A 144179-nucleotide genomic window follows, 5' to 3' on the forward strand; every position below is an offset into this window, starting at 1 on the left:
GGAGGAATCCTTCCAGTTTGCCCCACAGTGCTGTTAGGGCCTGGAGGGTGTCCTGGTTACTTAGAATGCCAGCTCCTCTGGTGGACTGTTTCTTGCCTCGTGCTCTGGTTCTAACAAAGTGTCACCCTTGCACAGCAGGGTGCCACAGTGGGGTTGCTCCTTGAGCACTTGCTCCCTGACTGGTCTGGATTAGCCCCTCCATTTGTGGGAACCCAGGCCACTCCACTGGTGTATGTTTGGCTGGCGTGCCACTTTTGAAAGAACTTCTGGCTTGTAGTGCTCCCATACCCTACCTGTGTTACCCTTTTTCGATCTGTGAACTTGTGGTCCAAAAAGGGTCCCTTGTCGGGCATGTGGATTACCGATGCCTAGGCTTCAGGCTTGAAGTCCGAGACTCTGAGCTAAGTGTATCTTAGTGTGGTGCCAGTGCACAGCTGTCTGTTGGCCATATCTGCAGCATCCAAGAAGGAATTCAGGCAAGTGTCTGGGATATTTTTGCCTTAGTTTATAACAGCGTTTTTATAAATTTTCCGGCTAATGCTGCATGACAGCTCCAATCTTGTCCCATTGCTGGAGGCCGTATCTGCTGAGCAACATAAACAAGGCAAAAAAATGGCAGTTAGGGACAAATTTAGTACTAAGTTGAAATAACAGTCCTTAATTCTGTTACTACTGGATTTATTTCTTTTTCATATTTATTTCCAAAAAGATTTTTTAATATAGCAAAAAGGATCTATGGTAATCTCATACAAAACTTAATACACATCACATAAATAAGTGTAAACCAAAAAATTTGAGACGTCTCGTAGCAACGATTCCCACACGGAAGACGCGCTTAGAATTAGACTCGCCGACTTGTCAGGAATATTCAGTACGCGCCGGACACGTTAAACGGGAGCCGACATAAACCGCATTATGGCGACTTGAAATAAACACAAGCAACTGCTTTGATTTTTTTTAAGGACGGTGTACAGGATGGGTTTCTCCATTCTCCTCCTACAATTAAGAACTATGATTGCCCTTCTCCAGTCCTGATGAGGCCATAAATCAGTAGGCCGAAACGCGTTGACTTCTTTGTATTGCAAGTAGATTGGGCTTGCTAAATAATGGACTATACTGTAAAGATTTGAGATGCACGATATCACGTTTGTGTGAAAGAAATACACAACACAGTGATAGTCGAGTGTACGAAAAGCCCAGTTTCTTAGCAAATAACAGTGGATCACATGTGGAGTTACATAATAGTGACCACTTTTCAAATGCGTAGGGCACCATTTTAGGATGGTTTCTTTTTTATATTGTTAAAATATTATATGTAATTTATCTCGTGTGTATTGTGAGTAATTTTTTGGTTTGTAAGTTTTTGGTTTACACTTATTTATGTGATGTGTATTAAGTTTTGTATGAGATTACCATAGATCCTTTTTGCTATATTAAAAAATCTTTTTGGAAATAAATGTGAAAAAGAAATAAATCCAGTAGTAACAGAATTAAGGACTGTTATTTCAACTTAGTACTAAATTTGTCCCTAACTGCCATTTTTTTGCCTTGTTTATGTTGTATTTACCCTGGGCAGGTTAGGGTTATAGGGTTTCCCCTAGTTTTGTGCAGTATCTGCTGAGCAAGGCATCGGAGCTGATAGAACGCATGCCACTGTGTGGCTGCCAACCTCTCCATCTTTCGACCCACTGCATCCAGGCTTTTGCTCTCCCTATTTGGAAGTGGCCCTGTGGATGCTGATGCATTAGCCCTCTTCCTGGTTGATTAGACGACAACCACCCCTTTTTATGCATATAGGGTCCTGACTTTAAGGCTTGTATTTCTTTCCTACCCTTATGTTGACCTGCCTTTGAAAAAATGTGTTCACTGAAAGTCTTTCCTCTGGCCCAAGATCTCAAGGAGCATGGGCAGGAAATGGTTTCTCTTATTGGATGGCAAAAGTGTCTATAGTAAGAAACTGGCATCTGCCTATTCTTCCTGGCGTTGCACCTCATAGGTGTCTGCTGACTGCTTGACCACTGTTATATAATGGGAGGTCGCCTATCGGTGAGGGTTGGGAAGGACTGGACTCCAGTTCCTCTTCAGGGGAATAAAAGACTGCATCCTGCCTTGTCTTCCTCCTGATGCAAGCTTTTCTTTATCACAGGTTAGTCATACTCTTTGTAAAACTCCCCTGTGGCTCCGGCGTTAGTGGGGTTTCTAGATATATGGAGTTTAAAGCCAAGGTCTCTTCTGCATGGATTATGAGGGGTCTCATATCAACATGGAGAGCAAAGGTTTGTCCCCATTGGTGTCTTTTGGTTTCGAAATGGTTTGTCCTGTCAACTGTTGAGTATTTTGACGTGGCTGGCAGTATCCGTCTTTCAGAATGTGAGATGTTTGGATCTGACCATGTGACTCTGTGAGAATACACTTCTGGGCCATGCTCATATGCTCTTTCTGTGCCTTTTCCAGCAAGACTCTAGCTCCAAGTCCATGGCATTGGATCCATATTCCGATTGGACCTTCTTTGCCTCTTCTACGTCATTTTTGGCACCTGACAACCCAAGGGCCTTTTGGGACACTCATACGAAATGCCGCCAATGCCTTGCACCCTTCAGACTCCATCACCCCCTCTAGTAAGAGGGGACCTAAGAAAAGCTAACAATTGTTTGAAGCCCAACAGAAACAAACCAGTCTCCTTGAATTTTCTGGCCTCATTCGCTAATGTCTCGTCTCCATCCTACATCTCAATCGCCATCTAGGGATCTCAGCATCATGTCCTTCCTCTTCCTTCATGGCCACAAACTTGTAGCCCTCCACCAAGATTCAGAATGGAAGGAAAAAAGAATCTGAAGATGGCAACTCTGTCCTGGGACACTGTGTGCTTACATTTGACATCAAAGTGGTCAACACGGGGGGGGGGGGGGGGGGAAGTAAGAACACCACAAAATCTAAATTCTGAACCCAACTACTAGATAGAGGAGGAAAATGTTACTTACCCAGTAAGCATCTGTTTGTGGCATATAGTGCTGTAGATTCACATGCTCTGCATACTTCCACCATCTAGTGTTGGGTCTGGAAGGTTGCAAGTTGTTTTTATTCAAAAAGTCTATCGAGTGACTACTCGTCTTGTTGGCAACGTGCATGATCCAGGACTCCATCTTCAGATCGTTTTCCTGCACGTAGTTTTGGATGAAGTGCAGTGTAAATGTATAGTAAAGAAGTTGGCCATGCATGTAAATGCATATTAAAAAACTGAAACGGCCACAGGTATTAGGGGAGGCGGGTGGGCGCAAGTGAATCTACAGCACTACATGCCCTCAAGCAGATGCTTGCTGGGTAATTAACATTTTCTGTTTGATGGCATACGTGGCTCTACATACACATGCTCTGCATAGACTGTAAAGCAGTTATTCCCAAGAAGTGGTTGCTAATCCGTGGGCATTACAGTAGTTTGAAAAAGAGCATGTAAAACTGCCTCACCTACATTGGCTTGCTGGCATGCTAGAACATCCATGCAATAAGGTTTAGTGAATGTGTAAAATGCTGACCATGTAACTGCTTTACACATGTCAGCTATGGATATGTTACATATAAATGACATAGACGCACCTTTTGTACGTGTTAGGTGTGCACTAGGGGTAACAGGTAGTATTTTTGGCCTTTGCATAACAAGGTTGGATACATTTAACAATCCATTTTGCTATACTGGATTTAGTAATAGGGTTACTTTTCTGAGGTGATGAGAAGGCAACAAAGTTGTTTCATCTTCCTAAATGTTTTAGTTCTATCAATGTAGCACATAAGTACTCTTTTCACATCTAATGTGTGTAGGGCTCTTTCAGCAACAGAATTATGTTTTGAGAAGAAAACCAACAATTCAATAGTCTGGTTCAGATGAAACAGAGATACTACTTTTGGTAGAAATTTTGGGTTGGTACAAAGAAGCACTTTGTTTTTATGTATTTGGAAAAAGAGTTCTTGCAAGGAACTCTTAGGGAAGTGATTGTAACTAAAAAGGCAAAATTTCATGAAAAAAACTGCAAAGTCATGAATATAGTGGTTTAAATGGTGGGCCAATAAGTCTTGTGAGTACTACATTAAGGTTCCAAGAAGATACTGGAGGCAATCTTGGTGGTATCACCCTGCTTAAGCCCTTCCATAACAGCCTTTTATAACCTTATGGAAGTATATACCAAGTTTGCCCTATGGAAATGTAAGACATACAAAATAGTATTTTGTACCAACACTTGTAAAGGGTCCCAATTTTTAGAAATGCAGTAGCAGAAAAATAGTTTGCACTTTGCTACTTAACATGCTGTTGTGGTTGGTCTACGTGCTTCTTTGAGAATGTCCATCCATTCTTGTGCTAGATTTAACTATCTGAATTTTAAGTCTTCAGGAGCCGAATTGCAAGATTCAACTTCTTGGGATTTTGGTGACTGATTTGCTGGTTCTGAGTGATAAGGTTCAGGTTGAGGGGAAGCTTCTCGTGAGGCGCCACTGATCAGTCCATTAAAGTGGTGAACCATGGTTGTCTTGCCCATGTGGGTGCCACTAGTATTAGTGTGAGAGAAGTTTGCCTGAGTTTCCAAACCACATACAGGAGTGGGAGAGGTGGAAAAGCGTAGGCAAATATTCCAGACCAGTTCATCCATAGAGCACTGCCCTGTGTTTAAGGGTGTGGGAACCTGGATGCAAAGTTTGGGCATTTTGCGTTTTTCCTTTGTTGCAAATAGATCTTTGTCTGGGAATTCCCACTTTTAGAATTAGGGTTTCAAGACTCTGGGGTGGAGTTCCCACTTGTGGACTTGTAGCTGCATCCTGCTGAGGTCCGCAAAACTGTTGTGTGATGCTGGAAGGTGCTCTGTTAATAGGTAAATGTGTTAAATCACCCAACACTAAGTGGTCTGGGGAAGGCCAGAAAACAGTAACGAGTGCCCCCCCCAATGCCTGTTTTTGCAGGCAGAACATGGTTGCCATGTCCTCCGTGCAAATTAGGACTACTTTGTTGATACAATGCATCACAAAAGCTTTGAGTGTTAGATGAACAGCTAGCAGCTCCAGATAGTTGATGTGCTGAAGGCTTGGTGTGTGTGATCCCAAAGACCCTGTATGGTGAATTGCTGGAGATGAGCACCCCATCGAGTTTGGGAAACATGCGTTGTCAGAATGACTTGTGGAACAGGGTCCAGAAATGGCTGACCTTTCGAAAGGTTGGTTTTGCGTCACCATTGTAGAGAGCTAAAGGTGCGGTTGGCTACCATCACTAGATCCTGTAAGTGACCCTGTGCCTGAGACCATTGGCGTGATAGACATTCCTGCAGTGGGCACATGTGAAGAGATGAATGTGGCACTATTGCAATGCAAAAGGCCATCATTCCTAGGAGTTTCATAATTAATTGACTGTGACCCGTATTTTGGGACGAAAGTGAAGAAGTTGTGCTTAAAATGTCTGTACTCTCTGCATTTGGGTAAGCTATGTGCACCGATTATGGCCCCCCAAGGCAAAGTTGTACCTGAAGTGCAGTGAGATGTGATTTCTGAAAGTTGATTGTGAACCCTAACTGGCGAAGTAAATCTTTTGTGGTCTGAATATAGGTGAGACACTGATTGCGAGAACTGCCTTTGATAAGCCAGTCATTTAGGTAAATGACCATTTGTCTGCGGACGTGAGCTGCTACCACTGCTCGGCACTTTGAACACTCATGGTGTTGTGGTGACCCTGGAGGTGAGCACTTTGAATTGATAATGCTTCCCTTGTATGACAAATCTGAGAAATTTGCGATGAGCTATGTAAATGGAAATATGCGTCTTTTAGATCTAGCGCTGATAGGAAGTCGCCCTGCTGTAGTAAGGGTGGCACATCTTGAAGTGTGACCACGTGGATATGTTCTGATACGATATAATGTTTTAGGGGTCCGAGATCCAGAATGGGTCTTAATGAGCCATCTTTCTTGAAAATGAGAAAGTAAAGGGAATACACTCCTGTTCCCCGATGTTGAACAGGTACTGGTTCTATTGCTCCCTTTGCAAGCAGAGATCGAACCTCCTGTTCAAGGACAGTGATGTGATCTTGTGAGTTTGTGGGTGTGAGGTGGTATATTTGGAGGTGTGGAACTGAGCGCCAGACAGTAACCATGTTGGATAATATCCAACACCCATTGATCTGTATGGATGGGTTTCCAGTTTTGGAAAAAGAACTGAAGGCACCCTCCTACAGGTGTCTGATGTTCGTAGGAAAGCCAGACTAAGTCACTGTTTGGTAGTTGTAGAGGTTCGAGGGGAGGTTGTTTTACCTTTACCTCTGTAATTACTTCCTCCATAGAAACCTCTGTAGAATCCTGTGTGAGGGTCTATGTTGCTAACCCTTATTATATGTGGCGGATGTTTCAGCTGAAGTAGTTTTGGAGGATGGCTTATATTGCGACCAACGAAAAGTGCGTCGAGTGCTGGGAAGCTGAAGCACAACCATGGATTTGGCCATCTCGTCTTTTTTTCATTTTCTGTAAGACCTGGTCTACTTGAGGGTCAAATAGATGTTTCTTAAGCAACCTCTTGTTTAAAGCCAGAGATGTGCAACCATACAAGTCTACGTAGGAGGACACCTGTATTGATACCTCTGCCTGCGATATCAGCTGAATCTAGGGCACATCACATAGAACTATTCGAAATCAAGTTGTCCCTCATTAACACTTTCTTGCCCCCTTTTCTTATGTTCTTCCGGGAGATATTGGAGTAACTGCTCCATTTCGTCCCAGTGTGCTCTATTGTATCTCGCTAGGAGTCTCTGCGTGTTGGCAATTCACTGCGTGAGCTGCGCCACGCTTTCCTGAAGCATCAATAAGCTTACTCTCCCTATGCACTGCTTGAGAGTTAATTATCTTCCTAGCATTAGTCACTACCAAAGATTCAGCTGGAATCGGACTCCTGATTAATATATATATATATATATATAGGGAGAGGCCTTATATTTTTTTCTCCACTCTAGGAGTAATGATCCTAGCTCTAGCCCGGTCTTGAAAAATATAATAGGCCTGCCTTAACATTCCTTTAAGCATTGGGGGTTGGAGGGGGAGGGAAGATACTGAGTGGATTTGTGTGAAGCAGTTAATGTTTCCAAGAGAACATTATCCTCAGTAGCATCATGATGAAGGGATACCCGATGGTAGGCGGCTGCCCTCCCCACTATCTATGGGAAAGCAGTAGTGTCGTCAGGTGGCGAAGGTCTCATTGGTTAAGCCTTTTTATCTGCGTCACCCTGAGAGTGTTGAGGAGACAGAATGTGCTGGTGGGGCGGTGGTTGGTGGAGGCGACGTAGGGGGAGTTGGCTGTGCCTCTATGTCTTTGTTCATTTTCCTTTGTTTGACTGGAGGCGTAGATTGTTCTAGAGCCTCCTCAAACATGAGTTGTCTCTTGGAAGGGGAAGAGATAACCGTGTGTACCAACACCTTCCCCATTTTTGGCTGGGTATGAAGCTGAGACTGCTTGCGTTAAAGCGGTTGCTTCGTTTGGTGTAGAATTGGCGCCGATAGTGATTTCGATTCAGAAAATTTTTTGGATTCTTGTTTTTCAGTGCCAAGGTGGGTTTAATTTTCGGTGTTGGAGATTTTGGAGTGAAGGTTAGCGATTTTTCCGGTGCTGAGAAAGATGGTGCCGAATTGGAAGTGGAAGCCTTCAGTGACTGAACCGAATCTGTTTGGCTTGGTGTGGAAGCAGATACTTATGGATGGGTTTCTGTGCAGAGGGTGGCGTGTCTGAAAGTATTTCAATGCCTGCCCTGCCTAGAATGCAGTGGCGGCTGGATAGCCTTCGCTTCCAAAGTGGTGGGTTTTTTGGGAAGAGCAGCGAGTGATTACTCACGATCTGTTGAGGAATGTCCTGCATTTCGAGCATCGCTTTGGCCTCAGTCTTGTATGGAGAATGCCACCTCCTCTGCAGCTGAGGCCTCCTGGCTCTCCTGCTCCTGTACTGTGCCTGACACAGTGTCCTCGATACCGAAAATGTAGGGTGTATCTTCAAACTTTTGCTTTTGCATTTCTTGTCAACAGAGCTCTTCCGTCGCGCAGTCTTCTTTGACCTGAAGGACTGGCAGACCTCACAATCTTTCTCCGTGCTCTGGAGACAAGCAGGTCACAGACCTGCTGCTGGTCGGTCCGAGGGTATATGGAATGGCACTTCGGACAGAAACGGAAAGGTGTCTGTTCCATCACTCTTTCATTCTCCGGGATGTAGAATGGAGAAAATGGCCACCATAAGGGTGCGTTCCAGAGGGCCTGTATCAAAAAGTTCGATTAAACAGATTTATTCCCTCCCATAGGGAAAAGAGACAAAGATAACACAATCGGAAACAATACCGATGGGGTTGGAGAGGGTTTCCAAAATAGAAAGACTTATAATGGTCTCAAACCAGAGCTCTGAAGTAACACGACCAGGCCCGTCAGCTGAAGAAAACAATCTGAAAATGGAGTCCAGGACCATGCGCATGGTCAGAAAGAGTGGTCGTCACTCTACCTCGTGACTCGAAAGACTTTTGGAACAAAAGCAACTTGCAAACTTCCGGACCCAACATTAGAAGGTAAAAGTATACAAAGCATGTGTATCTACAGCTACAGATGCCATAAATGTTTAGCATGTAAATCTAGAAAAGATTCACACTACATAAGTAACATTTAAAATGTGTACTTTGTATTGTTTAAAAGCCATAAGAAACTAGACCACTTCTGCCTTTCATACAATGACAGATTGCATCCCAGATGGGTGCAAAGAGTTGGCCTTTTAGAGAAGAATGCAGTCACCTCTGTACTACAGCAGCTTTGATATTTCAAACACCTACCATGCAGATGGGGAGAGCCATGTGGGAGGAGCGAGACCACGGTATCCCCAAGGACCAGTCACAGTCTGTTTCACATGAAAATCCCAATTGGGAATCTAAGCAATGGAAACCACTTCAGAAAAGCCTCAGACATTTGTCTCCAGCTGGAGGAGAAACTGTTCCCAAAAGAAGGACGGGGGTGAACTAATTTCCACTGGGGTGGGCCTGGTAGGGGGAGTCTGGCTTTGGAGTCAGGTTTGGAAAGTGCTGTCTGGCTACTGCCACCTTGGAGGAACCCTTAGAAGGTTTACAGTAAACTAAAAAATTAAGTGTGACAAAGTTGGCTTGATTTTGGTGGTAACTTTGCCAGGATTGGGTACAAGGACTTCTCCAATCAGAAGCTGGAGCACAGGATAAAAATCTGCCTCTCCTGCAACTCTTCAGATCATTACTGGACCCCCCCGAAAACAATATCAGGAGGAACCAACTTTAGCATCCCGGCTTGTCCTACTGAAGTACTTTGAGAATCAGAAAAGTAAACTTATTAGGTAAAAACGCTGATCTTGTCAGTAGCTAGGCGGAGTCAACCACTGCTCCATCAATGTCAGCTTGAAACCACACCTAGGTCCTGGTCTACAGCAAAAACTGACTTTCATTGGCGCTTCGCCGTATCGTGCTTTTTGCTTCAAAACTTCGAAGGCCATATTCTTACTCCCCCCGATCCATTTTTAAGAATTTTGTGGCATTTGTGTATTATTTTCTTCTTGCATTTTCTAAATTGGTTTGGGAAATGTAGGACATTGTATTCTTTATTTAATTGTTGGCACTGCTTTAACTTAGCCTGTATATACCTAGGGGGTTTGCTGTTGCAACTGCAGAGTTTCTCATCGAGCTGTGTAAAGATCTAGCTAGATGGTGTTTATTACTTTTGAAGAGGTATTACTCCCAAATTAATAACCCAATTTCAACTAGTTGGGAACACGATTTTATTTGCTGGTCTGGTATCTGAATGCTAAATGGCACTTTAGACACCAAACACTTCAAGAAGAAGTGTTGCTAACCTTGCCACTGAAAAATGGGAGCTGTGCATAAACCTCTGGCCAGATGCTGCAGACTCCAGGGGCTCAGAGCACACAGCTAGCGCAGCAATGACTGCCCGAGGCTTGTGTGCACTGGTGACAGTGGTGGGTCCCAACTTACAAACACCAGGCTTCTCACCAGATAGGCTGCTGGCCGGAAACAAGCCACGTTTTCCTTCAGCCTTGTACCATACAATTACATTGCTGCATTATAAATAAGGCTCCCGGTTTTCCGTTTTTACTGATATTAACAGCAAAATACACACAGAAAACCATTTATTTTCCTGTCTGTATTTATTATTAAATGTGGTAAGAACGGGAATTTGGTTGTTTTTTGAGCGTTTCTCAATGCAGCCAATCATGACTGCCAGACCAATAGCTGTGTGGATTGACAGGTAATTAAGTTAAAAAAAAAAAAAAAAAGGAATTTGAGTTAAGAGTCTACAGCAGTAGATACGCACAACCTTGATACTAAAATCTGAATGTTTTCTTATAAGTGCATATTTTATCATCCGAGTCTGTTTGTATCATTCAAACCTTCCAGACGCTCAGGCACAAGTGCACATTTTTTTGATTAAATAAATGTAGAAATATAGTCGTTCCTGCTTAATTTTTTTTCCACAAAACCCAAAATAAATATGGATTAATTCAGATAAAATTAGCAAAAAATAAATATGGATAAATACAAACTGAAATGTCAAAAAAATAAATACCATAACACCAGGAGCCTTAATTATAAAAGATTAATTTCAAGCAGATATTTTCCATGGGAGCCGTATCAGTCAGGAAAAATGAGCCAGTGATGGTTATTGTCATGTAAGTTTATTTTCAGCGATACATACATACATTGGCAGCCTACCGAAGCAGGCACCGTGACGTGACAAAACAAAAAAATGAACATCCTTAAGTTACTCAAGCGTTCCCCTGGAATCTTTGGGCTGGGAGCAGGGACAGACCCTACAAACGTTACTCAGTGCAATGCCAGACCAGGCGGGAGAGACCTGCTTGGGCGGGGTCCTGGGAATCCTTCTATCAACCCTCCTGTCCACCCATTGGAGAGACCTGTTACGGACAAGTGCCTTCACAAGGGGAGGTCCCTGCTCTGCTGATATTTACCCCCCAAACACAGAAACAATGTGGTCTTCTTCTCTAACCACATCTAGAGCCCGAGAAGCTTTGGAAGCAATGCAGACAGGAAGCCTGCTGATTTATCAGTTGATTAACAAATGACCCAGACAAAAAAAAAAAAAAAACAGCGCAGGGAGAATAGCTACTCTAACCGTAGCCACCGGGCAGAAGATCCCAATATTCAACGTAGTCAGAAAAGAGGCCGCCTCAACTCGAGGCCTACACAGAGCCTGTGTCGAGGGGGTATTTGTGAAAGGACAGGATAGAGAGGGTGATGCAGCACACACATTTCACAGTCTCAAAGAACTCTTCCTTGCTGCAGAAAGGGAAGGCTGGATCTCTTGGGAAAGAACTATGGCTCCCTCCCAGGTGCCTTGCCAGAGGCCACAAAGAGCCAAGTAAAAAAGCGGTCATATTCTGGGTTTTTGCAGCAGTGACTTTCAAGATGAAGATCACTGGACCTCTGAGTGCAAGTTCAGCAGCTTAACCTGGATGCAAACCACCACCCCCACACCATTCAAGAACAGCAACATCAGCATTTGAGAGATAGTCGCTAGAGCTACTGATGGGTCAAAGCTCACCAGAAGGAAAGACTTCCACCATGGCGGGTCACTTCCTCTCCAGCGCACTAATCCGAATTTACCCCAACTACTGAGAGGTGTCTAAATACGCTCTACATTCCTAGTGGCAATCTTAGGGGAGGGGGTTAGACACAAAAACTCTTGCTGATATTTTTTGCTTAGAGGAAGGCCAATTCTGAAAACTTCCACAAATCTGGGAGCTGCTGATGGCCTCCCATGGATGGCCTGGTCACAGCTGGGTTGAAATGACCAACCAAGTCGCCCGTAGGACGTGTCCATGCTTCAGGGGTTCAAAAGGAAAAACCACCAGCAAGTAAGAATACTTTTCAAGCAAGGCCACTTAACAGTAAAGCACTCTCCAAAATAAGCCGACGTCATGGCAATCTTATTAGAGCGGGCCTGAGGGGGGATTGATATGGAAGGAAAGCACCAGGTGCATACTGCAAATCATAGACCGGGTCTGAAAAAACACATAACAGTGTAGGCAGAAAGGCACAGGGTGTGGAGACAGGGAAGAGGAAATAAGGCAGACAAGCCAGGAAGGCACAACGCAGGTAGGTTGCAAAGGCACTGAAGAGATCTGAGAGCATGGAATGGCCTGTAGGGAACAGATGAGACATCCCAGCAGGACAGCCCTGCCACAAAGTCAGCAGAGCTGTGGAAGGCGCAACACTCAATATGCGAGCGACAAAGCCAACTGCTTGTTGGTAAATCTCACCGATTCATAACAGGCTAACAGACTCAGGAAGGCACTGGGGAAACAAACTTGCAGTCCACCACAGCCAGCTACGACCTTAATATGCATTAATCATCACTGGCGAGACAACCATTTATTTATTAGGAAACAAAGTCATAAGTTAATCAAGGTTACTTCAGACACATTTTCAGGTTTTTCAAGAGCTTCCTCCTTTTCAGCAGTCTACTCCCAGCTGGACTATGAAGTCAATGGCAGCCCCCCGCTTTCAAAAACCCTGGCCCCAACTCAACCAGTTAGTCATAGTCCTCCTTTCAGAAACAACGGGCCAATCACAGCACTTCTTTCAGAAAGCGTAGTACCCTTTTAAACCAATCATACAACAAAAAACCATACCCTCTCAACTCCACCAATGATCAACTCTCAAACCATTAACCCAACTCAACCATTTGTTGTCCTCCTAAAACAAAACAGGGCTTGAACCTACCAATCACAGCCCTATTTCCAGAGGTTTTGGTCCTGACTGATTGAATTTCTTGGACTATCCACTGCTTCACAGCACAGAGGCAGGGCGGATGTGGAGATGCTGTGGGAGGGGTGTGATTTGGAATGTTCCAATTACATAGTTCAGGGTCAATGTGACGAACATCAGAAGATGCCCCAGATCAAACATGAATTAACATGAACCACTGCTGAAACTTCAGTGGTCCGTCAAAGGTCCAAAAGGTGCTTCAGTGCACGACCCTTTTCCGCTCTCTGCCTTTATAAACAGCACATCTACAGCGCGCGAACAGGCTACACCTATATTCTAACACTCCATTCAGTGCTGCATATTACTGATCTGCAACACTGGTCTTCAACAAGTGAATCTTTCATACATTCAATCATGTGAATCTATGAAAGATCCTATGCTAGAGAAATCTTTATTGACACCAGTCAAACTCTAATTTCAAGCTCTATGCTGTACACATCGCTGTAAATGAAGATGCACTGATCAGATGGGTTACCATCCTCAGATCCATGTCTATAAAGAAAACTTAACACCAAGGCACAAAAAAACATCACGCTACCCCCAATCAGCAGTCCAGATGCATCAACAGCTGTGACAGAGGGGCTGATGTGCCGACTGGAGAGAGAATCTGAGTTTTACGGATGAGCTTAGGTGATAGAGCGGAACTGCAGCCTGCTTTTCAGAAATCGGGTTAAGAGCCGCTGATGGGCTGGGCAAGGCGAGCCTGGGCCGGGCTGCAGTGGTATTGGATCTCTAACATAAGAACCTTTGTTCGCGAACAGGAAGGATAGGCGTTGGCACTGCTGATAGTTGACACACAACAGTCTGAGGCACTTCAGTTGGCTGGTGATGGTCCCAGTAGCGGTCGGTGGCTGGTATGACAGTTTGGACCAAATGACTCACACCTGGGTTTCTGCGGTTTTAGGATTTTGGGTAAAGGCTGCATCCTTCGTCTGTTATCTGGTGGAGTAATGCCCCAGACTTCAGTTTGCTTTGACTTTTCCGTTTTGAGCCACACCATTTTCGTGCACACTGCCGTTCCTGGCTCCTTCGCCCTTCTGCCGTGGAGCTGTCAAGCTGGATGCCTGTGTCCCCTTGGGTAGCCTCTTGCCCTTGGTGTATGCCTGGTACCAGAAGTTGGAGAACAGAACGAAGAAGAAAGTGCCATAGATCCAGATGAGGTGGATGAAGATTGGGAACTGGTACCCACAGCTGTCCATGAAGTAATACTGGGTAATATGGATGGAAACCAGGACGAATTGGATCTGAAAACAAAGAAGAAACAACATTGTCACAGAGCAAAACCAGGAAACACTAATAAGGTCAGACAAGTGGCGACCACAAGTGGATGCACGAGGAAGACAGGTGAGATAGCACCTGGCATGAATGGGGCAAGGAGCGGCCGAAGGATGGGGCGAGGGACAGTCAGAGGCAGCGGTGGCAGCCAGAAGCAGGGGCAATGGGCAGCTGGTAGTAAGGGAGACGGGCAGCCAGGAGCATGTGCAAGAGGCTCTAAGAATGTTCCAAGATAATTTTTAATTTCAAATCCCTTTGACCAGGGGACCTTGGTTGGGAGCAGTTTTTCTTTTTAAACAATGTCATTTTAAATGCACGGGTTAATGTGGCTGCTCCCCCCCCATCCAACCAACCCCCTCCCTCTACCTTAGCTGTCATGTGCCTTACTTGCATGGGAGATGTTACTATACAGAACCAGTTTGCTTTCCAGAGATGTTATTTTCTTAAGGATACAAAGCCATCACATTTTGGGTGTAGGTGTTGCTATTCTTCCTGTTTGTGCAACTGGGTTATATTGATTCGAGTTTGTTGCTCCAATAAAGATTATAGAAACATAAATGCAAGCCGGGCACCGCGTAAAGGGAGGGGTACAATTCAAGCACAACCTTATCTTGTTTCGTTATAAATGGCATCCACCCTCTGGATCGCAATTTCAGCAAAGTGAATCTGAGGACATGCAATGCTGCCGCCTTCCCAAATAAATAAATAAACCTTTAAGAAGTGCTTTTAAATTGAATTTGTGCATATTTTCAATAACTGGAGTTGAACTATGGAGCACACAACCAGTGCCACAGGATGGGAAGGGTCGGACTCCCCACTGTGGTTTTAAATCAAGACATGGTACCTGAAGTCTTCTTGAACCACTGATGGTTTGGATTGGCCACGGTGTTCTAGACGAAGCAACCTCAGAGGGCTGTGCGTGAAGGACCACTGTATTTACACTGAGCTGTAAAATGTTGTGACCGACGGAGCCCTAATCTTTCAATATGCCTTTCAAGGACACCTTGAGAAATGCTGGTGCAAGGAGCCAGGTTTTCAGCTTTTTCCTGGATAGAAACTTGCAGGAGTTTTCCTCAGATATGGGAAGAGATCTCCACTGTGTGGGTGCTTTGAGCAGACAGACCGGTCTCAAATTCCTACATCTGAAGGTCTCACCAACACCATATTGTTTGTGTCCACTTGTTGCTGAGACATTCTTTCCGGTGGCAGGACATAAATTTAGGCTCACCAACAAAACACCATGTATCTGAAGGAACCCCTGTGGCCTATAAGGGCTCAGCACCCTAATGGGTAGAGGCAGCAATGCCTGGGACTGAGTTTAGGAACTCTCAGAAAGCCACAGGCTGACAATTAAACCATGTAGGGTTCTTCTGACTGTAGAGAAAATAGCATCAGTTATCGCTCAAGAGACCTCTTCAAAGCACAAACTCTTAGTAGTCCATGGTCTATGATGTGCATGGCTGGCCAACCACCAATAGAAACTTCTTGAAAGCCACTGAGTAGATTCAGATGGGAAAGGGGAGTAGTCGTGGAGTATTTCTCCACACCAATGGTTAAGTGGTGGTATTTCCTCTGCGTGGTGCTAATTTAGATATCAAAAAGCGCATGTACCAGGGTAACGTAATGCTTTTGAGTTTTTGTAATACTGCTCTGTTTGGCTAAGAAGAAAAAAGAAGTTGTACCACAGAGGTGGTGAATCATGTTTCCACCTGGGCATCTTCATGTACCCCACACCTCTACTTGGGGAGCGGGACAGGATTCTAAGAGAGGGAGTCCACATACAATCTCGCACAGCTCCGACTCACCAGCTGGATGGCGGTCATGTGCTTCTTCCACCACAAGTACTTCTGGAAGGAGGGCCCGGCTGCGGACAGACCGTAGTAGAAGTACATGATGACGTGGACCAGAGAGTTTATCATGGCGTGGAAGGAGCCCATGCCACCTACAAGAAAAATAAAAAAAATAAAATCACAGGAACTTGAATGGTATGTACAATGAAGCCTCAACCGTAGCAAAATCCCGTCAATGCCCCAACATTACTCAAGTCCTGTCAGAGGTCTCAACAGTGACCCAATCATACTGAAGACCACCAGGGTACTGTAATCATGCCAGACCAGACGGTATAAGTGTACCCCGGTCCAGTGAGGGACTACAACAGGAATACAACACAGGGAACAGGTAAACAGATACAGCAATAACACCCTGATATTTCTACAGCGGTCACACGCTGCACCCCGGTACTGCTACGATCACACCCACTCGCTGATACTTCCTCTGATACTTCCCAACAGTACCTTAAAGCCACTGCGGTCAGTTACATTTCGAGCAAAAATATAGCCAGCTACTAGAGGTTTCTGCACCTTCTACTGAACATTAAAGAGAAGGATGGCACATCACAACTGGTGCCACAGTGACAAAGACTCCTTTGGATGGCAGGAGACAATGACCACGAGGACTTCAAGATGCCTCCGACTTCAGCTCACAGGAGCAAAAGCAAACTGAGAAGTTGAACTAAGCAGGCACCAGGAGTGCAATATGAGTTCTAGTTTGATCCACAATAAATATAATAATTGATCAATTACGGTTGCCCGGTGGGCAAATAAGAAAAGTACCTTTCTGAAGGCCACGCCAACGCCGTCAGCGTTCACAATTACAGATGTGCCAATAGTTAATGTATTAGGTTTTAAAAGCTATTCAAGAAAAGCCTCAGACAACACTACTCGGGGCTTACCACACTCATTCTGCAGTGTTCTCAAACACAGTCCATATATTATATTTTTAGAACTTCATCGTCCCAGGAGTAGTCGAAATCTCAAGTGAATCTTTTCAAGGCATGCTGAGTACCAGCTGAATTAGGGTGATGCTTCCAGGCAGGTGTTGAGAAAAGCTCTGTATAACCAGCTATAGCTGTCTCAAGACCCTCGAAGAGCTACATACACAACAAGGGGAAAAAACTTTACAAACCCTCACAACAGCAGTCTGCCACAAGCTCAACGGGACTGTGCAGAAAGTGATGAGAACAGAGTGTAAGCCCTCATGAAGGGGGCACACTACTTCACAATGCAGAGCTGCCTCCGGCAGCCACAAGTCCCTCTCCGATTCCAAAGAGAAAAAAAAAAGGAGGTGAAGGGTTCTGAATATCAGACTTACTGAATGGCATCGGACCTTCTACACCACTAGGGGTCTTAAAAAAAAAAAAAAAAAAGGAAGAACCCAACGAGTACGCCTCCCACCATTCACTTACGAATCCAAGGAAAACTGGAGCCTCACAAGGCTCGTCTCTAAGCCCCACCCTCTTCGACACTTACAGGAGGCCATTGGCCAACATCATCAGAGCCCACTGACTCAACATCTCTTGCACCTCCTGTCCCTCTCAGAAGATCCCACCAACCAGCAATAACTTGAAGGAAAACTGCCTGAAGCTCAACACCAACCAGATGAAAGTGCTGATCTTCAGAAACAGGAACTCTCCGTGATGGCCTCGGAGATCGCCTCACACCAAGTCCAACTGAGCGCGCCAGAAACTTCAGAATCATCCCCGACAGCAAAGTTACCATGGCCTCACAAGTCAACGCCATCACATCCTCCTGCTTCTTCACCCTGTGCATGCTACGCACGATCTGCAAGTGGCCCCTCCAGGACTCAAGGCGCACCATCATCCAGGCCCTCGTCAGAAGCAGACTGGACAAGAGCAACGCACTCTATCCAGGAATACCAGCCCACCTCCTCCAAAGACTCCAGACCATCCACTAGTGAGTCACCCTAGACCTCCATCGACAAACCTACATCACTCCCCACCTAAGGTAGCTGCACTGGGTCTCCGTCCAGAAACCTTGCCTGCTCACGCACCCAACAAATGCATTTAAGGCTCGGCACAACACTGGAGCATCCAACCCCAAACACTGCCTCCACTTCCATCATCCAACCAGATACATTAGCTCTGCCTCCCTCTTGTCCAAGTACCCGCATATGCAGAAGCAGAGACAGAGGCCGATCCTTCTCCCACCTCATGGCAATGTCCTGGAATGACCTCCCTCTCCACATCAGGACATCATTGTCGCTGCTGGAATTCCAAAAGAAGCCGAAGTCCTGGCTCTTTGACTAGCATTCTATCCGTCCACCGACCACTGTTGGACTCCACTTTCACCTGCCTAGCGCCTGTATACCCTCACAAGTGATAAGCGGCACTCTATAAATCCACTAACATAACACAGTGGTCTGACTATAATCCCATTGTGACAGTCCATGTAAAATAACAGTCTGTTTTTATAAGGTGCTTTTTTCAGCACAGATGCTGCCTACCTGATGCTGAAATAACTGAATTTTCTTATTTACTTTAGGCTAATGAAGGGCTGAGCAGACTTGCCAGGAGTCACCCTGTGATCGTCAGGTCTCTCACACTCACACACAGCCATCAGACACCAGAAACATGCACCTTCCTGGCAACAAATGTGTTAGTTCACTAAAGTGGTCCCCCCCACCCCCACTTTTCATGTGCATTGTTCATATCACATTTGTGACCCCGGCTGCTGAATGGAGAGTCGGTCCCCACAGATGAATCACACGGCACCAAGGGCTATTGCTTTTAAGTGCTATATTGACACTCATGGTCCCAGATCACATTGTGCAGAAAGGGGGGCAAAATGCCTTGTAAACAATCTGAAAACTCTTTCCAAGCAATTTTATCTGCAAAAACATATAGGGGGTTATTACAACTTTGGAGGAGGTGTTAATCCGTCCCAAACCAGCCGTATTACGAGTTCCATAGGATATAATGGACTCGTAATACGGCTGGTGGTATATCCGTCACTTTACCGTCACTTTTGGGACGGATTAACACCTCCTCCAAAGTTGTAATAACCCCCATAATCTTTCCGAAAGAAGTAGTTTTATTGCTTGGACAATAGAGTCTGCTATGTATTCAGCAGTCAAGAAAAGCGATTCCCAATGCTTTTTGCACTTTGTGCCCTTCATCAGCGGAACATCTGTGACGTAAAAATATACACATGCTCACTAACGAAAGCCACAAAAAATATATGAATAATTCCCCCTATGTCGGCTCCTTGGGATCAGGAACTACATGGAGTCACTTTGCATATTAGCAAGCAACACTAGTGAAAAGGCAGTATTTGCAGTTGCCAGGTATCCGCGATGTGCTTGGATTGTGAGATCTAAAGAGCCCTCGCAACACGCGGATTACAGCCGCTGTCCTGTGGTTACTGGCTGAAATGCGGTTGCAACAGCGTCCAAGTTCTATCTAATTCATAAATAAGGTAGTCCTTAGATTTATAGTATGAGTATTATTACTAAGGAGGGTTCTTATTAGAAGGTTCCTGCCTGTGGTTGAATGATCATTGACGTCAATAAAAAACTAAAAAAAAAAATGAAATGATTTGTTAGTAATCATCCTTAAGGGGCATTTCTTTCTCCTTCCCTTGGTGACTTTTATGATTGTAGTTTATTAATTTACGATTTTATGTATTGTAAATATATTCTTAAACATAACTTTTTTTAGCTACTTTTGTATGAATGTTGCTTTTATGGCTTTCAGCCAAAATAAAGCGTATTATTATTATTAATTCTCACTAATGCAAGTCACAAAAGCATGCACTTCGTTATAGGTCGAGAAGAATATGTTGGAACCGAAATTCACAAAGCAAAATCAACAGGAATAATGAGGCTAAGGTAGTCTTAAAGGTTAAAAAAAAAAAAAAACAACAACAACAAAAAAGAACACCATCATCTCACTAAACCATAGTGTACTGGAACACCATGATCACCCGGAACTTTTCCTTGAAACAATTGTGTACACTGCAACAATGTTACCTCTGGAACAGCTCTTTACCATCCTCACAAAGGAACTCCAGTTCGGTTGCAACACAAAAGTGATTGCAACACTAAGAACCGTGTTTACATGTTGTGCACTAATGAACACAAAAGCAACATTGGTAATCATTTTGACAGGTCAGTAACAGCAGCACACTTCAACCATAACATTTCTCAATTGAAATGTCAAGTCATTGACCAAATGTATCATTCTGAATGTGACGTATGTAAGAAACTGTTCAATGAGAACTGGATTGGATTAAAAGGTTGAACGTTCTCCAACCCAAGGGACTCGTGTTCTGTTTCTTAGAGACGAGATAATCTTCTCATATTGATTTTATTTTGTCTTTGTTTTCAAATTATGTTTGCTCTAGAGTTTGTTAATCACTGACTGAAATATTGTTAATTTTGGTATATTTACTACAAGGACATATCGTCTGCTGATCACATTGCTTACTTCATGAGTTAAAACAGCGATTGTCATTTTAGCTTTTTGTTGAAAATGTTCTATTTTGTGACATGTTATATGTTTGGGACAATAGCTTGATTCATGTTTGAAGATGGCCGCCCCAGCTGCCTTTGTTATGTCAAGCTTTATGGCATGTATCTATTTATTTTTGGATCTCACGTTTTAATTTTACTTTTGCTCATGCATGCTTTTTGTATAAACTGCATGAAACTCAACAAGTTTGGATTGCAGATTAACTTTACTAACCACATACCACACGATCACCGTTTTAAAATATGGAAGCTGTACACGGCGTTCCTTTAGCTGCAAACATCAGCGCTTGGCATTCTGCACGACAGCCCATCTTTCCTTTTTTTAAAGATTTTTTTTTTTTTTTTTTTTTTTTTTTTTTTAAATCAGTCAGCATGGGCGTGTTATCACAGACAAATATTTTAGAAACTTCAACTTTGTTTGAACTTAGGTTGTGCATACTATGCCTGTTCGGACTTATTATGTATTCATCTAATGGTCACAAGAGTATTGGAAACTGCTATTTCGGTTGTCTAATGGCGGGGAACACATGATGGTGGTGATTTTTCCCTTACATAATGGTGTTATATTTTTACCTTTAAGACTGCAATAGTCTCACTATTCCTATACATTTCGCTCCATGAATTTTGCTTCTAACATATTCTTCTTGACCTATAACTAACTGAATGTTTTTGTGACTTGCATTAGTGAGAATAAATCATATGTTTTTGTGACTTAGTGAGCGTGCGTATATTTTTATGTCAGATTTTCCGCTGATGAAGGGCATCAAAACAGAAAAGCATTGTGAATTGCTTTGCTAATCAATCAATCAGGAGTTTGTATAGGGCGACTACTCACCTGTAAGGGTCTCAAGGCGCTAGAAGGGGAGGGGGGTGCTAAAGCACTGAAGAACATATAGCAGATGCTATCGCTTGAGGAATAAAAATTCCTAATTTGGACAGATTATAAGTATTTGAAGATAAATTACTTGGAAAGTTTTCAAATTATTTACAAGGCATTTTGGCCCCCTTTGTACACAGTGCAATCTGGGACTACAATAGGTGTCACTATAGTGCTTGTCGGTTTATCGTTGCGACCTTGGGCGGAGGTTATACCAGCTCAGCACGTCTGAATGTTGTACAACCATAACTATTGATTCAACGGGAGAGCGCCTGGGACTGCACAGTGACCAAGAGCTTCTGCCCACACAGGAGTGTAGGCATTATGAATGTCATGAGCCTCAGCTCTAAGATCACACGAGCAGCTGCCCCACTGTGGGTTGTGGGGTTATACAGCACCCATTAGATAGGCCAGAACTACCACAGTCAATAACACGAGGTTCAAAGTTACTGCTGTGTCTCAAACCCCCACCTATGCTGGGACTGGTTTTCAAGATCACATCTTCAAATACTGGAGCTCACAAGTTCTTCGGTTTTGTTGGTTATCAATGTTGCGCTTCAGCAGCAGGCCTGAGATCCTGTGGTGTGCTGTGGAGCCCAGAGGAGTGTGCTGCGGTTTGTGAGGGTGGGACAGCTCCTCCAGACCCAGGTGAAATGCTACTTCTTGGTCAACACTCCTAGCTGGGATGGTATCACCGCGTTCTTCACCAGCACTCAGAGTAGCATGGCAGCACATCACCGGACCCTCAACACTATCACCGGACCCTCAACACTATCACCGGACCCTCAACACTATCACCGGACCCTCAACACTACAGGCTCCGATGGTTTCACTGGTCTACACCAGCAGTTCCCAACCTTTTGACTTCTGTGGACCCCCACTTTATCATTACTGGAACCCAGGGACCTCCCACTAAATCATTATTGGAATACGGGGACCCCCCCCCCCCCACTGAGCCATTACTAAAAGCTGTGGACCTAATCTCTTAATATTATTTAATTTTCAATGCAGTCGGGCCCCCTGAGAAGGCTTCGCGTACCCCCAGAGGTCCCCGGACCACAGGTTGGAAACCACTGTCTACAGCAGCACTCGGAACCCAGTGATACCAGACCACCGACAGCAAGAACCCTAGCTGAGATGGTGTCCCTGCAATCCTCACAGTCGCTCAGATTAGCGCGGAGCCAGACCTCCAGAGCATCGACTGTCCCAGCAGATCCCGGTGGAACACACCACTGCATCATCTACACTCCCAGCTAAGGTGGCATCCCTGCGATAGTACTAGACCATCAATACTCCCAGCAGACCCCAATGTTACCAGACACCATGACCACAGAGGCGTTTCAAAGGTGAGGAACCTGCAGTTAGAAGCATCCTCAGAAAATCTCCATCGTAAGCTCTTCCTGCAGGAATCAAACATCACTAACAAAAGCGTACAGATGTTTAGATGGGCCAACCTTCATCCCCCAGAACTCTTACTTCAAGAGTCTATGATCACACCCAGAGTCCTGCGGACCCCTTACCTGGGCCAAACTTCACCCCCCACCACCAACTCCAGGGCAAGACCGAGTGATGGACGAGGTGAAGGAAGGTGATCTGGCTGTTCTTCTTTCGGATGACGAAGAAGACCTGGGAAGAAATTAAATCGATACAGAGAGGATCAAGATAAACATAGTGAAAGTTGATAGACTTTTCCAAATCACAAACGTTAATTAACTTTTTTCCAAGGAGGGACCATACCTAAACACCCTCTGAAACCTATACTTGTTACTATACACGTTTCCCATAACTCACAACATGAAATCGTAGGCATAAATATGAAGCCACGGGAAACGTGGTGTGATAAAAAAAAGTTTGTATTCATTGGCCGCTGTAAGTTTTTGAGTAATAAACAGCAAAGAAGGAGAACCGTAATCCAAAGCCTAATCGTCCTTAACAGAAGTGAAAACTCGACGCATTGACAAGAAAACTTTAGTCCTATGACAGACGGCCACACTACCTCTCCTCAGTCAGAAGCCCCACCCTCTCTGCACCTTTCCCCCTGTACTATGAAGGGTGGTCACTACTGCTCTCTAGGCAGAAGCTCCTCCCTCTGTGCGCCCTTCAACCCACCCTCTGAAGGATGGCCACTACCTCTCCTCAGTCGTCAGAAACTCCTCCCTCTCCACGCCCTTCCCATCGTCTTACGACAAGCTGCCACTATCTCTCCTTGGAAGGACTGCCCAGGAAGCACCGGCTGAAGGAAAGCAACACTTACCGTGTCCATGAGCTCAATAAACTTGGAGAAGAGGAAGAGCCAGGAGACTCGGACCATCTGTGGAGACACCGTGGGAAAGATACATCAGACAAGCATGCAAACAGGTTTACAACTAGAGATACAGCCAACAAAAACTGTGACGCACGGCCGCCTTCACGGGCCATCAATTCAACCTACCAGGAGAGCCTCTCGGCACCCATATACCACCTCAGGACCGCGCCCTCCAGCATCGCAGACAACCCTCCTGCACCCACTTACCAACCCAGCTGAGCAGGCAGACCCCTCCGCCACACGAGTACTAGCGGAGTAGAGGGGGTGCCCCCCACGAGTAGGTACCTATTCATGGTTTAGGCTAGCAGACATATCCCTCTGGCACCAGCCCATCTTTATAAGAACGGTCAGAGCATTGGAACCTGCCCATCCTCCCAGAGTGGAAAGAAGAGTTAAATGATGCTTTTCCATCTTAAGAAAGTGGGCAGCGCCCTCTTCTCATCTACTCATCAGCCTACATTTCAAGCAGAGTCCTACAGACACTACCCTTCTGCAAAGAGAGAAGACAGCCATCCGCTGTCCACTCAAGGTCTCAGCAGGCTCGGCAGAGCCCCGAGGTACCACACCGACTTGTCAGGAGCCAGCAGAACCCTGAGGTATCATCTGCCTCTCATGGGCGGGCAGAGCCCTGCGGTACCTTCCCACCTCTCAGAATTGGGCGGAGCCCTGAGGTATCATCCACCGCTCAGGAGTAAGCAGAGCCATGAGGTACCGCCTCAACTTCTCAGGAGCAGGCAGAGTCCCGAGGTATCCCTGTCTCAGGAGTGGGCAGAGCCCTGTGGTACCTCCTCACCCACTGAGTAGCGGGCAGAGCCCTGTGGTACCTTCCCACCATTTCAGGAACGGGCAGAGCCCAGCGGTACCCCCCACCCCACCCTCAGGAACAGGCAGAGCCTGGTGGTACCTCAGTACCCTCTCAGGAGGGTGTAGAGCCCAGTGGTACCCCTCCATCCGCTCACAAGCAGGCGGAGCCCTGTGGTACCCTCACCCTCAGGAGCAGGCGGAGCCCTGTGGTACCCTCACCCTCAGGAGCAGGCAGAGCCCTGAGGCACTCCTCCCCCGCTCCCTTCCCTCCACTGCCTCAGGAGCAGGCGGAGCCCTCTAGTATCTACCCATGTCGGAGCAAGGGAGGTGTGTGGGGCTAGCATGGAAGGAGATAAGGTGAAGAAATTTTGAGTCAGGTGAGGAACAGAAGATATCAAGAAACAAAGGCCGGGGGAGGGAGCGGGGACAGGGAATGTTTGTGAGGAACGATGACTTATCCTTCGCACTCCTCCCGCCCCCTCCGTGAGGGTCCGATCCCGCAGCCTCTCTACATGGACCCCAGCCATCGGTCGATGAGTGGTAGGTGAGAACCTGAGGCAGATGAAAGAACAGTCTGTCCGGAGCAGACCAGGGGCCTTATTATTACACATTAACCGCCCGCTACTCCCTCCTAGTGAGAAGTATTGATGGAACGGGCTGTACCATCACCAGCTCCTCTGGGCAAAGTCCAGGAGCCGTGGGGGGTTGTGAGGGGTGCACCTGCCACTGAGGGGAGGGAGTGAAGGAGCCGACGTCAGCACCCAAGCCAGCAATGTCCGCCCTTGTGATGAAAGCGCCTGATACAGAGGGAGAAATCTGCCTTTTATCTCCAGAGCTTCTGTAACAGTCACTGGCTTATCAGCAGGAAGCAGATAACGGCCTTTACCATCAGTGGGGTAGAGGCTTCGAGGCACACAGACGTGCACCAGATGCTGCTCAGGCACTACGTGCTCCCCACCACAAAATCCCTAAACCAGAGGCTTCGAAGCACACAGAAGCGGCTCAGGCACTACCCTCTCCCCACACAACACAATCTGTAAACCACAGGCTTCGAGGCACACAGAGATGGACAAACTTCAAACCCGGACCTTGCTGCAGCTTTGCCAGCTGGATATGCTATTAGTAGGTGAGACAGGGCTGGTAAACGTGGCGGGGGACTAGTGATAGTACATCGCGAGATTATATATATATATATATATATATATATATATATATATATATATATATATATATATATATATATATATATATATATATATGTATATATGTTTGGGATTTAACATGTGAACCTTCTAACTTAGCAGACAGTGAGGCTTTCTCTTTCAAACGTAAATTAACCAATAACTTTACATTTTATGGTCTTTTGATCTGTAGGCCCCGGGGTTCAAAACTACCTTTTTAGATGCTTTAAGCAATTTTCTAGAGATAAGTGTACAATACCCCAACTACACGGTACTACGCAATTTTAAATTTCACCTAGGGGACCCCAACAAAGACTCAGCACTTTTAATTGAAAATGTGAGTGGTTTTAGTTTGAATCAGTTGGTGGACACCGCTTCACGGATAGCAGGACACACTTTAAAAAAACTTTGTTTTCGAACAATTCTACTCTCAAGATGGAAGCAGTTTTAGCCATCACCTGGTGTGATCGTAGGGCGAGCTGCTTTAGCCTCGTTATCCCAGTTCCAAAACTTTCAGCGAATATAGTAGGGAAAAGCAAAGGGAGTCTGGCCTGGAATAGAAGTAAGAAGAGGGACCTGTCCGACAGTCTTGGAGCCTCACTGCCACAGCTTACTGACAAACCCACTGCAGCAAACTGCACAGAGGGGATGAATGGGGCCATTAAAAAAGTGTAAGAACTTACCGGAACAGACCATGGTTTTCACTCAAATTTAGGGCCATGAAACAAAAATGCCATAGGCAAGAAAAAGTCTGGAGATTGTGAAATGGAAAAAGGGATATATGAAGAAGTTACCCAGGAGTATAAGAAAAACTTATTATTGAGGAGAAAACTAATTACTATACTGAAAAAATCTATTTGGCTGTAAATTCTTCGAGGGAGCTATTTTGAAACTGTACAGGCACTTTCTAGCCCCAATCCTTGAAACGCTCTCCTTCCCCGTCAGACGTTTTGTGATAAGTTGGTGGACTTTTTAAAAAATAAAGTGGAGGCAGCATACGCTGAATTTGATCCTACCTGATCCTTTGCAGATTCAATCACAGAGGCTGTATTGATGAGATCTGACAGAGCTCCACAAGTTCCCCCTTTGACTACTGACCAAGTTTGACTTAGCTGGTCACAATAAATCAGGAGCTACGTCAGACCCTGTCTGCACAAAGCGCTGCATCATGCAGCTGACAAGATAGCTTCGGTTCTTACTACTTCGTAAAATACTATTATCAAGGTGGGCATGTTTTCCCACGGAATGGAAAAAAAAGACTCAATTCTTCAATGGATGAAAAAGCCTTCACTTAACCCACAGGAATAGAAAAATAATTGACCTATTTGTATTTCCAGCTAAGGTCCTTCAGAAACATCTCAACAAAACACTCTGAATACCTAGAGAAGAATGGGTTTTTGAAAGAGGCGCAGTTTGGCTTCAGGTCAAGCTACGCTACAGAGTCAGCCTTGGTCAGTTTCTGCTGAGATCAGGCATGTTATGGACAACTGAGGAAGGGCTGCGGTGGTCTTTTTGGACCTTTCCACAGCTTTTGATATCAAGAGCCATGTAGCCCTGCTTGAGCACCTAGCAGAAATCAGGATCGTCTGATGGGTCCAGGATCATCTTTCTTCATTTGTTACAAATAGAGAGTAGACGGTAGCCCATAGAGAGTTCAATTCAAAATCCCTTCCTCTGCCTTGTGGTGTCCCCCAGGGGTCATCCCTTAGCCCACGGCTGTTTAATATTTATGTGTCCCCCCCCGCACCCCCCTTAGATAAATTGATTCACTCCTTTGGTTTTGCAACAGTATCCTATCCTGACGACATCCAAACTGTTGTGTCGATCTCAAATAATGTAGAGGAGGTCGCCGAACGGTTCAACAGAGGTATGTGTGCAATCGTCGGCTGGATGAGCGGCAATTGCCAGAAGCTGAATTTGGAAAAAAACAGGTTCTTTTTTTTGGTATGGATACCTCTTTTTAGAAACAATCCTGGTGGCCTCAGTCCCTCCTCCCCCGTAACCCCCCCCCCAACCAATACCTAAAGTTAGGAATCTCGGGGTAGGTTTTGACGCTGAGCTGTCTTTCACGGGTCAGATCAATAAATTGACCTCAAATTGTTTTTTTTTTTATGTTGAGAACGTTGAGGAAGGTTCTGCTTTTTATTCCTTTCAATTTGCAAAAATCAGTGGTCATCACATTTGTATCATCCGGATTGGATTACTGTAATGCCCTTTATTTGGGCATTAAACAATGTTCATAAAATAAGCTTCAGATGCTGCAGAACGCAGGTGGTCATCTTCTTAAGAAGATACCAACGTTCAAATCTGCCTCTGGTGCCTTGTTGAAGCTTCACTGGCTTCCAGTAAAAAAAAAAAATAAGTCACCTTTAAGGCTCTCCGAATGGCACATGAAGCACTGCATGGAATTGGACCACATGTCCCTCAGTCAACCTCAGCAATGGCGCTGTCGCCTTCCCGCGTATTGCATCTTCTCTTTAGCACCACTAGGAGTATCCATTTTGTTCAGATTATTTTACAATGAATTCTAAAATAATCTCCCTCGGGAGCAAGAATATTATTAAGTGGCACCCGATCCTGAAAGGGTGCCAGAGCGGGTATAATCAACCGTCGAGGACACTAGCGCTTGAGTGATACCGCGACATTTAAAGCCTTCTCTCTAGAAGAAAGGATTTCGTAGGATTATACACACATGCAGAAGTATGAGCAAAGGAGGCATTAACAAACACACCTACGATTGTCTGCGAAGCACATGCATTAACTTGATCCACCAGCCCCCTGTCTGCATCAAAGCAGCAGAGCTTGCACAATAGCTGTGACCTGATTTCCAGGTGGCTGCTTTGTAAACGGATATCATGTGGGAGTGTCCCTGTTGAAGCATTTTAATATTATTCAAATGTATCGTTTGGTTCAGAGGCTCTGCAATCAGGGCGCCGACAGTGACCACGTGTTTAGGAGGTGGGGAGGAGAGTTCACCTAAAAGCAGTAGAGAGGGCGCAAACTCCAGTAGCGGAGGAAATCAAGACTACATCACACAACCAAACAGTCTTGTAAAGTGAGTCCTAGGTGTAACTGGAGAGATTGGCTAGAGCGTTCCCACCAGACAGGGAGGTAAAAGGCTGTCGTAGAGACCTCGGTAGGCTCGGCCAGGTCTAATTCACAACAACCTGGACCTTATTAACAGACAAATCTGTCAGCATCCGGAGTATGTTAAGAGTGAGCAGGAGCGTTGTACGACAAGGAAGAAAGACTTGGAGGGAAGGGAATGGTTGATGCGAAAATGAGAATTAGCCTCATGTCCTTAAATGGAGTCGGTCCAAGGAACAATGAAGTGTCCATGTGAAACAAATTTAAATTGCTTGTGAACCAGCTGAGCTCCCATAACAGTAACTCCGAATAATTAACCAAGCCAACGATTCTCTCTTTCCAAGACTAAGGGCTTCATTACGAGTGTGGCGGTCAGACCGCCCAATTACAACAACAACACGGTTCCCGGCAGCTCAATTCAGCACCACCTGGCTGATTACATCTACACTCACCGCCAGCCTTTCCACAGCGGTTTCACTGACCTGGAAAGTCTGGCGGTGAGGGAGTGCGCCCAGCACTATCGGAATGCACACTGTCTGCTTTGAAGACAGTGACCATTTTGAGGGTGTTGGTTGGCCCCCTCTGTGCTACGAGATAGCACTCGGCTCCTCAAAGGGAGCCGAGAGCTATCTCGTAGCGCTGTTCCTGCTGGTCAGACTGGCAGAGACATTGTAATATTGCAGGGGGACGCCATCGCGTCTGCCCCATGAGTTTGGTGGACCCGCAGTGGACCGCCAGACTCTTAATGAGGCCGTAAGATATTAAATTGAATTTGTGAAAGGCCTGAAACTCAAGTAGATCTATTGCGCTTCAACATCAGATTGCTGAACTGGGCCTCTAGATGGAACTGACTGTTCACTTTCGATCCTCGAGAAAGGCACAAGTGTCGGGTGCCGCCTTGCACGTCCTTACACTTTACTGCTTGTCTTCTTTGAATGCTTTCTGAAGAATAGGATGACTCTATCCCAAGGCCAACCCAATCTTTCACTTTTCCAAGGACGCTAAAAGGAGTTCCAGTCATTTGCATAACACCTGTTACTTGCAGCGGTTTGAAATGCCACAAACTTCGCTAGAAGGAGCTGTATTAAAAACAGGTTATGAATAGGACTGTGCCCTTACGAGCCCATCTGCCACACTGACTGACACTACAGTGAGATGCGGGACAGCTAGCCACGATAAGGATAGCTTTGTACTCTTGAAGCAATGAAGCAGCATTTGCCACTCTAAATTCCACATCCTGACTCAGTGAAGTGTAAGAACTGTATCACCTGAATCTGTGCTTACGATTGTGAAAAGCTGTTGGCACTTACCCCACTGTCAAACTGAGGATTACCAACGAGAAACGGAGTCCTGGGGCGCGACCATGCTAAATGCATTGGACGCTAAGAAAGTCTGGAACTTGTGTGCAATCACATGGGCGGCTCCACATTGGAAACACTGAAAATTAGTCAAGGGTTCGACATAACTGTTTAACGAGTGTAAAGCAGTGCTTAATTTCAGCCAGTGGTTTCCGGTGCAGCAGCACTTATGACAGCTGCCACATGGTGTCGCTGTTTGTGTAATGTATTTAAAGATAAGCAGAACAACAGTTTATTATTATTTCAATTTGCTTTTAAAACAATTATTACCAGCTGCCAAGTCATTCTTATAGCTTAGGGGGCCTGGACCTGTGACATTGTGATGGGTAGTATTGTGCTCTTACTATCACTGGCAGAGCTGGCAGGGGCAATGTGTGGCACAAACCGCAGGGGCCTCCTGATGAGGACCCTGCAACTCCCCCCCCCCCCCCCCCCCCCCCAAACACACACACAAATTAAGCACTGGTGTAAAGGAGCAGGTAACAGCACCCCTCTGCTCCCACAAGTCATGTGACATGCCGAAAGTGGCTCTGTCAAGTGGCCCAGTGTGCCCTCGCCAGCCGGTCCACAGCCGTCAGCAGGGAAAGCGCCCTGCCCTCTCCGCTCCCACCCTGGCCAGGGATACAAAGGCCTCTCTGTCCGAATAACATTTTTTTTCCTCTTAATTCTGCTGAGCACGATGTAAGAAAATCAGCTAAGAATGGACTCTGTGACCTGTGAGCTGCAGAGAGAAATTACGGAAACTCCCCGGGAAGTTGAACAGAAAGGGGCTTCGCCACTGCGAGTTATTTAATTTACAAGGGTTTGTCGGTTCCAATCTCTGGTATGAACCTACCGAGAGGATTTTTGGATTAAACTTGGCCCAGTGTGGGCTGGTATCAGGATGGCCAGTGAGAGCACAGTTACAACTCGTGGCTGGACTGTATCCTTCCGCAACACACTTCACCAAGGAGAACCTGAGGGGGACGTCTTCCATGAATGAAAAAAGTCATTTACCCGGTGAATTTGGTTGAGTCTGGGATTCTCTTTCAGCTGCTTGCTGGCTAGGTTTGTGCTATAGAAATAGCATATCAGAAACATAGAACGATCGATCTATCTATCGAGCTATATATGCTGCCTTAGGCTGTGGCTGGATGGGCAGGGTGGCAGTCTCGCATTCTTTTATGTCCGGGGATAGATATTTATATATGGATTTGGATATTTATTTATCTATCTATTCCCGCACATAAAAGAATGCGAGACTGCCCCCTGCCCATCCAGCCACAGCCTAAGGCAGCCCGACAGGACAGGGCAGCACCATTGTAAAGGGCCGTCCAACAGTGCTTAATGTCAGCCGGTGGTGGGGCACCAGCACTTATTTTGGGGGGCCGGCCCTTAGTCCTTCACATCAGACATTTCCTGATACCAACAGAGGGAAATATAAACAAAAACTAAAAACCGAGGAAGAGAAAAATGGAAAATCCGTCACCAAGGGAGAAAGCAGAAACCTGTAAGAGTGAGATGACAGGGCAGGGAGTACCTGGCAGTGAATTAAAGAGGCCCGAGGTGGACTCAGCACTACGTACCCTTCCTGTTCACACACTGACATTTTATAGCGCCAGCGTCTGAGCAGCGCTCTCGGCACCGGTACTTATTTTACAAATAAGGCACCTCCGCCCAATAAACACTCCGAAAGCCATGTGTACCCCTCGAGGCCTGGCTGCTCCGCAGAGGTGAGGAGCCCAAAAGCGGAGTTTTTCACCTTCTTAAGTCTTAGTTTTAACAGGACAATTGTCAAGCAGACCTATGGCTGACAATGAACACAGAGTGCTTTCAGTCTGCCCTTATCAGCCATTGGCTTGAGAGTTTGTCAATTAGATCGTGGCTCAGCCCAGCGGAGTATTCATCTCTCATCTAATGCCATTATCGGCTGTCTGGGTGCAACAATCCGCCTCCACCCGCGCGTTAGCAATGCCACATCAGGCCACCTCTGCAACCGCAGTCACAGATTCATCAAGCGTCACCTCAGCAGAGAGGAGGCCAGGCCTCAGAGCTCATCGTTACCCCAAAACTCTCAACTTCCAACCAGGGGTCAGCGCCAGAAATGTCAGGTGTCCGCCCCGCCTTGCTGCAGTCAGATCTCATTACTGCGGAGCAATGGGTGGAATGTCTCCCTTATGGGTAGCGCTCTTAACAAAACTTTCCGACTCCGACATGTGGGGGCACCAGAAGGAAGCTTGTTTGTTGAGACTATGTTCTTGTGAGAGGGGGCGGGAAGGGGGGGGCGCTCCTGTTCATTAATGACCTCAGGTAGATTCAGTCCAGGGCTGAGCTCTCCTGAGCAAACTTCCACTTTGTATCAAGACGTTTCGTGTGGATCGTCCCAGCATGCACCAAAGGACCACCGCCCAAAGGATGGGTCACCACACCCAATCAAACCTGTTGCGCTCTCTCCAATAAGAAAAAAAGTGATCCAGCTATGAAATCTGAACTTTAAAATCGTGGAAGGAAGCTGTGTGGCACACAGAGGCAGAAGCCCTTGGACAGACCTATGCAGACAAAACACAAGGCTGACAGCAGCAGGTGTGCTGGGGGGCAATGGGTGCTGCAGACTACAAGCGCCCTGTAGCGTAGCGCAGCATCATCCACACCACCGTGGCCGCAGCATCCTCAAGACAAGCACAGGATGCTGGGACTGTTTGTGCGACAACAAAATACTGTGGCTGGGCTCATCACGGCCCCCATAAGAGCTTGGTACTATGTTCCTATACGTGGCCCTCTGACAGTTTGTGACTTAAGACATTGTTTATACACAGACTATTCTGGAGGGCCCAGGAGCTTCCTGTGACTGTCGGGGATCCTCGCGTACGTGTGGCTCATCGTCTTAGGTCTTCCAGATGGACCATAGATAGTTCTTATGACCTACAAGTGTCATATCTATACCCTTCCACGACATCACTTACATACTCGTTTTTTGGTTGTCTCGAGTCATTCCTTGAGCAGATAGCCTTGATGATGAAACACGTGTCGGCTGCCTTTAAAGGATAAATTGTACCAATTTGTGAAGATTGAAGAAAGAATAGAGAGTCAAAAATATTCCTTGAACTGTGTTCTATTTGAACGATGACGTACATGTTTTTTGGAAAACAGTAGGACGTTTCTGAGTGCTTCTGTACCCTTTCTTCAAAGCCCAGGATGTTTCACCACCAGGGAGTTTCCTCAGACACAGACAGGATGTCCTGAACATCTACACAGGCGATGTGACCCTTTGATGTCCGAGCCAGGACACTGTTGTCTCTGTCGTCCACCAATGGAGTGGAGCGGTGGAGAGGCAAAAACAGAGCCCTTAGCATGGCGACAAGACACAGCAGTCCAGACCTACACCCCAATGCCTGTAACAGCCACCAACGCTCGGTCTGGCAGTTCCAAGCACCCAGAAACCATGTGTAGAATTAGGGGCCTAACAGCAGCTGGTCACATGATGCAATGTCTCCCTCATCAACCCCTCTCACTGAAAAAAATGAAACTATTGTCAAAATCTATGTGAGGGTCACCAGAGACCCAAGCAGTATTACTCAGAGGAAACCCAACGCCTTGCACCCTTCAACGCCCTGCAAGAGGGCGCTAACACACTAAAGCAGCTACAGCATATCTAGTGATTAAAATATTGAGAAGTGTGAAGAACTGAATGTGGACAATGTCTCAGACTGACAAAAAGATGGACTTTATTCCAGTCCCCAAGGTTGTCGGAAGAGCCTCTGGATAAGAGAGTGAGACACAGTGAACTAAGGGCTTAAGGAAGGAGAGGGTCAAAGCACTGTTGAGGTGCCTTGATAATGGAAACCCTGGGCACGAAGGCTACACCAGGAACTGACCTACTGGAGAGAAATAGTTGTAAAAACAAACCTGGTCTTCCAGCACATCTAACTAAATCACACAACTACAAACTCTACTCTGCTGCAATGGGAATGTTCCCCGTATGGTCGAGAAGGATGGAAGCAGGGCTCCCCTTTAAAGTTCAGTGAGGACCTTGTTAGCAAAGGACCGCTTAATTAGGTCTTCCTGAGCACTGCCATTTGGTAGATGGTAGACGTGAACGTTTCCAGGAAGGGCAAGCCATTCTGCCCGTCCCCGGTTACTGCTGGTACAGAGAGGTTTCATTTCATTGTGCCCTTGTTCTGGATACTCCCGCTTGGAGCCACCATCATTCCTGCTAAAGGCTATGTTTGAGGAACAGTCAGAGTAAAAAAGAAAAACGGGTTGGGGGGTCGAAACCACCCAATTCTGTTCCAGTTCCAAGTTCTTTGTGACGAAGAAATGGAGTATTCTAAGGACTGCTGCATGACCAGGGCTGATGTCTGCAGGACAGCCAGTCTCCCAGTGGTGAGTAGACATCACCTGGTGTCTTCCGTTTGTGATGGAGGAGCAGAGGGCGGGGGGGGGGGAAGAGAGAGAGAGAGAAAGAGAGAAAGAGAGAAAGAGAGAAAGAGAGAGAAAGAGAGAGAGAAAGAGAGAGAGAAAGAGAGAGAGAAAGAGAGAGAGAAAGAGAGAGAGAAAGAGAGAGAGAGAAAAAGAGAGAGAGAAAAAGAGAGAGAGAAAAAGAGAGAGAAAAAGAGAGAGAGAGAAAGAGAGAGAGAAAGAGAGAGAGAAAGAGAGAGAGAAAGAGAGAGAGAAAGAGAGAGAGAAAGAGAGAGAGAAAGAGAGAGAGAAAGAGAGAGAGAAAGAGAGAGAGAAAAAGAGAGAGAAAAAGAGAAAGGGAGAAAAAAAGAGAAAAAAAGAGAAAGAGAAAAAAAGAGAAAGAGAGAAGAGAGAGAGAAAGAGAGAGAAGAGAGAGAAAGAGAGAAAGAGAGAAAGAAAGAGAGAGAAAAAGAGAAAGAGAGAAAGAGAGAGAAAGAACTCCCCGGGCCTGCAGGACACACTGTCCAGTAGGAGAGATTGTCCACAAGGAGACTAGAGGAAACAGTCAACTGAAAGGGCGCAAATCCAAGAGCAACCGGTGTGTCCCCGGTGCCCGAAGCGTTCTTTCCTGCAACCTGGATTGTGGATTTAAGCTGTCAAGGATGCTGTGTTCTGCCATCTGCCCAAGAGAACGGTGCAGCCGATACTGAAATCGGACATTCCTTTTTGCCCCCTACGAAGAATCCTTGATCAGCTACAGGATGCAATTGCAGAAGACCCTCGCCCACTGACGACTGGCCTTGAGGCTGTACCTGCCCATCCAAGTGCCCCGTCTGCACCTAGCCTAGGAAGCCGCCGCTGCTGAAGAAGAGTGCTGACGAGTGAGCCTGCTATGCTGATCCCGCTCAGCAGCGACAGCCGTCGCCTTCGTCCCACTCTACAAGAGCCACTGCTGCAGGGCCAGGGCCTCCCACTTCCAGAACAGTGCAACTTTGAGGGGAATGAGAAATTGAGGCAGCAGAATAATTCCGCAGGACAAGCGTAAGAATCTTTAGTGGTGAACTTGAATTGGTGAAAGTGAACTGAACTGTTGTGTGCATCTCAACAATGGTGTACCTTTAAGTGACTTGCGCCCGTCCCTAATCCATGACCAGCACTTGCGGGGTAGTCCATTTTCGCCGATCGGTATTACTCCACATAAGAGCCAGTAAGGGACCTGTATAAAAATGTGAACAGGGTGGTACGGTGGCTGTTTGCGACCCACCCAATATGAGGTGAGCGGCAGAAAGAGGAAACAAATGATTACACACAAAGACAAATTTGATGAGCTCACAGGCGGCCCTTAATTTGTATACTGGAGGAAGAACTGGTCAAGGAGATTTAGAAATTAATCATACAACTATAAAGATGAGACCTTAAAAGTGCAACATCTATTGATAGTGTGCAATATTACAAATAAGTTCATTTTATGAACTATATTTATGGATCAGCTCCAGGAATTTTTGGAATAATCTCTTGGTTTTATGATCGCATGATCGAATTCTACAGCTATGGGTTGGAGGAGGTGATTCTGTGCCAGAGATCCAAGCACCCTTGACCAGGACCTACTCCTGGAATGGGTACTTGAGAAAAGATTTGGGCTCTCAAGCACAGTTACTATTCATCAAAGGATTCAGTATGCTCTCTGGTAGGGCAGTGGTGGTAAGTGTATACACGCAGTCGTGCACAATTGCATAAGTATTAATATTTTTAAATTGTTCAACTTGCCAGTTTGGCAGCAGGTGTAAGCGCTTTAAAGCTGGGTCAGCTGTCCAGTATGAGTGCACTGGGAATTGTGCAAACATAAAAAGGGAATTGTTGTTCCAAAGGCAAACTGTATGCAGCATTGAGAGGACAATGGTGAGGCCACACACAAAGTACTGGAATAACAAAGCACATGTGGTAAGGGTGCAATGTATGGGGGGGGGGGGGGGGGGGGGGGGGAGGAAGGGGTTACTTACCCCTTAATCAACAAAAAAATATTCACAACCGTAGAATTTTATCCACAACTAGTTCTTGGTAATTCATACCCATACAGAAATTGTTTGAAAAGCGAAAGAGTTTGGATTTTTTGTTGACAGGATTGACAGGTTTCGACACCGTGGAGCTCAAAATTCTCATCCGATTCCAAGCACACAACAGCGGAAGAAAGGGCAGAAGGTACTAAAGGGTCTGGCGAGTCGGACCGGTGCAGGAACCTGCCCGGCCAGTTCCACACAAAGTCTGCTTTGACGCAGGCAGCTTTATGACCGCTAAACTTCCACCCTAGCTTTGAAAATATGTCAATAAGGAGGCAAAAGCGTCTTCAGGTCTCACCTTCCAGGCAGCACAAGCTGCCTATTGGAGAAAAGACCTTTTGTCAGCCTAGAGTGGGCTTGGAGCCCGCCCACTGCTTACCATTTGTTGGCTTTATTGTCACTCATTTGCTTGCTTTGCGGATTTACTTTCTCTTCTTGTTTTTGTCCCTCCTCTGCAGCACGAAAGCATTATTATTGTTTCACTGCTCACTTTTGAATAAGTACTTTTTTCTTTTTGTTTACGCCATCCACAGGAGTGCATGCATTTTGCACCAGTTTTCCTTGTGTATTGACCTTCGCTCAGTATCGCTCTATCACACGTGTGCTTCTCCTCCATCCGCCACCATGTTGTGCTCACCCTCATGTGCTTCTCCTCCATCCTCCACCATGTTGCGCTCACCCTTGTGTGCTTCTCCTCCATCCCCCACCATGTTGCGCTCACCCTTGTGTGCTTCTCCTCCATCCCCCACCATGTTGCACTCACCCTCATGTGCTTCTCCTCCATCCCCCACCATGTTGTGCTCACCCTCATGTGCTTCTCCTCCATCCCCCATGTTGTGCTCACCTTCATGTGCTTGTCCGAACATTGCTTTCTCACCTGTGTGCTTCCCCCACAACAGCTTCACGTTCTCTCTAGCCCATGTGCTATTCTTTCCCCCGCGCTCCATGTTCCTCTCTCACTCGTGTTGCGTCCCTCTGACTTCCAAATGGCTTCCTCCACCCGCACCCTCCGTGTTGCTTCCACCTCCCAGGCCTCCATGTTATCTCTGCCACCCGTGTTGCTTTACCCGTGTCGCTTTCTTCCCCACCAGTGCTATGTGTTGCATCACCACACCTGCAGCCTCGTGTTCTTAACTCCCACTTCCAAAAACACTTTGGCACTAGTTTTTGTTTCATTTACTGACCCGACTTTGAACAGTAAACAGGAAGGAAAAAAAGCAACTGCGTCCTTTTGCATGTGTGTGCCTATAAAATGATGTGGACGGACACACAGAGCCTTTATTTGGCTTAATCTTTAACCATGCTGTGCAGCATCGCGAAAGTCGATTGGCAAAGCCAACAAGTCCCAAAGGCAAGATCTACTGGCTCGGCCAACGCTGGTTTCCTACAGAGCTCTTGTATGACAGACACTGGTGCTTTGAAAAACTAGCAAGATAAATTCCCAGAGTTGGGAATGCAACGGAAGTGCAGGACCCATCCCCATACTGGGATTAAACCTGATGGCGAGAGACACATGCAGTGCGCAGAACCACCTGAGACACATACAAGTGTTTGCATGGCACAATATGTAGACAGAGTTCTGACTGCAGGAGACACACTCCGAGCTCTGATGGAGCAAGACGAATGCAGAACTCTGATTTCACAGTACTCATGCAATGCTCTGACTGCGAGATAAACAAACAGTACCCTGACAGACGCAGCATCACTAGGATGGCACAAGACACCAGCAGGGCTCCGAGGGCAAAAAACATGCAGAGCTCTGATGGCACACGACATGCCACTGTTTGATGGAGAGACAGACACATGCGGGGCCCTGATGGAGAGAGACTAAGACAGCCTACTGACAGCGCATGACATGCAGCGCTCTAATAGAGACACTTGCAGCGCTCTGATGGCACACAACACATGCTGCGGTTTGATGGAGACACACATGCGGGGCTCCGATGCCCACAGACACATGCAGGGCTCTGACAGGGACAGACTAAAGCAGCCCTCTTCTGGTGGCACAAGACATGAAGCGCTCTGATGGTGAGACATGCAGTGCTCCGACTCTGATGACAGGCAAAAGAAAAATGTATGGTAAACATTGCAATATTGTCAAGCACAGCAAATGGACAACTTTCGATGCTTCAACATAATGAATATTTTTGAAAACATATGAGTAGTGAATTATATATGGCTATTTTCTTATACAGAGACTGATCTGTCAAAACAAAGTAGTGCTCCAAGTGTCTGCACAGTGAATAGTGAAAAACAATGTGCCCAAAACAAATTGAATGTAACAGAAGTGAGAAAACGAAAATATATACAATGTGTACAAACAGGAGGCCAAGCCCATGAATAGAACTTCATGAAAATGATCAAGGAATGTTAATGTCCAGTTTTGAAAGATCAAGGGTTGACCATATATTATTGAATGTTTCTACCCCTATTGGAATGATTTGTCTGGAGTCTTCATCAGGACAAAGAAATAACAGCAAGTCACTGAGTCAAAATGTGAACAAGAATCAACCTCAAAAAGGTCATCTAGGGCCAACTTAAGTGCAACATCACCAATGGGTCTCTTACCGGACCAGAATCAATCTGGGTCATTATAGTACACAGCCTCAAAGGTCTCAATACATGTATAGTGTGCCTATAGAAGAGGAAGTACACTGAAGCCCATACCATTAATCAACAGCGCTGACCACAAGAAAAGACTTAGAGATGGAATGATGCTGGATGCATCAGTTTAAATCGATGGGAGGATGAACTAAACAAAGACGAATGATGCCAACTTGTAACTTATGTTCACTGATTACACTACTGTATGATTGGCACCACCAACTGTACCCCTCCTGTTTCCTTTTGAGGGTACACAGTACATGTATCTGTCCTATGACATAACTGTTTTCACTTACTGTAAGTACATACCCTCTTCTGTACCCCTCTGGGTGTTTTCTCTGTTGGTATTCAGTACACGTTCCCACTGCGGGGCATTTCCCTTTTCTTCCTACGGTCCTTCTGTTTGTCTATTTCCACCCTTTCATCACCGCCTTTACCGCCACGGCGGGATGCACTGGCTTGGTACCTTAGTGCACTTGGGCTATTTTGTTTTACATACATATATGCCAGGCAATTACGATGCTAGCTTGATTAGTTATTTTTTTATGTAACCTATTTTTACCCCCCACAGTGGGGGATTGTTGCCATAGTTGTTGGGTTAGCGGGTTCCGCCTGGAAGGCGGTCATTCTTTTGTCGTTATTCTGAGTCTCCGCCCGCTTTCTGAGTCCACATAGCTCATTATGCGCAGACCTATACTTGGAGTGCTTTACGCTACCCGTCCCGACTCCATGGATCAAGGACACCTCATCTCTCTCCGTAGCCCCCTAGACTCCACTAGTCTATACCACGGCGCATCACCCTCCCCACTTCCTGAAGTTCTGGTGCCACCCACGAAGAGCTTTAGGTATGTTTACCTTTCCAGAACTTTCTCCTACACATTGTTTCCATGGATGCGCCCATTTGGTTCTCGGATGTCACTCCTCTGAGATGCGTTGAGACACAAATATATAGGTTGACATGCTGCCTTCAGTGTCGCTATTGTTTTCAATGCTGTAGAGGCAGACATAGGCTGGCCTGTTTACTCCATGCGCTTTGTTTCCTTACGCTGCTCTGCCCTTAAGCGCTGTTTTTCATACTCCGAGTGTTCCTTGCACCCTGTCGTTGCTGACTGTGTTTTATTTTGTTGAGAGCTTGTCCTCCTACCTGTGCCCCCCCCCAACGCATGGTTTTATCATAGATGCACTTCGATGCGGCATATGTCGGGGATCATGCTACTGCACCTGGCCCCCTTTTCCCACAGTGATGGTACTGATTTTAGTTGCTTTCAGGCGCACACAGTGGCTTGCTTGTTAAGTGAGTGAGTTTCATGCAGTGTGGAGCAGGCAGGTAGTGATTTTTTTTTTTTTTTTTATATTTCTTTCTGCTTTCAGTCATGATATATTCTGTGGGTTTTTTCCCTCATCGCAGCGTGGCTACCTTTCGCCTTATAATGCAGGTGGGATGTTTGATCAGATGAGTGTGGCACGTGCATAACGTGTGATGGCGTGTTTTCTTGTGGTCCACTTTTTTGTACGCACGGCCACATTTTGTGCTGTTCTTCATACCTGCGTGCTTTACACCATAAGCTCACAGGTTCTCTTTACAGGTTCGGCGTGTGCTTCTATTTACCTTTGTGATGTTTCCAGCTGCTTGTCCTACTTTCTCTGGACACTCCTCGATGCAGGAGGATGAGGGTTGTCTATCTTTACCTCCGCATGAGCTTGTCATCCATTGTCAGGTTTTCTATTAGAGAATGCTACTGAAGTTACTCGTCGCCGCCGCTTCCCCGTGCGTCTTTTGTCCTCGAAGGATATATCCCCATGCTGATCAATGGGAAGCGCTTTATAGGCACAGCATCCATGCATCAAGGCCTTTGAGGCTGTGCAGTGAGCTGACCCAGATCGATCCTGGTCCGCTAAGACACCCACTGTTGTGTTTGCACTCACTTTAGCCCTAGATCTCCTTTTGAGACTGATTCTTGTTCACATTTTCGCTCGTGGGTGCCTTCCTGTCATTTATTTCTCCCATTGAAGACCCCGGACAAGTCATTCCAATAGGGATCGAACCGTCAACTAATATATGGGTCAATCCCTGGCCATTCAAAACTGGACATTAACAGTGCATATTTGATGATTTTCATGAAGTTCTATTCGTGGGCTCGACCTCCCCTTTGTACATATTGTATATATTTTCGTTTTCTCACTTCTGTTACATACGTTCAATATGTTCTGGGCACGTTGTCTTTCACTATTCACTGAGCTGACACTTGGAGCACCGTTGTGTTTTGACAGGTCAGTCTCTGTATAAGAAAATATCCATATATAATTTACTACTCATATGTTTTCAAAAAAATATATTATGTTGAAGCATCGAAAGTTGTGTCTATTTGCTATGCTTGACAATACTGCAATGTTTACACAAAACATTTTCTTGTGAATCTCATAAACATACAATTAACATTTATTTAATTATTTTCCTGGCAGATCACTTGTTTATTTTTTGACTATATTACCCTTGCTTTCTGGATTACAGGATACCCAATTTTTTGGTTATACTGATGACACATGTAAGAGACATGCAACATTCTGGTGACACAAGACATGCTGGTTCTGATGTCACAAGACATATGCAGCACCTTGGCTGCAAAACAAACATGCAACGCCTCAATTTTGCAAGAAACAGGCAACAGTCAGATGCAGAGCTCCGACTCGGAGAGACGGAAGTAAAACAAACTTTGCAGCACTCAGGCTTGCTCCTACAGATGCACACTTACCCGGAGAGCCATGGGGGAATCGGAAGTGTCCACGGGGTCGCACTTCCAGGTGTACCCGGTAAGCCACCCTGACATCAGAAACTGGAAGGAAAAAAAAACCAGAGTGAGAGAAGGAACAAATCACGCAATGAATGACAAAAGCCCTCTGTAATCAGGCTGGGGGGCCCCGTGGATATGAGCAAGAGAGGGAGACGTTAGCTGCAGAGACCATCTAATGCACGAGCTGGGCACACTGGAGGTGGGAGACCCGGGTGGATGGGAGAAACGAGAGGCAGGGGGAGTTCTGGATTGCAAGGGGCCTGTGGGTACAGGAACCCCCTACACTTTTGGGTGGCCGAGTCCTGGGTATGAAAGATGTGAATGGTGCAGGAGACCCATCTGCCCAGGGACGGTAGAGACTCTTGAGGTATGCAGGGGGTGGGCACGCTGAACGTCAGGGGCACCCAGGTGGCACAGGAGACTCCTTTGCTCTGACGGGGTGGGCTCCCTGAATGAGAGACTGCCCTGGGACTGGGTGGGCACCTAGATAAGTGAAAACGCCGAGTCCCCCCGGTATTTCCGCGTAAGTGGTCCCTTTTAGACAACTCTGTACTGAGGCAGACAGGTCACACCCCGTTCTGCTCCAGAGCTCGCCGTAAGAACCGGTTCATCTCTCGGGTGAAAAACAGCCCCAGGGCAGAGAGTTGGGCCCATTCTCGTCATGGGGTACACACAGAAAGCCAGCCAGGGTTTTACTAAGGGGGGTTCACCAACCAGATGTTAGACCCTCCTTAGCATCCAGTCAACAGGCGAGGCGTTGGGCCGGAAGAGAAGGGAGGTCATAGGCCAAACTCATCTCTTGAGGGGCAGCGCCTTGAGGAAACATCTTACGCACTTAGGGAGAAAGCGCAGTTACACTAGATAGGGTGGGGAGGATTAACAATCGACAGTGGGCGTCTTTATGAATACATGAGATGCTCTGAATTATACCGAGAACCACATGGTTTCAAGGAAACGGTGTGGAAAGGACTGTGGTGACATCACAGCAAGGAGAGCACAGAGAGACAATCTAGCCAAGGTCCCCTCATGCACTCTTAACTCTATGGTGTGCATGCGAGGCCTTCTGTTCCAGGACCACACTCATAGTGAAGGCTAGCTCCTTTTCTCCAGGGAAGGGGGTGGGGTAGTTTACTTGGGGTGGCCCAGGTGAGCAAAAAAAACAAAGCCATAGAAATGTGGGCACCGCCTTCAGTCAATAGACCATCAACAACCTGGAGATGAGCCTCTGCATGAAAAACTACCAGCGAAATCCAACTTGACGCATACCCACCAAAGGCCCTGGCATCTCTTCCAGGGTATGACGGGGACCTCAGGATCACTGCCCCCTCAGGATCGGGCCCTTCACTTCAAAATTCGGTGGGTGGTTGATGGTTGCCCGTACTACAACAGACCACATCCCAACACGTCTCTCGCTCACCTGCACACTGGCCCGGCTTCCTCGCTTGAAGGATGGAGTTATAAACACTGAACTGAAGAGGTGTCTCCACTCAGGTCAGAAGGAGAGGTAAGGGGGTGCCCCCAGAGCCTGCCCGCCCTCATGGTCCCAGTTGCCACAACTCACCTCGTACACGATGAAAGACGATAGCGCCACGAGGCTGAAGTTGTAGATGACCAGCAGGGGTTTCAGGTCGAAGGGTTTCTTGTTGGCCATGAGGCGGGGACCCAACCACAGCACGAAGAAGGTGTACCCCAGAAGGATGCTGAGGGGCAGCATCGGGCCCTGCATGAGAGGGTAGTGGTACACGCGGGGGTCTGCGCGGAGACAAAGAACACAGTGTGAGAGAGTAGTGGTACACCCAAGGAAACTAGAGAACACAGCATGAGTGGGCAGTGGTACACCCAGGCAGAAGAGAGAACACAGTAGGATAGCGCAGTGGTCACTCAAGGAGACAGAACACAGCATGAGAGGGCGGTGGTACAACCAAGGAGACGACAGAACACAGTAGGAGACGAATGGTGGAACACCGGGGAGGTCTAGAGAGAGGCAAGAGAAAATCGCAGTATGAGAGATGGGTGGTACACCAGGGAGGAATCTATAGGGAGTCACAGTAAGAACAGTGGTACACCAAAGACAGTATACGAGAGTGGTGGCACACCCAGCAATCTGTAGGGCAGGAAGAGAATATCACAGTAAGAGGATGGTGGTACATCCCAGGGCCCACAGGGCAACAAGAAAACAGTGAGAGAACGGTGATAAACCACGGGGATCTGCAAAGGTGAGACAACATCACAATATGAGAGAGTTGTGGTACACCAGGGGTCTGCAGGAATACAAAGAACAAGGAAGTATAAATTGTGGTGGTGCATTTGGGGGTCTGCAGAGAGATCAGACAATATCACAGTAGGAGGGTGGTGATAATGCCAGGGGTCTACAGGTGGACAACAGAACACAGCATGAGACGGTGGTACACCAGTGGGTCTACAGGTGGACAAAAGAACACAACAGGAGATGGTGGTACACCCTGGGGGTCTACAGGTGGAGAAGAGAACACAGTATAAGATTGTGGTGCACCCGGGTGTCTACAGAGAGACAAGATGACCCAGTATGGGACAGTGCTGGTACACCTGGAGGGCTGCAGAGATGAGACTATCACAGCATGAGGATAGTGTCTACAGTGATGCAAGACAGAACAAGAGAGCGGTGGTACACCCTGGGGTCTACAGGGAGAGAGGGTGGTGGTACACCCTGTGGTCTGCAAGGAAGCAGCGCACAGTATCACAGAGGAACTACACCAGGCGGTCTGCAGAACACCACAGGTTGAAAGGATGGTGGTACACCCTGGGATTTCTAGAGACAAACAAGCACACATCACGGGTGGTGGGGGTGGGGGGGGGGTGGGGAGGGGGAGGAAACAGTGCACATAAGTGTCTACAGAGAGGAGGAAACAGTACCAGGGGAGGAGGGCAGGGGTAGTAGACCTAGCCACAGCACAGACAAAACATTACTATACCACGGATGGGGGCAGTAGTGTCAGAAGCCTGAAGATAGACAAGGAAGCGCTACACCATGGATGGACTGATCTGCATATGGTTTGGTCCAAACTATGGTAGCAGACTTGGCTAAAATATGACGGGTCGGTAGCACGTCAGTGGTTAGATTTATGGCAAGCATTCCTCCCATCACCTTTACGACACTTTATGCAGCGCCCTAAGTGGCACGGTGTGCCCAGACGTGAGCCCCTTGCTCACTGTGCTAATGGAGCCAAACTGCACCCGACCGATGAGCCCCGCTCAGGGACAAAGCAGTTTTGGGTTGCTTGTGTTGCGGTTCCAGAAGGACCAAGCCTGTTCCTATTGGAGCAGGGTCAAGACTGTTTTGCATGTTGTGTCTAAAGTAGACCATGGATGGGTGGTACCACGAGCGGCCTATCGGGATAAGAAAGTGCTACATCACAGAAGGGAGGCCGTGTGCGCCGGGGCCGGCAGAGACCTGGAGGCAGCATTCCATGCGGCTGCTGCTGTTAGAGCTAGGGCTGTTCCAGAGATCAGTGATTCCAGAGATAGAGCACCTGGATATTTACACTTTATCCAAATACACTGATGGCACACACAGTGTTAGATAATCTCAGGCTGAACCGGCCCTCATCCTCCTGTACATCTCCGCAGCTATTGACATCGTCTCCCATCCTATCCTCATCCAACATCTACACAGCATCCGAATCCAAGGACCCGCACTCCGCTGGATCTGCTCCTTCCTAACGAAGTGCTCAGTCAGCCTGATCCCCTACACCTGACACACGCCACCTCATCTGCAGAGTTCCACGAGGTTCCCCCCCCAAACCCCACTGAGCCGATCCTCTTAAACACTTACATAATCCCTCTAGCCAGCATCATCCACTCTCACAGCATCAACGCCCCCTCCTCCACAGACAATACACAACTCATTCTCCATCAGAGAAGTCACCTAACACCTGGAACACATTCATGGTCTGCATCCAAAATCATTGACTGGATGAAGGCCAACTGTCTGACGATAACCACAGACAAGACCGAGGCTGTGATCTTCTAGAAGAGTCCTCACTGTCGCACAGCACCTGGTGGCCCACAGAGCTAAAACCCACACTAAAAAAATGTGGGATTGTCTTTGACAGCAAATTTGACATGACCGCCCAAGTCAATGACATCACTGCCTCATGCTTCCACATTCTGAAGGTGCTGAGGGAGATTTTCAAATGACTGCCAAACAGCACCCGGAAAACCATGATGTAAACCCTGGATACTAGCACACTGGACCACAGAAACACCCTGTACACCAGGTTCAACAAACACCTCTGGAGAAGGCTGTAAACCAATCAGAACTCAGCGACCACTCACATCACACATCAAAAAGCCCTATGGTTCCCCATACAAAAACTAGCACAAGTCAATCTTGTCATCCACACTTTCAAGGCACTACATAACACTGGCCCAGGATACCTCAACACCCACCCCTGCTTCCACAAACCATCCAGACAACTCTTTTTGGCCGAACTCTTACTGGCACACATTCCACACACACGGAGAACCAGATCTGGCGGTCGATCCTTCTACGTCACCACCAAAGCATGGAACAACCTGCCGGCACACATCAGAGCCTCCTTCTCACTTCCTGAAATCCACAAGGAGCTGGAGAGCTGGCTGTTTGAGTAGTCCCACTAGGCCCCAGAAGGGGCCAGATCCTCAGCGCCGGGATACCCTCTCAAGTGATACTGCGTTTTATAAATCAACATCACAACCACCGCTCTGCCGGACATGTCTGTAGAAGGTGAGAATGGGCAGTGAAACTGGTGATCAGACACACGCGTGTACACCCGAAATTCATGTTGTCGCTGCAGTCGTTTGTGAAAATGACTAAAGTCATGTCAGTCAAGCAATAGTTGGGAGCGGCTGTAACACTTTGGGAGACCTTTACACTGATGGGCGGTTTTTCACCAGACAGGAAGACATGTGGACCTTCGCCCTGGGTGTGGGCCAATACCTTCAATATGCAAAACTTTTAGCCACGACATGCAAGCCACGGCATTGCTTCCCGAATGTTCCACTCCCGTCGCAGACATCAATAATGATGCTGGCCATGCTGGGAGGGGCGCGACCAATATCAATGCTGTACAGGGCTTTACGAAATGATCTTCCTGTGCTGATGCTAAAAATACAACAATTTAAAGGAGTGACAAAAGAACCAATTACAGCTACAGAGAGGGAGGAAGTGCATGGGTGTGTGTGTGTGTGGACGTTTTCTTCCAAAGCTCGACTTAACCTGATACAATATAATTATAACCATCAAGTGTACCTCACGCCCAAAGCCCTACACACTATATATCCCTCTTGCGCAGCAAGTTGTTCGTGCTGCGAGGATGCAGAGGCCAATTTCGTGCACATGGCTTGAACTTGTCGATCCATAGTACCTTTCGGGCCAGAGTTGGTGGAAAGGCTTAACGAGGCCACTGGACGGTGCAACTCACCATGAAGCTGGTTCTGTTGGGGTTGCTCCAGATGTCGAAGGGGAGGCATCCAAGTAGGAAACTTCTACTCCTTGGGCTGGTGCTGGCCCAACACTGCATCGCCATTAGATGGTTGGATCAGGAACCCCCAAATTACAGGGGCTGGCTCAGAGACATTTCTGATTGGTCGTTGGTGGAGGACGTAGGAAGTTGGCTCTGTATGTACTATTTCAAAGTAAGAAATAGCATGCACAGAGTCCAAGGGTTCCCCTTAGAGGTAAGATGGTGGCAAAAAGAGATAATTCTAATGCTCTATTTTGTGGTAGTGTGGTCGAGCAGTAGGCTTATCAGAGGGTAGTGTTAAGCATTTGTTGTACACACACAGGCAATAAATGAGGAACACACAGTCAAAGACAATTCCAGGCCAATAGGTTTTTATATAGAAAAATATCTTTTCTTAGTTTATTTTTAGAACCACAGGTTCAAGATTTACAAACAATACTTTAAATGAAAGGTATTTCACTTAGGAACTTTGAATTAGCAAAATAGCATATACAGTTTTCACACAAATGGCAAATAGCTATTTTAAAACTAGACAGTGCAATTTTCAACAGTTCCTGGGGGAGGTAAGTGTTTGTTAGTTTTGCAGGTAAGTAAACCACCTACAGGGTTCAAAATTGGCTCCAAGGTAGCCCACCGTTGGGGTTCAGAGCAACCCCAAAGTTACCACACCAGCAGCTCAGGGCCGGTCAGGTGCAGAGGTCAAAGTGGTGCCCAAAACGCATAGGCTTCAATGGAGAAGGGGGTGCCCCGGTTCCAGTCTGCTAGCAGGTAAGTACCAGCGTCTTCAGAGGGCAGACCAAGGGGGTTTTGTAGGGCACCGGGGGGGTGGGGGGGGGACACAAGTCAGCACAGAAAGTACACCCTCAGCATCACGGGGGCGGCCGGGTGCGGGGTGCAAACAGGCGTCGGGTTCGCAATAGGATTCAATGAGAGACCAAGGGGTCTCTTCAGCGATGCAGGTAGGCAAGGGGGGGGCTCCTCGGGGTAGCCACCACCTGGGCAAGGGAGAGGGCCACCTGGGGGTCGCTCTTGCACTGGAGGTCGGATCCTTCAGATCCTGGGGGCTGCGGGTGCAGTGTCCTTACCAGGCATCGGGTCTTTGAAGCAGGCAGTTGCGGTCAGGGGGAGCCTCGGGATTCCCTCTGCAGGCGTCGCTGTGGGGGGTCAACTCTGGCTACTCACGGGCTCGCAGTCGCCGGGGAGTCCTCCCTGTAGTGTTTGTTCTCCACAAGTCGAGCCAGGGGCGTCGGGTGCAGAGTGCAAAGTCTCACGCTTCCGGCGGGAAACATGTGTGGTTTCAAAGTTGCTTCTTTGTTGCAAAGTTGCAGTCTTTGTGGAGCAGGGCCGCTGTCCTCGGGAGATCTTGGTCCTTCTAGATGCAGGGTAGTCCTCTGAGGCTTCAGAGGTCGCTGGACCCTGTGGAACGCGTCGCTGGAGCAGTGTCTTTATAAGTGGGGAGACAGGCCGGTAGAGCTGAGGCCAAAGCAGTTGGTGTCTCAGTCTTCTCTGCAGGTTTTTCAGCTCAGCAGTCCTTCTTCGTCTTAGGTTGCAGGAATCTATCTTGCTGTGTTCTGGGAGTCCCTAAATACTCGATTTAGGGGTGTGTTTAGGTCTGGGGGGTTAGTAGCCAATGGCTACTAGCCCTGAGGGTGGCTACATCCTCTTTGTGCCTCCTCCCTGAGGGGAGGGGGGCACATCCCTATCCCTATTGGGGGAATCCTCCATCTGCAAGATGGAGGATTTCTAAAAGTCAGAGTCAGCTCAGGACACCTTAGGGGGCTGTCCTGATTGGCCAGTGACGACTCCTTGTTTTTCTCATTATCTCCTCCTGTCTTGCCGCCAAAAGTGGGGCCGTGGCCGGAGGGGGCGGGCAACTCCACTAGCTGGAGTGCCCTGGGGTGCTGTAACAAAGAGGGTGAGCCTTTAAGGCTCACCGCCAGGTGTTACAGTTCCTGCAGGGGGAGGTGAGAAGCACCTCCACCCAGTACAGGCTTTGTTACTAGCCACAGAGTGACAAAGGCACTCTCCCCATGTGGCCAGCAACATGTCTGGTGTGTGGCAGGCTGCTAAAACTAGTCAGCCTACACTGGTAGTCGGTTAAGGTTTCAGGGGGCACCTCTAAGGTGCCCTCTGGGGTGTATGTTACAATAAAATGTACACTGGCATCAGTGTGCGCTTATTGTGCTGAGAAGTTTGATACCAAACTTCACAGTTTTCAGTGTACCCATCATGGTGCTGTGGAGTTCGTGTATGACAGACTCCCAGACCATATACTCTTATGGCTACCCTGCACTTACAATGTCTAAGGTTTTGCTTAGACACTGTAGCGGCATAGTGCTCATGCACTTATGCCCTCACCTATGGTATAGTGCACCCTGCCTTAGGGCTGTAAGGCCTGCTAGAGGGGTGACTTATCTATACCTATAGGCAGTGTGAGGTTGGCATGGCACCCTGAGGGGAGTGCCATGTTGACTTAGTCGTTTTATCCCCACTAGCACACAGAAGCTGGCAAGCAGTGTGTCTGTGCTGAGTGAGGGATCCCCAGGGTGGCATAAGACATTCTGCAGCCCTTAGAGACCTTCCCTGGCATCAGGGCCCTTGGTACCAGAGGTACCAGTTACAAGGGACTTACCTGGATGCCAGGGTGTGCCAATTGTGGAAACAAAGGTACATGTTAGGGAAAGAACACTGGTGCTGGGGCCTGGTAAGCAGGCCTCAGCACACTTTCAAATCATAACTTGGCATCAGCAAAGGCAAAGTCAGGGGGTAACCATGCCAAGGAGGCATTTCCTTACAGAGAACATCCACATTAAACATACCAGGAGAGACGACAAGGTGCAGGACAACTTTTAAGCGTGGGCAGCTATATTGATAGCGTTGAGGGACAAGTCCCAAGACTCCCAAGCACCATGAGCAACTAGGAAGTGAGTGGAATGCATGAGGTGCGCAGTGGCGGATCGTGCCCTCTGCCTGGTTTGGAAGGGAAGAAAGACTATAACAGAATCCTCTGATGAACGTTAAGTCCCTACGGAATACCCCACGGGGGGTTTAAGTATTGTACTATACTGTTGTGGCTAGGATCAGATTGTGCGACGGTGGATGCCATCATTGGCCCAGTCCAGCCAAAATGTCTGAGTGTAGACAAGCAAAGAAGGGAGGCGGGCGGGAGAGTTAAGCAAACGTTTGCCGTTTTTCAAGAAGAATGAATATGGCAAAAAGACTGTGCTGAACTTGAATTGTATGCTTTGGTAAAATGTAATAAATACTATAACCAAAAAAACAAAACACAACACAACACAGGTCTGTCCCTGGCCCAGCTTTGGTTTAAATCGAGGCAAAGTCCAGCTGCCTAATACAAGCCAGAGCTTACAAGAAAGAGGGGGGGCAGGGTGGGTCCGGGGGAGGACACGAAACCCTATTATTACACCGCAAAAATGTTCCTTAGGAAAGGTTTAAAGCTGTGACGGAATAGTGAGGTCCCAGTCACCCGTTTACTGCTTCCACGATGGGTTGTCAACAGTTCTGGTGGTCTGTGGTTAAACCACAAACCACACATCAAACCACCAACTTCGCGTTCCACCCATCCCACCCTCCTTTAATAAATAGCTCAGCCCCAATGAACCAAAATATACTCAACAAGTACTGAAAACATGTTTAGGCCATCCAGCTGACTCGTGCACACAACATTACACCAAAGCCGTAGTACAGGCCAAGCCCCCCACCCCCCCCCCCCCCTCCACACCAATCCCCCCCACTCCACCGAAAGGTGGTACCTAGCAAAATCTTACAGCTTGCTCACCAAAACAAAACCCGACTATACAAGTTATAGAGCTGGTGTGGCTACTGCGACCTAGGGGTGTAGCTTGGAGGGGGGTGTTTGGGATGTTACACTCCCCTAATAAATGTATTTTCTGATGACTAGGTGGGTATGGTGAGGTGTCCCTCGGATTTGACCTGGGATTTTTCCATGCACACACTGACAAAAAAGCACACACACGCTCCTTCCTCTCTGTTTTGAAAGTCCTCAAACTGTTCTTTTCCAAAACATTGCTTTCTCGCTCAGAACATCCACATTTCTCTCTCCCCCCACTGCCTCTAAAGCCCCTCGTGCTTGATGTATAATGTATTTTAAAATGTTAAGGCAGCGTGATTGCTGGGAAATCTGAAGCCCCCCCCCAAAAAAATCTTACTAACCAAGTCACACCCCTGTGGCTACCGTTCACATCCCTAAAAACAGATCAACAGCAAAGTCATAAAGATGCAAACAAATACCTCCCCCCCCCAACCCGCCCAAAAAAAAAAAAAAAAAAAAAAAAAAAAGACTCCGAGGTGACTCTGAACCGAGAGGAATCCTCCCCGGAAAAAGAGTGAAGGGGACACCACACACCAGCCAGACCCCCCTCAATGGCAAGGAAGCCCGAGGACCCCCAGCGGTCTCCGGGGGACCCGGCCACTCCTGCAGCCACAAGAAAGGCCCAGCTGTGCTGCACGCGCGCTCCGCACTGCTCAGCCGACACCGGCTTTACCACACCACCGACCCCTGGGGGCGGGGGCACGCGTACTCCCCAACTCCAAACATTTGCGCAGGCCCTGTTTGCATAACGGCTTATGCCTGGGGGCCGGAGTCAGTGGTGACCTATGCACCGGAAGACTAACATTAATGAAACCTAATGACAACTGAACTCTGGCAACCAGTTCAACAATGCACAGAGCCGCAGTGACAGGTGCACTAGGGAGACATTGAAAATACATGCACCTTTGATTCTTCACTCATGAAGCACCCTCCACTTTTTGCTCGAGAAAGCAGTCTATAGGACCTATTGCTAACAATATATTGAGTGGGATGGGCTCCACCCTTTTCAGCCATGCCTTTCCTCTGCCAGTACTCTTTCAGCCATGCCTTTCCTCTGCCAGTACTCTTTCAGCCATGCCTTTCCTCTGCCAGTACTCTTTCAGCCAATGTCTTTCCTCTGCCAGTACTCTTTCAGCCAATGTCTTTCCTCTGCCAGTACTCTTTCAGCCAATGCCTTTCCTCTGCCAGTACTCTTTCAGCCAATGCCTTTCCTCTGCCAGTACTCTTTCAGCCAATGCCTTTCCTCTGCCAGTACTCTTTCAGCCAATGCCTTTCCTCTGCCAGTACTCTTTCAGCCATGCCTTTCCTCTGCCAGTACTCTTTCAGCCATGCCTTTCCTCTGCCAGTACTCTTTCAGCCAATGTCTTTCCTCTGCCAGTACTCTTTCAGCCAATGTCTTTCCTCTGCCAGTACTCTTTCAGCCAATGGCTTAAGCCTTTGTCAGTCACCTCTTGGCACTGCTCAGTAGAGTTCATCTGTCACCTAGTGCTATTGGCTGTTTCGAGTGCATCCTTCTGCCTCCATTCAGCCACTCGAGGGCTTGCACTGAGCTGCATGAGGAACTACTTTACAACTGTATCCCTCTCTGTCGACTCTCCTGGTTTCCTCCCAAATGTACTGCTCTAATGTGCCAATGCTGTATGTGTTCGCAAATAAATGTAGACGTACTGGCTTTACCAATGCTTGTCCTTTTGTACTGTAAGTGCCCCAACAAAAGAGCCCACTACTTGGGCACAGAGCACTCTTGCTCCAAGCCCCCTCCTCTGGCACCTCTTCCTGAATCCATCCAGACAATCAATCATTACGGACTCTGAAAGGTCGTGGGAAAAAAAAAAAAACACGTATCCCAGTCGCCAAGAGGAGAATTCATTCACCGTGCTGCGCCAGTATATATGTATGTACACACACACACATATATATATATATATATATATATATATATATATATATATATATATATATATATATATATATATATATATATATATACACACACACACACACACACACACACACACACACACACACACACACCTATATACACCCCCTCTGGGGGTGGGGGGAGGTTACAGGGACGTTATAGTTGGGAGATAAAAATAAAAAATAAAAATAGAAATTCACGTAAAAAAAAAAAAAAATAGATTACAGGGCTGGTATAGTTAAGCTCACATTTTAAACGTACAAAACCATAAAGGTTCACCTCTTAAAGAGTTATTTCAAGTAACTATAACTCAACGCCCCAGCCATACCTAGATTTTTTTATGAATAATTTTACGAATGTTACAGTGATATTATCAATGGTGTTATAAAAGATGTCATGAGGGCTGTAATGTTTGGGCTAAATAGTGCACGGCAAGGGTGCGAGTTATGGTTAACGTAAGGCAAGCGTTATAGTAACTTGAAAACTAAATGTAACAGGCGAATTTCTATGGTTTGTACGCTTAAAATGCAAGACTAACTATAACATCCCTGTAACCTGTGGTAACACCACATACACACAAGTCCCTCCTCCCACCAAATTTACAAACCATGCAAATAAATCCCAACTGCAGCCTTCAGGTCTAGTGCTGCAGGGGGCAGAGAGCGCTTGCTACAGCAATACATGACGTTTAGGCACTACGAACAGAATGGGGACTTGGGGGGAGCAAAGGGCTTGCCCGTCTCCCCCCGGGTTTATCGGGCTGTGGTGGAATGTTCCACTAGCCCGAACAGGGATTGGTTTACAGGCAGGTCAGGGCGGTGACGTGGCTGAGGGGATAAAAGGCAGGGGCTGGGTGTGGGCGGCCTCTTTGGCCGTTGTCACACCCAGTGGGCGTTTTGTCTTTGTGCCAGGAGTTTTTTCTTAGAGGTTCGTGTATTAGAGGCGGTTTATTGGTGTTTTTTGGGTGGAGTTTTGGTCTAGTGACGTACATTGGAATTTAGAATGGAGCCTAATAAAGTGGTTCAGGCACTGAAAGTTCTTCAGGATGACGGTAGAGAGGATTTGTTGAAGGAGGGTGTATTAGAGCAGGCGTGGGTGGGTTTGAGGCGTCCAAAAAGGGTTTCAGCTGAAGGTGTTTCAGCTGCAGTTGCGGCGTGTACCTCGCCTATTAAAAGGGGAAAAAAGTTTAAAGCGAAAAGTTTACATGGCAGGAAAGTTACACGCTCACCTGCTAAAGATCAGTCTTTTAGTCAGGGGGTCTCTGTCATGCAGTTAGCTGGTGCAGGAAGACGGCGTGGTGGGGGGCGTTTTTCGAGGAGGCAGGGCGCTTCGTTAGCGAGGCGCGTGGCGGCCGGGGGCAGGGATTCCTTCATACCGAGTGCGGTGAGCGTTGCTGAGAGGCAGGGGGCGCAGGCTGTGTCAGCGCATGCGCGAGTTGTTTCTGGTAGTAAGCACGCCCGATCGCCTTTAGAAACAGGCGTCGGGCGCGTAGCCGGGCATTCGAAGGAAAGAACCTTAGGAGGCTCGGTTACAATGGCCGCCTCCTCGGGTTCGGATTGGGCGATAAGAGGGGCATTAGAAGAAAGGTCCTTGGGCGTGGCAGATAAAATGGCCGCGCCCATTATTGTAGATAATACGGAGGTTGTGGTAATTTCCGATGATGAGGAGAGCGTTCAACAGGGTCATGGGACGGAGGATCAGAATTTGGTTGGTGTAGGTTTGGTGAGCAGGCGGGGAGTAGAATGGGAGGCACAGTCAGTTCATAGGTTTGTTAGCCCTATGATCAATAAGGTGCAGTCATGGCAAAAAGACAATGAGGCAGTGGTCAGGGCAGGTGAACAGGTTGATGTGGTTGCTGGCTGTGGTAGTTTGTTTAGTGGTAGGTTTGGTGATGAAGTATTAGGTGATCAGTTAGTTAGTAAGGCTTATGGTAGCATGGATTTTTTGCAGTCGGGTGCTGGTGAGGGAACCTCTGGGTGGGGCACGCCTTATGCTTTGGGCGGGCATCGGGCGAAGGCGATCTATCAGCCATCTGGGCAGATGGTTGGTGATCGGAGCGTGCTGGTGAAGGCCAGAGCGCTTTCAGAACACCAGCTTGAAGAGAGGGTGCGATCCGGAGCGGTCCGCCCGACTGCGGGGGATTCCATGCGAACTGCTGAAGTTCAGCCATCTACTAGCCAGGGCGCTGGTGTCTGAAGAAGAGTCTGGTGTGGTCCAGGGCGGCCGCGTTCCAGTGCGGGCTTCGGGCAATTTACCTAGAGGTGAGGAGAGTTTGGTTGAATTTTTGAGATTACACCGAGGGTTGGATAAGGTCAGGATGGTTCGTGGGGCACGGGTGGGGAGGGGTAGGTTGGAAGGGGGGATTGGTATGAAGGTGGATGCATCAATTCAGGTGAGTCCGGTGAAAGAGGATGGCAAGTCGCAGGTAAGTGTTGGTGACGGGGATGGGGCATCAACTAAGCTGGATGCTGGCGGCGGTGCAAATTCTGGGGCGGGCAATACTGCTGGGGGTGAGGCTTTGGGTAGTGTTAAATCAAAGAAATTGCCTTATATGGGAGTGGCGATGCCTTTGGGGGCGCATCTCACTCAGAGTTTAAAAGAGAAGATTTGGAAGGGTGAGTTTATTGATGTTTTTAAGTTGTTGCATAGAGAGGTGCAAGCCAAGGAAGGGTCAAAAGAAGAGGAGTGGGAACTTGCTAGGAGACGTAGAGTTCCGACTACGATAGAGAATTGGACGTCGGCTTTTTTGATTTATGCGAGTGTATACTGCGAAAGGCATCAGGATTCATGTGTGGCATTGTTGAAATATATGGACGTAGTGCGTAGAGCTCAAATGGATTTTGGTGGTTTTGGCTGGTTTAGATATGACGAGGAGTTTAGAGCAAGGAAGGCTGTGGATCCAGCTAAGATGTGGGGTGAAATTGATCACGAGTTATGGATGCAGTGGCTGAGGACTGCACCCACCACACATACGGCGAGCGGTTTGCCGGTTCAATATAAGCCCTTTCTGGGGCGTCCCACCCAGGTTGGGGTGGGTTTTGGACACAGAGGGCAATTTCAGGCAAATGGGGCATGCTGGTCTTACAACAGCGGATTGTGTAATAGACAGCAATGCAAATTTAGGCATGATTGCTCCAACTGTGGCGGGAAACACCCGGTGTACCAATGTTTTGGAGGTGTTCAATGGGCCTGGCATGTGCCAGGGACAAGAGGTGGTGATAGAGGTAGAGGTGTTGTACAGCAAGTTGCAGGAAAAGGGCCCTACGCCCATTAATTTGAAGGCAGTGGGTTATTGGTTACAGTTTTACGCTTTAGAGGAGGAAGCAAAGGTTTTGTTCAGTGGTTTTTCTGAGGGTTTTCGTTTGCGTTACCAAGGCACGAGAATGAGAAGATGGGCCAACAATTTGAAATCGGCAAGGGAACATCCTGAAGTGGTGAGGGCCAAGTTGAAGAAGGAAGTGGATTTGGGTAGGATTGTTGGCCCCCTTTTGGAATGGCCATTGTCGAATTTGACTATTTCCCCTTTAGGTGTGGTCCCCAAAAAACAGGTGGGTGACTTTAGATTGATTCATCACTTGTCTTGGCCAGCGGGGAGTTCGGTAAATGATTTCATTGCGGCGGAGGATTCCATGGTGCATTATGCTTCTGTAGATGTAGCCATTGGATTGGTACGGAAGTGCAGTAGAGGGGCAGAGATGGCTAAATCGAATGTGGAATCGGCTTTTAGGTTGTTGCCAGTGCACCCAGATGATTTTTCATTATTGGGTATGCAATTTGAAGGGGCCATTTATGTGGATAGGATGTTGCCCATGGGTTGCTCAGTTTCATGTTCTTTGTTTGAGACTTTTAGTTCATTTTTGGAATGGTGCTTTGTAGCACAAGGTAATTATGGTTTGGTCACTCATTATTTGGATGATTTTTTCTTTGTGGGGACTGCCGGGTCAGGCAATTGTGGCAGAGCGTTAAAGGATTTTGAGTGTTTGATGTTTCTTTTCGGAGTTCCATTAGCTGGAGACAAAACTGAATGGCCTTCTACGTGTCTTAGTTTTTTAGGAATTGAATTGGATTCGGACAAAATGGAGGTGAGGCTTCCCAGGAATAAAGTTCAGCATTTGATTTCCCTGTTGGAAGAAGCGATTCAGAAACCAAAGTTGGAGTTGCGGCAGGCACAATCGTTACTCGGTCATCTGAATTTTGCTTGTAAGGTGGTCAGGGTGGGCAGGGCATTTTGTCGCAGGCTTGGTTTTGCCATGCGGGGTGCTGTTTTGCCGCATCATCACATTCGCCTTAGGGCAGGTGTTAAAGAGGATTTGAGAATGTGGATTGATTTCCTCAAGGACTTTAATGGTGTGACTATGCTGGTTGATGATGAGGACTGGTTTTGGCAGGTTCAGGTTTTTCAGATGCGTCTGGTGCTCATGGTTTTGGTCTGTTTTGGGACGGTCATTGGGCATCAGAGGCCTGGCCTGAGCATTGTAAGCGAGCTCATTTTAGCATCGCATTTTTTGAATTTTTCCCTTTGGTGGTTGCTCTGGCCATTTGGGGTAAGTTTTTGGCTAATAGGAATGTAGTTTTTAACATGGACAATCAGACGGTTGTGCATTTGGTTAATTCTCAAAAAGCTAAAGATGTTAAAGTTCTTAAATTGTTGAGGATTTTCTTATTGCATTGTTTGAGGTTCAACATTTTGTTCAAGGCTCAGTATGTGCCTGGTGTCAATAACGATATCGCTGATGCGCGCTCTCGTTTTCAGTGGCAGAGGTTCCGTGGTCTGGCGCCGGGAGCGGATGTTCTGAAGACGGTCATTCCGGGGGAGTTATGGGCTCTAGGAGATGGAGGATGTTGGAGTTAGTTCAACAGTCTGTAGCGCCGTCGACGAGGAGAACTTATTTTCAGGCGTGGTTGGAGTTCCTGGATTCAGGTGCGGTAAGGCGATGGGGTGGGGGAGATGCAAGTTACTGGAGACAAGAGGATGCTATTCAATTTGTCATGCAGCAGATTGAGGCTGGTTTGGCAGCGGTTACCATATCCGGGAAGTTATCAGGTATTTCATTTTATGGTAAGTATTTTTGGGGATATGATCCGGTGGAGGGTGAGTTGTGTAGGAGGATTTTAGCGGGTTGGGCTAGGTCGGGCGGAGTAAGGTGAGATAGAAGGCGACCGATTACGCTTGATATTTTGCAGGCTTTATTAAGGGTTTTGAGTGAAGTGTGTTTTTCTGAGTGGGAGGTAAGTTTGATTTCTATGTGTATGTCATGGTTGTTTCATGGGGCTTTTCGGATTTCAGAGTTGTAAGGGTGTGAGAGGGAAGGATGGGCTACTTTGTGAGAATGTTCAGATGGGGAAAGGGTGTTTAATTATATGGTTGCCATTTTCAAAGGGGGATCAGTTGGGGAGGGGCCAGGAAGTTTGCTTGTCGGCAGTTCATTCTATTGATTGCCCGGTGCGTTGGTGGTTTGTGTGTTCAGCATTTCAGTCTCAAATTTCAAGATTTGTATTTGTTCATCAGGACGGGTCAAAGTTGTTGGCATCACAGTTTCTAGCGGTTTTAAGGTTGGCGATCAAGAGAGTGGGCTTAGAACCCAGTAGTTATGGTACACATTCCTTTAGGATCGGGGCTGCTACGGAGGCACGACGCCAAGGTAAATCAGATCAGTTGATTAAACATTTAGGCAGGTGGAGGTCGGGCTGTTTTAAAAAATATGTGCGTTCTTTTAAGCAGTGAGGTTTTCTTTCTTTTCTTCGCCAGAAGAATTCTTCTGTATATTCTATTTTCTGTTTTTTCTAATCCTTTGATTCCTATCTAGTTTCCTTTCCTCTTACTTCAAATTGTGGTGTTATGAACAGATGTGCTATTTAACTTATTTTCTTTTGTAGGTTGTGTTGGGGGTCCAGACAAAGTTTGCGCTGTGTGGATTGTTGGACACTCTTTTGTTCGCTGGGCGCAGAAGCAAGCAGCATTGCGTCATTTCGGGAGGCAGCTGGGGCTTGATGGTTCAAGGCCAAGAGTAAGTTGGGTAGGAAAGAGTGGGATGAGATGGGGTGAGTTACTTTATGTTCTGGCAAAAAGAATGGAACGGGGGGTCTGTCCTGACTTGTTGGTATTACATTTGGGTGAAAATGATTTGGTGGCTTTGTCGGGTATTGGGTTATTGAAGGTTATGAAAATGGATTTATGTCGGATTAAGGAAAAGTGGGCGGGTACACATATAGTTTGGACGGGTGCTAAGTCATTTAAGGGTATTGAGAAGCAAAGGCGGAAAATCAATAGGGAAATGAAGAATTTTTGTATTTCGCAGGGTTTTTCTTTTTTGTATCACGAAAATATTGGGGTGTCTGATGTTGATCTTTTTCGGCAGGATGGAGTACATCTCTCGTTTTTGGGGAATGAGCACTATTTATTGGAGCTTAGGTTGCTTATTGCAGAATTATTAGGGGAACGTTTATGGGATAAATAGACAGTTTTTTGGGGTGGGGCAGGAAAACACCTTTGGGTTTTCCTGTGTGGCCTTTCGGGGGGGGGAAGGGGTAGATCAGAAAGAGGAGGGCAGGGAATTTGTACAGAGAAGGGTAAATGGATAAGGTGATTGCAGGACAGATGGGTAAAAGGGTTAGTCGGGTCAAGGTGGGGGATGGGACAAGGGGTAGTGCGGTTGGGTCAATTTAGAGGGAGGGGGAGGGTTTAGGTGATGAATTTTGTATTAGTGAGGTCTGGGTAGTTTTGTGAGGCTATACGCCAAGGTTGTATTTTGCCAGACCTGTTCTATTAAAGCGGCCTTTTACCCCTTATTGGTGAGGTGTGTGGTCATTTCACTTTTCAGCCCGATGGGGACTTGGGGGGAGCAAAGGGCTTGCCCGTCTCCCCCCGGGTTTATCGGGCTGTGGTGGAATGTTCCACTAGCCCGAACAGGGATTGGTTTACAGGCAGGTCAGGGCGGTGACGTGGCTGAGGGGATAAAAGGCAGGGGCTGGGTGTGGGCGGCCTCTTTGGCCGTTGTCACACCCAGTGGGCGTTTTGTCTTTGTGCCCGCCCGCCCTCCCTCTTTGTGGTAGTTTTATTTCTTTTAGTTTTCTTAAGGATAATGGGGGTTTGTGGGTCGATTTTGTGCTTGAATTTCTTTATTTATCATTGGGTCAGAGTTTCTTTCAGAATTTTTTTACGGTTGCAGGTTTTTATAGGACAGGTCTAGTTACTATGTGTTGGTATTGTGTTTTTAGGGTGGGGTTTTTTTTGTTCTTGTCATTGCCGCTGATAGTCGGGTCTGGTGGGAAGGGTGTGCCTGGTATTTTTGTATATTGGCCTTTCGGGGGGGAAGGGGTAGATCAGAAAGAGGAGAGGGCAGGGAATTTGCACAGAGAAGGGTAAATGGATAAGGTGATTGCAGGACAGATGGGTAAAAGGGTTAGTCGGGTCAAGGTGGGGGATGGGACAAGGGGTAGTGCGGTTGGGTCAATTTAGAGGTAGGGGGAGGGTTTAGGTGATGAATTTTGTATTAGTGAGGTCTGGGTAGTTTTGTGAGGCTATACGCCAAGGTTGTATTTTGCCAGACCTGTTCTATTAAAGCGGCCTTTTACCCCTTATTGGTGAGGTGTGTGGTCATTTCACTTTTCAGCCCGATTGGTAAGGAAGATTCCACTGTAATTAAATATGCCTTGAGTATGTAAAATGGAAGTCTTCTTTGGCATTCTGTATTCCTTCAAATGTCTGCCCTCCAGAGGCCAAACCAAGAGGAAAGATGCGCACGAGGCACAAGCGCGCAGACCGGTAACAGCTGTGTGCTCCGTCTTACGTCATCCCAGGAGGCCAATCAGAGAGAAGGGCGCGAGCCTGGGCTCCCCAGGGGACCCGCCAGCAAGCAGGCAGCGGGAAGAGCAGCAAAGCGCACAAAAGGACAAGAGGTCCCTGTGCACCGGAGGCACCAAGTATCACTGCACTCCGCAGGTGACGTGTGCAGGGGTGCACGGAGGCACAGGACAACACACCAGGGCCTGAGGGGGTACAGTGTGCATAGTCAACTGGTTCCTGTGCACCGGAGGCACCAAGTATTACTGCACTCCACAGATGACGTGTGCATAGAACTACACACTGGGGGCCCGGGAACGGGGGCTACAGTGTGCACTGAACTGGTTCCTGTGCACCGGAAACACCAAGTATCACTGCACTCCGCAGGTGACGTGTGCAGGGGTGCACGGAGGCACAGGACAACACACCAGGGCCTGAGGGGGTACAGTGTGCATAGTCAACTGGTTCCTGTGCACCGGAGGCCCAAGTATTACTGCACTGCACAGGTGACGTGTGCAGGGGTGCACGGAGGCACACAACACCACACTGGGGGGGGGGGGGGAGGGGCTACAGTGTGCACTGAACTGGTTCCTGTGCACCGGAGGCCCAAGTATTACTGCACAGGTGACGTGTGCAGGGGTGCATAGAACAACACACGGGGCCGGGGGGGGGGGGGGGGGGGTACAGTGTGCACTGAACTGGTTCCTGTGCACCGGAGGCGCAAGTATTACTGCACAGGTGACGTGTGCAGGGGTGCACAGCGGCACAATAGAAGACACCGTCTTTCTCGTCCTTACAATCCTTGAGACCCGCACGGGTGAGTAGCGCGCTTTATAAATGTTTATGATTTGATTTAGCACATGTCGTCGGGGTACAGTGTGCAAAGTCAACTGGTACCAATGCACCAGGGGGAACCAGAGCTTTGCAGATATTTCACTGGTGACATGTGGTGCGAGGGAAGACACCAAAGCCACAGTGCGCAAAGTTAACCGCTTCCTGTGCACCAGAGGCACTAAATATTATTGCGTGCACTAGGCTCAGACACCTCGCAAGTGACGTGTGCTGAAGCACAGCACAAGACACTGGGGGCTGCAGGTACACTGTGCAAAGTCACCGGGCACCAGTGCACCAAGGAGGCACAGAGCTTTGTATACATTCTGCAGGTGACGTGGAGGTGTGAGCACGTGACACTGAAGGCACAACATGGGTCACCATAGCCACAGTGCACACAGTTAACCGGCTTCTGTGCACCAGAGGCACCGCCGGAGAGCTCTGCACAAAATGCACTTGTTGTGTGGGCACAGCGCGAGCCAGACACGACACCACGAGCACAGCGTGGAAAGCAGGCAGGTCCAGGGGCTCTAAACATAGCACGGTGCTCTGCGGGCATCCACAGGTGACATTTAGTACCTCGTGGGTAGTTAAAACTGGCCTGACCTTGGCGGGGCAACATAAAACAAATAATCCCCTTTCCTCTTCCGGGTCTAAACCGGATTGTAAGGACGAGAAAGACGCGGATTGGCCCGACTGCAAGCCCCCCAGAGTGAAGCCACCCCGGACACCTATAGGAGGCCACGCCAAGCCTGGTCACTTTAAGTGCATGCTTTACTCCCCTTAAAATGTATCAACTAAAGCTTTCCGGCCTTTTGCTGCAAAATGCCGCCACTTATAACGTCAAAGCTCAGAAAATATATGGTGGGGCGGGGGAGGAGGGGGTTACAAGTAGAACCTACCTTTTCAAGTCCTCTTTGCAGTTTTAATGTGATAATATCTAGTTTGTTATGTTTGTTTACCACTCCCACAATAAAAGCGTGGCTTCAGGGCGCTACAAAACAGCACAAGATCCTGGTTGGAATGTTCGCTTGCCTCCCTGGCAGGTTGCATGTTCCTTAATGTATCAGAGGGGCGTGTATTTCAAGTTTTATCACCACAGATATCAACGGGACGCGGTCATCAGATGACAGGGGTGCACAGGTCGATAATGCAATCTTTAGATAACTTACGGCCTGTTTTATCACATGGACGGTGTGATTAAATAGGTTTAAATGTATGCCGTGCATGCAGGATTACTAGGGTACACACTATCAATCTAATATGTGCAGGAACCAATATTCTTTTTTTTTTTTTTACCGTTGCTGAGTGTGAGTAGGGGCCGTGACTCACAAGGGAGGCCCCTCCCTCAGTAATGCTAATAAATTGCATATTACACCCTGCGTTTATACTATCGCCTTTTTCGTGTAAAGATATGTAAACAAAGGCAGAGTGTAAAGGGTTAAACTTGTGCCGCAGGGGGTAGAACCACGTGTAGAGGCCTCGTGACTACAGAGTCGCTTCATGCAATCTCTGAAGCAGGAAACAGTCCCGGTCATTTTATCTCAATTATTCATTACATTTTCGAAAGAAGAAAACGACAAACAACGAACTGTGCATGGATACCATCACAGATACCCGAAGTAAACATATTATGCAGAGAAAGAAAAAAAATACTAACCAATGATCAGAGAGAAGTATAATTGAAGACAAGAATAAAAGGAAACAAGCATTGGCAAAGACAATAGGATTCGGCTTGGTTTCTTCTTTTGCATTCTATCTTATTATGTAACTGGATTTTAAATATTATAAAAAGGTTATAATAATGATTGTTATCACCGTTCACGAGCAGTGTGCACTGCGTGCCCGCTGCACAAGTCACCTGCAGTAAACCGTGCATGGGAGGGCTCTGCCACCCACTGTGGCGCACCATCACTGCTGTGCGTTTGCTTGCGCCCCCACCCCGAAGGGAACTGTACCCCTCCAGCCACCACCGGGTCACCAGCTCTCAAGTCCTTCCATCCCCACCGCACATGAGGACACCAGCCCCGCCCCCCACATGCGCCCATAACCCCCCCAACCCTCCGAGGTCCCCACTCACCTGCTCCCTTCATGAACTCCTCATACCAGCGCACCGTCCGTTCCACAAGCGCCTCCATTGTGTCTTCCTGCAAGAGAGAGGGAAGGGATAAACACGAGGCAGATAAAGCAACGGAGTCCGTCAGTGAGCACAGACGACCCTTACAGCACCCCCTCCCCCACGGGGACCCCAGCAGACACCGAAGTCCAGCAAGTCTGCCAGGCTCCCTCATTCATTCAAAACAACATACGCGCCCCCCACGAGCCCAGCGCGTCAGCTTCACACCTTGTGACCTCAATAGCGCCTAGCAGCCTCCTTCAGTGAGCTCAGCGTCACACGGCATCGCTCAGCAACCACCCACAGCACTGCTCAGTGACCCCAGGATTGCCACATGACACCATGAGCCCAGCACAGCATTAGAACACCCTCAGGGAGCACAGAGCAGCTTCACGCTTGTGACCTCGACAGCGCCTAGAAGCCTCCTTCAGTGAGCTTAGCAATCCACGGCATCTCACAGTAACCACCCAGAGCACTGCCCAGTGAGCCCAGCACCGTCAAGTGACCTCACGACGTCAGCATTGCATGGGAAAAACCTCAGAGAGCCCGGAGCAGCTTCACGCTTGTGACCTCGACAGCGCCTAGAAGCCTCCTTCAGTGAGCTTAGCAATCCACGGCATCTCACAGTAACCACCCAGAGCACTGCCCAGTGAGCCCAGCACCGTCAAGTGACCTCACGACGTCAGCATTGCATGGGAAAAACCTCAGAGAGCCCGGAGCAGCTTCACGCTTGTGACCTCGACAGCGCCTAGAAGCCTCCTTCAGTGAGCTTAGCAATCCACGGCATCTCACAGTAACCACCCAGAGCACTGCCCAGTGAGCCCAGCACCGTCAAGTGACCTCACGACGTCAGCATTGCATGGGAAAAACCTCAGAGAGCCCGGAGCAGCTTCACGCTTGTGACCTCGACAGCGCCTAGCAGCCGCCTTCGGTGAGCTCAGCAGCCACACAGCATCTATCAGGAACCGCCCACAGCATCTCAGTGGGCCAAGAACCGCCAAATTCCCCTCTCGCACCCCCCTCACAGGCCAGAACACCCTCAGTCAGCCCATAACAACGTCACACCTTTAAATGTACAATATTTTATTGAAACATTTGTGTAGTGCTTACTGCCCCCATGTGAGGCACGGGGGCAACACGCTGCGCCATGAAGGGCGGTGTCTTGGTTAATTCGAGGAGCTATGTCTTGAGCTTCTTCCTGAATTCAGTGAGGGTGGGTGTGGTTCGAGTGAGGGTGGCTAGATCGTTCCAGTTTTTGACTACAAGGTAGGAGAGGGCGCCATCTCCAGTTCTGGAACCAGATTCTCGTGATTCGGGCAAGAGCGAGGTGGGTTGAGCAGAGCTCTTTGCGGGGCTCTTTGCGGGGCTAAGCAGATCTCCTTGGTGGGCTCTTTGCGGGGCTAAGCAGAGCTCCTTGGTGGGCTCTTTGCGGGGCTAAGCAGAGCTCCTTGGTGGGCTCTTTGCGGGGCTAAGCAGAGCTCCTTGGTGGGCTCTTTGCGGGGCTAAGCAGAGCTCCTTGGTGGGCTCTTTGCGGGGCTAAGCAGAGCTCCTTGGTGGGCTGGTGGAAGGAAAGTCTGTGGTTGATGAGGTTGGTCCAATGGGGAGGGCCCCCAACTTGCATCTCCTGTGAACGGGTAGCCAGTGCAGTTCCCTGGGGGGGGGGGGGGGGGGGGGGGGGGGGGGTTGTTCTCCTGGGTAAGTCTAGGACGAGTCTAGCGGCTGAGTCCTGCATAGTCTAGAGTCTGCGGAGGAGTAGAGTGGGGAGTCCTATGTATAGGGCATTTTCCGGAGGCCAGTGTGCTGGTGACCAAGGCTTGGGTTACTGCCTTTCTGTATTGGGCAGGGATACATTTGAAAATCTTGCAGGGCATGTGCGGTTGGTGGATGTAGGATGATGCAACAGAGTTACTTGTTTTCTGAAGGTGAGCTTGCGGTCTATGACGAAGCCAAAGTTTTACGCATGTTTTGACAGGGTGGGGGGAGATTGTCCGAGATCGGTGGGCCACCTGAGCTGTCCAAGGGGGAGTGGTTGTTCCCAAAGCTGATCACCTGTTTTTTCTGTGTTCAGCGTGAAGCAGTGGTCTTGCAACCATGTTGTGAAGAATGCCCACAAGGTGCAGTTATCATGTTATGGGATACAGCGCCTAGAAGTGTGTCGGATGTGTGAGAACAGGAACACAGTTTATGGTTTTCAGTAAGCTGACAGCTTTGAACAGCTTTGCTATTCCCTTTGAGGAATTTCTTATCAAGGACTCCCCCCAGTGAGGCCAACACAGCTTCCTTTCATGAATCCAACCTCCCCACGTGAGCTCACCACAGCGTCCGTCAGTGAGCTCAGTGCAGCGTCCACTAGTGAGGTCACCAGGGTATCCACTAGTGAACTCACAACAGCGTCCACTACTGAGCTCACCACAGCATCCGCTACTGGAGTCACCAGGGCATCCACTAATGAGCTTGCCACAGCGTGCACTAGCAAGCTCACCACAGTGTCCACTAGTGAGCTCACTACCTCGTGCCCCATTATATCACAGTAAACCTACCGAGCCCAGTGTCAGTCTAAGAGAGCCCAGTCGGAGAGATGGAGATCCTCACTGTGCCACCTCTACTCTACTCGCTGTGCTCAGTACAGCTCACATGGTGGACCCACTGCCCCCCCTCAGTGCGGAGAGCACAGACCCTCAGTGATTAGCGCTCCCCTGCATGTAGTATGCACAGCCCCACAGCTCTCCTCAGTGACAACACAGCAGTTGGTGCACGGAATGCCCCCTCCCCACGCTCGGCATCACAGCCCCCCGTGGTGAGCACCTGTGTCATCTTATTGGGGGCACCAGGCAAAACATACCTCGGGACCCCTGTCCATAACAGCTTGCATGTTGTGCCGATTTTCTGCTAATTCAAGCCCCGTGATGCCAAACAATATTGAATAATACCTCACAGGCCGAGAGGGAGAATAAAGGCATGGGAGACGGAGAACGCTCAATTTTTTTAGGGGCCCTTTGGAAGGCTGGGGCCCCTGCCCATGCCCTAAAACGTCTCTGGTGAGCACAGCTCAAGGAGATCACAGTGCGCCCGCTCACCACAGCTCCCCCCTCAGTGAGATCACAAGGCCCCGCCCACCCCGCCTGGAGAGAGGGCAGCTCCACGCCCGCCCTTCACCTCTCACCTACTTGGCAGAGCTCCCGTCACACCGCAGGCCTCGGGAGCGGAGGGTGGGGCCCGGAGACGGAAACCGGGGCAGAAGCAAACGAGACGGGGGGGGGGGGGGGGGGGAAGAGATATCCTACCGGGGGGACTCTGCGTGACCCCCCCGCACCGGGCACGCAGCTCCCGACAACAGTGCACCGATCCCAACTTGGTATTTGTTGCTGCTCCGCCTGGTCATTGCAAAGCGAAGCCCAGGGCTGGAAACTGCACCGCCCCGGAGCGAGTACTCACCACCCCCTGCACTCTGGAGCCCACCTCCCTGGGGCTCGTGCGCACCGCTCCCAGGTTACTCTTAATGTGGTGAGAATGCTGTGCGCCCCCCCCTTCCCAAGCCGGCCTTTGCTGGAATAGCGCCCTGGGCGGCAGGAAATGTTGCCCCTCCCTGGTAAATAAAATGAGACGTGGAGAGCCCGTGTGCGTTCACAGGCGGCTCCTGGCCGCTGAGCACTGATATCCACCCCTCCCCCAGAATTGGTGAGGTAGAGGGGGCTGTTGGCGCGTGCGACAGAAGGCGGGAAGGAAGGGGGCTGACGGGGTGTTCAAAAATCTAAACAAAAGCAGCAACCCAGCATGTAAAAAATAATTTTAAAAAATGAAAGCAGCTAAAATCTAACCACGGGGGTATCTGATTGCCTCTAATGCTGACAGCTGTGTGCGCCCCACGCGAAGGCCCAGCTCGCTTATTCCAGAGGCGGTGTTAACCCTCACCCCATCCAAAACCTCGGCTCCGTTCAGTTAACGTTATTAGCGCGTATTAAAATATACCACAAAAGTACCGTACAATAACATACAACAGGACATCAAAAACCCCTAAATGAAAAAACACTCGGCACTTATAAAATGCTGTCACCAAACACAGTACTTAAAATAGCATCAGTTGGAAGGCCTAGCAGCGACTTCCTAAAACTAAGGACGACTCAGAAAAAAGTATCAAAGCTATTTTTGCTTCATGCAATAGAAGTGTGATCTTGGCCGGTTGCATACTCCGCCTTAGTAATTGATTCGCTCTTAACTCGGATGTCCGGTTTTCACACATAACATGTTACATACGGAGGGCCACCACTATATTATTAAACTGCCCTTAACCCCAACTTACAACGTGCATTTGCAATGCAACGGGTCTCGCGCTTTTCTTGCTACACAAATTGAAAGAAAAAAAAAAAAAAAAAAAAAAAAAAAGCGTGATTGCACTATGTAAAACGCAAAGAGATCGCGCAGAAATTGAAAAACAAAAAAACGAGCACAGATCACTGTGTGGAAAATAAAAAGATAAAGTAGTCTGCAAAACATGGAGCCTCGTATGTTTTCAGTAGTTGGTCGGTGCGCTCAAGGCAGGAAGGACGTATGCATGCCTTTGACTAATGAAACCAGGTGGATTTTAAAAAGCAAGCCCACAAACCAATGAAAGTGTCAGACGTGACATGGGCGTGGTTAAAAGTCCAAAGAGAGATTACAAAGGAGCACTCTGCACTAGACCCTAAAAAGTGTATACCACAAAACTAATCTCCTCTGAATTAACTGATTGAAGAAAGCACAGTGCAAAGAGTACTTAACCAATAGTGGCTTTAAAACAGAAGACCTATATTGGGAATATAAAGTGCAGAAAAACATGACATGTAAAGTGCTCTGTGCAGATTGCTGATGGCATGCGCAAGGTGGCAAGTCACATGACCAATCAGTGCATTGAGGAAAGGTGACTAATCTATAGAAAAAAACATAACCGGAAGCCACCAGTGATAAAATGCTGATAGTGTGATGTGTCATACAGCACAAATGACTGGATGTCCCTGGATGGGCGCTATGGCGAGACATTTGATCAGGTGGAGCTTCCCCTTCCGGCAGTTGACAAAGAACAGGTGTTCTGTCCAATCAGAAACTGGAAGAGCAATACAAAATGCTTTTAAATTTTGTTCTTGTGTGTCTTGGAGTGTGAAACAAAAGGCTATAGGCTGTCAGGTTTTTCCTAACACATAACATTTAAATAACTAAGTCAACAGTACAAACATTTCAAAATATATTTCAGTAGCTGTGAAAGACCATTTCTTTGTATTTGTGTGATAAAAAAAAAAACATTTTAATAGTATTTTAATATGATGAAAACAGATCAGATGTTGATGTGCAAAGGATATGTTTTCTGAAACCCAGTTTTCAGATTGTTAATACGCTGTATAGTTTTATCAGTAAAGCTGCAAGGTAGTGGAAAGGTTTTTGGACATTCCCTATGTGTAGGTGACAGTATGCTACCATGTCATGGCTCAGTGATATATTTATTAAAAGAGTGTTTAAACAAACTGAGAAACACTCCTGCCCTGATGGCAATGCTATCAGTACACTGAAAGCAAGTCATGGGTCACGTGTCCCCTATATGTGGGCTAGATTCCTGTGATACATGCAGCAGGCTTTAGTCCCCTTAAACAAAAGAGGTTTTTTGTGCTGCAGAAATGCTGAGCTCACATATTTGAAGGTGCAATCGTGAGAATGAAGAAAAAGAAGACTGTAAACTATTCGCCTAGGATCACACAATTTGAGACCTATTTATGGATCAAGTGCATTACAGGTAGGTCAAGTAGATTATTCATGTTACTCAACCTGCAGGTCTAGTAACATTTTTAGGATTTTTCGAGGTCTGTAATATATGAAGCCACAGTAGAGAGTGCAGATACCCTCGCCCACCTTTTGCCCTCCTGATGGGCATAATACGTGGCTCTAAGTGGCTTTTTTTATCCAGCATAGGCGAGGATCGTTGAGCCTATGATCAAAACCTGCAATGTACCCAAAAAGGAGGCGGAGGCAAGGGAGTACCGCACTTCGACACACTAGTGGGTAAATTACTACTCAAACCTTTGTGGTGTTCGAGTCTTGAGGACCAGCCAACGTAGTTTTCAAAACCAGGAGATAAACTCCATAAACTAGAGGAAATGTCACTCAGCACCAGACAGCATTGATGTCTTTAGTAGTATAGACAATATGCATTCAGTTTAAGCTATACGTTTCAGACTCCCAGAACATCTTTGACAAAACATTCTTTATTCATGATTTATCCATTAAAATGTTTTTTTTTTTTCTTTGATCTCACTGTAGCCAACAGGTTTCGTCCGATAGGACTTCTTCAGGGCTACAAAACACACAATAGATACAATTACATATTTTTAAAACATGGACCTACAATACACATGAAGACATCACAAACTATACACAGTACTACATGCATGCACCAAATCATATTTATATGCATAGGGCAAGTATCTCATTTCCTTTTCAGTAGCTTAAACTGGAATGTATGTTATCTATACTACTAAAGAACGCAATTCTATGTGGGTGCTGTGTCACATTTCCTCTATGAGCAAAACCTGCCTACCAAGACCATAGCCAAGACACTGATTTCCACCAACCACTGACTCTCTAATCCTTGGGGCAGGGTCAAACAATACTCAAATAACATTCTATTAATGAAGAGATTCTCGTTAGTCCAGTCCCTATGCCATAACATCATCAGCTCGGCTCAATATGTAAAAGTTTGCTTAGTTACGTATACATCAATCTTCTAGAGCTACACGTGTCGCACCAACACTGTGCCTCGGGGAAGAGGTGACCTGCTAGGTGGAGACAAGAAGGGAACAATGCCTAGCCACCTGACAACAGAGTTACCGAACACAGACATGCTCACAAAGCCCATGGTGCCTGTTGTCTCGTGTAACAAACCTTCACAACGCATGTAGGTCACACAATGAGATCAAATCATGTGCACACTCGTGCAGCGGCGAGCCAAAGTCTGATCTCCCTTCTGCCTCTAGACTCATGACGTAGAGAGAGAGGGTCACACAATGTACTACTTACCACATCTCCTGGTTTTACAAGATCTCATGTAACAACCCTTCACAATGCATGCAGGCCAACACAATCTTAATCTTCAGTGGAGACCCAAGATCTGATTTACCTTCTGGCTATAGGCTTTTTGTGACAGAAAGAGGATCTACTGACCTCATCCTCTTGCATCACATGACATACATCATGGCCGGTCATGTTACTAGGCCACTCCAGTTAACAACACAGAAAACATGAAAAAATATCCCAGATCTTCACTGGCCCCACAGCCACTTTTCCTAATATGGGACTTCCATTGAGGCACTGGCATGGGTTGGCATCATGTAACATCAAACCAAGATCCGCATGTCAACAGCGGGCAAGGGCTTAAAGGTAGCATCAAACACCCACAATGCAGGGCATCTCTCGGGATCCCTCTTTCCAAAACTGAATAGATTCTTTAGATGTCCTGGCCAGAGTACAACCTTGTGGTCATCTCATGGGTCTCTGCGCAGAACACTCCAACTTGTCCAGTATCCTAGAAGCCACTCACCAGATCACTACTTCTGGATGCTTCTCAATAGAGACCACTTCTTTGTCCCTCCTCTAAACAACCAGGAGCTGCTTCAAACATTGTCACAAAGACACACACAGCACTACACAACTGTCTAGTAAACCTGGCTGGGTTGCGACACCCCAGTCTCATACAGGACTGAACCCACAGAAAAGAAGCACGTGGGCGAGAAACACCTCTGAGATCTTCAGAGCAACTGGCCCCTTCCCCATCACCTGTCCAGCACCTGCAAGCCCAGATCTCAAACCTGCAAGCCAAGAGCCCGCACCTGCAAGCCAAGAGCCCAAGCCCGCACCTGCGACCCCAGATCCCAAGCCCGCACCTGCGACCCCAGATCCCAAGCCCACACCTGCGACCCCAGATCCCAAGCCCACACCTGCGACCCCAGATCCCAAGCCCACACCTGCGACCCCAGATCCCATGCCCACACCTGCGACCCCAGATCCCATGCCCACACCTGCGACCCCAGATCCCATGCCCACACCTGCGACCCCAGATCCCATGCCCACACCTGCGACCCCAGATCCCATGCCCACACCTGCGACCCCAGATCCCATGCCCACACCTGCGACCCCAGATCCCATGCCCACACCTGCGACCCCAGATCCCATGCCCACACCTGCGACCCCAGATCCCAAGCCCACACCTGCGACCCCAGATCCCAAGCCCACACCTGCGACCCCAGATCCCAAGCCCACACCTGCGACCCCAGATCCCAAGCCCACACCTCCGACCCCAGATCCCAAGCCCACACCTCCGACCCCAGATCCCAAGCCCACACCTCCGACCCCAGATCCCAAACCCACACCTCCGACCCCAGATCCCAAACCCACACCTCCAACCACAGATCCCAAACCCACACCTCCAACCACAGATCCCAAACCCACACCTCCAACCACAGATCCCAAACCCACACCTCCAACCACAGATCCCAAACCCACACCTCCAACCACAGATCCCAAACCCACACCTCCAACCACAGATCCCAAACCCACACCTCCAACCACAGATCCCAAACCTACACCTCCAACCACAGATCCCAAACCTACACCTCCAACCACAGATCCCAAACTTGCAGGTCCAGATCCCAAACCTGCTGCCGAACCCCCAGTCCATGAATAGAACAAAACCTCCAGGTCGAAACACCCAATCGGTGCCAAGTGCAGACCAGTGGCCCCACACATGCCAACCCTCGAACGGGAGTACACCCAGGTTACTTTATACTTCTTTAAACCCTTGAGGTGCGCCCATGAGGCAGATCACAAACTCAAAATACGTTGCAGAGCAACTTGCCCCAACTAGATGTAGCAGCAGAATGGTGATATTTGGCAGACGGTGTTGCATCAACCGCAAGGCAGGTCACGGCCTGCGTAAGTTTTGTAAGACAACAGCCATTATCACAAATGCCAAGAGAACCGAGATACTGGGAGGAAAGTCGTGCCCAGAAGAAAAATCACTGGCTCATCCCAGGTCCCACTGCATGCGAGGTGCGCTAGCTGGGTTCCCTAATCACGGGCAGTTAGGGCCAACCCATGCCCCTCTAGCCCCCCAGATAATACCTCAGTTCTAGGTGCTGGGGAGTTCTGGGGTTAAGGGGCTGAAAAAGCGACCGCAGCAATCTCTGGTGACAAAATTAAGGGCAAATCCCACCTCGAGCAGCGAACAATCAGGACAGGTTTCCTGCTGGCAGCAGCACCCAACGAAGCACTGAACAGCTCTGAGCACATTCAAAGAAAAAAAGTATAAACTGAACTCCTGTACCCGGGATCAACACGAAGCATCGAGGGAATTAAACACCGTTCAAAGTACAACACACACGAGGGCCACACGAAGCAACAGAAACACGACACCGCCCCCACACCGTCACCAGGTACAGTTTGAATTTAGGATGGTCCAGAAAAAGAGGGCACGATTTCCCCTCGACCCCCGCACAGCACACCTACCCCCCCCCCCCCCCCCCCCCCCCCCCCCCCCCATATCTACCCCTCTGTAAGAGGGGGCGCTCCAGCTGCTACCTTCGGACCTGCTGAAAGCTGCCTCTTCAAGCATTGGTTGATCCCTCCAGCCCTGGGTGGATGGGGACTACTGACGTCAGAGGGAGGGCTGCACGGCAACCCGCCCCCACATTCAGTATCAGAGGCCGGCAATCATCCTGTCACCCGCAGAAGCCAATTCGTCCCGCTCCCTGGCAATTAAGAGGCTGTGTGAATGCATCAGCCATGTGTGGGCCGAAGGGCCAGGCCTCGTCCTCCTGAACCTACTGTGCTCCTCTAAAACAGTCGGAGATACCCCCTACACCCAGAGAAGCCCCCGCCCTCTGCAAAGAGTGTGGAAAAGGTACCACGTCAGCACACAGAGCCCCCACATATGAAAACCAAGAAATGGCCTTCGACTGCTCTGCATTTACAAGGGGCACTGTCCCCTGCCCTCGTGCAACCCTACCCACACCCATCAACTCTATCTACACCCGACATGTATACCCTACCCACACCCGACATCAACCCTATCTACACCCGACATGTATACCCTACCCAGACCCATCAACTCTATCTACACCCGACATATATACCCTACCCACAATCAACCCTATCTACACCCGACATATACCCTACCCACACCCGATATATCCCACCCACACCCAACATCAACCCTATCTACACCCGCCATATATACCCTACCCACAATCAACCCTATCTACACCCGACATATACCCTACCCACACCCGATATATCCCACCCACACCCAACATCAACCCTATCTACACCCGCCATATATACCCTACCCACAATCAACCCTATCTACACCCGACATATACCCTACCCACACCCATCAACCCTATCTACACCGACATATATACCCTACCCACACCCGATATACCCCACCCAACATCAACCCTATCTACACCCGCCATATATACCCTACCCACAATCAACCCTATCTACACCCGACATATACCCTACCCACACCCGACATCAACCCTATCTACACCTGACATATATACCCTACCCACACCCCATATATACCCCACCCAACATCAACCCTATCTACACCCGACACATACCCTATCGTATACCCTACCAACACCCGATATACCCCACCCACACCCAACATCGACCCTATCTACACCCGAAATATATAACCTACTCACACCCGATATACCCCACCCAACACCAACCCTATCTACCCTACCCACACCCAACATCAACCCTATCTACACCGACATCTATACCCTACCCACACCAGATATACCCCACCCAACATCAACCCTATCTACACCTGACATATATACCCTACCCACACCCGGTATACCCCACCCACACAACCAACATCAAACCTATCTACACCTGATATATATACCCTACCCACACCCGATATACCCCACCCATCATCAACCCTATCTACACCTGACATATACCCTATTGTATACCCAACCCACACCCGGTATACCCCACCCACACCCAACATCAACCCTATCTACACCCGACATATATACCCTACCCACACCCGCCCAACATCAACCCTATCTACACCCAACATATATACCCTACCCACACCCGCCATCAACCCTATCTACACCCAACATATATACCCTACCCACACACGATATACCCCACCCAACATCAACCTTATCTACACTCGACATATATCCTACCGTATACCCTACCCACACCCTATATACCCCACCCACCATAAACCCTATCTACACCCGACATACACCCTACCCCCACCCACAGTATAATGTAACCCCAACCAACACATAGCGTACTTTCAACCAACAAAAACCCAAACCCAAACTATACCCTACCCACATCCAAACTATACCCTACCCACATCCAAACTATACCCTACCCACATCCAAACTATACCCTACCCACATCCAAACTATACCCTACCCACATCCAAACTATACCCTACCCACATCCAAACTATACCCTACCCACACCCAAGATACCCTACGCCTTCTCCCCTACTCTCGGTCAACTCTTGCAACGAGAACGGTAAATTCCTGCACCCCTCTCTCAACGCCCACCCTGTCCCCCAAGCAGGTACTATGGTACACGCCCCGGAGAACCGGAAAGAGAAGAGGGACTGCTGAGGGGAGGCACCCCTCGGCTCCTGGGGTGTTGTTCACCTGTTAGAAGTAATGCATTCGGACAGATGCCCGTTTGTTATTAATGTTTAAAGCAACTCTGTAAAGTCAGCAATGACGTGACTGCACTTTTGAAAACCTTAAAAAATTATTAAAATAGTTTTCCGCTCTTCCGAAGCCCCCACGACCCTGTCTAAATGGGGGCCACTTGAGGGCAAGTGCAGGAAGTTGGGTCCTTTCGGGGTGCCTGGAAGGTTCCAGGCCCTAGTCCGGCCTGACTGTACCCATACTTGTGTCTGCCCTGACGAGGGGTCGAGAATGAACTGCAGAGTATGCGGGATATCATTTACTGGTGTGTTAATGAATGAATGAATGTGTGCGCAGTGGGGCGTATCGCAGGGAGAGGATAACTGGACATGGGTGTCTGCAAGGTGCACTTCGAAAACATGCCCCAGGCGCTGACCGACGGTGATGTAATCACCCAGCAACTGACCTGTGAACACGAAACATCTCATGTTCTTCAGAAGCAGCAACGAGGGCGCTATCCCAGCAAGGGCCGGCTCTCAGGGCACAGACTGCGGGGTTAACATGGTGGTGTAGGGGCCCCGATGTCGGGGTGCACAGGGAGAGGGACCGGAGGAAGCCTGTCACCAACTGATGCATCTTGTCCACTTCCCGGAGGGTTCACCAGCGGTCTTTTGTCCTCTTCTGGGGGCTACGAATGAAAGAGTGCCCCATCTCGGGGTGGGGGCACACCTCAGTTTTGTCCAATTCGGGGGAAAGGGGACATCTGGAATAATCTCTTCAACCTTGGAGCCCACGCGTGGAACATTCTCTGCAGCTCCAGAAGCCACGGCTGGAGTACAGATGCATCCACGGGGCGTGCAGACCACCCGCCCTACCCTAGAGGCTCCAGCCACCTGCACACGCAGGGTAAACACGTGTGAGTAAAGTGTGGATCTCGGAATCCCCGGGCAGGAGGAGGTAGAAAGACGCAAGGGGCAGGAGTTTACATTTCTGAATAGAATAAAAAAAAGCGCCAAATGCGCCATCTTTAAATGCAATATCCAGACATAATGTTGTTTGCAGTTTTATAAAATGGGAACTTGGCCCGGAGGGGGTAGCCCTGGGTGTTAGGGTACACCTCCCCCACTAGAGGCCAAGGCGCGAAATTGCAAGGAATGGGCAGTGTCCACGGGACAACCTCCGACGAGGGTATCCGCAGCAGAACATGAGTAGCAGAATGTCGACAGGTGCAAGGGCAGAAACGAGGACAGGTGGAGACGCATCTAGTCTCATGTCCGCCATAGAAGGAGGGGGGCAGACTGGGTGGGCCTGCCCCCCCTGCATTCCTTCCAGGACCAACACTCCCTCTGAAGAGCTAGCGTGGGCGAAACGCGGACCTAAAACCCTCAGCACGCATCTCCGTGAAGTACTCGCTTTGTGGTGAAACAAGCCTTGGCAAGGACAGGAGTCTGGTTTCCACCGTAGCAGTGCCAGCCATGGAAGTACGCCACTAGGCCCACTGACTGCCCAAAGAGGGGCCGCGCCGCCCCGCTACCTTGGTATACTAAAAAACGCAGGTAAAACGAATCCCAGAAGCCTCATCCAACCTTTCAGTCCTATGCTGGCGACACTCAGACACTCGTGTCCAACCCAAGGGATCCTACATGGGCAACACCCCCGTGCCGTCTCACATGCCCCAAGAAATGGAGGGGGAAGGATAGCAGAGCTACAACTGATGGGTTCCAGGGACAGGGTGAAGGAACTGCACCGACTGAACCCCCTAGCGGCAGTGCTGGGCACTCACCCAAAACCTCCGGCTGCCAACTTGAGCCATCACTCACTACAGTGGGAATAAAATGAAGAAAGTGGTGGGAACCAGCCGCTGCTACCTGAAACCAACAGGGGGCCCAGCCCTCAATGTAGCAACCCAACCACCCAGACCTGGCATCTATGGCGCCAGGCTCCCACAAGGTGCTAAAGTCAGACATCCTCAAAAGACCGCGCCAGACCACTAGCTGGTGATCAATGGTGCCAAGATGGCCAAGACTGACCAAGTAACCCATGGCAACGCAGACTCCTGGCTTCAACTGCTAGTTGGCATCAATTGCAGACTCGTGTGATCTTTGATGCCCAGAGTGTGGTCCATGAACACTAGATGGTACTCATCACCTACGCCAGGGATCTTACCAGAGTAAACTCAACAGAAGCATTCTAAACAAATGTGCCAAGACAAGTGACCAGCCCAGCTCTACCAGGTGGGCAGGGTCTACGATCACGGTCTTGTGTTTCCTATAATACTTCTAAGCGCTTCCTTCTAAAACCAGTTTGCATTTCAATGCATGACCCCGTCTTCTATTCAGGCAAGGAGCTGTCAGATGCCTTGGACGCGGCAGACTTCTCTTCTCAGCACACACCTGGGTAAGTGAAGTCATCCACTGGTACCACACTCGGATCTCCCCTCGTTGTTGGTACTTCGTGTGCCAACCACTCACTGCTCATCTGATCCACCCAAGAAGACCCCGAGCGGCCTGAAGCCATCAAGGAGGTCTGCGTTACTCGGAGTCTTGATGGTCCAAAGATGCAGCTCGAATGTTTTCTGGGTGATAATTTGCTCCACAATCAGCACCCGGAGAACTGACCGCGGGATGCTCCTGAATCATGCAATCAAGCACTTGGAAACGCCCCTTTCCCCCACTCCCCCAAATACCAGCCCATCCAGGGGCTACTCGAGCAAAATTAAGTCCCCTGACAACTTTGGGGGCTGTCCCCGAGCCCCCTGAGGAACACCGTGCGCGCTTTGACGCACAGCGAAGACCGCCCTTCCCACAGCAGAGACCCGTGCGCAAGCTGGCACCGACGGGGACGCTGGCAAAGGCCGTGGGAGGCATCAGCAGTGGATGGCCTGGTGGGGGAGGAATCTATCTACATGTAAACCCTCTTGTCCATCCCCGGACTCGGAAGACCAAGCCTTCAGGCAGCGAGTGATAAGTGCCATTAAATGCTGAGACCTCCAGGGGCGCCGCGTGACGCCGCCCTATAAATATTTAATGGGTGACATATAATACAACTGCAAACATCTGCCCAGAGAGGGTAATGACAAGTGGTACCGTTACCCCAGGGCACTCGTTTTACCAATCTCGGGAAAATGAAAAGCTGAGTCAGCCCTGCTGGGATTTCAACCCAACACGACCAGGGGGCAAAGGTAGATGTCTGCAGCTAACAGTGACAGCGTCAACCTATCCGTGAGTAATCAACAAACAAGCATTGGAAAATACAATAGGTCTCCAATGCGCAAGCGCTTATTAGCCTTGTCAATGTCTTTTGTGCATTTATTACAGCAGCATGGATGCTCTGCACCATGGCTAAAAGTTTGAAAAAACAACCCTGGCTACTGTATGAACATTTCACCCTGAACTAACCCCCAAGTAGGCCAAAACGCTTCTTCGAACGAAGAGCCCCCGAGGAGAGTGAGGGACCAGAAGAATTTGAGGGGACCTAGAAACTGTGGATGGAGCACGAGGTGTCCCACAATTGCGGCTCTGAAACTCTCCGGTCCAGGCGGCCTCCACCTCGCGAGGCTGACGTCTCAGAGTTTACCAAGCACCAGTGGTCGGACTTGGAGGCCACGGATATGCACTTTATCCACGGGACATCCTAAGGGCATTGTTAGCGGAAGGTCTGAGGGAGATCGCTGCTCTAGGGTCTCACCAGTTACACTGTATCCCACCCTAGATCCCCCCAGAAGGTCTTCTGGGATCAACTGGGTATACATACAAGTACCTCATAGTAAAGCACCGACTTCCATAACCTAGTCCACAATATGAAATAAAGCCTTTTTTGGCAGAAATACACTATTCAACAAATACTTGGAACTGGAAGGTATTGGTAGCTTGTCCTAGTTTGAACTTCCTAGTGTGACCAATGGATGCGGAAGCCCCTTTCCCCTCAGAAGTCTGACGACCTTACTTTAGTAAAACCAACATGGTAGGAGCCAGCCAATGGGAACAGAATCGCTCAGGTCGGGTAATTTTGCGTCCAGCATCAAATTAGTCGTTAAAGAACGGGAAAGCACCTGGACCAGACCTTGTTAGAGGCATCCTCTGAGGCCAAACAAGTCCTATGGATACCCTGAATATCGGTTTAGAGGTTGTTTCTTTGAGGCCCTCTTAGAGGTCTGACAGCCCAGAGAGTTAAAAAAGACGCATGGAAGCCAGGCACATCTTTTAGAAGGAGACCTAAGTTAACCCAGCTCTCTGATCGACGGAACCACAAAGTTTTGGACAGTTATCATTCGAAGTAATGTGACGTTTCAGTGGAAGAACAGAACATGGTAGGTGGAACAGAATCCAGAGTCTGTCACAAAGTGAGTGCACCAGATCAATGCCCTGGCACTTGGTTGGGTCAATAATGCATCACAAACTAAAGGTCACTACACACTGACATGTTTGTATCTTGAAATGGCATTTGAGGTCATCCTTTCATCCTTATCTAATATTAGCATTTTCCATACTTAGGACATAAGAGATCAATGTACATTAGATGTCTTGCGAAGCCCCTCCCAAGAAGGGGGTGGGGGGATCCCCCACATCAACACTTAGCAAAGTAGCACAAATCCTGAAGGGCCCAGCACAGGCACTCCACTGAACTCTGGCACAATTCCCACAATCCACATGCACTCATTCATGCATTAAGACGAAGCCGGGGATACCACATGGGAAGGGTCCAGAGGAATCATTGAGCGCTTTCCTCGCCGCACCCAACGGTCTACCATCGCTTCCTAGAGCTCCAGATCCCGCCCGCATTCTCATCCGTACACACTCACCGCATCCGACCTTCCTCTGCTACCACTCACTCAGACCCAACAACCATCAGTGCCACGGCAGTGGGGCTACAGCTTTCCAATATATCGTTACGCGCCTCTGGGCCAACGCTAGCCCCAGTAACGCAATCCCATAACCCTTTTTTTCCCCCTCCCCGGGAAGCGGCAAAAGTCTGAGCAGGCAATGGTGCACCGTTCTGTCCAGCTTGACCCCTGCGCTTGGTAGTTTCAACAAGATTTGGTATTTATACTAAAAGATTAAAAAAATATGAGAAGTAGCCGCCTCTGCGAGAGCACCGGGTGACCAGAACTCCTGCACATACAGACGGAAGTCAGGCAGGGTTGTGCACTCGCACACAGTGGTTTACGCATGGTTAAGTAACGTTGGAGGGATGACAGGACAGGTAAGTGGTAAACGTATTGCGCTTCTCTGATTCACACATCACACCACCTTTAGCCACTGAGAAGCCCATACATTAAAAATACTTCAGGGCAGAGTCAAAAGAAGCAGGCAATTCACAGCAAGGACACTGACATTTTGATTTTGGCTGCGAACACCCCCTACTATTCATAGTAAGCAAATTACATTTGTAGGCACTTTGATTCCAGGGATATCTGTATTGCACAGAAAGAAATCTTCGTGGCCGCCATAAGCAGAGACAAGCCGTGTTACACTGGGACAACACTGAAGCTTCCACAAGAATGGACAAAGCTTGGCTGCGCCCTTCTACGGACCAGGGAGAGAAGGTTACTCGGTGTGGAACAACTGAGGAAATGAGAATGAACATTAAAGAATTTATGAGCCTCTTTGGAAGTCTAAGAAAATTAAGGGGTAGCTTTAGGGATAGCCTGAGAAATTTCACTAAGATGTCTGCAGTATTTTCAATTACATTTTTTAAATATTTAAATTTTTACGTTTATATAGGTTGCACATAAACAGATTTAAACTGCTAATAAACACTAATAATATTACATTTATTTGCCAAACTCAATTCCGGACCAGATCATATGTGAACTGAGCTTAAAATCTTGGATCTGTGACTAAGATCTATGCAAATTAATTACTGGACCGGACCCCGAGCCAAGGTCAAGGTGTAGTGTGGTCAGTTTTACGTATATTTTGCGCATTAGCTTCAGGCCTTAGGCCTCTGTGCACTTTGCCCTAAATATATTTTATTCATTTGCTAACAGCTTGGAGCCTCTGTGCACTTTGCTCTAAATGCTTTCTATTAGGCTTCGTACTGTTATTTTACAGAATAGCCAGTTCTACGGTGTTGTTTTTTATTCATATCACACTGTTTTGCCTACTTCAGCACTGGAGTTCTTCATAACATATTCACTCTGTGCTTTAGTCAAGGATACAGTCTGGTACATTGCCGATAGACGTGGTAGGAGTCTAGACTTGCCATTCCTGCGTAGGAACATTTTGTGATCACGATGACATGTTAGTTATAAAATCACTTCCTTGTCCCAATACATGAGAGAGGGAGATTCCGACCAGGGAACCACAACTAGACGCTGACTGCCTCCTCGTTGCAGATGCTGAACCAGATCACAGGCCTTTGCTCAGGTATGAGTGTGTCCGTCTCCCTAGTGATACAGAAAGGCAAGCTGAAAGCTTAACATGCTGTGCTCTAAATAGAACAAGCAGAGGGAGAGTAGAAACGGTTAGGAATTATGATAGCTTTATTTCTATGTTTTACTCTCCTGGTTACTATATCAATCCTACTATGTTGTATTGTTCTGGTTATTGCGGCTCACGCCTTAATATCTAAAATACAGTCGTTTTATTAAAACATTATATAAAACTTATACTGTCTTTGTCATTTGTATATGAGACCATATAGTGAATGAGAGAGTTGGTTTGGATCTGAGTGACCACGACTTCCCTGAGAAGTTCCAAAGATGTCATGCGCTCGGCTGCCCAATCATTTCTTCCCCGTGGGAGAAATGAGGCACTGCTAGTTAGCCGGAGCAACAACCGGATTTAGGGTGACAGAGTTCCTTACACGTGGGTCGGACTCAGTCCCCCACACCGTTATCGATCCTGCTGCCTAGAAATCCAGTAGTCTCATTTAGGATAATGAGAGCCCACGCGACAAAGGAACCCGCACAATGGATTGGAGGATTTAATGAATCAAGAAAGATCCGCTGGGCGGATCACCTTAGGGATAAGTTATGAAAGTAGGGACTGGGCTAGCGCCTATGTCGGAGCGCCTGCAGTTCCTATCAGTTAGGCTCTAATAAAATGGGAGGAAAGAGCTAATGGGAAATGAAGGAATAGGCAAGCGTTGATACAATGCACTTTAATAATGCCGGTGTCGCACCTCGCGCCACGGAAGAGAGCGCTTTAGGCTGAGATCTCAAAGAGAAGCGCCGAGAGGCCTGTAGGTGATGGAACCACAGGCACGTGGCAATACGATTCCATTCTAGAACAATCTTCTGAAGTAAAATGTTCTAATCAACCCCCTCACCCTGGGCGGAAGTCGATGGCCTACTGGCTGCATCTCGCCTTAGGCGTAAAACAGGCCCTGGCAAAGCCAGTAGGTCTGGCGTGGAGGAAGTGCTTGGTAGCAGTTGGGCGACTGGGTCACCTCCAGCTACTCTACACAAAACATCCAATAATGATTCACCCTCCTGAGTCCTTCAGAATACAAACCGGGCTCCTCGGCTGAGCTGGCTGCAATAGCAGAGTCTGGATGAGTGATCAGAACGAGGTTGTGACAAGGAGACAGGAGTTCAAGCCTGTGCTGGGCTTTAATGCCACAAAGAGCAAACTACTGTCTAATAGATGCTTCCGACAAAGACCAGTGTTTTTGTTTAATCTTTAAGAAAGTCTGTTCGCCCGCACATCTCAAAGTCCATCCACCCACCCATCTCAAAGTCTATCAGCCCACCCATCTCAAAGTCTATCAGCCCACCCATTTCACCACTCTGTGAGCAAAAAATCTCTGTAGATTAAAATAGCAATGTAAAAAGAATGATTATCCAAGGCAGATTGGTTTAGAGCACTCAGCCTTTATAACATTAGACACTCACTAAACAAAATGCCACAAGCCAAGCATTTAAAGTGTCGCTGTGGCAGAAATACATCAAAGTTCAAACAGTGACTCGGTTACAAGCCGAGTGTCCTGGAATCATCCCGAGCCTGCCAGGGCCTCCATGGGCAGCGCACAGCAATGCCAACCAGGAAAACACGCGAACCCCACAGCCCCCGCACCCCCTGGAACTAAAGCCCTCAGCTTCCTGCAGTTCTTTGAAGAACTGACAACCTGAGAGCTTTCGGACAGTTGCAGCTGTTTAAAGCAAGACCCAAAGAAAAAAAAAAAATGACCTGTCATTGATGGTGTATTGGTGTACGCTCCGTCACTGATGGCGTGTTCCGTCACTGAGTGGGCGTGTTGGTGGACGCTCCGTCACTGATGGCGTGTTCCGTCACTGAGTGGGCGTGTTGGTGGACGCTCCGTCACTGATGGCGTGTTCCGTCACTGAGTGGGCGTGTTGGTGGACGCTCCGTCACTGATGGCGTGTGGGTGGACGCTCATCGCACGCTCTGCCACAGGCAGCACACACTACTCCAGTGCCTCCTCCAGCCAGCAGCTGCCTCAGGGGATGGCCGTGTGCACTGGGAGAGACGCAGTGCGCGGAGAGGGGTGTGTGGCACGGTTCAGATTCACAGCTTTGCAGAAGTCTTGGGTCCCGGCCAGTTTAATCCACCCCACAAAGCAATGAAGAAACAAAGAGACTGGGAAAGCAACACCTGGAGCAGGACAGGACCCTGCCCAGCACACAGGAAGTCGTATTTTATCTCCTCTGAGTAACACTTCAGACGGTAGCTCCATGTAAATGAGGAGTATGTACAAGTCACTGGAGTGACTTGCCTGGTGTCCAGACCCGTGGCGGGGCTTGGCCCACATATGCGGTAAACATGATACACAGCTGTAAACTTGCCTTTTACTTAATGTGTAACTTGTATGAAGATTATTTTTTGTCACCCTGTAATGTGCCCGTCCAGTCACTCAGTGCCCCCCACCCACTCCCCGAGTCTCCTGGTTGGGCACATGCACGGGCGCTAGATTCACCTCGATGACCCCATAGCAGAAGTGCTGACCAGTGAGGTCTGTTTTTAGTGTTTATCACAAGGATAGAAAGACTCCACATGAAAGCCTTACAAAACTCATGGAAGTCATGGGGAACCATGTGCTTGGTTTATATAACAACATTACAAAATAAAACGCCCTTCACAAAAACAACCCTTGGCAACTCCAATCGGTCTGGCGTATATCTAAAATTGACTGGCCAGACAATGTTGAGTTTAGGCACTAAATAACTCATCATACATGTGGTCACTTGTCCTTACCTCAAGCATCAATTCATCCACCCAGACTCATACTTGACTTTACACACTCATTCATCCACAATGAAATTGGCCAGCAAGTTATCTATCCAGAAACTTAAATACAGTCTTGTCCGCCAGCTTCCACACCCTAAGCATGCTCCATAAGCTTTTCAGGTGACTCTTGAAGAAAACCAAAAGGACACTCACTCAAGCCTGCGTCACCAGGAGGCTGGACATACTGTAACACTCCTTACGTAGAAATCACTGCACAACTCCTGAAGAGACTACAGGCAATAGAAAACTCTGCAGCAAGACGCATCCCTGTCCTTTCCAGTGGGGCTTGCATCACCCTGCGCCTCAAGAAGCTTCACTGGCTCCCGATCCAGAAGAGATGACAGTTCACAATGCTGACCCACGCATACAGAGCCCTGCACAATGAAGGACCAGCATACATCAACCAATGAATGACCTTCCATCAACCGACCGGACACCTGGGATGTGCCCCCTTTTTCGTCACAGACATCTCCTGGATCTGCTGGTCCAACAGCTGAGGATACTCCTTCGGTCACCTGGTAGCCAAACCCTAGAATGACCTTCCCCTGAACTTCAGAACGCTGCTTCGCCTCAGGACATGGCTGTTCGAACAAGCAGAGCACCGTGAAGCAGCTATCAACTCCAGCGCCTTGAGATGCTCCAGGATGATTTGCTGCGCTTTATAAAGCCTGATTGATTGACATGCGGACTAAAGCTGCAACATGCTGCCATAGAAACTCAGCAGGGAAGTGCTTCTAATAAAACAAAAAAAAAATGGAAAAAAATTAAAGAAAACAGTGGGTAGCAATCTTGGAATGGTACTGTGCACGGTGCATCATTTTTTTTTTTTTTTAAAGTTCCAACATTGACACTGTATTTAAGAAGCCACATGTTTGCCATCTGAGAGCAGTAAAATAATGATACTTCATGCAGAATGCCACTCCAAAATAGCTGCCTAGTAAACATCGCACTGAGCTACCATCTTGGATTGGTACTGTGCATCGTGTATCATTGAAGTACTAACTAAAGATGGCTGACGTGTTGCTTCTAAACATAACGGCCATCTTGGAACTGTAAAACAAGGACAATGAGCGCTGCCCTGCCAGACAGCATTCGATTAATAGGAACCTCTGGCACAAGCAGGGCCACCCTTGAGGATGCCCTGGAACAGACAGTATCATACTTAAGAGCCGCCCTGGCACAGACAACACTAGCATCACAGGCTGCCCTGGCATGTATCTGCACTGGCGCAGACAGTATCAGCATTGAGGGCTGCCCTGGCATGTATCTGCACTGGCGCAGACAGTATCAGCCTTGAGGGCTGCCCTGGCAGAGAGCAGCGGCATTGCAAGATATCCTTGCACAGAGCACGGTGGGCCCTTCTGGCACAAATTGCAGCAGCATGGCACAGAGTGTTCACACCGAAGACCGCTTCTGGCACAAAGAGTATCCGCTTCAAAGGTTCACCTTGAGTTCCGGGCAGACACCCAAATTGAGGAGACGCCCACAGAAGATGCCAGGTACAACAACGGGGCATGTCACGAATCGCACAACCAGTGCACACCCGGAAGTGTGTCATGCAAAGGTAGGGATGTGGTGGGGGAGGAAGATTAGCATGCCAAGTCTCACTTGTGGCATCTGGCAGCTAAATCATCTCCTTCCAGAAGGGTAGATGCCAATGGAAAGCCATGGGCATATACGGGAAGCCAAGTTATTCCTCTTGGGAGTTCCCCAAGGCTTAGAGAAGGCCCCTGCTGCTCACTAGGGGTGCCAAACCAGTGGCACCCAAAGGCCTGATCTACAGTGCCCCAAGTACGTGGACGACACTAGATATACTCACCATTCTAAGGCAGCCGAGAGAGGTGCCCACCTGGGCACAGGCTGGTAAACTGAACTTCAGGCTGAATGGTGAAGGTGACCCCGCAGTCTGCACGTGCATGTCCTGTCCCGCACTCCCCACGTGCACGCTCTGCCCTCCACCGCAGCCTGCACGTGCACACTCTGCCCTCCACCGCAGTCTGCACGTGCACACTCTGCCCTCCACCGCAGCCTGCACGTGCATGCCCTGTCCCGCACTCCCCACGTGCACGCTCTGCCCTCCACCGCAGCCTGCACGTGCACGCTCTGCCCTCCAAAAGGCACCAAAACCTGCCGCTGCCCTCCACCCATGGAATGCCCTGCTGTACCCACACCCGGAGAGAGCGCCGGCCTGGCCGCCCAAGCGTGGTAATCAGGGCTCAGAGGGGTGGGGGGACAAGTCGGGCCGGTCCCTCCAGTGGTACACACCCCGGCTCCCTGCCCCCGGTGTCTTCTCACACCCTCCCTCCGGGATAACCGGACCCACCTAGCCTGGAACCGGCCAATCATCCCAGCTCCCGGTCACACCCTGTGCCCTGATTTCTCTCGATGAGCAAGAGAGACTCCATTGTTGTGCTGCGCCCATTCCTCGCCTTCCCTAGGCAGGCCTCGTCCGGGTGTGTAAATCCAAGCGCAGCCTCTTCATTTATACACTACACCCAATATAGCGACCTCACTTCCGCTGCATCCTGTTCCAAGATGACCCTAGCGCCTGGCACTGCGCCGTCTACAGCGCGGCACTACATCTCTCTCGGTGGTCTCAGCAACAGAGAGGACGGTCAGGGTTGGACTGGGCAGAGAGAGGCCCCGGGCACTAAACTGAAACTACCCTCCCCGCCCCCATTAGTGAATTAGAAAGTTAAAACGTGGGCCGTGTCTGCAAATTGGGGCCCTTATGAGTTTATAAATCTAGGCTGCATAAGCGGTTTGCAACGTATGGCAGAATGCGTGGATGTGAGCTTTCTGCAGGCAATGCTCAAGGAACTTCAAGGAGGAGAGGGCGTTTGGAGTGCTACACCTAATACAAGTATTTTGTAATAAATAGTTGGGTACAGGAGCTTTCAGTAGGGTATGGTCGGATTATATACGCACACCCTGCTCTGTCTGAAAAGACTTGAAAAATGTTAGCTATTTTGCAACCGTGTTTTCTCTCACTTAATACCCTACCCATCTGCATTCCTCCCCCTGAAGCCACATTCCCGCGCCCTGTTCGTCTACAATGTATTGTATCTTTATATAAATGTATCTTTATATAAATATCTTTATATAAAAGATTGTAGGGAAATCTGAACCTCATCCCACCCCAAACTTACTGACCAAGCTACGCCTCTGGCAAGATTTGTTTTAATCTCCGGGAAATCGACAGTAAAAATAAATAAAAAAATACAGCCCAGCAGACCACAAAATAGGCCCCAAAACAGACAAAAAACCACCTCGCACCTGTCAGACCAGCCCCACGGGCACTGCCTGGTTGCCCTGTAAGCCAGTCCGACTCTGGGCACGCCTCAATGAACGAGGTACCTTTGCACACGCGGGGTAGAGCGCCTTAAAGTTTGTTACCCTTCACCAGGGACACGCTCTCCTGCACAGAACCCACCACGGGGAGAGCGCGGCGCCAAAAGACAAACCACATTCTTGGAGTTGATTGACACAGGAGCACCGCCCCCTCCCCCCCCCCCCCCCCCCGCCACTCTCTCTTCCTTCCAACATAACACGCCCCCACTTACACTGGGGTGACTTACTGGACCCCCGAACCTCTCACGGCGCACATCTATCACAACGCAGAGGGGTCGCACGACGCACTCAGACGCGTCAAGGCGCACAAGCATCACACGGGTGCCACAAGAGGGGCACCTGCACCTCACCCTTGAAGCAATGCCCACGTGTGCACGGTGCAGCACACATGCAGTGTATTCGGATGCAGCTGGATTTATATAGCGCTTCGTGTCACATGCCAGGAGGCGCACACATGACATTTTTCACAAAATGAAAACAGGCACATTACCCGTGAGGCGAGGTCACAGGCCACCCACTCATACACTGGTGTCAAATGGAGCACACATGGGCAGGGCATGATGTGGTAGCTCCATTTATGTAGTGCTTCACATTACACGCAGATGTCACAAGAAAAATACACACCGCACGTGAGAGGACGTCACAGGACACCGGCGGCTGCAGAAACAACGAGCTGATGGAAGGAATGCTTGAATTCCTCTGGCATTCGCTTGAGGCCAAATTCCAGACCACCCTTTCCTGCCCACTGGGCCATTCCAGAAAGAGACCCGCCTTGTGCAAATCAGCCCTGGTCCCGCTCCAACAGGAACAGTCCAACTCGGACTGCCAGGGTAGGACCCCTCCAGATAGAGAAACAAACCCCAGAGCCGGAGACTGCCAAGACATGGCCCAGTGCCCATATCTTACCAATACGATAAAATGTATTTATGGACATTAGTATACCGCAGCTAAAGCCTCTACGAGCTTCAGCACAAGAAAGGGCGACAGCCGTCCGCTTATTGCAATAAAAGGCAGGTGTTTAAAGATTTCCTGAATTATATCAGCTGGGGTTGGGAGCAAATCTCCAGTGGAATTGAACCGCACAGAATCCGCAATTTCCGCTCCTGATCAGGGGCGCAGCCCTTCCTCCGGAGAGTCAACACTTTCTGGGTGCAACTCAGCCCTCTGGTCTCCAGGCTCCTGATGGAAGGGTGGGGGGAGGGGTGGGTAGTCTCGGGCACAATCCAGCGATAAGTATTGTTTAGAAACACCGCACTCTGCAGATGGATGCCTGGATTGCACATCTGAGAGGCCTAATTCAACTAGGATCCCCGCACAATACATCTGCTAAAATGAGGCTGTCAGGGCGCACATCACTACATCCCTGGGGCCAATGAGGAGCCGCACAAAGCAGCAGGGGTGGGACCCCAGCTATGTTCCAGTCCTACCGAGAAGCTGGGAGAGGAAATGAAGGGGTTGGGGGTCTTTCCCTTTCAATCCCGGCCCTGCTGCCGTCTCGCTCCTCATTGGGAATCATGGCTTGCTGGTTCTAATACTAAGCGCCATATTTCTCTGCTACGCTGCCATGGAGCCTCCGAGTTGCTTACTAAGGAAGCAAGGTAAGGATAAAAAACAAGCATTTGCAATGCAATCAGTATCGCATTTGCTCGAGTCAGAGCTATAAACATTGTAAACTCCTTGACTTTTCTTGCCACATAAACTGAAAAGTAAAAGTTTCACATAAGCGAGCCGACAGTCGCCATCAGTGCAAAGCAAACACACAAAAGGAAACTGAAGTTCCCTCACAGTGAATCGTATCGGCAAGACTGCAATTATCCATGTAACAGGGTCGATGTCATGCAAAGCGCTCGACTACTGCCCAGCGAGATGACGTTGCAAAATAAAGAGAAAAAGTAGTCCAGAAAACATCGAGCCACGTCTGTTTTCAGTTGTTGGTCGGTGCACTGGAGGAGGGCTGTACACTGAAAAACGCATGACATATGCATGCCTTTCACTAATGAAATCAAGCAAATTTTAAAAGGCGATCACACAAACCAACCAAACTGATGGGAGTGACATAGGCGTGGTTACAGGCCCACAGAGTGATTACACCAGGGTTAGAGCGCTTTGCGCTCGACCCTTAAAAAAAAAAACAAAAAAAAAAAAAGTTTCTCTGTGTATGTCTTTATGCGTGATTGATAGTGAATGAGACTGAGTGAGTGTGTTAGAGTAAAAATGAGATCTTGAGTTTGAGAGTATGAATAAATTAAAGTGAGTAGGAGAAGTGAGTGACAGGGTCTGAGTGCTTTAGGAAGAGTGAGTGACTGGAGATTGTCAGGGTGTAAAACTGAATAAGAAATGTATCTATCAATGGTTCGGCAAGTGCAATTGCACCAGGGCCCAAATTCAGTGAGTGTTAAAGGGTGAGCGTGTGTTTGTGAGAGTGAGAACCAATGAGTACTGAATTGAAATTGCATTTGTATAGCACTTACTAACCTTGACAAGGCATTGAGGCACTTTACGAGTAGCACGCTACTCGGAAGCCAAAATTTAGTAGTCAATCCATTGTTTTTTGGAATTAATCTTGTGCTCTCACAAAACTATTCCATGCATTTACTGTAGTTGTTGCACATTGAGTTAGGGGTGAACATTAGATGGAGTTATGTGAGAAGCTCGAAGGAAGGAATAGATAATGTTTGGCTACAAAGGATATGGTTTCAAAGAAAGGGATTGAGATAGGCATGCAATTTAGGGTACTGTATATATACACACAAAGAAAGCAGGTAAAAGGGGTATGTGTAAATCTGTGTGCAACAGTGAATTACTAAGAAGAGTGTGAGCTACAGTGAGTGAGAGGAGAGAGAGAGAGAGAATGTGAGCAGGGGAGAGAGAAAGAATGTGAGCATTTGTGAGCGAGGTGTGAGAATATGAGTTAAAGAGTGTGTTTGCATGTTTTATTATTGTGAGTTTCCCCGATTGCCATGGCACACTTGATATCATTCTGGGCTTATGGGGGGAAGCCTAAGGTAACATGCAGCTGCTTAGCTGGAGAGAGATACCAGAGAGAAATCTTGGCACAAGAAAGACACCTTTGAAAAATGCCTGGCCCTGACATTCTAGAAGTAATTTTGGCACATAACCCCCGGTGGAAAAATGCTGGTGCTTGCATACTGGCTGAAATTCTTGGCATGGGGGCTCCTCTGGCAAATGCTGGAGCTGGGACATTGGAGATAATTCTTTGCATAAGGAAGGGCACTAAAGGCGAAATTCATGTCCTGACATACTAGACACCTGGCATCCCCCACAGCTGTGCCAGATGACACTCCTTCCCCCACATCACCGCCAAAGCCTTTAACACCCTCCCCGTCCACCTCTGCACCTCACCCTCGCTCAACCACTTTAGGAAGGGACTCAAGACAGCAGCGCATGGATACTACCAGGGATGATTAGCCGCGCTATACAAATACTACTTGATTGACAGTACTACAAAACGCTGGTGTCAGCATATTGGGGGTAACTCTTTGCCTCAAGAAAGGGCAGCCAGAGCTTACTGGGGCAGAGGGGCTGGTTGGGGAAAGCAAATCATTATGAAATACTGGCTCTGAAATACTGGAGGTAATTTTTGACATATAGGCCACCTACTGCATCAATGACAAAATTCTGGTGCTGGAATATTGTATGTAATTCTTGGCATAAGGGGTACCCATAACAAAATGCTGGCACTATGCAGGTAATTCTTTAGCCACAGGTAACTCTCAAGACAAATTTTTTTGGGGGAAAAAAATCAGTGTAAACTCCTGGCAAGTATTGCTTCCCACCACTTTCAAAGATTATCATCTGTTGTATAGTGTGGCCCTCATACCCTAACAGCTTGCTGCGCTGTTTGTTGTAGCTACGGCTTCGCTCAGACATGGGCGAGCAAGGCCCAGGGTGCCTTGGTTTAGAATGGGGCCCAACGAGCTGGACATGTTTTAGAACTCATAAGCCGATGTTTGGAGAAAAGTGGTTCAATGTTCAAAAATAAATGTTAAAGCTATTATTTGAGTTGGCGAGACTTATCACTCATATTGTTGCCTTGTTGCTGGGGGATTGCAGCTGTGGCTATTTATTACGCACGCAGATGTATTAAAAATGTATTGTGTTTTTTTAGGGTCGAGGCCGCGCAATCGCTCTGGCCCCTGTTGTAACCTCAGTATGGTTGATTTGTGGGCTTGCCTTTTAAAATTCGTTTGATTTCATTAGTGACAGGCATGCATACGCCAACGCTTTTCCGGTGTTTAGCCCTCCTCTACAGCACTGGTAAACTACTGAAAACATACAAGTCTCTGTGTTTTCCGAATGGCTTCTGCACTACCTTTTTTTATTTATTTTCAATGTCCTATGCAGCGCAGTCTTGCTGGGCAGCAGTCGAGCGCTTTGCATGACATCGACCCTGTTGCATGGGTAAGTCTACTTTTGCTGGTTACATGGATAATTGCACTTTTGCTGATACATTTCACTGCGAGCGAACTTCTGTTTCCTTTTATGTGCCTCCTTCACGCTCATGGCGACCGTTGGCCCATATGTGAAACTGTTTTACTTTTCATTATCAGTTTATTTGGCAAGAAACGTCCGGTTAGGAGTCTACAACGCTCATAGCCCTAACTTGAGCAAATGCGAGTTTACTTTGCTGCTGGCAGACCTGCCCTTTTCACCGATTTGAAGTACTTCGCGAGGGGGGATCCCGTAAGTTTTGTTACGCCACTAGAACTAAGGAAGGGTGAGGACCCAAAACTGGGTTCGCTTGAGGCGCTATTTAAGCAAAGACCGACTCTGCAGGGATGTGTTTATTGAATTTGTCCATCAAAAATTTTAGAGCAGCGCCCTGAAAAATTCTATACATAGGATGTGAAGATTTAAAGAGCATGTTATTCACCAGAGCAAGTGAAGAACCAGAGACGAGCCCAACCTCCTACCATCAAAGATGGATTTATATAGAGCTTTGTAGCAGGCGTGTCAAAAGGCGCACATGTACACACTACTTAGAAGGTGGTGTCAGTAGGCACGTTCACTGCTGTCGGGTGGAGCACACATGCAGTAGTTGCATTTATTCTGCGTTTCACGTCACAAACAGACGGCGAACACATATCACTTGCATAGGTGCAAGAAGGCGCGCGTGCATACTGACATCACAAAGGTGTCCCGATGCGCGCAGAAATGCAGAGATGTCCGTAGACGCACAAACGACAACTCAAAGACATCACACACAGCACACACGCCCATAACACGTGCCGACAAGTAAAATCACGCGCGGAAGGACACGTCCCAAGCGGAAACACAACGATCAGCACACACATTACAAGCAGCACGCCACAAGACGCGCAAACACGCACACAGAGTCACAAGCAGCATACACTCAAGACGCACATAGATGTCACACGCTGCATATGCGCTCATCACACAAGCAGCACACACCACAAGACGCGCAGACGCACACAGATGTCACAAGCTGCATACACACAAGCGGCATACACAATCACAAGCAGCACACATCACTAGACGCGCACATCACAAGCTGCATACAAACTCATCACAAGACGCGCAGATGTCACAAGCGGCGTACACACACAACTGCAGACACACTCATCACAAGTAGCATACACCACTAGACCGCAGACGCACACATCACAAGACACACAAAGGCGTCCCAAGCTGCACACACACAAGAGGCGCAAACATCACAAGCAGCATACATACTCATCACAAGCAGCATCACAAGACAAGACACACACATAGGTGTCACAAGCTGCATACACACTCATCACACACCACTAGACGCGCAGACGCACACATCACAAGCAGCACACACCACTAGACGCGCAGACGCACACATCACAAGCAGCATACACACTCCTCACAAGCAGCACACACCACTAGGCGCGCAGACGCACACATCACAAGCAGCATACACACTCCTCACAAGCAGCACACACCACTACACGCACACATCACAAGCAGCATACACACTCCTCACAAGCAGCACACACCACTACACGCACACATCACAAGCAGCATACACACTCCTCACAAGCAGCACACACCACTACACGCACACATCACAAGCAGCATACACAACAAGCAGCATCACAAGACAGACACAGGCGTGACAAGCTGCACACACTCATCACACACCACAAGAGGCGCAGACCACACCTGTAGGCTGCCGGTGCCAAGGCTCGCGTCGGGGGTCTCCGGGGTGACCCCGGCCGCCTTGGCCTTGAGTGAGGGGCGCGGGTCAGGCCGGCTCGGGAAGGTCACCGGAAGGTCGGCGCCGGGTCAGCCAAGGTCTCGGTCACTCGGGGCGCAGCGGCTCCGAGTTACACGGAGGATGAGCCCTCTGCAGAGCGGGGGCGGCACCCTGGCAGGGCGGGGGCTTGACACGCCCCGATAGTCACGCCGGCGGATAATGTGAAAATACATCATACAACAAGCAGGGAGCACCAGGGGCTGAAGGGAGACGCACGCGGATTAGCAGGGGGTACGAAGTTAAGAAAAAAATAAAAAAACATTTTGTAAAATAACCAACATTTTTGAAGACTTTCTAAGCAGAGAGGGAGGGAGCGTGTTTTCGTCTGTGTTTAAGTAAAAATATCTTGTGAAATCCGAGGGACACCTCAACCCCCCACTTGAAAGCACCTGCACCCAACTAGAGCCCAGAAAATACATTTATCAGGGGGCGTAGCATGGCTGCCTGTGGTGACGCCACTAATTGCTGACGTCACCGCGCCGCGGACGCTTGTCAATGACGTCACTGTCACGACCGCTGGCCGATGCTCTCAATGTCAAATCCGCCTACGTCACTATCAAGGATGCCACTGGTGACGTCACCGTGCAATGCTGTTTCCTTATGACGTCACTACCAGGCACCGAGGGTTTGACGGGGAGTCGGGCCCTTCCACGGATTGCTTTTCTAGGCATTATTTGCGGGGGGCGGACCTAGGTGCGCCCCGCACCCCCCCTTCTCCAGGGCTGTGTAGGAGGGCATGAGCCCCTGGCACACACTGGACCCCACCGTAGCACCGCTCCCAGGGCCGTGTGCCAAGGTCCCTCCTGGGCACTGAGGGACCCACCCTCCCCGGCTCTCTCCGCTCCCTCCCCAGGCCTCAGCCTGGTGAAGTCTCCGGGTGTCTCCGGCGCGGGGGTGAGCAGCCTCCTCCCTACAAGGGGAGAGGGGGGAGGGGCTAGCCGGCACTCAGTCCTTCCTTCCCGCTCTGGCCTGGTCTGACAGCTCTCCCCTCCGGGCCCAGCTCCCTCGGCACTCTTCACCCAAGGCTCAGCCTTCTCTCCCTGCTAGGCTGTCACGAGCCCCTCCCAGGCTGCGTTCTTTCAATCTCCGGCTTGAGTGTGAAACCCCCTTCCCTCCCAGGCTAACCCACCACCCCCTCTCTTGCACACACCCTCAGGCTGCCCCCTCCAGCCTTCAGAGACATAAGTGAGAGCACTCCCTTCCTCCCGCAGGCCTGGATCCCTAACCCACCACCAGGCCTGGACTGTCAACACACCCTCGGCACTCCTTCCCTCTGTTACCATCCCTTCCCAGGCTGGGCTTTCACCTCCACCTCCCGGTGCTAGTCAGTGACTCCTCCCCAGCCCTCCTCACCGGCCCTTCTCCACTACACGGTTACCAGTCTCAGGTTTGGGGCTCAGAAATCCCCCTTCAGACAGGGTGAGATTTCCCTCGCAGGTTCCCTCTCTCTCGCGCTGGGGTGTCAGTCCCCCACCCCAGGGCGGCAGCTCTTCCGCCCCCTGAGCACGGCTTGTCACAACCCCCACCCCTGAATGTCACTGTAACTTTACTGCCGAGAGCTCTTCAAATGTTGCCAAAGTGAGAGCAGAACTTGGAACCAAGAGAACAGGAAGGTACAGGGTGTCTCGGTTCAGACACACCCACAGCACAAACACACCCCCTCCCGGTGGCCTGACTGGCACACTCACCAGAGCTGGGTATGTGTTACACCGGACGTGACGGGGGACCCTCCAGCAGGCGGGCCTGGAGAGTGCAACACGGAGCAGAAAAGACAGAGTACATTGTGACCTCCCAAACGTCACATGCTACACCGGAATAAATCGCACCACAGGTTGTGCAAAGATTACCACACCGGACGCTTTGTACAGACACACCAAGATGATGAAATCCTGTCAGGGTCCCGTCCCACCGATGTGCAAAGCACAACCGTCGCGCGATGTTCACGACAGAAACCCCCCAGACTGTCCACATGCACGTCGCCCCACGAAAAGTAAACACCACGATGTCATTAGACGCAGTGTGATGCACAACAACCCTGGCCTACATCCGAGGCTACAGACAAATACAACGCCCTGTTTTTTTCCAAACAACTTCCAAGCACACCCCAAACAGAAAGTGCAAACGAGAACATCAGAGGCCCACCCACACCCACAGGTCTCCTACCCTGCCTGGGCAGGTTCACCCTCCATCCGCGGGCACCGGAGGCCGCGTCCTCCCAGGTGCGTCTACTTCAACAATCCCGCCCAGCACACAAGTCAGAAACGTGTTTTACTCCTTGCAAATACAGGAGCACACTCAAGTTGTGCAATCACTATTCCCGCCGGCGCTTTCTACACACACCGCAACCACCCCCGGTGCACTACTCTTGCAAGCACACAGAGCGCCTACAGCAGGTCACACACCCTGCAAACACACTGCCTTTTCACAGCCAAAGAGCAACGACTTCTAAATACCGCACACAACTCTGTCAACTGGTGAAATAGCCCTGGCCCCTGAGCACAACCAGTTCACAAGCTCGGTAAATGACTATTTCTTTCCACAGTTAAAAAAATAAAATAAAAAACACACACAATTACAGGATAAAAGCAACAGGCGTTGGCAATTCGTGTACACTTTCAGACATTTGTATAAGAACAGTGAAAATGAAAAAGACAGAATAAAAAAAATAAGTATCAGCTACAGGCTGGGTAAACTCCGGACCGACATTCGCCGCACAAACGCGCCGAATAAAAAATGTGCAACTGCACAAACTCGGCCGGTGTTTCCACCCGCGCCTGTGTGCGGTCACACTAACACAAGATCCGGGGGAGGGCGAACAAAAATGGCAACTTCACACACAGCAACCCAAACATGAACGCAGCAGTCATTAAAACACAAGACACCCCGCAACCCAGCAGACGTGGAAGATCACACTGAGAGACAGAGGCAGCGCCCTCCCACGGCACAGCCACTCGAGGTTACAATCCCCCCCTGGGGGACCGGAGGTCACACTCACCTGAGGGTCCCCGGGAGCAGCGTCTGGAGACGGGAGGCACCGGCCGGAGGGAGAGAGAGACCAAGGAGGGTGGGCGGAGAGAGGGAAGTGAGGTCTGTGAGGGAAGTGATCCGAGCCCCGCCCTGCCTGACTCACGGCTAGCGCCGAGCTGACCCCACCCTGCCAAGCGCAGCGCAGCGCCACGCCCGGGGCGGAGGGAAAGTAGTGAAAGGACAGAGGAGGTGGAAGATGAATTTAAGAAAAAGTAGAGGAAATAAAAGGGGAAGTGGCCAGAAAGGTGGGAAGAGGGAGGGTAAGAGTAGGCAGAAAGGGAGGGGGCAGGAAAAGAGGGGAAGGAGGTATAGGGAAGGAGGGAGAGAGAGGGAGGAGAGGAAAGGGGGAAGAGGGAGAGGAGAGAAAGGGGGAAGGGAGAAAAGGGGGAGGAAAGAGGAAAAGAGGTGAGGGTGGAGGAAAGGTAGTGAGGGGGAGAAAAGTGGGAAAGAAGTGAGAGGCGGGAAGGGAAAAAGGGGGATGAGAGTGGAAGGAAGGGAGAGAAAAGAGGGGGAGGGAGGGGGAAAGAAGGAAAAAAGTGGGGGAAGGGGTAGGAAAGTGAATGGAGGGGCAAAAAGGGGGAAAGAAGGGGGGATGGGGAGGATGAAGGGGAGGGAGGGGTGATGGAACGGAGGGAGAGGGATGGGGAGCATAGAGGGGGAAGAGGAACGAGAGGAGGGAAGTGAGAAGAAAGGAGGGAGAAGGGAAAAGAAGAAGGGGGAAGGGAGAGATGGGAGCAGGAAGAGGAGGGATGGGGAAAAGGAGGCAGGAGGTAGAAGTTGAGGGGGAAGGTTGAAAGCGGAAGAAGGAGGTGTCGTAGTTTGGACTCTTGTTCTAGGCAAGACTGCTGGTTTAAGGATGACAGTACTTTTGTTTGTAGGCGACTATGCCTATCCTACAACAAGTCTCAACTGTCGTCCCAACCCTTCCAGCTCACTAGCAGCACCTCACCAGAAACACAATAGTAAAAGGTGATTTGTGGCAGCCTTTACGCATGGACTCGAGAATAAGACATCTCAGGGAGTGTCGTGGTTAAAGGGAGATTACCCCTTTCTCACAGATACATTCCGCCGCCCGCCAAGGTTGTACCGCCGAGCGGGCGTCAATGCGGGCGCACTCCCGCCAGCCCCATTTTGGCATCCCCGCTGGGCCGGCGGGCGGAAACAGAGTTTCCGCCTGCCGGCCCAGCAGGGATGTCGGCCGCAACATGGGAGCCAGCTCCTAATGGAGCTGGCGGTGTTGCGGCCGTGCGACAGGTGCAGCTGCACCGTCGCGCTTTCCACTGTCTGCTGTGCAGACAGTGAAAAGCAGTGTGGGGCTGTGCCGAGTGCATGGGCAGTGCAGGGGCCCCCAGGTGCCCTGCGACTCCCCTTCCTGCCATGGACAGGCTGGTGGGAAGGGGACTCGTAATCCGCTGCCCTGGAGGATTAAAACCGCCAGGACAACCATGGCGGTAAACCGCCAGTCCCGGCGGTGTGACCGCGGTAATCCACAAGATTGTACCGCCAGCCTGTTGGCGGTACAATCGCCAAAACAGCCCTGGCGGTCTTTGACCCCCAGGGTTGTAATGAGGCCCATTATGTCTCATTCAAACACAGGAAATGACAAATATGCAGTAAAGTTTCAATAGTTTTATTTAACACAACTGCAATTTGCGATATGTTGCATGGGCTGCAATGATTAGGATAATGAACAGTGCAAGAAACAGGATTGTGAAGACGAGAGTCATTATTACAAAGACCCCCACCATCTTGCAATGCATGTAAAAGACATACGAGATGTAGTATGCCCTAATACCCTAGTGTGATAGGCCTAACCTCCTACATAAAGGAGAGCTGGGTTTTTTAAACCTAATCTGCCAATGCCATGTCCACGAGAGGAGCCCTGAACCCTCGTTACCTTGGAATGAGGTCTCTATCTCAGACTCTGCAGGGACAAGAAGACTGGGTCAGCGTCAAGACGACTGCTGCATCGGTATCAGCGATGGTGGCGATGCCCTCTGGTCGGAATCCCTCTGATTATCTGTTTAAAGTGTGATGTATTTATACAGATGTACCAGGACCCCTTGGCGTAGGTGTGTTCACAAACAATAGATAACAGACATGCTTGGAGCGGCAATTAATATCAACAATCCCTGGAAAGCATAGAGAGGGGAAATCCCTAAGTGTGAACACCTACTGTTTGTTTGTCTTTGTCGCTTGATCTTGACGCCTTAGCGCGGTGGCACTGATAATGCAAAGCATAACAAGTGGCCTAACTATAAACAAGGCAGCCATCTTAGATGAATTAAATAATTAAATGGGCTAAGACAGAGAAAGCTAAGTAGGTTAAAAGTCGGGGACACAAGACTGCAAGCTAAAGGCTAAGCTAACTCCTGTTATCCCATTAAAACAAACTAGGATTCACTACACCCTCCCCATTGCCATAACAGGTATGATGAAGGTACAGGAACCAGAAACGCTAAAATTGCTCTTAATTAAAAAGCTAAAAGCATAAAACTAGCTAAAAAAGTTTTTAAAATGTGTTAAAAAAGGAATAAAAACAGTTCAGCTAAAATACATATAGAGATGTTAATGTCAACCATGACAAGCACAGCGTGCAAGCGTGATCTCAAAGAGTGTCATCGAAGTCACCAACCAAGGACCTAAAAAATGAGTCCACATCATCTGATGTTAAGTCGAGTGCTGGGCGGACAAACGGATCCACAGAGGAGTAGTGAGCAGTAGTCTCTAGTGTAAAATCCTCGGCTGCAGTGCCGTCGTCCATGGTAGACCTTAAAACGGAAGGCTTATAGGTGGCCTTGCGGAGCAACCTCAGACTCAAGGGGCATGACCGTGTATGAACCCTCATTGGGAACACCAGCAGTTCGTGGTCCACAGGAGATGTCGGTGCAACAGAAAGACAGACCATAGGCAGATGTTCAAAGAGGCACCACACGTAGCAGAAAACTGGTTGTACGCACCAGAGAAGGGGCCGAAATGACAACGACCAATCATGTTCCAATTCCACCAACAAGGGTGCACCGAAAATCCGAACCATGCGTTCATGGCACGGCAGAGTTGGTGGGAGCAGCCCCATTGCTCTGCGTAGCTGGAAAGAAACAACCACTGCAAATCAGAACAAATAGCAGCACTAGTCCGCCAGTCAAAGCCAAAATAATTGGAAAGCCACCAAATACACTTGAAAAGAGCGAATGGATGGCTGACGGGATGACTCCGAAGACAGTCTGGAAGATGGACACGTAACCAGACCCGGCAGCCTTAAAGAAGTGGGTAATCCCAGTAATGCTTTAAGCATTGAATATTCTGGACACCAGTTATCCAAAGTTCTTGGGGAAGTTGGTATTTAATAGGGATTGTATCTTGGCTGATGATCTCGCAATCTGTAGAGCATACGTCTCTCTGGCGGATGTCAAGACGACCTCTTTTTGAAACAATATCGCCTTTAGCCTGCTCAGCTTGTCATAGTTCACATTAATAGTATCTATGTGGGGCCACATGTCAGATACTTTTATCTCTCGTGTGGGGGGGAGGGAATAAAACATGTCCACAACACGTAACGACCTTCGAGACCGAGATTGCGTAGGCAATTCCTGGTCGCATGCCGCAACAACTTTGATCATTCAGTACCACATAACTTCCATTGCAAAGTACATGAAATACCAGTCAAATCAAAGGGACGGGAGTACCCTTCAGAAAACAGGCCAAGTTTGCGACCCCCGCATTGCAAAGGCCGTGAAGGGACACCTGCTTCCATATCAGCGTTCAGACATTTATAATCAAAAGGCAGCTCCCACTCTTCCTTAATATAGCTATTGCCTAGTTGCTCGTACCTCCCCACTGCAAGATGTTTCAGGCAGCTTGAGAAACGAAAAGTCGAAATGGGTAAATTAATTATGCCATGTAAGAGCCAAATAGTTGAAGGACTCTCTGCTACCATGAAGGGCAACTTGTCTAACTTCTCTACGTGAAGCATGGTGAAACTAGCTTCTCTTTTAGCCATTGTCTGTTGTTCCCCGGAAAAATTTAAAGCAGTGAATAATTCTCTACCATTAATATATTTCCATGGAATGCGGCCATTTTTCAGTGTCTGTAATGTCCAACCAAGCTGCATGATGGAACGTAGCTGTGTCTGTCCATGATATAACCGGGACAAGTCTGTCTGAGTGATATCAATAGCAGACAACACTATATTTGATAGTGAATAAATCCTGTTGGACAGAGTATTCATGCCGTTGTCGACAACTGCTAAAGCCTTTTCTAAGTTTTCCTTATCCAATTGCCTTAAACGCGCAGCAGCCTCAATCTGTGAAAGTTTCCAGATTTAATTATACATAGCATATAGGAACCTTTTAGAGCATTGTTTCCTAGGGCCCAGCAGAAAATCCTGCAAGTCTACATCTTCAGAAAGAGGGTTCAGATGTTTCTTAACTGGGGCTAACGTGTTAGTCTGTACCCATTGTTGGCACACTTTACCCACACTGTATGTCGTAATTATACCTGTATGTTGACCCGATACAAAGCAAGGGTCTAGCCTGTTAATTGAAAAAAACCCTGAAGAGTTAAAAAAATGCACTTGACACTCATTAGTGTCAGTTGGCCATATTAACCACCCGCCGGGAATGGAAAGTGAAGAATTATAGGTACCAGCCCTAACCATTGCATCTAGTCTTTTCCCGGTGATATTAAGGAAATATTACCAATCTTTAAACCTTGCCGGAGTGGGGATACTGGGCGTATTCATGTCTTTAATTTTTGCTAACCCCAGACTGGATGTCTGTTGAATAGTGTCATTTAAGAAAATCATTTGCACAGGAATCAGGCATGCTCGAAACAAAGCCTCCCTACCCTGTATCTGCCAATCTTCTGTTCCCCATACACTTTTCAAGTCAATAGTGCTCTTCCAGTATTCGTAACCTTCAACTGCGAGCCGGGAAACAAAGGGATCTGAATAAATCAGTTTTGTATCAGTTAGCAAAATGTTCCTAATTTCTGCTGGAGGTAATTTAAAATAATACGACTCCCCGTTTTTAGTGTCATGCCCAGAAAAATATGTAAATTTATCAATATAGTATTTTGGGCTCCCCACTGGTGGTGTTGAACAGTGTTCCCACTGTGTGTAGTTTAATACTGGTCTGTGTCTAGTGGCACAGTGTAGGTAGTAATGTCCCCAATTGTTATAACAGAACATTTCCCCATAATTTATTGTATGTTCATATACATCATTACTTTCAAAAGCAGAATAGTCCTTCATTTCAGTTAGCATGGAATCAACTGTTTGGACATCCCAATCATCAGAGACAACATCAGGTGTAATTACATCTGTCATAGATATTTTTAACACGGATGGTATTTGAATAATCTCTGTAGGCCCGTATATATATAAAAGAGAACTTTGTCCCACACAATCCCATGAGAAATCGGTATTGCTGTAATATTTACAAGGGACAAGTCTCTTCGGACCTTATGCGAGGAATGATATGGAGTTAAAACTTCTTCAACAGGCTCAACAGAGGAGCGATCAGGAATATAGTGACCATTTATGAGCAAAAAGAAAACAGTCACAAAACCAACCCAAAAAAATAATGCTGAAAATGTCAAACAGAACCGTAAATAGTTCCATGGGTAGCTTAAGTAGTTCTTTTTGAGCCATTGATACAGCATACTTCTTGCTGAAACATTGTCAATCACAGTAGTGGATGAGTCTGAAGAAAAGTCATCAATGTCTATGAAATAGCCAGAGGTAGTCTCTGCAAACACGGGAGCCGGTGCATTATTTGTACTTCGATCCACTTCACGTGGAGGCTGTTGATAGACAGTTTCATCATTCTGTGATGTGTTGGTGTAAAAAACAGCCAAATCTTTGACAGGAGTTGTCATTGAAGTGGTGACTGAAACTAACAAAAGTTCATTTTCCGCCCTCCCCATGGTCGAGGAGGTGTCTGGAACAGCATTGGACATTGTTGCATAGTCCGTAGTAGTGTTGTTCTTCCTACTATGTAGATGTATGCCCTGTTGGGTAGTGAGAGGGGATCAGGAACCACCCAAGGGACCTCTTGGTCTACTGTGAAGGATCGGCCACATGGTGTAATTTGATGTCATCAATGGAAATAAATCTGTTTGTTCGAGAACCAGACAGTGGTGGTAAGATGACAGTCCTGGTACCTTGAATTCCCAAGACCGGTACAGGTGCTTTGTATGATGGGCCGAATTCCTTCTTCACAGCGATCTCCTCACGAAACAGATCCCCAACTTTAGGAATCCAGCCAGTCAAAGTTTTTGCTAAATCCCTTATTCCTAAGGTGGCAGCACTGGTAGATGATTTATCATCACAAAATTGCTGAAGCTCCTGTAAGACAGTGAGACGTTCATTTATGTCAAATGGTGTTTCTGCTGCCACCAAACCAGAGGCATCAAGATCTGGGGCATACATAGGTATACCAAAGAGAACCTCGTAAGGAGTGCGTCCCCCCTAGGACCGTCTTGGCAGATTATTCAGTGCTCTCTGGACCCCATATAGGTGATGTAGCCAACTGCGGCATGAACCTAATACTCGAGCTGTTAAGGACTGCTTTAAATTACAATTCCGCCTCTCCACGACTGAATTTGCCTCGGGATGGTATGGTGAGAAGTAATGGAGTTCAACACCCATCGTCCCCATGGCGTCCCTATATGCCTTAGAGTCAAATGCAGGGCCCTGGTCCGAATGGAATGCTGCAACCGCATATGTACAGATAAAGATCAGCAAGTCTTTTATAACAGTTCGAGCGTCAGCCGACCGCTGATGCCATACCCACAGTAATCTAGAACAAGAATCTACAGCGACTAGAATATATTTGTATGCACCATCAGGCTGTAGGGGACCACAATGGTCCAGGTACACACACTGTAGTGGCCTGTTGGACACTAAGAGGGATGTCTGCGGTGGACGTTTGATATTAGAACCCTTTATCTTCTGGCAAATGTCACAGCAAAGGACATATTTCTTTGTCCGTCTGCATAGACCAGGCCACCAGAAGCGTTTCTGTAAGAGTGTTTTTTATCGTGTTTTTTATCGTGGCTGATATACCATCTCATGCGATGCTTTTACTAGATCTAATCTCTGGTCTTCGTTGGGGAACACTCGATCTTCAACCCCAGGAATTGTTGCGTAGGCAACATTCTGTGCACTGATATGGTAAGAATAGTTTGTTGGGTATCCCTTTGGAAGGGGCTTGCCTGCAGCCGAAGCTTTCACGGCAGTCAGTATTTCATTATCCAATCTCGTTTGTGAACGAGTCTCTGCAGCCACAGAAGCCATAGCTACTGCTGTTTTGGCCGCTTCATCAGCCAATGTGTTGCCGGTAACGTGTACTCCTACACGTTGGTGGCCCAAAGTATGTACTTCATGGACACACAGTAGCTTATCCTTAAGATCAGCCACCCTCCCCCACAATGTTTTGTGTTTAATGGTGTTCCCTTTCGAATCTCTAAACCTGTTCAGCTTCCAATGATTAAGGTAATCATTGTATGACTGAGCGCAGTAGTATGAGTCGCAGACTATTAAAGTCAGGCTTCCTGGATCTGTGTGTTCGAGCGCTAGTATAAGAGCTTTAAGTTCAGCCAACTGAGCTGTGCAGTTCCCTAAGGTCTGCGTGTAGGTATTGCAAGGGTGGAAGACTCCATCTTCCATCACTCCGCTCACGGCTGCTCAAGCAGCTGAGAATTGAAGTTTATTACCTACTGCCGGTTGTGCAGAACCTTCAGTGTATATGACAGAATGGTATCTGCCTAATGGCAGGATATTTAGAGGCGCGGGGTACTCTTGTTCGTACTGGAGAAACTCTTGTGTCTGAAGTTTTGGATCAAAAATGTAATCGACATCAGTGGCGGTCACAGACGTTGCCCATTGTATCCAACGTGGATGTAATGATTTAGCGTTAAGAACGTTTGCTTTGGTGACGACCTCTAAGGCCGGCACCAGTGAAACCACAATAACACGTTTCCCCTGGGCAAGTGGTCTCTCTTTTATGACGGCCATCTGAACTGCTGTCAGAATCTTTTCTGTAGGTGCAAAACGCTGTTCTGCATTAGAGTATAAATGTGATTTATATGCTATGGGTACCGTGTCACCCTTGTTGAAGGTGACATAAGTAAATCCAATGGCACCAGCAATTATTCTGATGACCAAATTTGTTTTGTTACGTGTGTGTAATGTTTAGCTTCTAGCATGTTCTGTTGCATTTCCCTAAGGATGCGTGTGTGTTCAGCTGTCCAGTGTCTGCTGGAAAAATTGGGCTGAACCAAGTCATAAAGTGGCTTGATACGTTGTGCATAGTTTGGAATGTAAGTTCTGCCAAAGTTAAAGAAACCTAGTAATGACTGCAGTTTCTTAAGGGTGTTAGGAGGGTGCAGTTGAGCACATTTCTCTAAAAAGTGCGGGCCAGGCTCTTCCCCTCGTTCGATAGCTCATATCCCCGGAACAGTACATTGAGAAAGGCAATCTTACTTTTCTTAAAGTTGAATTTGTAACCGAGTTATGCAAATCCCAAAATGATCTGATCGACCCTTACAAGATGAATGTTGAGGTCGTCGTCTGTGAGATATATGTCATCCACGTAGGATAACGCCTCGGAATCAATATCATGTAAAATTGATGTTACACGGGATGAAAATAGCCCTGGGCTGTTTTTATAGCCTTGAGGTTAATGACAAAAGCGTTTCTGAGAGCCAAATGAGAACGCACTCAGGTCCCGACTTTCATGTGCTAAGTTCTGGCAGAAAAAGCCATTACATGTGTCTAATGTTGTTTTATATTTTTTACGCACTATATTGTTTATTAGTGCCGTGCTATGCGAATTTTGTACAGTAGATGTACGTGTATGGCTATTTAGGTGTCTATAATCAATTAATATTCTATAGGAATGGTCCGGCTTTGCAACGGGGAATAACGGGTTATTCATTGCAGATGTACAGGGCTCAATTACTCCCTGGTACTCGAGCTGGGTGAGGATCTCCCTCACCGGAGCTTTCGCTTCATGTTTAACAGGATATTGTGGCTGCGGTTGGGGTGTGGACCTAACAGGAGTGACATGACAAGGAGACTCCTTGTCCCAACCTACATGATTGCGATATAACGCAGGTGCCTGCGCTAGAGCCCATTCAGCAGCATAGGCTTCTTTTTCTGCTTCCGGAACAAGATCAGAAAAAGGCAAAATGACATCTTCCCCATGCGGGAGCTTACGGACATGTTCAGGTGGCCAGTCTCTTTCGGCCATAGGATATCACTAGTAAGTTCAACCCAGAATATCACACCAATGGTGCGCTCCACGTCTCCCTCTATCTGAATTTTTAAATCATAAACCCTGTAGGGTGAGGAGAACGCGGCCGTCTGCAGTTTCAACTGCAATAAAATTGCTAGTTGCTGTCGCATCCAGATGATCTTTCAGACTCTGGCGACATATCGTGACCTCTGCTGTGCTGTCTAACAGAGTCACTGCCCATGTCTTGTTCCTCAATAGTGTTCTCAAGTGTACTGGCATTTGTAGCTGTCAGTGCTGCCACCTTTTTCTTTTTAAACTGTGGCTTTTGCTGAGGAGTCTTTTCTTCTCTTTTAATGGTAGACTGCAGCAAGGCTTTCTTTTGTTTCACATATTTAGGACGTCAATCAGGACGGCCCCTTCTCTTGCTACATCTATCCGGTGCATCCGGGTGTGGAGAAAAAGCTGTCTTATTTCTTCTATCTTTGAAATCTTTTTGTTTTTCCCAGAGCTTCTTAGAATCTCTTGTGCCTGCTTTGTACCCTCCTTATGGGCGGTACCTTGTAACTCCAATTTCTTTGGCTTGGCTCCCAAACTATCCCGTCCTATACTAGTATAGATATTGGAAATAATTTTCAGCAGCTGTCTCTCTTGTTCCAGGTGTGGAGTTTCCCGGAGACGCTGGCGTATTGCCAGTGCTACTGCTTCCCCTTTATTATTAATAGTATTATTGAGGAAACCGTGTCAAAGTTCCGCATTAATTTAATCCCCAAATCCAAGGCTGGTGCAGCCCCGTGCTCATTCTGTATTTGTTTGAACATTTTCGGTAAATTGGCAGTGTCGGGGTACCATGTGTGGTAGTGTAAATAGCAGCGAAGACTGTACCCCATGTGGCACAGTCATCCACCGAGGGAACCATCCCAAAGGGCAAGCACATAGTGAGCAGTCTATGTTTTTCCTGTGGTCCCGTATGGGGAAACACAGCTTCCAGCTGATTCGTTTTCTGGGCAATCCAGAACGGTATTTTTTCCCGTTCTATGGGTACTTTACCCATGATAGTATGCACTGTTTGTGGATTAATCCCAGTAGCCAAATGGTAACCACCAGGTTCTGGCGGTGCTGGACGCGCTGGTGTGGTGTTCAAAGTTCGCATTACGAACTGAACTTGTCGTCTATATAATGTCACTAATTCATTATATAAATCTCGCAGATCTGCTATTGGCATATTTTGTATGCCTGGGTGAGGTGTGTATATGGCAAACATAGGCCACGTTGGTCCATCATTACTTAAGGGACCTAGCATCACTCATTGTAATACATGTGGTAGGGCGCCTTCAAACCAGTTCTGGTGCTCTTGGTAAGTGAGCGATATTTCATGATACTGGTATGCTCGGTACCGTTATCAATTTCATATGTGTGGCATGTATGTGTTCTTTGGTCTACCTCAGGAAAGGTGACCCAACAATAAAATGTTTCTGTTTGGTATGCTTCATTAGCTTCTATTATATGAATAACATCCCCGCCCTCATCTGTAAGGCCATGCTCTAATAAGTGTTGTATTAGTGCTTGTCTAGCATTCTCAGGAAAGTCAATGGCGTTAGCCATATTTGTTTAAAAAAATGGAACACCAAAATGGGGAGTAAAATCCTTTTATGAGTTCGAGCTCGAACAATTTACAGCTTAATCAGGTGTTACCTTTTCAGCTGAGGAGGAATTTCCCAAAGACCACGGATGCCTCCGTATAATGGTACTTAGGGTACCTGTTGTCTGTGAGACAGTGATAGTCGGGGTATCCGTAAATTAGTGCCTAAACACCATCGTTGGTGGTGCCATGTAGTAGTTTGGACTCTTGCTCTAGGCAAGACTGCTGGTTTAAGGACAACAAATCGCAACTGTCGTCCCAACCCTTCTGGTTCACTACCAGCACCTCACCAGAAACACAATAGTAAAAGGTGATTTGTGGCAGCCTTTACGCATGGACTCGAGAACAAGACATCTCAGGGAGTGTCGTGGTTAAACGGAGATTACCCCTTTCTCACAGATACATTATGTCTCATTCAAACACAGGCAATGACAAAGATGCAGTAAAGTTTCAATAGTTTTTATTTAACACAACTGCAGTTTGCGATATGTTGCATGGGCTGCAATGATTAGTATAATGAACAGTGCAAGAAACAGGATTGTGAAGACGAGAGTCATTATTACAAAGACCCCCCACCATCTTGCAGTAGCATGTAAAGACATAAGAGGTGTAATATGCTCTAATACTCTAATATAAGGGGCCTAACCTCCTACCTAAAGGAGAGCTGGGTTTGCTAAACCTAATCTGCCAAAGCAATGTCCATGAGAGGAGCCCCCAACCCTCGTTACCTTGGAATGAGGTCTCTATCTCAGACTCCGCAGGGACACGAAGACTGGGTCAGCGTCAAGATGACTGCAGCATCGGTATCAGCGATGGTGGCGATGCCCTCTGGTCGGAATCCCTCTGATTATCTGTCTAAAGTGTGATGTATTTATACAGATCTACAAGGTCCCCTGACGTAGGTGTGTTCCTAAACAATAGATAGCAGGCATGCTTGGGACGGCAATTAATATAAACAATTCCCTCGAAAGTATAGAGAGGGAAAATCCCTAAGTGTGAACACCTACTGTTTGTTTGTCTTTGTCACTTGATCTTGACGCCTTAGCGCGGTGGCACTGATAATGCAAAGCATAACAAGTGGCCTAACTATAAACAAGGCAGCCATCTTAGATGAATTAAATAATTAAATGGGCTAAGACAGAGCAAGTTAAGTAGGTTAAAAGTCACTAGGTGACGGGGGCACGAGTCTGCAAGCCAAAGGCTAAGCTAACTCCTGTTATCCCATTAAAACAAACTAGGATTCACTACAGAGGGGAGAACAGGAAGAGGGGCAGAGGAGGTGGAAGAGAGAAAAGAGTAGGGAGGGGAGAAAGGAGGGGTAGAGAAAGAGGGCAGGGAAGAGGGGGGAAGGGAGGAGGGAGAGAGGAGGAGTAAGAGAGAGGAGAGGAGGAGGAAGAGGAGGTGGAGGGAGGAGAGGGAGGGGAGAGAGAAAGGAAAGGGGGAGGGGATGGGAAGAGGGCAAATGGAGAGGAAAGGAGAAAAGGGGAAGGGGGAGGGGAGGGGGCAGTGCTCAGTGTTTCACATGAGTTGCATACAGAATAGAAAAAACAGCAATTAAAAAGAAATCTGAACAACTGACTGCCAATAAATGTCTAAATTAATTAAGACCAAAAAGCGAGGAGTTTCATCCTATGTGAGTAATTTTGTGAAATATAACCGTGGGCCAGTGTATGAAGCTTGTTTGAGAACGCAAAAAAGCATTTTTGCATGTACCAAGCCCAAACTGTGTGAATCGCAATTTGCGATTCCAAATCGGTATTTGGAAAGGGGTGTGTTTGGGGCGCGCCTTCCTAATACCTACTCACATTGGTATGCACAAATGTTTTGCGACTGAAATGCGGTGGCAAAACATGCCTTGTACCCTTTTGTTGTTGCCTCTTCCTGCCTACCAAAGCAAGGTTCTCTCGCTTTTAAAAGTAGTATTGCACCCTGGTAAGCCTAATGGTATGCTTCATCAGCAAGCCTTCATCTAGATACAATCTTGTATCTGCGTGGGCTCAACCTTGATAGTCAAGGGAGCTGCTTATGGAGGGATCTAAACTTAAAATTGCCTAAAGGTATACTAAAATATTTGATGATTTATGCTGGGCAATTCTTTGGCAAGGTTAAAAGAACAAGGTTGATGTGATAGAGTATACAATGTACTCGGACATCACTGGGTCTACATGTTTCAGCCATGTAACAGCTTTCTGGCCAAGTGGCTTTCTTCAGGACAATTTTACTCTAAGATCCCTAAGCTCTTCCCTGTTTTACGATTGCTAAAGTCTATACTGCTGCATACTCGGTGCTTGCTTAACTTCCTTTGTTCACATTCATTGCAGCCTGCCATGCCTACAAACCCTACTAAGAACTATCCTCAGTTGTATGTTTCTAGGCCAAAAAAGAGAGATAGTTAAGGCTATAACTTGTTTGTGTTCTAAAAAGTGATAGTGTTCAGTGGGCACTGCAAACAAAAATCATTTAGTGTGAGCGAACAAGTGGGCACGTAATTCCCCCCGCCCCCATCGTTTTCAGATGATCTCACTAAAGTCCAAACGCTATGGTAAAGCCTCGTGACATATTAATTGTTCTTTATCTCTGTTACGGGCAACATACATAAATAGTGCACAAACTTTCTGATGTGTGCTACTGTCAGCTGCTTCCCAATCCAATTTCAGATACCTAGTGGTTATAAAAGAGTTTTTTGTATAACTATGTTAGAAATGGGGTTTCTGGTAGGGTAGGCACCTCAGCTAGGCGGAACCCACCACTCAAGTCAGGGTGAGTAAGTTACACACCCAAGATAACCCCTGCTCACCCCCTGGTAGCTTGGCACAGAGCAGTCAGGCTTATGCCAGAGGTCATGTGTAAAGCCTATACGCAACACACTCAAACCAGCGACACAATAAATACACCACAAAAGAGACTCCACACATTGTTATATAAAAATAGATTCCTGTATTATGTAAACATGTTAGCCCAAGAAGCGCTATAAATCAAAAGGAGTGTGCATATGAATCAGTCACCAGCAGATGGTGCCAGCCACCTGGAGTAAAACAATCATCCGCAGTGACACACAACCCATTGTCTGTGGGTGTTTACAGCAGGAAGTATATCCCACTAGAATGTACCCCTATTAAGCATAATTACATCTTCACAAATCCGCAGTACTGTGGGCATCAGTTTGCCGACATAGTACTTGCTGTTCTAGCAGTGCCAGTAACAAAACAATATGCCTTATGATTGCAGACCATGAGAGGTAATGTCACACACATGAATGGTCCTCAATCAGTAAAACCTACATGGATCATGACATCCTCCTTCTTAGCACTACCATTCCAAACATACTTAACACGACCATGCTATTCCTCATACGTCAGAAGATACCATTTAGACATATGTCAGGGCATTTTCAATGCATTTTTATGAGAGGAGCAGCGCTCACAGTAGTGAGAAACTAAATAGGCTGTTTGTCACTGTAGGAGGCTGGCCTGGTTTGTAGTGGGTACCTAAGGTACTTACATCTTATACTAGGTCCAGTTATCCCTTATTAGTGAAAAGTAGGCAGTGTCTAGAAGCCAGGCTCCCTAGGGGTAGTGTGGATGAGCAGCCAAGGCCTAACTAGGAGACATGCAAAGCTTATGCAATACCACTGTAGTCACACAGGACTCACACACATAAAAGAAAATCCTCAGTGTTACAAAAATAAATGTACTTTATTTTGGTGACACAAATGCCAAAAGTACCATAATTACTATACTCCCTTAGGAGGTAAGTAATACACAAAATAAATACACTAGTATGCAGAAATAGCTGTAAAAACAGTTAGAAAACAGTGCAAATAGTGAAAATCACAATAGTTAGAAATGTGCTTAGGGGGAACACAAACCATATACTAAGAAAGTGGAATGCGAAAGTCGGGTTCCCACCTAGGCAAGTGTAGTGTGTAGAGGGGCACTGAGAGTATTAGAAAGCACCAAAGGTAAGTAATAGAACCCACCCCAGAGCCCAGGAAAGCAGGAGCAAATCACTGTAACTTTCCTAGAACACACAAGAGCACGAGAAAAAAGATATTGCAAGAACCAGAAGAGAATGCAAGACACCAACAATGCATTCCTGGACCTGAAGACCTACGGAAGAAGGGGACCAAGTCCAAGAAGCACTGAAGAGTCCAGGGAGAACAGGGACCCCTGCTAACCCGGATGAAGGTGCAAAAGAAGAACCACCGGTGAAGAACAACAGTCAGTACTGCACCCAAGAAGATGGATGTGGGTTCCTAGTTGGCGCAGAAGATGTCCCACACCGGATGAATGATTGCAGTGTGGTTTGCGTCGCTGGATTCCGCCAACAAGCCTTGGCACTCGCAAAGCTCGCGGTTAGCGTAGAATGGCGCTGCCCGGGACCAGAAGGGACCTAGTGCACTCTACCAAGGAGGAGGAGTCAGAGGGGGCTCTCAGCAACTCAAAGAGGCCTCAGAAGACCAGGCAGCGTGCACAGGAGTTCTACAGCATGGGGACAAGAAGGTGCAAAAGGAGGCCCACACAGCACTACAACAAAGGCTCCCACGCCACCAGGGAACTACGCAGGAAGCTGTGCATTGCAGGAAGGAGTGCTGGGGCTGGAGCTGCACGGTGCATCAAGAAGTTTGTGGAAGGATGCCAACAAGCCTTGGCAACTGCAAAACATGTGCATGGGGGTACTGTCTTGCGTCAGGACTGTCGGGACCACTTCAATCCACCACCCGTGATGCAGGATCCACGCCGCCCGTCAGGAGAGGGGTCCCACACAACCGGTCGTCGTTGCAGAGAGGTGCCTGCTGAAGCAGGGGAGTGACTCCTTCACTCCAAGGGAGATTCCTTCGTTCTGCTGGTGCAGGCTGAAGACAGGCTGTCCTCTGAGGATGCACGACCAGGAAACAGTTGCAATTGCTGCAGGATCTGAAGGTACAATGTTGCAGAAGTCGTCTTTGCTTCTTTGCAGTTGTAGAGTTCATGGAGGATCCAGATGCAGTTTCTTTGGTAGGAAGGTGAAGTAAAGGATGCAGAGGATTCATGCTGGAGTCTTGCAATCCAAATGTGAAGAACCACCCAAGAGAGAAACCCTAAATAGCCCTGAAAGGGGATTGGCGAGCTAACAGGTAAGCACCTATCAGGGGAGGGCTCTAACATCACCTGCTGGCACTGACCACTCAGATGCTCCCAGAGGTCCCTGCCAACTTGGAATCCAAGGTGGCAAAACCCTGGGACCCTCTGGAGGAGCTCTGAGCACCATCCCTGGGGTGGTGATGGACAGGGAAGTGGTCACTTCCCTTTCCTTTGCCCAGTTTCACACCAGAGCAGGGACTGTGGGTCCCTGAACTGCTGTAGACTAGATTATGCAAGGAGGGCACCATCTGTGCCCTTCAAAGCATTTCCAGAGGCCTGGGGAGGCTACCCCTCCCAAGCATGTAACACCTATTTCCAAAGGGAGCGGGTGTAACACCCCTCTCTCAAAGGAAATCCTTTGTTCTGCCTCCCTATGCCTGAGCTGCTTAAGCAACAGGAGGGCAGAAACCTGTCTGAGAGGTGGCAGCTTCTGGTGGTGCCTGGAAAACGTCAGAAGGCTGTAATGGCAGTACTGGGGGTCCTCTAAGGAGCCCCCAGAGTACATTGAATAATACAACCAGTGCTTGCAAAAGCATTGGGGTATGATTCCAACATGTTTGATACCAAACATGCCTATGTTCAGAGTTACCATTATGTAGCTGGACCTATGTCCAGTACATGCGTAAAATGGCATCCCTGCACTCACAAAGTCTGGGAAAATGGTCCTCAAGGTCATGGGGGACCTCTGCTAGTGCAGGGGTGCCCTCACACACAGGTACTCTGTACTCTGCCCTCAGGGCTGAAGGGCCTGCTATAGGGGTGACTTATAAGTGACCTGGTGCAGTGTAAATGGCAGTGAAAGGTTGCATGCACCTTTTTACGCAGGCTGCAATGGCAGTCCTGCAGAAGCCTTTGCACGGGCTCCCTCTGGGTGGCAAAAGAAATGCTGCAGCCCATAGGGATCCCCTAGAACCCCAATGCCCTGGGTACCTAGGTACCATATACTAAGGACTTATAAGGTGGCACCAGTATGCCAATTTTGGGTGAAATACTGGGCTACCAGTATGCAGTGACAAATTTTAGAGGAGAGAGAGCATAATCAGTGGGGTCTGGTTAGCAGGATCCCAGTGAACACAGTCAAACACACTGACATCAGGCAGAAAATGGGGGTAACCATGTCAAAAAGAGGTACTTTCCTACACAACCTCCCCCACCCCCAAACGAGGGACAATAAGGCTAACCTTGCCCAAATGAGTCTTCATTGTCTAAGTGGAAATATCTGGAGAGTCCATCTGCATTGGAGTGGTTACTCGCAGGTCTATTTTCCACTGTAATGTTTATCCTCTGTAGGGAAATGGACCACCTCAACAATTTAGGGTTTTCTCCTTTCATTTGTTTTAACAATAACAGAGGTTTGTGGTCTGTCTGAACTATGACGTGAGTCCCAAAGAGGTATGGTCTCAACTTCTTCAAGGCCCAGACCACAGTGTCATGTAGGTTCTCATTATCCTAATGAGACTACTGGATTCGGGTGGCAGAGTCACCTGTACTGCAGGGACTGAGTCTGATCCCGCACCATGTGACACCTGTCGGCCTAATCCGGATTTTGTTCCGGCTAACTAGCAGTGCCTCATCTCCACCCAAGAGCAGGGATGATTGGGGCAACTGGGCGCATGACAAACATGACTCCTCAGGGGAATCGTGGTTACTCAGATCTCATTCGTTTCTCTCAGTTACATTAGTCTCATGTATACAAGGACAATCAGAATCAGAGTAAAGTTCAATAAGGTTTTATTGAAGTAACTGCAACTTAGATAATAAAGCATGTGTTGCAATACCTAGGACGACGAAGCACAATAAGATTAAAATTGTGACAAGGAGAGTGAAACACAAGTATAACACTACCATACTGTCACTAAGGTTTGTAGAAATAGTTCCTACCTAAGCTAGGTTAGAACACAGCATGTTAGGCTCTAATTCTGCCTTTCAGGGTCTCCCTGGGAAGACATCATCCCTCATACCTGAGCAAGAGGCCTCTAGTCTACATAAGCCGTTGTAACGAAGCAATCAGCATACAGTTGTGGTCATCTGGCTGGAATCTCCCTCTCACGTACATGGGTCAAAGTAGTGTTTTTTATAATAAAACATCTGATGTTCCAAGAAAGGATCCCCACGTAAGAGTTTGTATGTTTCTGTGAACATTGGAGACAAAGCGTACCACATTTGCTGGCAGCCTATCTTACTTCAGCCTTGAGAAAGCAGAGTGAAAGAAATGTCTTGTTTAAGAACGCAGTGCTGACCTAGGTGGAGAACAGCTAGATGAAGAAAATAAAACAAGACCACAAATGTGATTAATGTTAAAATAATATAACAAAGCTAAAATAAAATATATCTAGGTTAAAGTGCACAGCGGCAGGCCTAGTTTGCTAAAATAACATGTATAAAACTATAGCTAAAAATGGCTAGACAACAACAGCAAAGGCTTCCCTCGCTATGGCTGACCAATGCTTATCTATAGGGGTCGACATTGTGCTGATAAAAGCTACAGGTTGATCCTGGCCCTCTGAATTTAGTTGTATTAGAACTGTCACAATCCCTACCTCTGAAGCATCAGTCTAGACTATAAACTTTGTGGAGTAGTTTGGGTTTTTTAAGACAGGTGCAGTGCACATAGCCTGCATTAGCTCCTCAAAAGCTTTCTGACAGCTAGCTGTCTACAATACCATCTTAGGCATTTTCCTAGAGGTGAGGTCATTACGAGGGGCAACTATGGAGCCATAGTTCTTAATGAACCTCCTGTAATACCCAGTGAGACCAAGAAAGGCTCTGACCTGGGTCTGTGTTGAAGGGGAAGCCCAGTCTAAAATAGTCTGCATCTTCCCCTGAAGTGGTTCAATCTGTTCTCCACCGACCAGGTGTCCCAGATAAACCACCTTCCTCTGCCCTATCTGGCACTTTAAGGCCTTGATAGTTAGGCCTGCCTTCTGCAGGGCCTCCAAAACTTTCCATAGGTGGGCCGATGGTTATCCTAGGTGGAGCTGAAGACAGCAGTATCATCAAGATATGCTGTAGTAAGAGCTTCCAGACCTTGGAGGACTGTGTTCACCAACCTCTGAAAAGTGGCAGGTGCATTCTTCAAGCCAAAGGGCATAGCAGTAAAGCATTGGTAGAGAAAGCTGTCATAGGTTTTGCATCTTCTGATAGTTTGATCTGCCAATACCCTGCAGTCAAATCAAAAGTGCTGAGATACTTGGCAGATGCCAGTGTGTCAATAAGCTCATCTGCCCCTGGGTATAGGGTGAGCATCAGTCTTTGTGATTGTGTTGAGCCCTCTGTAATACACACAGAACCTCATCTCCCTTTTTCCATTCTGAGAATGAGGTTTGGGTACAAGCATCACTGGGTTGGCCCAGGGGCTATCAGAGTCCTCAACCACTCGTAGGTCAAGCATTTTCTGAACCTCTGTTTTATTGCAGTCTCTGACATGGTCAGGCTGTCTATAAATCTTACTTTTGACAGGTAAACAGTCTCCAGCAAGCAGTCTGACCAGGTGTCAGAGAAGATAGTTCTGAAAACTGACCTAAGAAGTTCCTGCAGTCCTCCTTCTGCTCTTCAGAAAGGCAGCCTGCAAGGATAACCCCTTCCACTGAGCCATCAGCTGCAGTATTAGAGAAGAGATCTGGGAGAAGTTCACTCTCATCTTCCTGTCCCGCATCAGTGGCCATGAACAGGGTTAAGTCAGCCCTGTCATAGTAGGGCTTTAGGCGGTTCACATGAAGTACTCTAAGAGGACTTCTAGGAGTGCCTAGGTCAACTAAATAAGTGACATCACCCCTTTTTTCCACTATTATGTATCATGCCATTGTTTCTGTAACTCCTGGCTTGCCTGAAGGTTTTTAGTGGCCTTTTTCATATACTCAGCCATTCGCGATCTTAGGCCAAGCACATAGTCCACTATATCTTGTTTAGGGGGCTTCAAGGATTGATCCCACCCCTCTTTCACAACAGCTGATCGACCCCAAACAAGGTGACCAAAAAGGAGTTAAAATGGGCTGTAGCCCACTTCCTTCTGGGGTACCTCCCTGTAGGCAAAAAGGAGGCATGGTAACAGGACATGCCATCTCCTTCTGAGCTTTTCAGAGAGTCCCATAATCATACCTTTGAGGGTTTTGTTAAACCTCTCAACCAACCCATTTGTTTGGGGATGATAAGGTGTGGTGAACTTGTAGGTTACACCTCACTCTTTCCACATTGCTTTTAGGTATGCAGACATGAAGTTGCTACCTCTGTCTGACACCACCTCTTTTGGAAAACCCACACTGGAAAAGATTCCCAGGAGGGATTTGGCCACTGCAGGAGCTGTAGTGGTCCTCAGAAGTATTGCTCCTGGGTATCTAGTGGCATGGTCCACTACCAATAAAATGAGCCTATTGCTAGAAGCAGTAGGAGGGTCAAAGGGGCAAGAATGTCAACCCCTACCCTTTCGAAGGGTACCCCAACTACTGGCAGAGGGATCAGGTGGGCCTTGGGGTGCCACCAGTCCTACCACTAGCTTGGCAAGTGACACAGGAGACACAAAACTCTTTTGTGTCCTCTGACATGTGAGGCCAGTGAAAGTGAGGGACCCGTCTGTCCTAGGTTTTACTGTGTCCCAGATGTCCAGGAAGGGGAATGTCATGAGCCAGGGTCAACAGAAATTCTCTATACTGCAAAGGAATGACCAGTATCCTGGTGGCACCAGGTTTTGGGTCCTTTGCCTCTGTGTATAGGAGACTGTTTCCCCAGTACACCCTATGGGTGTCATTGACATCCCTTGCCTCTTGTTTGACAGCTTGCTGTCTTAAACCCTCAAGTGTGGGACAGGTCTGCTGAGCCACACTTAACTCCTCCCTGGCAGGCCCCCTGCACCTAAAAGCTCAGCTGTGTCAGCTTGCAGCTCCTCAGGTGTAGGTTCTGACCAGGGAGTTGACTCCTCCTCCTCAAAGGAGGACTCTTCAGAGGAGGGAGGGATAGTGGATACCTTTTTACCCTTTCTACCCCTGTTTTTGGGAAGCTCTTGGTCTATTGTTCCAAGACCCAAATTTCCCTGTACTCTTTGCTTCTTGGCCTGAGCCCTTGTCAAAGCAAATATATGCACAGGAATGCCCAGCATTGCTGCATGGGCCTTCAACTCCACTTCAGCCCAAACTGAAGTTTAATTTTCTAGTAGACATTCTACAGGTAGGTCTGTGGATACCACGACTTTCCTTGGACCAGTAACCCTCCTCTCCCCCCAGTTGAGGTCACCAACAGCCAAGGGGTGTCTAACAGTGTTGGTATGGGCGCCTGTCGCAAGTAGATGTTGCTCAGAGGCCACCAGTTTTTCAGTCACCATTGTGACACTGGCACCTGTGTCCCTGTAGGCCTCAACCTGAACACCATTTATTAGGGGTTGTTGCTTGTTCTTATCCATATTAAGGGCGCAAGCAACAAGGGTGGCAAGGTCAATGCCTCCATCAGAAACTAAAACAGCCTCAGTGGTTTCCCTAACTAAACTAACCACCACTACACTTCCCAGAGTGAGCCCTGCTACACCCTTGGATTGGCTATTTGTAGTGTTATTTTTCCCACCACCACTGCTATTGCTAGGGGCAATAGTTGAAGCAGTGGGGGTTGGGGTGGTAGGAGCTTTGGTGTTTTTCTTTGGACAAGTACTGTCAGTTGCCCAATGGCCTTTGTTCTTACACATATAACACCAAGGCTTCTTATTCTGATGGTTATGAGAGCATTTAGACCCACCCCAGAGGATGTTTGTGGGCCTGATGAAGACTCCTTGTTTTTCTCTTTGTCCCCACCTTTGTCATTAGACTTACCATCCTTCTTTTGTCCTTGTCACCCCTATATCAGCTTTTCTGCTCGCCCTTGTTCTGACCCATTTGTCTGCCTTCTTTCCCAATTCTTGGAGAGAGGTCAGATCTGAATCTACTAGGTACTGGTGCAACAAATCAGACACACAGTTATTCAAAATATGCTCTCTCAGAATCAGATTGTATAAGCCCTCATAGTCAGACACTTTACTGCCATGTAACCAGCCTTCTAAAGCTTTAACAGAACAGTACACAGAGGCCCTCATTATAACATTGGCGGTATATACTGCCTATCGCCGCAGCGACGGCCGTCAAAAGACCGTCGCCGCAGCTACCAGCCGTCAGCCAGGTTATGACCACAGCCGGATTTCCGCCAGAAGGATGGCGGAAATCTGGCTGTGGTTATGCCGGCGGATGGCGGTAAGGTGGCACTGCTGCCAGCAGCAACGCCACACCAGTAGACCGCCGCAGACCGTATCATGACACATGATACGGCCTGGCGGTGTTCTGCTGGCAGACGCTGCTTCCGGCAGCAGCGCCCCATCTCCTGCCGGAGGACCCCCTGACATCAGGTAAGTTGGGTGCTCCGACAGGGGAGGGGGTGGGGCGGGGCTGGGGGGGTGTTGTGTGTGTGTATGTCTGTGCGTGCGTGCGTGCGTGTATGCAGGTGTGTGATGTGTGTATGGATGTGTGAGTGCATGTATGTTGTGTTGTGTGCACGCATGTTTGCATGTATGTATGTCAGTGTGTGTGGACAAGTGTGTGAATACATGTATGCATGCGTGGATAAATGTGGGTATGAGTGTGCATGTGTTTGTGTGTGAGTGAAGGTACGTCTATGTCGTGGGGAGGTCTGGAGAGGGAGAGAGGGTTGGGGGAATCCTTGGGAGGGGGGCGGGGAAGACCCCTATCAGTGACAGGGAAGTAATTCCCTGTCACTGATAGTGCGTACCGCCATGGTTTTCGTGGCGGTAAGGAAGCCACGAAAACCATAGCGGTAGGCGGGGTCATAATCCCACGGGCGGGCTAGTGAATGCCTAATGGCTGGAGACTGAAGTCTCCAGCCCGGCGGTCATTACTGCTGTGGCGGACGGTGTGGTACATTGGCAGTTTGGCTTGAGCCAAACCGCCAATGTCTTAATATGGGGAAAAGTACCGCCAGCCTGTTGGCAGTACTTTTCTCCATTTTACAGCCGTCCGCCGGGGTCATAATGACCCTCAAAGTCTATTCAATCCTGTGAGGACTCTTTTCTGGTATCTCTGAACTTAGGCCCTCATTAGCCGCCCGCCAAGGTTGGAACGCCGAGCGGCCGCCTAAGCGGCCACAATCCCGCCAGCCACATTACAGCATCCCCGCTGGGGGAACAGAGTTTCCGGCCGCCCAGCGGGGATGTCGGCCGTAACATTGGAGTCGGCTCCTAATGGAGCTGGCGGTGTTGCAGCCGTGCGACGGGTGCAGCTGCACCTGTCGCGCTTTTCACTGTGAAAAGCAGGGTGGGGTTGTGCCTGGGGGGGCACTGCACTGCCCATGCCAAGTGCATGGGCAGTGCAGGGGCCCCCAGGGGCCCCGCGCCTCCCCTTCCCACCAGCCTTTCCATGGCGGTCTCTACCGCCATGGACAGGCTGGCCGGAATAGGAGTCATAATCCCCAGGGCAGCGCTGCAAGCAGCACTGCCCTGGTGGATTATAACTGCCGGGACAACGATGGCCGGAAACCGCCAGGTCCCGGCGGTGCAACCGCGGCGCTACCGCCGCAGTCATAATATCCCAATTTGTACTGCCAGCCTGTTGGCGGTACAATCGCCAAAACAACCCTGGCGGTCTTCGACTGCCAGGGTTGTAATGAGGCCCTTAATCCTGTATTGTTCAGTGATTAAGCCAAATCCATCCAAGAGTGCAGTTTTAAGAATACCATAGTTGTCTGAATCTTCTTCTCTGACAGTGAGAAGTCTATCCCACCCCCTGTCAGAAAAGGACAAACACAGAATAGCAGCCCACTGCCTTTGAGGGATCCTCTGAACTTTGCAGGCCCTCTCAAGTGCAAACCACTTGCAGATATCACCCCCCACCTTGTATGGGGGAACAATTTTGTGCAGATTTCTAGAGTTAATGGTGTCCTCCCATACTCCATAAATCCTGAAACTGCTGCTGCTGCCACCATAGGGAACTAACCTCTGCCTTTCTCTTTCCACAGCCAAGGCCTTCCTATCCAGGGCTAGCTGTTGCTGCTGGAGCCTCAGCCTGACCTCTCCAGTCTCAGTTTCCTGAGGTCTCTATCTATGGAGTCATCACCTGGAGCTGAACCATGGGACCCCTCAGAAAATTGAGATGATATGAGAATGGGCAGAGGTAGATCTTTCCCTGCCTTTTGAGACCCTAGTGACTTGACCTATGGGTGTGAAGGGACCCCTACCTGAATGACTACACCTCCCACTACCAGCTACACTAGTAGGTCTACTACGTGGAAGATCTTTGGAAGATCCCTCCTCTGAATCTGAAGGATGATTCTCTTATTCTAAGGGGTTAGAATCTCCCTCCCTCCCTCCTCCTGGTTATCAGCATGTTCCTGGTCATCCTGAAGGAGAAGGCTCAACAGAAAATTCTTATTGGGGTTCTTCCCTACATTTAGGCTTCTGGCTGAGCACAGCCCCTTCAATTCCTTGAAGGTCATGCCCTCATAGGGAGTACCCATGACCTCAGAGCTAGGCCCAGCAGTAGACATGATGTAAGTGTGTGTTAGTGTAGTGTAGGAGAACCTAACCTCTAGTCTCTTGGAAAGGAAAAGTAAGAGACTAGAACCCTGTACTAGGTATATGTGTATAGCTCTAGGTACAGAGCATTCTTTCTTGTGGAAAGAACCAGTGACAGAGTGATAAGGCAATTGCAAGTAATTATCCTACCGCTGCACCACAAATGTAGGACGCGGATCTGGTTTGTAGTGGGTACCTAAGGTCCTTACACCTTATACCAGGTCCAGTAATCCCTTATTGGTGAAATGTAGACAGTGTCTAGAAGCCAGGCTCCTTGGGGTAGTGTGGATGAGTAGCTAAGGCCTAACTAGGAGACATGCAAAGCTCATGCAATACCACTGTAGTCACACATTACATACATGCATGAAAGAAAATACTCAGTGTTACAAAAATAAAGGTACTTTACTTTGGTGACACAAATGCCAAAAATACCATAGAGACTATACTCCCTTAGGAGGTAAGTAATACACAAAATATATACACTAGTGTGCAGAAATAGCTGTAAAAACAGATAGAGAACAGTGCAAATAGTGAAAATCACCATAGTTAGAAATAGGCCTAGGGGCAACACAAACCATATACTTAGAAAGTGAATGCGAAAGTCGGTTTCCCGCCTAGGCAAGTGTAGTGTGTAGAGAGGCGCTGGGAGCATTAGAAACCCCGAAAGGTAAGTAATAGAACCCACCCTAGAGGCCAGGAAAACAGGATTAAATCACAGTAACTTTCCTAGAACACACAAGAACACAAGAAAGTATATTGCAAGTACAAGAAGAGACTGCAAGACACCAACAATGGATTCCTGGACCTGAAGACCTGTGGAAGAAGGGAACCAAGTCCAAGAAGCACTGAAGAGTCCAGGGAGAAGAGGAGCCCCTGCTAACCCGGATGAAGGTGCAAAAGAAGAACCACCGGTGAAGAACAACAGTCAGTACTGCACCCAAGAAGATGGATGCGGGTTCCTGGTTGGGGCAGCTGTACAATGCCTGATGGATGATTGCAGTCTGGTTTGCATCGCTGGATTCTGCCAACAAGCCTTGGCACATGCAAAGCTCGCGGTTAGTGGAAAATGGCGCTGCCCGGGACCAGGAGGGACCTGGTGGGCTCTATCCAGGAGGGTGAATCAGAGGGGGCTCTCAGCAACTCAGAGAGCTCTCAGAAGACCAGGCACGCACACAGGCGTCCCACAGCACGGGGACAAAGAAGGTGCAAAAGGAGGCCCGCTACAACAAAGGGGCCCACGCCGCCAGAGAACCACGTAGGAAGCTGTGCGTTGCAGGAAAGAGTGCTGGGGGCCGGAGCTGCATGGTCCATGAAGAAGTTTGTCGATGGATGCCAGCAAGCCTTGGCAACTGCCTGGTAAGGCAAGCTCTTACCTCCACCAAAGTTGGACAGTTGGGCGTCAGGACCATCAAGATCACTTCAGTCCACCACCTGTGATGCAGGATCCACACAGCTTGTCAGTAGAGGTGTCCCACACAACCAGTCATGGTTGCAGAGAGGTGCCTGCTGAAGCAAGGGACTGACTCCTTTACTCCAAGGGAGATTCCTTCATTCTTCTGGTACAGGCTGAAGACAGGCTGTCCTCTGAGGATGCACGACCAGGAAACAGTTGCAGTTGCTGGCAAAAGCTGAAGATACAATGTTGCAGAAGTAATCTTTGCTTCTTTGTTGCAGTTGTAGAGTTCCTGGGGGGTCCAAATGCAGTTTCTTCAGTAAGAAGGTGAAGTAAAGGGTGCAGAGGATTCCTGCTGGAGTCTTGCAATCCAAACCACCCAAGAGAGAGACCCTAAATAGCCCTGAAAGGGAGATTGGTCATCTAAAAGGTAAGCACATATCAGGGGAAGGCTCTGACGTCACCTGCTGGCATTGGCCACTCAGATGCTCCCAGAGTGCCCTGCCAACTTGGAATGTAAGATGGCAAAATCCAGGGACCCTCTGGAGGAGCTCTGAACACCTCCACTGTGGTGGTGATGGACAGGACCACTCCCCTTTCCTTTGTCCAGTTTCGTAGGGACTGGGGGTCCCTGAACTGGTGTAGACTGGATTATGCAAGGAGGGCACCATCTGTGACCTTCAAAGCATTTCCACAGGCCTCGAGAGGCTACCCCTCCCAAGCTTGTAAAGTGTAACACCCCTCTTCCACAGGAAATCCTTTGTTCTGCCTTCCTGGGCCTGAGCTGCTCAAGCAACAGGAGGGCAGAAACCTGTCTGAGAGGTGGCAGCAGCTGAGGCTGCCTTGAAAACCTCAGAAGGCTGTAACTGGGGTCCTCTAAGGAGCCCTCAGAGTGCATGGAGTCATACAACCAATGCTTGCAAAAGCATTGGGGTATGATTCCAACATGTTTGATACCAAACATGCCTAGGTTCGGAGTTACCATTATGGAGCTGGACATAGGTAGTGACCTATGTCCAGTACACGCGTAAAATGGCGTCCCCGCACTCATAAAGTCCGGGAAAATAGTCCAGGAGATCGTGGGGGCACCTCTACTAGTGCAGGGGTACCCTCACACACAGGTACTCTGCACCCTGCCCTCAGGGCTGAAGGGCCTGCTATAGGAGTGACTTATAAGTGACCTGGTGCAGTGTAAATGGCAGTGAAAGGGTGCTGCAGAATCCTTTTCATGGGCTCCCTATGGGTGGCAAAAGAAATGCTGCAGCCCATAGGGATCCCCTGGAACCCCAATGCCCTGGGTACCTAGGTACCCTATACTAGGGACTTATAAGGGGGCAGCAGTATGCTCATTTTGTGTGAAATACTGGGTTACCAGTATGGAATGACAACATTTAGAGGAGAGAGACCATACTCACTGGGGTCCTGGTTAGCAGGATCCCAGTGAACACAGCCAAACACACTGACATCAGGCAGAAAATGGGGGTAACCATGTCAAAAAGAGGGTACTTTCCTACAATCACTACTAGGACATGTAGTACATAAAAACATATGCCCTACCTTTTACATACATAGCCCCCTGCCCATAGATCTATCTAGGGCCTACCTTATGGGTGACTTAGGTGTAGTAAAAAGGGAATTAAGGCCTAGGCAAGTAGTTTGACTTGCCAAGTGAGGGTGGCAGTAAACTGTGCACGCCGGCCCTGCCGTGGCAGGCCTGAGACATGCTTGATAGGCTACTTCTGTGGGTGGCGCAAACTGCGCTGCAGTCCCACTAGTAACATTTAATTTAGAGCCTCCTGGACTGAGGACAATCTGCCAGAAAGAAGAGCTGAACACTGTAGAACGGACTGCCACTCTACCTGTTGTTTTGCTGTGCTGGCCTGCTGCTTGCTGCTTCTGTCCTGGAAGTAAAAGGACTGGACTTTACTTTCTACTGCTGCTTCTGTCCTGGAAGTAAAAGGACTGGACTTTACTTTCTACACCCTGCTTCCAAAGGTTCGCCAAGGGCTTGGACTGAGCTTGTCCCCTTTTAAAGTCTCAGGGACATCAAAGACTTCTCTTATTGATAGTCCTGATTTCCCAAGTGGTGCCAAATCCAGTTCCAGGGCTCTTGAGAGTGAGTTCTGGTGCAACCAAGAAAAAAACAAGCACATTGACTCTAGAGCAACTTCAAAACTAGCGCCACTGTCCGACTCCACGCCGCTGCCTGCACCGGAGCCGTGGTCTCCCCTGAGTTCAATGACTGATGCCGCAGGCCTGATGACGCCATAGTGCCAGTCCAGAGCACCGTGTCTCTGATGTCCGTGGCTCCTGACGCAGCTGCAGCACCTGTGGTCCTGTGGTGTGAGCGCGACACCACAACATCGACGCCTCACGTCTTGACCTGTTGAACCATCGACCCTGCCTTGTCGTAAGGAACCAACACCTTCCTGCATCACGTCCCCTGCACCCATAAGGAATGAATGCCTGACCTCCCCTGCTAGCAGTAAGGATCCAATGCATCACCTCCTCGGTAACAGTAAGGAACCGTCACCATCCCAGCTCCAGCGACCCCTCACCTCCCCGACTCCATGCATCGTTTTCCAAGGTACTGAACCTGGGGTATGTGCAACTCCATGTCCGGCCCGCACACTCCCGAGAGTGGCATCAGACTATTGGAAATGACACTGTCAAGAAGTCGTGATAGCCCCAGTTGGAGCTATTGTGTTTCTAAGCACTATACTAAGATTTATTCTTTGAAGATTCGTACCTTTGATTGTGTATGTTGGATTTTTGTCATTTTGGTCTTGTTTTACTCAGATAAATATTAACTATTTTTCTAAACTGTCATGGAGTAGTTTTGTGGTCGTATTACAGTGTTATTGTGTGTGTAGAAATACTTTACACATTGCCTCTGAGATAAGTCTGACTGCTCAGGCCAAGCAACCAAGGGGGCCAACAAGGGGTATTTTAGCTGTGTGGCTTCCTTACCCTGACTAGAGTGATGGTCCCTACTTGGACAGGATGCAAACCACTTCCAACTAGAGAATAATGGCCAGATGTAGCAAATTCCGATTTTGCGAATCGGAAATTGCGAGCCGGTGTGACTCGCAATTTCCGATTCGCAAAATCGGATGCAGAACGGTGTCTCAGACACCGTCTGCGATTCGCTATGGGGTCGCTCAGACCCACCGCATTAATATTAATGAGGTGGGTTGCATTTTGCAACCCCATAGCGAGTCCCTGCACTCACAGGGATGGTGGCCTGCTGAAGACAGCAGACCTCCATGTCTGTGACTGCTTTTTAAATAAAGCAGTTTATTTTTGTTTTATTTTGCAGCCCGTTTTCCTCAAAGGAAAACGAGTTGCAAAATAAAAAAAATAACGAAACCATTTGGTTTCGTTTTTTCAGAGTAGGCAGTGGTCCATTGGACCACTGCCTACTCTGAAAAAACATTTTGGGCAACATTCACAAAGGGGAAGGGGTCCCATAGGGACCCCTTCCCTTTTGCAAATGGGTTACCACCAGTGTGACACTGGTGGTAACTGCGAATTGCTTTGGGACCGCAATCGCGGTCCCAAAGCAATTTAGCATCGCGATGCGAGTCGCAAATAGGAAGGGGAAACCCCATCCTATTTGCGAGTCGCATTCGCAATTTGCGAGTCGGTACCGACTCGCAAATTGTCAATGAGCATCGCGATGAGCATTTTGCATGGCACAAACTGCGATTTTCGCAGTTTGCACCATGCAAAATGCTTCCTACATCTGGCCCTAAATTTCTAACAGAGGAGTATAGAACACACACAGACCTGGAAGAGGGAGACGAATGTTACACACTTCAGAAAAACCACAACTACACTATCCAGACCCCGGGGGTCAGGGGGGTAGTGTATGCAGAGGCTGTGTAGTGCAACGAGAGAGGGGGCCTAGTAGGGGTAGAGGACACACACAGACTGTGGATAGGGGGAGGGGGCAGTGTACTCTCCAGGTAGATCTTAACTACTTTATCCTCCAAACACTAGGGGCGCTGCAGTGTCCTGGGCAGGTGATCTAGTGTACAGACTCCTAGTCTATGGCTCAGGAGCAGAGAGTACAGCATAAGGGAGCTCAACCAGGGTCGAGGAGCAGAGAGTACAGTGTATGGACATCTCAACCAGTGCTGAGGAGTGAAGAGGACAGTGTACAGACACCTCATCCAGAGCCAAGGAGTAGAGAGAACAGTGTACAGACAGCTCATCCAGGGCAGAGGAGGGTACAGTGTACAGACAGCACATCCAGGGTTGAGGAGCAGAGAGTACAGTGTACAGAGAGCTCATCCAGCTCTGAGGAGTAGAGAGTACAACGTACAGATGGCTCATACAGGGCCAATGAGTAGAGAGTACAGTGTACAGACGGCTCATCCAGGGCTGAGAAGCAGAGTACAGCGTACAGACAGTTAATCTAGGGCAGCGGACGGTACAGTGTACAGACAGCTCATCTAGGGCTGAGTAGGGTACAGTGTACGGACGGCCCATCCAGGGATGAGGAGTAGGGAGTACAGTGTACAGACAGCTCATCCAAGCCCAAGGAGGGTACAGTGTAGAGGCAGCTCATCCAGGGCCTGAGGAGTGTACAGTGTACAGGCAGCTTATCCAGGGATGAGGAGCAGAAAGTACTGTGTACAGACGGCTCATCCAGGGATGAGGAGCAGAGAGTACAGTGTATAAACAACTATTCCTGGGTTGAGGGGCAGAGAGTACAGTGTACAGGAGGACTCGGCCTTAATACATATCTCTATATGAAACTAGGTCAGGAAGGGCTCCTATTGTCCATGGGCCTCACATGTGCAGATGATGCAGCATTTGATTAGAGGAGCCTTTCATTCTTCGACCTATGCAGGAAAGCAGTTTGGTCGGCTCTAGAGATCAGATTTGCCAGCTTAATCAGTACGTTGTTCCAGGAGCCTTCACTGACCAATGAAAGAGCTGTAACCAGTACAGCTGAGGAGTTACTGAGTTCTAGGGTCAGAGGTGCGCTGACTGCTGTGCCAGGAATACCTGCGCCACCAATGTGATTGTGTTTGAAGCTAAGCACAAAATGGAGTCAGTGGTCAAGATGGAGCCGGTGGTTGAATACAGATAGCATTACACCTGTCTAGGGGTCTGTTGGGCTCCACACTACATAGGGGAGCGACCATTAGAAGCTGTTGTGAGGTTGACACTCCCCAAAGTCAAGAGGTTGCCCAGGTGCTGTGGAGGTAGGGTGACCTTATCTTGAGAACCAAAAACCAGGACATTTCACAAAAATGGAAAAAGGATTACAGAGTGGCAAAGAATGACAGTCCTCATCAACAAAGTAACACAGAGGAGGTGCTAAGAAAATAAATAAAATTAAATTTTCAAAATCAGCATCATAACTATAAAATGCTTTCTTATAACAGCTACTAACTAGCTCTGCTTTGGAACACCTAGAAAAGCGCCTCTCACTGTTTTCAGTCGACCCTTTGAAAACTGGGACATGAGCCACATTTACCGAAATCTGCCCGGAAAAACTAGGACTGTCCTGGTAAATCCACGATGCCAGGTCACCCTATGTGGAGGAAGAGGCCCACCATCAATGGTCTGCATTGCTTGGGGCCTAGAGGAAGGGCAGACAGTCCTGAAACTTTCATGAGCCCATCAGTGCTAGTTGCCCCCACATGGACTGCCTTCATCTCTCCTCTTGGCCAAGCCATGTCAGAGAGGTCGCTAGGTGAGGCATGGCTCATCGCAAAGCTGAAAAGTGCTGTACTGTTGCAGAGATATCAGCGTTGGACATTGTGTCTCAAAGCTGCATTTCTTCTCCCAGCCACCAGGGTCAGTGTCCCTGGACCGGTGGCCACTCCGGAGTGGGAGATAGCCAGCTGTGACCAGCAGTTTCAAAGTAATGGCACTACTAATTATTGTAACCTTCAAAAGCCCAGGTATTCCGGTGGGGAGAGGTTGGGTGTTCAAATTAGCCCCTAATGCCATGGACTCCTGTGGACGGTGCTGTCCATGTCACTGGGGACTGGGTGGTGCCTTCTCACCCCAGCGCTCTGTTGTCCAATCAGTGGTACCATGTCTCGGTGGGCTAGCTGGCCATTCCAACATGTTAGTTGCAGGCAGGTGTGTAGCTCCTGGTGGTGTTTGGGGTGTTACATCCCTTTAAAAAATGTATTCTGTACTAAATAGCTGGGTACAAGGGCTTTTAGTCGGGTAATGTTAAGTGTCTATCGGACTTCACCTGTGATTTTAACATGCCCACACCAACAAACAAGCATTTGCAATGCAATGGGTTTCACATTTGCTTGAGTTAGAAATATTGGCGTTGTAAATTCCTAACTGAGCTTTTCTTGCCACATAATTTGAAAATGAAAAATGAAACAGTTGACATAAGCGAGCCGATTCAAAGTGCCACCGGTGCCATGAGCATGAGCGTGAAGGAGAGACACAAAACAAAGAAGAAGTTCGCTCACAGTCAAATGTATTGGCAAACGTGCGACTATCCATGTAACAGGGTTGATGGCCAACTGCCCCAAGGAGGGACAAATGTAAAGCATTTACCAGTAATAACAAAGGATTTTTGAAAGGCAAGCCCACAAACGAGTGACAGTGATTGTAGGAAAGTAACATCTTGCCTGGCATGTTACCCCCATATTTCACTGTATATATGTTGTTTTAGTCTATGTGTCACTGGGACCCTGCCAGCCAGGGTCCCAGTGCTCATAAGTGTGCTCTGTATGTGTTACCTGTGTTATGACTAACTGTCTCACTGAGGCTCTGCTAATCAGAACCTCAGTGGTTATGCTCTCTCATTTCTTTCCAAATTGTCACTAACAGGCTAGTGACCAATTTCACCAATTCACATTGGCATACAGGAACACCCTTATAATTCCCTAGTATATGGTACTGAGGTACCCAGGGTATTGGGGTTCCAGGAGATCCCTATGGGCTGCAGCATTTCTTTTGCCACCCATAGGGAGCTCTGACAATTCTTACACAGGCCTGCCATTGCAGCCTGAGTGAAATAACGTCCACGTTATTTCACAGCCATTTACCACTGCACTTAAGTAACTTATAATTCACCTATATGTCTAACCTTTACCTGGTAAAGGTTGGGTGCTAAGTTACTTAGTGTGTGGGCACCCTGGCACTAGCCAAGGTGCCCCCACATTGTTCAGGGCAAATTCCCCGGACTTTGTGCGTGCGGGGTGACCATTACACGCTTGCACTATACTTATGTCGCTACATATGTATAGCGTCACAATGGTAACTCCGAACATGGCCATGTAACATGTCTAAGATCATGGAATTGTCACCCCAATGCCATCCTGGCATTGGGGAGACAATTCCATGATCCCCCGAGTCTCTAGCACAGACCCGGGTACTGCCAAACTACCTTTCCCGGGGTTTCACTGCAGCTGCTGCCAACCCCTCAGACAGGTTTCTGCCCTCCTGGGGTCCAGCCAGGCTTGGCCCAGGAAGGCAGAACAAAGGACTTCCTCAGAGAGAGGGTGTTACACCCTCACCCTTTGGAAAAAGGTGTCAGGGCTGGGGAGGAGTAGCCTCCCCCAGCCTCTGGAAATGCTTTGATGGGCACAGATGGTGCCCATCTCTGCATAAGCCAGTCTACACCGGTTCAGCGATCCCCCAGCCCTGCTCTGGCGTGAAACTGGACAAAGGAAAGGGGAGTGACCACTCCCCTGACCTGCACCTCCCCTGGGAGGTGCCCAGAGCTCCTCCAGTGTGCTCCAGACCTCTGCTATCTTGGAAACAGAGGTGCTGCTGGCACACTGGACTGCTCTGAGTGGCCAGGGCCAGCAGGTGACATCAGAGACTCCTTCTGATAGGCTCTTACCTGTGTTGCTAGCCTATCCTCCTTCCTAAGTAGCCAAACCTCCTTTTCTGGCTATTTAGGGTCTCTGCTTTGGGGAATTCTTTAGATAACGAATGCAAGAGCTCATCAGAGTTCCTCTGCATCTCTCTCTTCACCTTCTGCCAAGGAATCGACCGCTGACTGCTCTGGAAGCCTGCAAAACTGCAACAAAGTAGCAAAGATGACTACTGCAACCTTGTATCGCTGATCCGGCCGCCTTCTCGACTGTTTTCCTGGTGGTGCATGCTGTGGGGGTAGTCTGCCTCCTCTCTGCACTAGAAGCTCCGAAGAAATCTCCTGTGGGTCGACGGAATCTTCCCCCTGCAACCGCAGGTACCAAAAGACTGCATCACCGGTCCTCTGGGTCCCCTCTCAGCACAACGAGCGTAGTCCCTGGAACTCAGCAACTCTGTCCAAGTGACTCCCACAGTCCAGTGACTCTTCAGTCCAACTTTGGTGGAGGTAAGTCCTTGCCTCCCCACGCTAGACTGCATTGCTGGGTACCGCGTGATTTGCAGCTGCTCTGGCTCCTCTGCACTCTTCCAGGATTTCCTTTGTGCACAGCCAAGCCTGGGTCCCCGACACTCTAACCTGCAGTGCACGACCTCCTGAGTTGTCCTCCAGCGTCGTGGGACCTTCTTTTGTGACTTCGGGTGAGCTCCAGTTCACTCTTCTTTGTAGTGCCTGTTCCGGCACTTCTGCGGGTGCTGCTTGCTTCTGAGTGGGCTCTTTGTCTTGCTGGACGCCCCCTCTGTCTCCTCACGCAATTGGCGACATCCTGGTCCCTCCTGAGCCACAGCAGCATCCAAAAACCCTAACCGCGACCCTTGCAGCTAGCAAGGCTTGTTTGCGGTCATTCTGCAAGGAAACACCTCTTCACGAAGCTTCTTCACGACGTGGGACATCCATCCTCCAAAGGGGAAGTTCTTAGTGCTCTTCGTTCTTGCAGAATCCACAGCTTCTACCATCCGGTGGCAGCTTCTTTGCACCCACAGCTGGCATTTCCTGGGCATTTGCCCACTCCCGACTTGATTGTGACTCTTGGACTTGGTCCCCTTGTTCCACAGGTACTCTCGTCCGGAAATCCATCATTGTTGCATTGCTGGTGTTGGTCTTCCTTGCAGAATTCCCCTATCACGACTTCTGTGCTCTCTGGGGAACTTAGGTGCACTTTGCACCCACTTTTCAGGGTCTTGGGGTGGGCTATTTTTCTAACCCTCACTGTTTTCTTACAGTCCCAGCGACCCTCTACAAGTTCACATAGGTTTCGGGTCCATTCATGGTTCGCATTCCACTTCTAGAGTATATGGTTTGTGTTGCCCCTATACCTATGTGCTCTCATTGCAATCTATTGTGACTGTACATTGCTTGCATTGCTTTCTATTGCTATTGCTGCATAATTTTGGTATTGTGTACATATATCTTGTGTATATTTGCTATCCTCATACTGAGGGTACTCACTGAGATACTTTTGGCATATTGTCATAAAAATAAAGTACCTTTATTTTTAGTATATCTGTGTATTGTGTTTTCTTATGATATTGTGCATATGACACCAGTGGTATAGTAGGAGCTTTACACGTCTCCTAGTTCAGCCTAAGCTGCTCTACTAAGCTACCCTTTTCTATCAGCCTAAGCTGCTAGAAACACCTCTCCTACACTAATAAGGGATAACTGGACCTGGTGCAGAGTGTAAGTACCCCTTGGTATCACTACAAACCAGGCCAGCCTCCTACATTGATGGGCGTGCGGAGGACGTGGTTAAAAGCCCACAGATAGATTACAACAGGTCAGAGCGCTTGCACACTTGACCTAAAAACGCACCCACTCTCTCTCCTCTGTGTTTTGAAGGCCTTCAAATTTTTTGATTAGATTGAAACTATTGCATTTTAAGTTAACCCCTAACACTCCACACTCCAAGAGGTCCCAACATGATTGTTGGGAAATCTTAAGCTCACTCCACCACCCCAATCATACTGACCAAGCCACACCCCTGTTGCAGGATCACTAGCCAAATATTTTCAATGTTCGACTGGTGCACGGGCTCTTGGAGCCAGAGCCGACCCTTGACTCGACTCTCCCTGTTCATTTGTTGGCTCGACTGGTTCACTGGCTGTTGGAACCAGAGCCGACCCTCTCTCGACTCTCCCTGCTCATTTGTTGGCTCGCCCATCTCAACCTTTTACTGGACAATCAGTTATTAGGAGGTGTTGAGGTCTTTATCATGAGTTTTGAAGTGTTTCATTGTATTTGGGGTTGCTAGCCCACACCACCTTCTTCAGCCAGCCTTGGATTGCTTTACCTGTCTACTTTACCAGTGAGAGTCTAGTGCGAATGGGTACGGGGTACTCAAATGGGTGATCCAGCAGTACCGCAGCTCCAGGACATTGGTGGTAAACAACTCCACTTGTGCCAGTTGGAGCCCAGTAACCTCTGGCTACCCTGCACCACCCAGACTGGACTTCACAAGAGGGGAGAGGGCAAGCTCTACCGAGGGGAGGGGAGCAACACAGAATTGGGATGCAGGAGAAGAGGACATAGAGTATCCAGGTGTAGAAATGGAGAAAGGACTGGCGGCATGCTGCTGGGGAGGCACATAGGCCCTCATTCCGAGCCTGGCGGGCGGCGGAGGCCGCCCGCCAGGCTTCCCCCCTCCGAAATACCGCTCCGCGGTCGTAAGACCGCGGAGGGTATTCCGAGTTTTCCCCTGGGCTGGCGGGCGGTCTTCACAAGACCGCCCGCCAGCCCAGGGGAAAACTCCCTTCCCACGATGACGCCGGCTCGTAATAGAGCCGGCGGAGTGGGAAGGTGCGACGGGTGCAGTTGCACCCGTCGCGTATTTCAGTGTCTGCTTTGCAGACACTGAAATACTTTTAGGGGCCCTCTTACGGGGGCCCCTGCCTTGCCCATGCCATAGGCATGGGCACGGCAGGGGCCCCCAGGGGCCCCGCGACTCCCCCTCCCGCCATCCGGTTCCCGGCGGGAGAACCGCCAGGAACTGGATGGCGGGAGGGGGAGTCGGAATCCCCATGCCGGCGCAGCATGCTGCGCCGGCTTGGAGGATTCCTTTGGGGCAGCGGGAAACCGGCGGGAGACCGCCGGTTTCCCTTCTCTGACCGCGGCTGAGCCGCCGCGGTCAGAATGCCCCGCGGGGCACCGCCGGCCTGTCGGCGGTGCCACCGCGTCCCACGGCCCTGGCGGACTTGTTCCGCCAGGGTCGTAATGACCCCCATAGTCTACTCTGCATGTTCATTAATGGACATAAAGTGTGTCTGCCTCACTCCGCAGACACCTTCCTGGACAAAGCTTCTGACTCCAGTCAAGAACATGCCCTGCCTAAGAATTATGACACGCTGATCCCTCCCCAGTATGTCTGACCGCTTCCAGTGGAAAAACATGCGACCTTTGGTTGGAAACTGATGTGGGGATCTATCGATCTACACATACATTATGATTAGCTGAATCCTTCAATCACAGGTGCTTCATTGAAGTGTTGATCTGGGGCAGTGCACAAATCCTAAAAAAAAGAAGTGGGGGTATAAACCAAGTTAGGCACTATGCAAGTGACATCATGGCTCATGACATCGCAAATGGCATCGTAGGAAATGGCATCTCAGCCCATGACCTCACAGGAAGTGACATCACAAGAATTGACATCAGATCTTAAGACCTCACACATCTGTTTGGAAGCTCTGTCATGACTACATTCGAGCAGGTTACAATATTTAACAAATGAGATTTTGAGCTGGGGATGTGCCAAAAAAGTGATGCAACCCCAACGCAAAATCTGGGCCTCAACTTATACATTTACTTTTTAAAACCTTGCCTCAAAAAAAATGGCAACAAGTAGACATGTGGCAGTAAATATGTTCTACTTAATTGGTTGTAAAGTTTGTAAATAAATAAGTGCCAGAGCCCTTGTCAGTGGGCCACTCCATCTTGCACCACCCATTGCCCCTGCCAGTGCCACCAATGACAACCAAGACACTACTAACCCTCGCACACCTACAAGTGTGGCATGTTAGACTATTCCAGCCACCCAAAGTAAACGAATGGCTTGGGAGGCAGGCATTAGTCATTTTGAATATATTGAATTAATGAAGAACCGTTGTTCTGGTGATCTCCAAATTAGACAACCAGCGGCACCAAGTGGCAGACTGTTATAAGTGCCAGCGTTGACAATTATATGGCGGTGCAGAGCACCGGAAACCACCGGCTCAAATTCAGCACTAAGTAGGAGGAGGACTTGGGAGCAGTACACCCGCTTCCAGCTACTGCCCTTACCTCCCTTCTTCTCTTTCTCAAATCTGTGGTGGGGCAAAAGTGGAGGTCAGAGGAGATCTCACATACAGTGCCCAGACCAGCGGGGAGGGTATCAGGGCAGTGCTTAATTTGTAAATAAAACGTGCCGGTGCCCAGAGCCCTCCTCTTAAACATGCGGCTGCTGCAATTAAATGTGCAAACACAGAATACTGAGGCAGCGTAATCCTGAAGCCATCTCGGGCCTCTTGATTCCATTTACAGCCACTCCCTGCTCCTTCAGCTCACTCTTGCAGCTTTCTGCTTTGTCCCATTGTGACTTTTTTTCGTTTTTTCTCTTCCTCCGTCTTTCCCATGTGTGTCTTTTGCTCGCAGAAAATGCTTGAAGCAGAAGAATAAGTGCAGGCCCTCAAAAATAAGTGCCGGTGCTCCGCACCGGAAACAACAAGCACAAATTAAGCCCTGGATCAGAGAAGCAGAGATCAGAAGGGGGAGGATACGGTCAGCAGGGCAGATGGACAGTAGCATGCAGGCAGATGACACAGTGGCTGTGGTTGTAAGAGGCCCATCCATCTCCATGGTACCAGAATGTCGTCGCCAGAGTATTGCCCGGACAAATATTATGTCCTAAATGTAATCTGTAAAAATGCCCTTTCATTGGAGTGAATAACATTAGGTCACTCGGCGTGTATGACAATCATCTGACGTCATCTTCACGACTGTGAATGAAGTTTCCAAACACAAGTTGAAGGAATGCTTTGCTGTCCCCATAATTATGGACGGTGCAGACAATGTATAGCTGACGGTGTCACCGACCTCCTGCTGCACACATCGCCCTAGGCCCCCCTCTCACGTCACAGCAGCAACGGGGACGCTGCAGTCTCCAGGGCCCTCGAGACAGGAGAGCAAACGGGGCATTTGGCGAGGGTCACACGGTGAGTGCTACGCTACTGAATGGCACACACGTGACGTGTTCGTGTTGTCCTGGGTGTGGGGTGGCGTGCCATGACACAAAACCGTAATAACAGTACAACGACAAACACACGGACGTTAAAACAGACCTCCCATGGACCTTAAAAGACCACCGGCAGCATTTCCAATGCTTCATAAAAATGGCTGCAATCTAGTCAGTAGTAAAATTTAAGCTAAAACAGTTCAGTTTTGCAGACGAAGGTAAAGGAACGAGCAACACAGACATCAAAGGATAGCGCGGTCTCATCCAGAACAGACATCCCGCAGTAACGAGCATAGACACAAACAAGCATTTACAAATGCAATGGGCCTCGCGTTTGCTCGAGTTAGAGCTATCAGCATTGTAAATTCCTAACTGGAGTTTTCTATCAACATAAATTGAAAATGAAAAGTAAAACAGTTGACATGAGCGGACCGATTCAAAGCGCCATGAGCGCGGAGGGGCACAAAAGTAAAAAGAAGTTCGCTCGCAGTCAAACATATCAGCAAACGTGCAACTATCCATGTAACAGGGTTAAAGGCCAAGGCGGTAAAAAAACTGCCCCAAGGAGGGACCAATGTAAAGCATTTACCAATGATAATAAAGGATTTTTGAAAGGCAAGCCCAGGAACCAGTGATAGTGATGGGAGTGCGGTGGGTGTGGTTAAAAGCCCACAGATAGATTACAACAGGACAGAGTGCTTGCATGCTAGACCTAAAAACAACACTGTTTGATTTCAGAACAATAACTGTAAAAAAACAATCTTAACTTCAAGATGGTTTGTTTTTTCTAGGGTGCCGTGCTTCTGTTTTTCGGACATTATTTTTCTTTTCTATGGAGCGTACTTTGAATTGAGTTTCCTATAGGTGTCTCTTTGAATTTGAGGCTGTCTGTGGGTGTGTAGTGCATAAGGCCACAACGGAGGGCTTGGAGTTCAGGGTGAATGCTCCTCCTGGACCTCTCGGCCGCCTTCAACACCGTCTGCCACCGCATCCTACGCACACACCTTCACAACGCAGGGATCTGGGACAAAGCTCTGGAGTGGACCACCTCCTTCCTCTCTGGCAGAACCCAGAGAGTCCGCCTCCCCCCTTTCCGCTCCGACGCCTCCAAGATCATCTCCGGCGTTCCCCAAGGTTCGTCCCTCAGCCCTACACTTTTCAACAACTACATGGCCCGCTCGCCCGCGTTGCCTGGCTGCACAACTCAACATCATCTCCTATGCCGACGACACCCAACTGATCCTCTCTCTCACGAAGGACCCCCTCACCGCCAAATCCAACCTCCACGAAGGAATGAAGGCCATCGCCGAATGGATGAGGAACAGCAAACTGAAGTTGAACTCAGAAAAGACGGAGGTCCTCCTCTTCGGCGCCAACCCCTCAGTATGGGACGACTCCTGGTGGCCGACCACTCTGGGAGCAGCCCCAACACCCACCAACCACGTACGCAACCTGGGCATCATCATCCTCGACTCAACACTCTCCATGACCAAGTAAGTCAGAGCTGTCTCCTCAACCTGCTTCAACACCCTCCGCATGCTCCGCAAGATCTACAGGTGGATCCCCACAGATACAAGAAGAACAGTCACCCAAGCCCTCGTCAGCAGCAAACTTGACTACGGAAAAACCCTCTACGCAGGAGCCCCAGACATACCCCTCAAACGACTGCAACGCATACAAAACGCCTCCGCACACCTGATCCTCGGTGCCCACCGCCACAGCCACATCACTCCCCTTCTGAGAGACCTACACTGGCTCCCCGTCAACAAAAGGATAACCTTCAAGTTCCTCAACCACGCACACAAGGCACTCCACAACACTGGCCCAGCCTACCTCAACAGAAGACTCACCTTCTACACCCCGTCCCTCCAACTCCGTTTAGCCGACCCCGCCCTCGCCACCGTCCCCCGCATCTGAAGAGCAACTACCAAAGGCAGATCCTTCTCCCACCTCGCCGGCAAGAACAGAAACACCCTTCCCGTGCCCCTACGACTGACCGAAACCTGCTGACTTTCAGGAAGCGGCTCAAAACCTGGCTATTTGAGCAGTAGCAGTACCCTCAGTGCCTTGAGATCCTCACGTGTGGTAGTGCGCTCTACAAATACACTGATTGATTGATTGAATGTAGTGCCAGTTCTTCACAGTGACTGTCAGTGGTTTATAAAGGTGTTCTGTATACGTGCTCATCCAGTCCTTGGCCTCTTTGCAGATCGCAGAGAGCTATGTTCACTTGTGCCAATTGGAATTGTGATTCTACTGGAAAGTGTGTGAAGGAGGCAGGCAGCTGTCGAAACACTGAGGGGAAAAAGTAAAACAAAATGCAGTGCTTAGAGGTGAACGGGTGCGCTGCATGCGTAGGGGGAACGTTGAAGGAGACGCAAGAAGTGACACGCAGGAGAGAGTGAAAAGATGGTGCTGAGGAAAACGAATGAGGTGTGAGATATGCAGATAAAGGGTTCCAGAAAGATGTGGGAAGAAACAGGCTTAAGACTGCGGAGAAAAGTGGTGTGAGGGGAAGGGCAGGAGTGACTGTGACACTCCGAAGACTACTGTCCCTCGCATGGACCCCATAGTGTTTGATTCATAATGTCATATTTCTAAAGTCGAAGCGTTTTCACGTATAAATATTCACAGCGATATCAGTGTTATTCGGCTCATACTGCTAACAAGCACTGCAAAGCCAATAGGTATGGCTTGCTTTAGGTGCATGTACGTTATTGTGGATGCAAAGAGATGCTCTCACAGGGAGGCACCAATATACTGGACAGGTGGTACACTGCAGAAAGCACAGAAGTTTAGTTTAAATGTTTCAAGCCATGCCCTTAATCAAGTATGCCACTCCACTTGAAAATAATTCTTAGCCAGGATATTAGGACACGCCTACTTTTACCCCTCCCCCCACACACTTACTTTTGTTATCCCACTTAAAGACCTTAAAGCCTTCCTTGCAGAGGCTTGGTAGAGCCAGAGCTATAAATATCCCATATTAACTTTTCCCACACTCCAAATTAACTCAGTTTTACCACCCTGAGAAGATTCAGGTTGCACAGGCATCTGGGCTGTTGAGTTGGTGCACCAACCCACTGAGCAGTTTCGCCTGTAAAATGTATGTTTATCTTAAAATGATTTCACATTAGACAATTAAACTCAAAACCACGCCCTATCAAGATCACAAATTGTTTGTATTGTGTATACTGCAGAGGATAGTTGTATAAAGCCTAGTTCAGTGTGGTTCACCCAAAAACTCTCATCAGAAATACACACGTAATGACAAGAAATCAGGAACAAAATAGTTACTCTTTCTTGGACAAGCACGCAAGAGTTTGTGGTCATTTAGCACTTTGAGTTGTAGAGCACCAGTTGAGGTCCTCTTCAATGCACCATTCTTAGACCCTTGTAAGTTCTTACAAAACTTGTAATTGCTTAATTGCTGGAGCAAGGATTCACCGCTGATGTCACAGTTCTTTTGCTGTTCACGTTGGGGCTGTGTACCTTTGTTTTCAAGGAAAGAGCGGGGGCACTCTCAATGGACCGCTGGGGACAGGGAGAATCCGATTTAATATGAAAGGTAGGCCAAGGCTAATCCCTTTTAATGGGGGAAGGGTGGAGCCAAGCGCTGTGGAAGATGGCAGCTCTTCTTTAGAGCCGGAACGAACGGAGACGGGGGAACAAGCCAAAAGACATTTCTCCAATAACAATATCTCAAGAAAAAGGGATAGTACTTGTCGGAAACCTGCAGGATGGTGTAGGATTTATGACTTGTGAACAACTCGCTCTGCAATTGACTTAAATGCTGTAAGTTACATCGATCGGCGAGGCCAAAATGGGGTCGTGCACTTTGTTTCAAACTCTGACTGGTACGGAACATTTCCTTATGCATCTCAAAACTTAGGAATGCGTGCTCTTCTTACCTTGAAATGCCACATGATGCTTCTGGATGATCTCCAACGTGTCTGATCATTAAGTAGTGCAGCGCAACGTGGAATTCAACAAGAGACCAGGCCTGTAGCCTAGTGGTAACTGATAAACGCGTGCGCTTCTCACCTTAGTACACCAAGCACTAAAATCGTCATGCGGAGGCCACAATGGCAGCGTGCACTTTGTTTCAAACGATGACTGGTACGGAACGTTTCCCTATACATCTCAAACTTAGGAATGCATGCACTTCTTACCTTGTTATACCGCGCAACCTGGAAATGAACAATCTACAACGTGTCTGATCATTGAGTAGTGCAACGCGACGTGGAATTTGACAAGAGACTAGGCCTGCAGCCTAGCGGTAACTCTTAACTGCGAGCGCTTCTCGCCTTAATACACAAAGCATTGAAATCGTCATGCGCCACCTGTGGATGCTTTATTTACCTGAATGATTATATTGTGATGTAGCGCGCTACGCAAGATGGCAAAATAACATACGCTTAGCTCAGAGAAAATAGGAAAACGCATTTGCTCCTTACCTAATTGAGCTGAGCAACATTGAATCTGTTGTATGATACATTTAGTATTGTCTGATGTGAATGATTCTAACATAACATGGCACAATCTGGAAGACGCAAGGTTAACACAAACCTGGCTTAACAGAATCAATATCACTTTGGCAAAAACTGACTACAAACTATACGGCGGATGTCACGATCGCATAGGGAGGCGGAATTTGAAGCACTTTATTTCTTTCTCCATATTTTAGTGTTGTTCTGCATGCATATAACAAGTCGTTACAATGGAAAGTGTATTGAAATAGAAATGGAATGTATGCTGCAAAGTAGGTATTATAATGGTGAATAAAATCAAGTAATTAATAAAAAACAGAACTTTGAAAGATAACTGATACTCCCTACGTCAGTTGTAAGGCAGCTGTCATATAGTGCAGCCTTATTATCAAACCCTGACGCCACTGACTCCAAACGTAAAATTGCTGATTCTATTGAACTACCCTCGGCAGCTATGGATATCATTTTGAAAGAACTACTAGACATAAAATCCTCCATTCCTTCCCTGGACAATACAGTCTGTACCAATACTATGGAATTTCAAGGTTTAAGTAATGATGTTATCAAGTTTCAATCCAGCATGCAGCCAATGGACAATCGAATTACGAATATTGAATCCTGCCTCGATAAGACACCTGATACTGGTCAAAATATTTGGTATCTACAGCAAAAATTGATTGATTTAGAGGACCAGAGTAGAAGGAATAATCTCAGAATTATAGGTCTTCCAGAACAAATAGAGAAAGATAATATTCTAGACTTTTTGACCACTTTATCCCAACCATGACGAACTTCACTTTCACAATGCCGTTAGATTATCAGAGCTCATCCATTTGATCAGGTGGAATGGACCACTCTACAAGACCTCGACATAGTCTCGCCTGCTGTCTACGACATCAAAAAACCCGTCAAATTATCATGGCAGCTAAAAAACATGGTCCATATGAGTATGAAAAATCTCAGATAATCATCACAGCAGACTTTTCAGCACCTACTAATCTCAAAAGGAAACAATTTTTAAATCTACGCGCTAGACTAAAGAAAAGAGATATAAAATATGGTCTTCTGGAGCCGGCCACTATGATTGTAACTTTTCAAGAGAAAACCAAGGAATACTCAGATCCTCATGACTTGGAATCTTTTTTGAATGACGCAGATGAAAAGGACTCAGAGATGGAACATAAGTCTTCTTCTCCTTCACCAACAAATGAATCTTCTCCATCTAACACTCCAGATGATGTGGGTCAAGGTGAATGGGAGACTGTTTAACGTCATTGGACACATGGTGGTAAACTTAAAGATTGGAAAAAATATCAACCAATAGATAAATCTAGATCACCCTTGAAACCTTGATCAAAGTTGAAATATTAATCATAGACGATGATGCTTTACCTATTTCCTCCCTAACATGTATTTCATTACATGACCATATTTGTTTATGATGTCGGATATTTTATTTTACTCTTGAAATGGCATTAACATCCTCTTCTCTGCTTACCTCTTCACAACACATCGGTTTATCTCCCTAGATTAAAGTTTTAGTTGTTAAGTGTACATAATTGTCTTATCACTTGTGTTGGACAATTTATTTTGTATTGATAGTTCCAGTAAATGATAATTTCTTTTTTTGATTTATTATAAAAGTTTAACTGATTTGAGAATTCACTCCTAACATTCATACATACTGACACATTTGGAACTTTATAATCTCTTATTTTTTTTTCTTATCTTTATTTTATATTCTTTCTTATCATTAGAACTTGGATTAATATTGTTCTTCTAGTCTAAATATGCCAGTTTATAAATTGAAACCCTTGAATGTTATATGCTTGAATGTTAATGGTTTGACACATTTTATTAAGAGAAAGAAGATAGTTAATTTTCTTGGACAACAAAAACCAGATATTGCCTTATTGCAAGAAACACATCTTAGTGAATCAGAAAGCGGACAACTGAAAAGAGATTCGATTGGTCAAATTATACATGCTAGCATAGCCCAGAATAACTCTAATAATGATGATACACCTATTCGGAAGTGTGGAGTAGCTATTCTTTTTCATAAAAACTTACCATATAAAATTATTCAAACATGGTTAGATGATGATGGTAGATATGCATTTGTTAAAATCCGTGTTAGAAATTCTTTTATGATCATAGGCACAATATATGTACCCAATAATTCCGAAACTATATTTATTTCTAAGATTAGTAGGTTATTGTCCTCTTTTGGATCCACACGAGTAATAATCAGGGGAGATTGGAATGTTACCATAGACACTTTCATTGATATATCAGGCAAACCAGACATTTATCATACAAGTGACAGGCATATCTTAAAAGATCTTATAAAAGATGTTGCATTGCAGGAACCATGGCGTTTGTTACATCCAAATGATAGAGATTATACGTTCCCATCTTGTCCACATTTAGTCCATTCTAGAATAGATTATTTTTTAACTTCATCCGCAATGTTACAATCAATAACACATGCAGGAATTATACCTTGTAGGCTTTCAGATCATGATTTAATAGTTATACATATTAATATTGGATCAACACAGACTTCTAAACCTAATTGGAGATTCAATATCTCTTTATAAAAAAACACCCCAAGCCAAATTAAATTTATGTCAGCATGTTGAACAATTCCTTGATGAGAATAAGTACTCAGTCACAGATGCTGGTATACTATGGGGGCGCTGGCAAAGCAGTCAATAGAGGAATGATTATGAGAGACTCATATATACTTAAAAAACAACTGAATAGTGAAAGGATATTACTGGAAAAGGCGGTTACATCACTCTTGAAAGATTACAGTAAAACCGAATCTCCTGAGATTTTAAAGAATCTACTTTCAGCCAAATTCAGACTTAATAATTTGTATACTTCTCATGCCAAAAAATGTCTATTTTTAATTCGCTAACGTAATTACGAAAGGGGGGAGAAAGCTGGAAGATGTCTAGCATATCAACTACGCCATAGGTACTCGCAAACATTTTCCCAGGGGCCAAAAAGTCTGGTCTGTGATGTGCCCGGGGGCCGCATTGATGCCAGGGCAGTGGCGGTTGGGTGGGGTCCCTGGGGCATTGGTGGCAAGGTAGGTGTTGGAGAAGCGAAAGATATACATATCTTGTGGCTGAAATGAACAATGGGAAACCAGAAAACCTGGAATTAATCCCGGCTTCCCCACTTTTCCAAATTGTGTGATTCTAGGCAATTGTTTAACTTCACTTTCCCTCCTTTTTCTGCATTATAACATACAAGAAGACCTTGAACTACATGATTTTATGGTGTGCGCTGCACAAAACCTGCTT

The 144179-nt window shown here is 48.0% G+C and overlaps 1 protein-coding gene across 5 annotated transcripts; it reads right to left on the bottom strand.

Moving 5' to 3' along the window:
• Positions 1-10679: 10679 nt before the first annotated feature.
• Positions 10680-97455, bottom strand: ELOVL1 (ELOVL fatty acid elongase 1). Of its 5 annotated transcripts, none has more exons than XM_069227797.1 (8): positions 97344-97455; positions 63807-63873; positions 43417-43607; positions 41817-41897; positions 23545-23601; positions 22811-22916; positions 15892-16028; positions 10680-14055 (listed from the first exon to the last, which is right to left on the bottom strand). In XM_069227797.1, the coding sequence occupies exons 2-8, from the start codon at positions 63862-63864 to the stop codon at positions 13774-13776; spliced, it is 912 nt and encodes a 303-aa protein (XP_069083898.1). In that variant the 5' UTR covers positions 63865-63873; positions 97344-97455; the 3' UTR covers positions 10680-13773. The 5 variants fall into 5 exon arrangements, with proteins under 5 accessions (XP_069083898.1, XP_069083900.1, XP_069083902.1 ...); XM_069227799.1 differs by lacking the exon at positions 97344-97455 and adding an exon at positions 94255-94409; XM_069227801.1 differs by lacking the exon at positions 97344-97455 and adding an exon at positions 73075-73143.
• Positions 97456-144179: the final 46724 nt, after the last annotated feature.

This window comes from Pleurodeles waltl, chromosome 4_1 (assembly GCF_031143425.1).
Source record: "Pleurodeles waltl isolate 20211129_DDA chromosome 4_1, aPleWal1.hap1.20221129, whole genome shotgun sequence".
NCBI lineage: Eukaryota > Metazoa > Chordata > Amphibia > Caudata > Salamandridae > Pleurodeles > Pleurodeles waltl.

Coding starts and splice junctions, on each gene's coding strand:
- ELOVL1 (XM_069227797.1), bottom strand. CDS start 63,864: ATGGAGGCGCTTGTGGAACGGACGGTGCGCTGGTATGAGGAGTTCATG. Junction 43,608..63,806: donor GGAGTTCATGAAGGGAGCAG/GTGAGTGGGGAC, acceptor GTCTCCGCGCAG/ACCCCCGCGTGTACCACTAC. Junction 22,917..23,544: donor TTATTGAGCTCATGGACACG/GTAAGTGTTGCT, acceptor ATTTCTTCCCAG/GTCTTCTTCGTCATCCGAAA.